The following is a 126,067-nucleotide window of genomic DNA, read 5'->3' as shown; positions in this document are numbered from 1 at the left end:
CAGCAGAGGAATGAGAGTGAGACTAGCCAGGGAAATTTCATCAGGCAGCACCTTTCAACCTGAATTTATATAGTGTTCAAATATTAAATTATTCAAGTATTTCCCCAAAAGGGGTGACAGGGTGACCTAAGCAGTGAACAGCTCCCATTTAACATGGTAGAGCACGTGTCCATTCAGTTGGTTTAGTGTTAGATAATATAACTTCCGTTTTGCATCACTTCCATTTTGCATCAAATGTATCAGACAAGTCATTGTAGTCAAATTAGAAGAGAAATAACTCAGGAGAAGATGAAAGCTCTCATTAAGTTCTTAAATGCTTTCATGGGATGAAATAATGGGAGACCATATCAGACAAGAGAGGAAAAACATTTTTGATCTTTTTGAGACTGATTTTTTTTCTTAATCATGAAGTTGTTGGTTAGTTTCACTATGCATTTGCTTACAGGCTTTTCACAAATCTTGAAGAACTGAACACTTGGCATGTTGAATTTTAATGAAAGAGCCAAACTGCTTTAAACTTACTTGAGAATCTCAAGACAGCCTACAAAATGTTCCTGTTTCTTCTGTGCATTCTCTTAAGTTTGGTATGCAGGGCAGTCCCACTACCTTAAGGTAGAACAGGTACTAATAAGCCCATCCATTCAACACTAACAAAATAGATGGGTATCCTTACATCTCCACCTTTCAATACCCTATGCCAAATCTATGTGTTTCCCCTGGGCAGGAAGACCAAGATTTGTCAATAAAACGCTCCAGTACATCGGTATTCAGCAAGGCACAATATGAAAGAAAGTAAAGATATCAACTAAAGCTTGATTACAATCCCCTGCAATGATCTCAGAAGTGATAGTTCACAGAGAATACTTGTAACTTTAAGCATCGAGGTTTTTAAATGACTGTACTTCTTTGTAGGTACAGCAAAGAGAAGCCAAGTCCTGGACCTGATTTCCATAAAGAAGAATATCTTGACACTCTGTATTAAGCATTACAAAATAATTACTGTGGAATCCCTTGGTCAGCATTTTATCAGCAGTGGAGTCTTGCTGCCGAGAGACTGAAATAGCTGGATATATCCATTTATCAATGATAATGTTTTCCCTTTTTTCCAGCCTGGATTCCATCTTAAGGACATTTGTTTTAATAGTAAAAAGAATATTAGACTCATAAATGTAAATGCTGTGGTGTAATGGGTGACTCTTCAAGATTTATCAAAGCAGAGTAATTAAGATGAACAACAAGACTGAGTTTCTTGGTAATAACTTTTGTCACAGAACGACTGTTTTATGCAACAGTAATCCACCTTGAAGTATAGGCTAGGAACTGCAAGAAGAGGATTCACTTGGCCTCTTGGTCTTTAAGTAACTGTGCTACAGATTTTGTTGAGGCCAGTACCAGTGAAATTGTAGCAGTAGCTGATGATTGTGTTAACACCATCACTTAATTTTAAAAGCAAGCAGTCAAAAAGTGTTGGGGTGTGTGTTGTGAGAAAGAAGTCTGTTTTGCTTTTTAAACAAGCTGTAGCTGCTGAAATATTTGGCTGTTAGACAGTCAAGGAAGGACTTGTAGTGGAAATAGGAAATACCACATTCAGCTTTTGAAAAGCTAATGTCTACTACATTACTATGCAAGACTTGCATTTTCAGAGACTCAGCCAAAATTTTTCAAACTGTGCTGACCACGCTTATGGTTAACACAATTTTACCCGAAACCCAAGAATTATCCTAGAAATTTGCCCTTTATTCTTTTATCTACCTCCAGCGTTTAGATGCCACTCAAATCTGTCACAGATGTTGCCATTTTCTACTGGTCAGTTCCTCTGTACATTATTATCCGTCATTTACTCCACTGCCAGTTTCTGGATAAGCTCTAGGCATTACCTGGTGCACATCATTTTAACATCCTCAGCACCGATGCCTGAACTCGTCCCAGGTTTACAGATACTATGTTGTGCTCAGGATTCTGTGCTGTGTCTGTTACCAATCTCTTTAATTACTTTTTCTGTGCTTTTGATCTGTCTAGATTTCTTTCCTTTTTGATTTTCCTACTGTGAGCAAGAACCTCCTCAGCTGTACTCAGAAATGCTATGCATTTATTTCATCACAGAAATACTATTTATGATTTTTCAAAGATGTCCTGGGAATGATTTTGGTTCTGTAGCAGCTTTGCTGTTTTGGAGAGCCTCAATATGCTTCTTTCTAGAGTATACTTTTCCTGCTAGAACAAGTCCATGTTCTGTTTGACAAAATACAGCCATGTGTTTAAGAGTTATTAAAAGCATTAAAGCATTAACCTCTTGTAACCTCATTTTTCACTTTGTACACATACATAAGTGTTTAATCGAATTGAAGTTAAACACTAAAAAGTTTGAGAGGCCAAATTTATACATTCTCTTCAGTTTATACAGAATTGATGTGATAAGCCAAAGGAATTACAAGATGCCACTACTCAGAAAATGCTCATCCGTTGATTTGTTTAAGCTTTGTTGCTACATACTAGAAGTTTTGGTGACAAGCATTCCTAGCATTTAAACCAAGGAGCTTTGTCCTACTGGGATCCAATCGGTGTCCTGGCGCCACACTAGCTTATTCTACTGTCCTTTGGAAGTTTAACAAATGATTCTGTGTCAAAAGATCTGCTGGAGAGGGGGTGAGCCACATCCTTGAGTGAGAGCACAAGACTAAGCACTGTGTGGTGGTAGTATCGTGGACTCCCATCTTCTTCTCATTCTGCAATTTTATTTCAAGCAGCCAGAATCCCACAGAGGGACTGCACTGATCCTGAAATGAAAGTCTGATACAACAGTGCTGGCCCTTGTCTCCCTTGCTTGTCTCCTCTTGGCATGAAAGGCCAGGATGTTATCTCTGAAGCCAGGGAAAAGTGAGTATTAAATCATAAGTATAAACGCAAGGAATGGAACAGGCCAGAGAGTCAGACGTACAATCCAGGTGCAGCTTCTGCTGAGGTGTAATGGTTCTTCACGCTGCACAAACAGCTTGTTCCTTTAGCTGACTTCCTGGTAGATGCGAATTGGAATTTCCAGTGCTGGATTTCTAAATGGCTCATCGAGTGCCTCACCGCTGTAAAGCTGAATTAAGTGGAACCTTCGAGATGGCATGTTTGATTTCACAGAACTTCATTAAGTTGAATAGGGTGAAAAATGGGAAGATACCGAACTGGTACGCATATTCCATGTAGCTGTATCAGGCCTGCTCCTGTGTGGCAACTCAAAGGCTTTGCAAAAATTGATGTGCTGGCAGAGGCTTTAAAGGGAGCCACGGATTTGGGAGTATAGGCAGAGTGAAGCAACAGTAGGTGCTGAACTGCACAGGTGGGGTCATTTGAGGATATCATAGTGGGGACAGACAGTGGAGCAGGGGAAATAAGCATTGGCCACAACTTACGGATGTCACATCTATCTTAGGATAGGGCAGTCTTTTGCCAACTTGTTCCATAACCAGAATGGTAAACACAGTAATATTTGTCATTTTTCCAAATGTTCATGAATCACCCATTATGAAAAAGGAATTCTGACAACGAGTTGTCTTAACTTTTTAGTATTCTCTAATAAGAAGAAAAATAAGGAAGGACCAGAATGTAAAACATGCTATAAAGCATGGTCTAGACCATTAGTTCCACACAAGTTACTATAAAGCAGCACTGCACTACATTTCCCAAATTTGCAAAATGTATCTCATACTTTACTTAATTAATCTGATTGTGATGACATACTCCAAATGCAGCTGCTTACTCTATTACCTTCTGGACTGCATGAATGTTTTGAAATTGTTGCTTATATAAAATTATCTTATTCAGCACTTCTGCACTAGGCTTGATTATCTCTGGGATCATAAAGAAACTTTTATCTGATAAAGCATCCTAGATTTTTCTTTTCCCAATTAAACTTGAAAGATGACTCAAGTCAAGGGGAGTCCTGTTAAAACATTATCGTTGGAAACATTGTTAATAAAGTTGGTAATACTAAATAAAAAAAGCTTCGTGGCACAAAGTTAAGCAAAGCATCAAGGACATCACAGATCACCGACAGTGGCTCTCGTTAGCAAATAAATATCAAAGCAGCAAGTCAGCATCACAAAGCTTGTTGAGTAGAGGATGTTTACTGTTAAAAGGGACAAACAAGAATATTAGATAAGATGACAGCTCAACAGATCTCAGCCCAGGATTTATCACACACTGTCCAGGGGAGTATTTGAAAAGATAACCAGAGCCCCCCCGGGTCAAGGATATCCGCCCTTCCGCAAACAGACTGCGCCGCGCAGACCAGCACTCATTCGGACCAGAGGCTGCCCCCCGGGCGCGCTCTCCAAGAGCCCTCACGGCGGAGAACAGGGACGGCCGAGAGCCGCGCGCAGGGCTCCCTCCGGACTGCACGCCCAGCGGGAGGCTTCCGCCCCTCAGAGCGGCTGAAGGGGCGAGGAGGTTTGTCTGCTGCCGCTCGCGCTGTACTGCTATTTCCCTGGGCAGCTGGGTGGCCCGTCCCCCCAAAAGCCACCCACAACAGCGAAAAAGCTCAAGGGCTTGAAACCCCGCTGTCCAAACGGCCCGGCTGGCGAAGGCCCTGCCGGCGAAGGCCCTGCCGCACCCGCAGCGGCCCCCGGCCCCGGCCCCGGCGGGCCGCTGTCCCCAGCCCGCCCGCCGGCGCCCCCTGGCGGCGGCGCCCCCCCTGGCAGCCCTTGACCACGGCGCGCCACCTGAGCGGCGCTCGGGCTCCGGCCCGCGCCTGCGCACGTGCGGCGGGAGCGCCGCGGCCGGAAGCGGCGGCGGCGTGCGCGGGCGGCGTTCGCGGCCCGCGGGCTCGTGTCTGTCCGCGCCCGGCGGCGGCGAGGGGCGGGCGTCGCCGGTGCGGAGTTGTGCCGCCGGGCATGGGGCCGCCGCGGAGGTGAGGAGTGCTGCTCGCCTCTGCCCGCCATGACCTGCACCATCGAGAAGATCCTTACGGACGCGAAGACGCTGCTGGAGCGGTTGAAGGAGCACGACACCGCCGCCGAGTCGCTCATCGACCAGTCCGCCGTGCTGCACCAGCGTGTGGCCGCCATGAGGGAGGCAGGCGCGGCCTGGGCCGAGAAGGTGAGGGCGGGCGGCGCGCGGCGGGCGGGCGGGCGGGCGGCGGGGCGGCGGGACCGACAGCCGTGTCTCAGCAGGGCCAGGGCGCCGCGGCGGAGCGGGCCGACGCGACTCGGCTGCGGCCGCACGTGCTCCTGTCCCAGGAGAACACGCAGATCCGAGACCTGCAGCGGGAGAACAGGGGTGAGCCTGCCCGCCGCGGGGGGGGGCGGGCGGGTGGCACCCCGGAGCGCGGCGGGGCCCGGGGGGTGCTGGCGGAGCGTGTTTGGGGACCCCGGGGGCCGCGTTGGGGGGTGCGCCGGGGGGCCGGGGGCGGGCCGGGGCAGTGTGCTGGGGGAGGCTGCGCGGCCCGGGCGGGAGGGGGCTTGGCGAGCGGACCGGGCAGTGCCGCTGTCTGCTCTCTGTCGGCGGAGCTGGATGCCTCGGCGCGGAAGTGGCGGCCGGCGTCAGGCTGGCGCCTTGGCTACCCGGGGGGTCCGGACAGCCCCGGGCCGGGGTGGGGTAGCACGAATCGAACGAGCAGCTGGTGCTGCCTTACCTCGGGGCATCTGCTACCGCTGCTGTGATCAATTGCTTGTAGTGTGTGGCAACGACATACTGTGTTTTGCAGAGCTATGGATCTCCCTGGAGGAGCACCAAGATGCGCTAGAGCTTATCATGAGCAAATACAGAAAGCAGATGTTACAGCTTTTGCAAGGGAGAAAAGGTGAAGATGCAAAGCCAGTCTTGAAAGTTCATCAGGCTAATTCCTTGGTAAGGTGGGATGGGGACAGAGGAGGGCTCAAGACCCCTCTTCTCTGTCTCTTGCTTGCTTTCCTACAACCTTTGTTTCCATTCATGGAACATCTCTGCTCCAGAATATGTTTTCTGAAACTCTTGTTTCTCTTTGCTGGTACTTTATTCCTTTTACAGCACACAGGTTGTAACAGTTATCACAGAGGACACTGAAAAGCGTAACCCTTTCACGGTCCAGGTGAAGGCTTGTTCTTTATGCACTAGGTGGTAAATTCCCTGGGTTAAGCTTAACGCACGTGATTCTCTACAGTAAAATCAAAGACATCAGAGTTGTTATTGTTCCTGTTCAGTAATTGTAACAAAGGCAGAAGAACCTCCTAAATCTCTTGTGAGCTGCAGCATGTTTAATTCTTAAGAAATCATCACTCCCAAATGTTTTTAAATCCAGATACTCTGTGCAACGGCCTAAAAGTGTCCTTTCGTCCATGTTGGGTGCAGTGACTTCAGAACTCTTAAGGTGTGGCTACTGATAACTGCTGCATGTTTTGCATTTGGGTTTCTAGTAACAATATAATAACATCAAATCTCTATTTAAGGCTTATGAATTAAGTTAGGCATTTGTTAAAGTGCATTTTTATGTGGTTAGAGAACAGCAACCTGGTTCAACCTAGTGACATCTCATATCTTGTGGGTTTTTTAATTGAAATTGGAGCCAGCCTAACTCTTTTCACATATATCTTTGCACTGATATGTGGCAACTCATTAGTTCTCTGTTTTGTGTTGCTTAGGTCCTCTGAAGTTAAGTAATGCAGCAATGTCTTGCTTCCAGTGCTTGCTTAGGTGCATGAATTGCTCTGTTTTTCAAGACTTAACATTTGAACAAAACTTTTAACATTATTCTCTGGCATTGCTTCTGCTCCATTTTAATGGCATGGAAATGCAAAGCTGAAGAGACTCTGGAGGAACCTTTGATGGAATGTAGCTAAACTATCTCAATGCCTAGGCAAAATCTTCTGTACCTCAGGTTAAGTCCATGAGTTTTTTTCTACCCACCACGTGGAGAATGGTAACAGCCTTTTAATATCTTTTAAAGAGCTATATTCTTATTATAACCATCTTTCTGTTTAGAAAAGAACATAATCCTTTCTCCCAGATTAAGTTATCTCAGTCTTTCTTGTTCTTCCAGCTCTGTTCTAGATGCTCTAATTTGTTTACATCTTTTCTTAATAATGGAATTCAAAACTGAATTCTCTGCTCTGGTGATACATTTGTCTTCCAGAGGCAGTGGAATAACTACTGAGACTTAGAGAAGAGAAACTCCGCCGTATAACATCATCTGATATTCCCCAAAGTGCTTATATTTTTATGTTATGTTAAAATGCTTCAAAAGCTTCCAAATTCTTGTCTTGCTACTTCTTGCCAATTACTGACATTTTTGTGTTTGCATGTTTGCGTTCCTCCTTAAATAATCTATTTTGAAATGGAATGCTTCAGACAGGAACTGTTGCTACATTACATGTTGGAATTTTTCAGTGTTCATTATATGTGCATTTCTGAGCTTCAACAAAATGCATCTTCCAAAGGATTAGAGCTGTATCTATACAGATTCTGTAAAAACTGTCTCAGGAGGCTCTGGTCTCATTTATTTTAGTTTCCTTGCTTGGCTTCCTTCTGAGATGAGGCTGTTTTCTTCACGCTGTTACTTAGTCTTGAAATCTCGTTTGCTTTTATATTCAGCGTTCTTATAAATTCAGAGTCAGGCTTTTGTAATAAAGCAATATAAAATTTGCTGCATACTAATCATATTCACATGAACCTGAATCTGTTGTCTCAGTCCTTGTCACACTTGACATTATTTCCATCTTAGTAAGTAAGGGTGCCTTATCTTGCTGACTGATGTAATTCTATTCACTGTTCCATTGATGAGTCGTGATAACGGACAATAAGGTACATGTTTTCATCTTTAAATATTATGCAAGATAGAAAGGATTGCAAGTTGCAAGAAAAGGGTTAAAATTCAAAACAGGAAAATAATCCAAAATCAAGAAAATGGAAAAAGTATTTGATTTAGAAGGGATAAATTATTACTGCTGCTTTTGCCTGAACATATTGAATATATTACTTTTATGTCTTTCAGGAAATTGAAAGTCAAATAGACAGAATATGTGAGATGGGAGAGGTGATGAGAAAAGCTATTCAAGTTGATGATGTTCAGTTCTTTAAAGTTCAGGAGAAACTAGCTCAGTTGGAGGTAAGAACAGATACAATTGCTAGGGATAGATCAAGGTTTGGGACTCTAGACATACTCTGGACTTCCTATGTATGTGTGAAGGATTTATAACAATCAAAAATTTGGGGGTGGGGTCAGGAAATGCAGAACATGATCTGTTTATTTTCAAGTTCTTGATGTTTGTATTATATATATGAAGCCAGATGCAAAAGATAAGCTTCAAATGATGCGGTTCCCTTCTTGCTAGCACTGTATTAATGCTTATGTTACAAAATCAGCGCTTTATTTATCTGTGAAGGAGTAGGGCTACTTAAAGATTACTGTCCTTTCATTGTGAATTAGCTCATTTCTATTATAGTCCTTTAAGTGTCAATTAGCTCATCTCTATTTCAGCAAAAATATTGATTTTGCAGCTTGAAAACAAAGAGCTGCGTGAACTATTGTCAATCAGCAAAGAATCTTTTGAGGTGGGGAGAGAAGATCTGCCTGACTGTGAAGCTTAGGTCACAAAATAACCTTATCTCCAAATCTTGACTTCAGAGACTATTATGAAACTACCCTACAAGGATGGGTTTTGATTTGTTCTTCAAGGTGTTTCCTTGTATGTTTGTTTTATCTTTCAAAATGTGTGGGCTGTTTTCTCTGCATTTTTCTGAAATTACATACTCTTGATGGCAAAGGCTTGCATTGCTGCTCCGTGTTAGTAATACAGAAGCTTAACAATGAAGTATTTATGATGTGTACTCCCTTGTGATAGTTTATTTCCTCTCCTGTTTGTTATTTTTATGATCTTTAGTTAATAATTCCAACTGTGCAGATGGCACTTAAATCCACCTTGTCAGTAGCCAGAGAACATAATACAAGTTGTAATTATTTTATTTGATAGAAGGAATAAGAGATTATTCAAAAACTACATTGTAAATGGTAGGTACACATTTTATGCTGCCTGCCCAAAGCAGACACGCAGAGCTTTTGTTTTGCTTTGAAGAGTTAACACTCAGTATTTGGCTGGGTTAACATTGTTACTTGGACAACTGCTTAGAAGCAGATCAAGAGAACAGCAGATAGCCATTAGAGCACTTTAAGTAGTAAGCCATGTAAGGAGCATACTTTACCTTGGTTTAGGGGTGAAAATCAGTGTGGATGACCCTTTCTGACACCTGTGCATTTTTGAAGGACATTTCGTGTCTGACTGATTTATTTTTACGGGTAGACCTGTTCCAGCTTTACCAGTGCTCCAAGGTATGTGGATCCTGGCTAGCTCTGATCTGAAGGTGGTGCACTCAAACCCTGCACAGAACACAGCACTTTCAGATCAAAGCTCTTTGGCCTCCCGCCACTTTGGACTTCAGGAAGAGCGAGCTGAGGTCTGCCTCAAAACTAAACCAAAACCAACCATGTAGATACGTTTTTAGTATTACATCACAGGTAAGTCTAGTGACAGATGTAACATAGTTATTGCAGAATCCTATATTGACCGAAATTAGAGTTGCAGTGTTGGAGGAATTTATCAATATTGTGGTATTTTTAATGACATTTTTATATAAAGATTTTTGTCTTTCTTACCTGTGATCAAAGAGTAATCCTCCAAGAACAGTAAACATCTCCTTTCCAATATTAGTTTAAATTTTTATGCCATTTTTCCCCAAGTGATAATTTTGATAGATGTAGAAGGTGATTTACGTTCCTGTCCTTATTAAGAGACATTTTCTTGCAACCATTTGGAATATCCAGCAAGACTGTTTGGTAGATCTAAGGGATTTCTGTACAGGATTATTCTTGTATACAATCCTTTTCTATTAGAAATTGTTTAAGAGGGAATAAAAAACCCCAATGAGTGGTATTTTCTCGAGTGTATTCTGTTTTGTGAGTCCTGGGGATAATTCAGTCTGTTCTGGATGTACCCAAGCCTTTTGCACATCCTCTTAATTCTTACCTTGCCTGGTTGAAATACTACAATGACCAGAAATGTTGCATTTTATCTCTTTTAAATTAACATAATCTGAAATGCTGGTGATAATGCATTTTTACCTTCATTGTCTTAGTGTAGGTTAACATTCTTCCAATTGGCCAGTTGCTGTGCAGCCTGAAAAAAATGGGAACTAAATAGCAGTTGCTTTGAGTAATGAGTTGACTATTAATTACTAGTGGGCCATAATTAGGAGGGGAAGCTTAAATATGTTCCATTTGCCACTGTCCTATTCTGGATCTGTCAGTACGGAATCGGTGACTGTAAATGTCTGACGGTAAGATTCCTACGGGCCGCCGGGCATTTTCAGCAGCAGTTGCTCAGCTCGTGTTGGAAACGGAACTCGAGCCTCAGGACGGGGACTTCTGCTCTGCCTGTCCTTGGAATCCCGACACAAAGCGTCTCCCTCTGTTGCTTCAACTCGGTGTGACTTAACTGAGAGCAACGCTGCCCTCCCTGCCGACAGGCTCTGCCTTCCCTGCATCGCGGCTGCGGCTCCCGGGAGCACGGGGCCTGCCCGCGCGCCGCCCGGCAGAGCTGCCCTTACCCTGCGCCCTCAGCCGCCCCTGGGGCCGCGCTCAGCGCTCTTGCGGCGCACCCCGCGGGCCGTGCGCGGCCGGGACGGGGGCTGTGCCCACACGGCCACGGTGCGGCCGCGATCCTGCCTCGTCTTCCCACGCCCTCGCGCCTCGCGGGGCAGGGCCCACGCGGCAGCTGCGGCTCCTCAGGCGGGGAGAGGCGCAGCCGCCCGCCCAAGAACCGCCGCGCGCGCCCGCGCCACGGGCCGGTTGCCCGGCGCGCATGCGCATCATGCGGGCACTGGGCTCCTCTCGGCGCAGGCGCGGCTCCACCCCGGCGCTCTCGCGAGAGGCCGGGATTTATTCCTACGTGCTGTGCCGTGCTGCTCATGGCGGCGCTGGAGCGGGGGCGCTGAGCTGTTGGGGTGAGTACGGTTCGCGACAGGCTTTGGCGGCTCCCGTTGCTGCCCAGGCGGCGCCCGGGCAACTGAGGGGATACCGGGGCCCCTGAGAGTAGCCGAGAGAGGTAGAGGGCACCTCTGGAGCCGCCTCCCGTTTATCTCCTGTCGCAGCGGGGTAGCGGTGCCTGGAACCTCCCCTCGGCTGCGCGGAGTGCGGTGGCCGGGGAGGGGAGGGCGGACGCCTGCCTGGTAGGCCGCCGCTCCCGGGGATGGAGTACCGGTGGCCGCGGGTTGCTGGGCCGTGGCGGCGTGCGCACTACGCTTCCCGGCGTCCTGCGGGCAGACGCCCTGCCGCCGGGGCTCCTGGGGGCTGGCGTTCCCCCCGACTGCGTAGGCGGGGCCGCAGCGGTGCTGGAACTCGCTTTCCCGGCGCGCTGCGCGGCCCAGTGGGCTGCGGGGCTTGTTGGGGCCTGCAGGCCGTCAGGCGGCGGGCGGGCCGGGGGCGGTGCCGAGCGGACTACGGGTCCCGGCAGGCCCCGGGCGGGGCCTCGGCGCTGGGACTCCTGGGGACGGGCTGGCGCGGCCGCCGTGGAGGGGCGGCGGCGGACCGCGGCTCCCGGCGTGCTGCGCGCGCAGCCCCACCCGGCGCGGAGAGTAGGCCCCCATCCCTTTGTGTGTGGGGGAGCGGCCGCCATCGCCCCCCTTTGTGTGCGGGGAGGGCGGTGGGGCGGCCACTCCCTCCGCCGTGCCCGCCCTTCCCCTGGGCCGGGAGGCGGCGGCGCCCGGCGCGGCCCCTTTCCGGCCTTTGCGCTGTCATAGCGTAGGCCGCGGTCGGCGTGCTGGCCGCCTCCCGCACGCGGCAGCCCCCGCTCGGCGCGCTGCTGGCTGGGGCTCCTGGCACCGCCCCTCGGCGGGGCCGGCGGCTTCGCTCCGCGGCCACCATCTTGCTGCAGCGCAGCGAACAGGGCCGCCGGCAGCGCCGCGCTGGGCGCTCGAGGCTCGCCGTGCCGCAGGCCCCTCCTGAAGGCCTGCGACGAGTCTCCATCCGTCTGGGTCCAGTTTTCTGTTCTCTGGATTAATAGCAAGCACAGGGCTCTTCCCCAAACTCCAAGCCGTTAAAAGAAAACGGATTTTTGGTTTTATGATTATTTTAAAAAATTGGTTCTATACGTACACATGCCTTTACAGATGTAACTCCCCCCCCCCCCCCCCCCGATGAATTTTTTTTGATGTAAAAGTGACCTCGCTAATCAAGTGAGTGTTAGCTGATCTCATCACTGTCATATATTGGTTGGGGTGCTCAAGAGCTGGTGTTCAGTAGTACTGCTTTCCGACACTCATCTGAAGATACATGGAATAGCTTTGTCTCTAGGTATCATCTAATAGCTGTGTTGTGCATGCATACTGAAAACAGAAAGTTTTATCTCTATTAAACTTGATCTTAGCCGTGGCTGTTTCTAGAAGCGCATGTTCTAATCCAGTGAAATAGGTGTTCTTGCAGTTACCTGTCTGTGAAGAAAATGGTAAACACAACAGTGTTTGTAATCTGGCAGGTTCTGCCGTTGGGCTCTGTAGATGGTTTCTAGCTGTGAACAGCTTTATGTGACTTACTGTCATTTAGCAAAATCTGCACCTGAAAGACTTCAAGACCAGGACTCGTACAGCTCTTCCCTGTCTTTGCATTAATCCTTTCAGCTGTAAATATACAAATGCAGAACCCAGTGTGACTTGGGGGCTGGGCAGCTGCTTAGGGTGTTTACCATTTGGAGGAGTATTTATAGTAGCTGAATTAAAAAGTAAAGAATTTGAGGCACACACACAGTAAGATTTTTTTCTTTTTTACTTGAGTTATTCTTGTTTGACAACCCCATTATTTTTTTTAATAACTTAAGTGTAGTAAATCAGTCTTGTTATCAGATCGAACGGGCTTTTAAAGGAAAAGCTTATGCCTTATACCATAACCTGACAAAATTAGCTTTAGTCATCTTTGGGCAGAAGAGCTGTTTTGATTATTCTATGAAAATGTAATATATTCTATGTCCAGAAAAATTAGAAATGTAATATACAAGTTACAGCTCTACTAGAGCTCTGATAACACTAATCTAATTAGATAAGAGAGAAGTACATGAATAAGAAAACTCTTAAGTGTCTCTGCGCAGTTCTTCTGATACAACGTATGCCTGTTTCATTTCTCCTGCACTTGGTTGGGGGGATGCTCATTTGAGATCTGAAATGCTGTCCAAAAAATAATACTATCCTGAAAGAGATTGTGGTAATGGTTGCCTGAACCTGGTATGGAGGTATGTGAAAAGTCTAGTGATCCTGTTATTTTTGCAATAGCTTTGTGTCTTCTGATTTATATTTTTTCATAATTGAATCTTTCACTGGAGACTTTTCACACCAGGAACTGGTTTGTACTGCCCTGATCTGGTTTCTTATTTAGTCTCATTCATGTATGTGTAATGGTCTGACAAGAAAACTTACTTTAGCCAAAAGTTTTTCAGAGTGGTAACTAAAGGAAGATCCTTCATCTGGAGGAGAGGTCATTGAAATACAGACTTCTGTGAAAACTGGGTGATGAGTTTGCATACAGCCATTGTGTGCTTTTGCGGCTTAGAGTCCTTATTTGTAATTGCTGGCTGCAGTCGGCATTTTCACTGTGATGAGAGTTAAATGTCTTTGCATTGATGTTTCAGTCACTTAAGTTGACTCCTTCCAGTTCACTAAAGGGAATTCAGAGCTCAATGTAAATTGTGAAATTCGCTTTCCCACTACAGTGGAGAAACAGGTTTTGTCCGTATTTTTGCTCATTTGGTGTGGGACTTCTGGAACAACTTGGGAAAGAGTTGTGCTCTGATGCTTCATACCTTTAGATTACTGCATAACATACTAGTTTATCCATAGATTTATAGTTGTGTTGTTTCTTAGCAGCTTCTGTCCACAAAAATCTCCTCCCCTTTTTTTCCCTATATCTACTGAGTAAGCAACAAACGCAAATCAAAACTTGATTATATTTCTTTTCAAAAAAAGCTTCTGTTTCGATAAGGTTTCAGTTTTATGTGGTAGGTGGCAGTTTGTCTAAACCACTTTCTTAGGAAAACACAAAGCGCTACTGGAAAACTTTAGGAGAGAATTCTTACCTAGTTACTGTTGCAGAGAGGCTTTTCTGTTATGTTATCTGCAAATATTATCTATATGTGATCAAGATTTTGCAAACACTGTTTTAAGAAGTCCAGAGAATGGCTCTGCAGTTATTTTACATGCTATGCCAGGGTGCATATGGTCTGTGTAGAACAGGCATTACAGCATCTGTACATGTAATTGAAAATTTTGTTTATTTTTATCCAAAGCTAAAGGTGTTTCAGGTATTGCTAGCCCTTGACTTACCTTTTGGAACAAAAATGATCAGGAAATTCTATTTCCCCACACACATACACCCTATTGCTACTCTGAAGGTCTGTGCAAGCACTTATTATGAGACAGCACCCATATAAAGTTATTGAGAGGAGGACTGAGACTTTCATTAAGCTGCTGCTATTGAAGTTGCTGTTTTAATTGTACAAACTGGGACCTTCCCTGAAATGTCTAACTGCATCTGAAGAGTTTATAATTGGAAATACCATACCACTGGCTTAGAGGTAGAATTTCTTGGAAAACAACACTGAAAATGGGAATGCCAAATATATCTCTAAAGCAGTCTTTCTGAGCATGGATCAAACCTACAATATTAGGTAGAGGAAATGCACCTGTTTGTCGGAACACCTAGGACTGATGTATAATTTCTTTTAAAGTGATACTAAGTGTGTGTCTTTTTCCTTTCTCCAGTATGAAGTGGAACAGAACAGAATTTACCACCTGAAACTGCTGCTTCAAGTTCAGATCAGGAAAAGAATATACCGCATCATAACAACAACTCAAGACCAAAGAAGAGGAAACTTACACTGAAGATACAAGGCTTGATCTGAAACAAGAAGTTTGTGCCTACTCAACAGCTTCAAAAGAGCACGTCCCAACGCTGCTAGTAGTCTTTGTTTTCTCCAGTGCTGTAGTGAAACTGCCCAGGGCAGCAGCACTTGTATTCTCTATTAACTTGATAGATCACGTTCTCTTGATATCTTTTTTCTTTCTCTCTTTCTTTCTCTCTCTCTCTCTCTTTCTTTTTTTTTTTTTAATAATAGCAGTCTTCATCCTTGGAAACTTGTGCTGAAACAGAAGAATCGGCTAATACTACTGAAAGTGCAATATTTGAATATCACTGCGAGGTTGGTGCATGTGTTATATAAAGAGTTACATATCTTTCTAAACTTAATAGGAAACAAGTTGTCAAAAGAAGGGTGTGGGTTATGTTAGGGTTTTTTTAGTAGTTGTTTCTGTTATATTGGTTTAGTAGTAGTATGGCGAATAAATAGTACCTGCAATATGGTTCTATTTAACAATACTTATAACCTTAGAGAGCTGGTTATTAATGTTTCTCTCTTCTAGTAATGGTAGTGTTGTGGTTCCAATCCCTTTTTTTCAAATAACTTCTTTTTAGTTTTCTTTAAATCTTACTGCACAGGTTTTTTTTCCTTCCTCTGAGTACTTCTATTGGTGGGGTTCATAGTTATTATTCTTGTAAACTGACAGGTCAGCTGTGTTAAAAATCAGCTGTTGAGGGTGAACTGTTGGCAGTGGACAGCACAGTCAGGTAGTCATCGTGGTCCTGTATTAACCATTGTATTGTAGTTCCAAGCAAATCTTTTTTGTATGTTAATGGGTTGTAGCCTATTACTGGAAGTTTCTTAAAGTTTTATGACAATACTCCCGGTGATGCATAAAATGGATGTTGTGTTTGATTTTTGTTATGCTCTGTTACAACATTATGTTTGAACAGGTGTAGGAATATGACAAGCATCTGGAAGGACTGCCGATATTGTCATGTATCTTCCTCTCTTCAGCAAATTTTAGTGCCACCCTGAGGAGCGTGTCTTTGAACTTAAGTTATCAGGCTTTAGATGATTGATGATGATTTCTTTGTGCTATACTACTAATATTCCTTTAAACTCAAACTGTTCAAATGGTATCATGCAGTGGTAGTCTTTGAACAAGAGATTACAGTAGCGTGGTTTTCTGATCCTAAGATAGGCTATTCTGAACTTGATTTTTAGGTAGATTTTTGTCATTTTCTGTATCTGATGTACCTTTAGTAGTAGCCTGTTACTTAATGTCTGTGGCAGGGGTGTATGTGTGTTTGAGTACTTACCTTGTATCAGAGATGTGAAGTGGCCATTTTGTAAGTGACTCACAAAAAGCATTTGTCGCATTGATTTGAGCTTTCAGAATGGGTTAATGGTCTTGCCTATTATTCTTCTGGGAAAAGGTATAATAATATATCATTTTTCCCTTCCCCCAGCCACCCTACTTGCAGGACCAATTTATTTTTGAAAAGTATTTCAAACGCTAGGATGGCTTAAAATCAAACACTTCAGCTGTTGCCTTCCCACAAGGGCATCTTCTTGTGTATGTAATGTCCTTGGGGTTGCCTTCCTCAAAAGATGCACGTTCATACATTGGAGTGATGCTCTTTGATCGCTTTGAAACTGATTTCCAAACAGCATAATAAGACATGCTGTGACTGTACCTTTTAATATGTTGAGTAACTCAAGGTCTGTATTAGAGGAAGAAGCATGACCATATTACAAGTTGCTCAGATGTCTTTTATCTCCACTAAACATATTGCTGACTAATTTTGAATCTCATCTGCTTGATGCAATAAGAAAGCAGAGAACAGATACAGTCTCATTCTGTTTCCAAAATAAATACTCTGGAAACTGCAGCAAATAAAACCCTCCAATATTGTATTTTACGATGCGTATTGACTGTTAGGGGAGGGGTTGCCTCAGTAGTCTAGCTTGAATTCAAGTGTTTGGTGAGGTATGATATGTTTCATCTGACTTAATTGCTAACCTGCAAACAGAAATGACTTGCTTTAAAAATGAGACTTGTACATCAAAAAGCCAATGAGTTAGTAAAGGGACTTGTGAATATTTCAAGATTGAGTCTGTGCCCTGAAAAGTCACCTGTCCCCATTGCCCCCCGCCCCCCCCCCCAAAAAAAAAAGCTTTTCATGGATGTAACTTAATTTTAACATTTTTAGTTTAATGCTGTTTTCAAGTTTTCTCAATCTTTCTAGCACTTGAGCTCCTATGCCACAGAAATGTTAGTTTAATTCTGGGTATTCATTCCATAACTGTGCAAAAATGCTTACATACTTAAAACCATTTTTTTAGTATGAAAGACTTAGCAGACATGTGAACCTAATTCTCTTGGTACATAACTGTTGCATTTTCCTAATTACCTGTTTAATTTGGAGGAGCAGATACTTTAGATATTTCCAGGCTCTGATGTGAAATAGTGAATGTGGGAGTACTTTGGGGTATAATACTTAAGAAAGTCAGAAGTTTGTTTTGGTCTAAGCAAGCTTTGTTTCAGTGTTGTATTTCTGGCCTATTTTATAAATATGTTGCCTGTCTAAATTTTAAAGATTATTGTTTTACAAAAGCTTTACTATTTTGATGTTCTTACTCTATTTTAAAAATGGTTAGAATTTGCTTGTTACAATAACTTCCACAAGCTTTTTGTGTTTGTTAATTCTCTTACGTGGGCATGGAGAAAGGAAACTTATTTTAAGTAGAGTGGTTTTTGTGTATTTTTTTCCCCCACGCTTTCTCTTAAACAGATGAGCTTTGATCCAAACCTGCTCCACAACAATGGACACAACGGGTACCCCAATGGTACTTCGGCAGCGCTGCGTGAGACTGGGGTTATAGAAAAACTGCTGACCTCTTATGGATTCATTCAGTGTTCGGAACGGCAAGCTAGATTGTTCTTCCACTGTTCACAGTATAATGGCAACTTACAGGAGCTCAAAGTAGGAGGTAATTGGGCAACTTTCAGAGCTTCTTGACTGAGTGAAGACCAGTCTCTTTCACTTGCCATAGGAAATCCTTTTATCTTGTGGCATGAACAGATGGATGCTGTTGCTTCTGATGGGCTAAAAAGACAATTGAATTAATAATCTACCACTCCGGATGAGAGACCTTTACAGCACTTAAGCTTTTTGCAGCTTGTATTAATACAATTTTGGCCATTCTGGAAAAGGTGTGGTGTTGTGTCAGACTTGTATAACTGAGATGGAAGCAAGTGCTTAGAGTGTGGAAGAACATACCTCACATACTTGGTGTTTCTTTTTTTAAAATTAGTTTGAAGATGGCCGATTGTTTCCCAGGATGGGGAAACTGCTACTTCATGCTACTAATTAGTGTGGCAGTGAAGTTTCTGATCTGTTTAATGGCATATGTTATGTTGTCTGAACTTCAGTGTGAAGCCTGCTGTATAGTGAGTGGGGCAGGGGGAGGGAGTTATTGAGGGGCAAGCCATTACAATAGAATAGTTCATTAGCAACAGGAGTGAATAAGCAGAAAAATCAGATAAATATTTGCAAATAGTGTCCTTCCTTGGTAACAGAAGCACCTGAGTTTTACTTTGTTGTGTTTGGCTACAAGCAGTGAATTATCAAGTGTAACCATTTAGTGATGTGAAAAAACCCAAACAAAATTCTGTGACACCATTATCATGTTTGATTGTCTTGTAGATGATGTTGAGTTTGAAGTGTCTTCTGATCGCCGAACTGGAAAACCCATTGCTATTAAATTGGTGAAGATAAAACCAGAAATATTACCTGAAGAACGAATAAATGGACAAGTTAGTGCCTGTTTTCTATACACATATAATTTCCATCCTTTACTCCAGTACAGAAGACTAGATTCATTTAACGTGCATATTAAGTATGTACAGTGTTCTGTTACACTGAAATTCAGAGGTTCAGTTTGAGCTCTTAGCGCCATAAAGTTCTTAGAATCAACAGGTGTTTTGTAAGATTGAAACTTTGCAACAGGCATTCCCTGTTGAGTTACACTAGAAGTGCATCCCTGAGTGTATAGTAGAGGATACTGAGATTCATTTTGTATTCAACAATGCTGCTCCTGAAATGACTAGCAATGGATTTTTTTTTTTTTTTTTTTTTTTTTTTTTTTACTGGTAGGTTGTGTGTGCTGTTCCTCACAATTTAGAGAGTAAATCTCCAGCTGCCCCGGGTCAGAGTCCCACAGGGAGTGTATGCTACGAACGTAATGGGGTAAAGCTTACGTATTTTGCTTGAACTCTTCACTGATCCATCACTGTGGTCTATGAGCAAAAAAAAAAAGACAATTTAATGTAAACAATTGACACTGCTAAGAACTGTAGTTCTTGGCCAAAAAAAAAAGGCATGCTTTGGTAATTACTACAAAGAGAAATGTTAATTTGACTGCTTGCTTGCTTATATCTATGGAGAACTTTATATAGAGCCAAATAGTTATTGTTCTCTTATAAAACTTAATGAAGCTGGATTATGTAATGTTCATGTATTCTTATCTTGAACTTCTAAAGTTTAGAAATTTACATTTAAAGATGGCCAAGTACAAACCTTTCAACTTAAGTTGTTACAGACTCATCAAAACAGCACGATGGAAAAAAGAATGCTTTTGCATGCCATGTTTGACCATTTTTTATTTTCTCACTAAATTAATTTCTTTAATAGCAGATACTGTTATTAAACAAAACTGTGTTAATACCTATTTGAAACAACTATTCTGCAAATAGACTAATATTAGTCAATGTTAATTTACAGGAAGTATTTTATCTGACTTACACCCCAGAGGATGTTGAAGGAAATGTACAGCTGGAAACAGGAGATAAAATAAACTTTGTAATTGATACAAATAAACAGTAAGTTGGTATTGCTTTTCTGTCTTCATAATTTATTTTAGTAGTCAGGCAGCAATTCATGCCTGTTCCAAAAACTGAAATGACATTATGAAATAAATTTTAATTTTTGCTCCAGTTTTGAGTTGTTTCAGGTTTGCTCTGTTTACTTTTTTCCCCTCTAGTACTGGTGCTGTAAGTGCTCGTAACATTATGCTATTAAAAAAGAAACAAGCCCGCTGTCAAGGAGTAGTCTGTGCCATGAAAGTAAGTGATGATTTAGCTTTAAAGTTTCATGTGGAAATGAAATGCTGTTCTGAAAAGTGGTGTTATAAGTAATATATTTAGGGCATTAAGAGCTATTAACAGTTTGGAGCTGTGGGTGTGAACTGGGTGAAACGGTTTAAACAGCTAATCTTTGATACTAATACTCTTAATGAAGGAAGTCCCATTTATTTCCATTTATGTATTTCTTGCGGTAGTCTGTTAGCTGTGTGCACTCATAAGTCTGCTATACTGGTATGTCATAGTCTTTCATTGTGTTTGATAGAACCTGTAAAATTTTGTCGTGGTATGTTAAAAGAACAGGCAATTTATTAAACACTTTGTTCTGTTCTTAGGAAGCCTTTGGATTTATTGAGAGGGGTGATGTCGTGAAGGAGATATTCTTTCACTATAGTGAATTTAAAGGTGACCTAGAAGCCTTACAGCCTGGTGATGATGTGGAGTTTACAATCAAAGACAGAAACGTAAGACGAAATCCAGTAAAAACTGAAGACAAGATCCTAGGGCATAACTGGACAGCTGTCTGTTTTCTCAAATTCACTTTTAAAAAGAAGGCGGGGGAGGAGGTTAATTGGAAAATGTCTGCTACCTTAGCTATTCTCTATGGGTATTTGACTGATTTTGTGCTTTCAGGGTAAAGAAGTTGCAACAGATGTTAGACTGCTGCCTCAAGGAACTGTCATTTTTGAAGATATCAGCATTGAACATTTTGAAGGAACTGTAACCAAAGTAATTCCAAAAGTACCCAGCAAAAACCAGGTGAATTTCAGTATTTACTTAAGTTTATGTGAAAGGTTGTATTGATTGTATTGAATACCAGTCAAACAGTAAAAATGTTCCCCTTTCCCTGTAACAGTCTGCTGCATAAACATTGCGTCAGAATAAAGGAGTAAGCTTGTACTTAACCTGTAGCAACCATTGATAGCAGTCACAGTATGCAATTTTTCTAAAGGTTATGAAGAGCAAGAAGAATTAGGGTAGTGGTATATTGGGGAGTATGTGTTTTCTTTAATGTTTCAAATACTTCCCATTGAATTTTGTGGGTTTAGAAGGTATCTTTAAGGCAAAAGCATAGGGAAAAAGGGAGAAAATATTTGCTGGAATAACCCTGATCTATGGATTCCTGTGAGCATTAACAGTTAATGAGGTTTTTGACAGAGAGATAACTTGACCTTTAATGTTTGGCTTTGAGGAAAGTGTATATGAGCACTTCCCTTAAGGTTTTAGGTGAGTCTGCATTGTTTTGGGAAGGTTTGGGGTGGTGTTTTTTTTGTGTTTTGAACACTTAATAAGAAAGACACCGCCTTTTAGAAGTGTTCTAAGTATGGTTATAAATTTAATTCTTGAAATAGTCTTAATTTCTTTGCAATACATGATTGGTGCTTAAAAAAAAAAAAAACAAGAAAACCCCAACCAACAACAAAAACTACCTAGCATTTGGCTATGGAGAGTAAATTACAAATTAGGAGTGGTAGAAATGAAGCATAGTGGTCTGACTCCAGCAGGCATTTAGTGTCATCCATACTTCTGTTAGCATTAGTATTTCTGCCAACTATTCTGTCTGCAGTTACACTGAGTCTTGTAGGTGATCTAACTTTCTGTTGGGTTTTCTGTCTGCTAGAGTGATCCATTACCTGGCCGCATCAAAGTTGACTTTGTGATTCCTAAAGAACTTCCATTTGGAGACAAAGATACAAAATCCAAGGTGACCTTGCTGGAAAGTGATCACGTTCGATTCAATATTTCAACAGACAGACGTGACAAACTGGAACGAGCCACCAATATTGAGGTTCTCCCCAATACTTTCCAGTTTACTAATGAAACTAGGGAAATGGCAAGTATCTATTTTAAGTTTCAATTCTTGAGGCAAAATGAAAGTAAAACATGGGGGGGGTTGTCTTAAACAATAACAATATAAAAATCAGTAGTGTCTTCCATTGCCTTTTCTGAAATCCAATCCTCAGATGTACACTTCAAACCAAGTGCTTAAATGTTAGAAAATTCAGAATTAATGCTGTGCATCTTTCCTTTAAAAGAATAAAAACTTAACTACTGAGCAAATGAAATCATACTAGAAAATTGGACCTTAATTGGCCCTCTTGGGTTGGATTGCTAGCTGGTTATAGCAGACAGAGAAGTAATGCAACCTTGAACTATTAGTTTAAAAATTCACATACTTGAGTCTAAATAGGTAACTACTCATATTCTTCAGGAAAACTGGAAGAACCTGGGGCTACTCTGGTTCAGGTAGTGAAAAGTCTTAAGATTCAGAGGAGGTACTGTGTGCAGCTTTTGGATTTCACGTTTTTTGGCCAATCTCTCTATGTCTGAGGGTCCAGCAGAAGGATAGTAAAGAGCTGTGTTCTATCACATCCAAAAAACCTCTTTGTGGATTACAGGGACTAAGATGGATCTGCTAATCAGTATTAAAGAATATCTTTCATTCCTGTAATTTGGAATGTTGGTTCTGTTCCAACTAGACTGTAAGTTTGCCTTCCTTTTCAACTGGAGTCCAGTTATATGCTATCACATTAGTATGCTGTGAATTAGGGACCCTTTGCGTAAAGAAAAACACTGAACTTTGACTTCAGCCTCTCAGTTTTTTGCATTCTATCCTATAGACTTCTTTTATTTCCACTCTGGCTAGATATATTTGCCTGCCTGAATTGAGCTGTCATTGAGGTGACAAGTATTGGCTGTTTCTAGAATGGTTAGCTGATATTCCTGAGCTTGTGAAAGCTATATAAGAGAAGAATGTTTCCTAAAGGTGGAACGTATTTTTGCATTGTCATTCAAATCCTATAAGCCTTCCCTGAGACTTGCTAAAGGCTCTGTAGTAACTGGGTTGAACTGAATATGTTCATGAATTCTGTTGTGCTTAATACGTCTGACATGATCTGGTACTAATTCTTCCTAACTTGAGTAATGAACTCTTTCAGCACCTTTTTTTTTAAAAAAAAAAAGCTCCATAAACAGAGGTCAGGGTGAGAGATGGATTTTTTTTGACAGTTGATGGGGCACAGTATATTCTGTTTATCAGTCAGCATTCCATTTCTAGTGGTTACCAGGAAGGCCAGTGAAATACTATGTAACATGCTTACCATAATATTCACACACAGATATGATAATCTTTAATTCTTTGTAATAAAGCTTTTTAATTTCTTCATTTGTGTCTGGAAATCTGATGGGTTTTCTCTTAAAACCAGTGGTTGGAGGGAAGTTTATTTCGTTTATATAGGTTCTTGTATGTTTTGTGTGTGTTTGTGTATTTATTATATACTTGTATAGATGATGCATGTATTTGTAGTGTTACTGATTGTGTTCTCTGTATAGTAGTAATGTCAGGTTCTTTAACTGTAGTCCTTCTTGTTAACAGCTTAAATTAATCTTTTTCCACTTCATAAGAAATTGAGAAACTAGGTAAGCACGACTTGTTTGCATTTGAGGTTGACTATAGCCATTAGCACTACAGTTTGCAAGGAAGCATACTGCATAAACCAAGAAGTGTTTTCATAGGATTCAGGCCTTGTGTTCAGATTATTACAAAATCCACAGGTAGATGTGGAGTACCTGCAGACAGATGTCACCTAGTAATAGTGAAACTGTAATTGTCCATTTGACTATTCTCAGGGTGTGATTGCAGCAATGAGAGATGGCTTTGGCTTCATTAAATGTGTGGACCGGGATGCTCGCATGTTCTTTCACTTCAGTGAAATTATGGATGGAAATCAACTCCATATTTCTGATGAAGTAGAGTTTACTGTCGTTCCTGTAAGTGAGATTAATACTTTAATGAAATCTTAGTTTTTAAAGAAATTATGTGCAGTTGGTCTAAAACCTGATCGATCTTGTTTTTCAGGATATGTTGTCTGCCCAAAGAAATCATGCTATAAGGATTAAAAAACTTCCAAAGGGCACGGTTTCTTTCCACACCCAATCAGATCACCGTTTTGTGGGCACTATAGACAAAGAAGCCACTCCAGCCAAAGCCACTAGCCCAAATAAAGGCAAAGAAAAGGTAATGCTGCTCTTCTACTTGTGAAGTACCTGCTCTGTGTTCCTGGCTTTGGAGACTGAGGCTGCTTCCTTAAAATCTGTAATTCAACTTTTTGAAGCACTGTTTATCCTGTATAAATGTGAACTACATTGAATGGTGGTAATACTTTCTTTCCTTTAAAAATACTGTCTAATATAATTTAAAGCTTCTTACTCAGAGTTTATTGCTTTGTTGTGTTTTTCACCAGTTACTGAGCAGTTACTGTAAAACCACTGTGGCTCAAATGAGCAGTGCTTGAATTGTATGTAGTAAACTTGTTTGCTTACAAATAAGAGACCTATTGCTGAATTCTGATGTCTTGTTTTTAGGAAGCTGAGGATGGAATAATTGTTTATGATGACTGTGGAGTAAAACTGACCATTCCTTACCAGGCCAAGGATGTGGAAGGATCTGCTAATCCCCAGATAGGAGATAAGGCAATATAACTAAGTATACCATTGGGGAATGTTTTTCTGTGCATTGTGAGATGTGAGCTTCTCTTTGCCGTGTTACTGGATTTGTTCTCCCTCTCAGAACAAATAAAGGACAAGGCATCTGCATAATGTCACGCATTTCTTTTCGTCCTAGGTTTGAGTGGCTTAATCTTCTGTATAACTGGGAAAAATATCGTAAAACCTGGTGATACATGTATGAAAAAAGTGGTTTAGTATGTAAATGATGCTTTTTAAACAATGAATTCTAATCATTAAGACAGTGGAATCCACTTGTGAGTAATCAAGAGGGAATTAGCATAAAGACTTTGAGGTGAATGTTGAAGTGTGAGAACATACCCTTATGAGCAAATTAGCCTGAGAGACAATGCAAAGGGAGAAAGCTTGGAGATCTGGAAGAGCAGCCTAAAAACTGTCTGTTCAGAAGCCATGCTAGGAAGGCACTGATTACTGTTTTTAAAAACCTGAAGCAAGTGAGCGAAGCTAGGTGCATGCTCATTGTGGGCTACTGGTGATAAGTATAGTGAAAGGAGGCGAATCACATGAACGGGAAGATTCTCATATTTAATCGGTAAAAGAAGCTGAGTGCTAGAGGATGCCTTGCCTTGTGGATGTCACTGGTGCGACTGCTACTCTTTGGAATGTTGTAAATGTCAATGACTGACAGATGTTTCTCGGAGAGTAGTGGCTAGAAAATCACTTTCCTGGAGAGCCTAGATATTGGTTAAAGCTACACAGCTTTGAAATGAGTTGTTCAGGTTTTGGGGGTTTTTTGTGGTGGTGGTGGTGGTCGTGGTTTGTTTGGGTTTTTTCTATCTAGTATTGATACGCTCATCTTCAACAGGTTGAGTTCAGTGTTTGTGAAGTGAAGAGAACTGGTCTGCAAACAGCTGTTTCTGTCAGAATGCTAGGACGCAATTACAGCTCTAAGAGGCTTTTGGGATATGTGGCAGCCCTGAAAGATAACTTTGGATTTATTGAAACAGCCAACCATGATAAGGAGATCTTTTTCCACTACAGGTGAATGACAGTTTTATTGTTATTGGGGGGTGGGTGCGGACACAGAGTTTGGTAGGGTTGACTGTTAAACCCATCTGGACTTCACACATACATATATATACACACACACACTTAGGTGTCTCAAGTTCCATTTATTATCTCTGCTGGACTAGTTCAGGCTTTTCTGTTTGTCAGCAATCTTGGTGTTCTATGCCTCTGAATCCCAGGCCAAGAAATACAGTTACATTGTATATTTGAAATGCTTCGCTTTCTCAGGTGAGGATTTCTTGAAAATGTGAGTTGCTGAGCTAGTTAAATGGTTTCTAATCAACTTATGTAAATGTTGGATGAGCATCACTGTTGTCATGTAACTAAAGGAAAATTGTACATAATTCTGTTCCTGTAGTGAATACTGTGGTGATATTGATAGCCTGGAACTTGGAGACACTGTTGAATACAGCTTGTCAAAAGGCAAAGGAAACAAAGTTAGTGCAGAAAAGGTGAACAAAACACATGCAGGTAAGAGTGTACCTGGTATTTTCTGCTTACAAGGCTCTTGGCAGGTGCTAATGGATGAAGTTCGTTAATAACCTATTTATAGTTGGAGCTTAGACCAAAAGAACGATACTTAATGTGATGGTCATTAGTTTCCTGAAAGCTGTTGCCTGTGTTTCCAGAGAACAGACAAGTGCAGACCAACAGTCCTGCAGACAGTAGCAACTCTTTGGACCTTTACTGTACTCTGTCCTCTTCAACTGGAGAGTTATAAGGAGAGATCTAGTTGCAGAACTAGCCAAACTAGTAATTGCACTAGTTGTGCTGTACCTCACAGAAGGAGAATTGCAGGAGGAATGCACATGGGGGTATTAAGGACTTGGGGGCAAATACCGCATACTTACAGATTATGGAATGATTGAAGTGAGCGTGGAATAGGAACGCAGTGGAAAAGAAGTAAAATACTTTGATTTGTTTTTCAAGTTCTATGGCCTCCAGTTTCATGAGAAACTAATATTTTTCTACTTCCATGTTTGAACTGTCAGTGTGGTCTTGATTAGAAAAGCTATTACTACTTATTCCTGTGTTAAAACTGGAACAGCTTTACTGGGTGATAGAGTGCACTGCCTTAGGTGTCTTACAGTGTAAACTATTGGCCTCTGGTCAATCTGAATCACTTATTAATTCTTTTTAAATAAAGTATGACTAGAATATCCTGTTCTTGCACTGTCTGTTTCCTTTCAGTGAATGGTATCACTGAAGAAGCTGACCCAACTGTTTATTCTGGTAAAGTAATTCGTCCTTTAAGGAGTGTAGATCCCACACAAACTGAATACCAGGGCATGATTGAAGTCATGGAGGATGGTAAGATTTGTTGCTTTTAAATTATAAGTATCCCTTTCACAAATGAACAAGAAGCGTAGTAGTTTAATAAACTGTAAATAGAGGTGTCGAGGATTACATTCACACTACAGACTGTATTCATACTACTAAGCTGACAGTAAAAGTATCATTTCTAATATTGGAAATAAATTCTAAATGCCCTCAGGTAGGAAAGGATGCCTCTCAATTCTGTCTTGTACTTTTTCCTCTTCTAGGTGAGATGAAAGGAGAGGTCTATCCGTTTGGAATTGTTGGAATGGCAAACAAAGGTGACTGTCTGCAAAAGGGAGAGACAGTAAAGTTTCAGCTCTGTGTTCTTGGTCAAAATGGGCAGACAATGGCTGTTAACATCACACCATTTCGCAGAGCCACAGTGGAATGTGTGAAAGATCAGGTGAGTGAGCGCTGCTATGAAGACAAGATGCATGTTAATAGGAAATAACTGCTTGACTTAGAATAGAGCAGATGAGAACCGACTTTAGCACTTGAATCCAGGAAGCTTGTTGTGCACAAATGGATTGCTTTGTACTCTGATTCTAGGGAAGTAGGTTTGTGTGTAACCCAAGTACTGGTTTATGCAAGTCTGTGTAATGTGACTTAAGTAGAGGTGAACTCAGTACTTGGCTTGGTGCTGATACATCGGTACTGCTGGGCAGCAGTTCCTGGTGTGGTTGATTCTGAAGACCTGTTTTTGAGATGTCCTAGAAATTGATCTAACTAGTTTCTGCTGAACAGGGCATTAAAAAAAAAGTGTTTAAAAAACGAAACAAAACTGTGCATACTCTGCTTCTAGAAGAAGCTTCTTCACAGCATTAAGCAGTCAATAATTACAGTTCACCTGAAATGCGAAGGCTGATCATTGCCCTAGTTAGTTGCATTTCAGAATGATTAGAAAATTAAGTGCTGTGAATGCTTTCTATTTTTATGGATATTCTGCAGCGCTAAGCTCTAGTCATTTATGGAGATGCTAGATGAGTTTTGCTGGTTTATACATGAGTGGCACAGTAAATGGAAGTAACTAACTTCTTATACCAGTGACAGACCAAAAAATGGAGTGGTTTCTGCTGTGTAACTTTTAAGGTGGAGTCTTAGGCAAGAACATGCAGCAGTGCTCTTCTCAGCTTAATGCAACTGCCAGGACTTTGGCAGTTTTCAGAACCTGTTCTATAGACTTTGGGGTTTAAATGTGACTTTATAAACCCAAGAAGAGTGCCTAGACTTCCAGAAGTAGTGTTTCCAGACAGAATGTTCTGTTCGGTATAGAAATTGCATTTCCACTTCCATTAGGCACTTCAGAGGTTTTTTCCTAAAAGTAGTTAAACTGCAATAACAAGTAAGTCATTGCATCTGTTTGGATCAAGAGGAAAGAAATAACCTTGTGATGTGTTGGTTTTCAGTTTGGTTTCATTAACTATGAAGTGGGTGACAGCAAAAAGCTCTTCTTCCATGTTAAAGAAGTTCAGGATGGTGTGGAGCTACAGGCTGGGGATGAAGTGGAGTTCTCGGTAATCCTGAACCAGCGCACAGGAAAATGCAGTGCCTGTAATGTGTGGCGTGTCTGGTGAGGATTTGGAATTGAAGTGATTTAATCTGGCACGGTCTGCATCACAGCAGTGGAGTGCGTGCTGCTTCTAAACTGGGCTAGCTGTTCCTAGAATGGGAGCTCTGAATTACATCTGGCTTCAGTGAGAGCCTCTCACCTGAGAACTGCCAGCACTTGTAGGGTGTCCAGTACAGTGCAGCAGCAGAACTCTCAGCTTTTCTTAATTACAGATAGCTTGTTCTTTTTCTAAATCTATTCTTAAGACGCTCCCCCCATAGCAGGAACTTGGATACAGCCTTGTAAGTAGAAATTAATGAATTATAAGAAAACTGATGATATTCCTATGTAGTTGCTGACCTCTGGCCAGCGTAGTACATAGTGCTTCCACCCGTTTCCTGAAGAGCAACTTTCATTTTTAAATAGAAAAACAATGTTGTTAGGCACTTGTTTCTTTTTGGCATGTCATTTCTTAAGGGTGATAGGTATTTTTTTACTTTTGAACTACTTACAGATTTTGAAGAAAACTGCACAATTTGGATTTTGCTTAAGCTTGAGATAGCTTCCTGTTGCTGTAGAAGTGATAACATTTAATTTTTTCTCTCAGAATTCTATTCTCGTCATCTTCAGAGATGTTAATGCTATGCCGTTACATACTGGCAACTCATAAGCCTTTTATTCTTCCAGTTAAAGGGAACAGAATCGTAGGAAATACTACTTGTGTGCATGAGAGTAAATGCAACACCTTTACTCACTAAAGAATACCCTATGAGAATACTGTTTTGAGCTACTGCTGTTTGAGTTCTGTGTTTAAAGTAACCGTTTTGAGGCAGACATACATGGTGTCATCCAGAAGGTCCACTTTCACACGAGACAGATTGTGCTAATGGCTTAATGGGGAAAGTGACTATAAATTGGGTAGCTTACACCATCTCTGGGAAGTCATCAGTGCTCTGTATGGTTGACTCTGTTACAGTGAAGGCGCTAAGGCTGTTGCTGCTCCACGTCCTGATAGACTTGTTAATCGTTTAAAGAGCATTAATCTGGATGATGCCAATGCTCCTCGTCTAACAGTTCTTCGTCAGCCTAGGGGACCGGATAACTCAAAGGTACGCCAAGATAAAAGGTTAGATTGCAGAAGAACTGCAGTTCGTGTTTTAACTTAGATAACAGAACACTGCTTCCTCTGTTAGAAGCCTAAACTGTTTGAAACATGGTGTCTGCTTTCATTCCATAGTGAACTAGTTACCTGCCATGTGAGATTATTTTTATGTGAAGTCAGGGGCACTATTCCCTGTGTCAGTAATGTATGCTGTGGTTTCATAAGAGCACACAGTGTAGAAGCAACCAATTGCTTGTTGTGTTCTAGCCCGTAACGGCTATCTTAATTTGTTTTTTCTTTTATAAACCTCCTGCTCCCCTTCTCAGAAAGTGAAATCCCTTTATCTAAACTTGGCTTTCCCATAAGGTTCTGCCACCGCTTGATAAGCAGAAAGAGTAAAGTGCCTGAAATCTGTGAAGTATCTAGGACTATAAAGAGCAACCTCAGAACCTGTTTTGTTACTGTCTTTGTTTCTAAAGACAAATGTGGCTAACTAGAAATGTGCTGATGCTGTACTTGGTTGGAAGAGAACAGGTTTGCTTTAAAGCATGATGCTGGAGCTAAAAGTCTGTTTTGTTTTCCTTGCAGGGATTTGGTGCAGAGAGGAAGATCCGTCAAGCTGGTGTTATAGACTGATCCACAAAACCCATACCCGATGTATGACTGAGTGGTGGGGGCTGGTGAAGGGTACTGAATATCTCCCTATTCATCCCTTCCTCCAAATTCTAAGAAGCTATTACACCAGTTTTAACACCTTCTCATGTTATGTTTAAAATAAATTTATGAAACCATTTTAAAATTATGCACAGTTGCATTCTGGAGAACTTAAGGTGGCGCCTTATAGTATCACATTTTAGAAGCTTGTTTTGAATGGTGCATTTAACGCAACTGGTAACTGCAAATCTACATTGCCTATGTGAGTAAACATTATAGACAGTTCTACTCTGGTAGACCTTATGGAATTCTGCACTACAATTATCTATGCTTTATCTTTGTTATTTTGGCCAAGGTATTACTATGCCTTAGTGCTCAATTGCATTATGTCTTTCCTTCCGACTGGAAGTGGAAGACTCACTTCAGCTCACTCTGCTCAAATTCTGAGGACCATATGAGGGTGGAGTAAGTTCAGCTTTATAGAAAATCTGTATGAACATTCAGATAACTTAAGCTGATGGCCAAATGTTACAATGTTTTCATATTTCATTTAACTTGAGTCCTTTAGCCAGCAAAGTTGTTAGAGCTCAATGAAAGTCTCTTTCTGGGGTAGACTTATTTTTGTAGCGTTCTGAAACACATGCAGTGCAGAATTTCATAAGGCTGAGGTGTGCCATCAGTGTGGTAATTTAAATATATTTAAAACAATGCACAAATCTGCTGCTGCTTAGAACACTGCAGCTTCTAAACCCAGTTTCTTTTTCTGATTTAAATTTAAAAAGAAAGAAGTTGTGCCTGAAGTGAATACTTTTTTTTTTCTTTTTTGCAGCCGGCACCCATTGTACTGTAAAAGAATAAATACTTAGGCTTTCCATAGCTGTATTGAGACTTTCATCAAGGTGAAATAGTTGATGTCTGTGTGCTTCCCCCCCCCCCCCCGCCCCCTCCCTCCATTTCCCCAGTCACACTTTATCAAGCAAGAAAACTGAATGATTGGTCTAAGTATTACTTTAACCAAAAAGATCAGGAGTTACTTTCTTTGAATAGAGGGCAGTACTGTGGTTTTTTTGTTTGGTTTTTTTTTTTTCATGTTACCTCTATTCTCAATTTAGGGTTTTCTTCTCTGGGAGATGCATTATCTTTGTAAAACAAACATTGCTTTCTCCAATTTTTTCTGTTAATGGCAAAGAATGGAAATAGAATAAAGTTTTACTGATTTTGAACAAAGCCTCCCTCCTGGCCCGTGTCTTGCTTATCGCGGGGCGCTGCACTCCGCCGGCGTCACGTGTCCGGAAGCTGCGGACGCGCAACGAGACTCTTCCGGCGACGGGTGATGACGGTGTGCCGGGGCCGGAAGCCGGAAAGCGCTCGGAAGGGTGTTCCGCGTTCGCGGGAGCGGCGGGGAAGGGGCTGGCGGCGGCGGGCTGCGCCGAGCTCCGCCCGAGGCCGCTGGGAGGGCGATGACCGAGTACAAGCTGGTGGTGGTGGGAGCCGGCGGCGTCGGCAAGAGCGCGCTGACCATCCAGCTCATCCAGAACCACTTTGTGGACGAGTACGACCCCACCATTGAGGTGAGCCGGTGGGGCCCGGTGCGGTCACGGCCGAGCCGCCGGCGCGGGGGTGCGGTGCCGCCGGCGGGGGCGATCCGGGACGGGGAGTTTTGCGTGAATCGAGACGGGAGGCTGCTACTGATATTTTTTTTTTTTTTTTTTTTTTTTAAAAAGCCAGATGTGAGGTCAGAGTGCACGGGATTAGAAATTCTGGGAAAACTCTTTCAAAGATTCCTTGCATATTCTATTTACTGCTTTCTAGAGCAGAGCGTAGGCAGCTGACAATGGCAACAAAAAAAGTCACCACCGATCTACCTAGATTGCAGATTCTAGTTGTGATGTTGTAATGATGGTATTTATGGTATTTTTCTTCTGTCTACCAATTAAGGAATTTCTTACAAAGACCAGGGTTTTTCTTTTTTGTAAGAAAGGCTGGAGGGGCTTAGAGTAACATTTTAAATGCTCATAGTTTTAGATGCTGGTATTTTTTCATTGAGAGGGGCTAGAAAAGCTCCTCTGAATAATACTTTTCTTTTTTGTTATTTTTATTTTTTGTTAATAATGTCTGAGGTGGAACAAAGTAGTACAATGTTTTTCTCTAATCTAAAATTGGCTTGTGTATTTCGTAGGATTCATATAGAAAGCAGGTTGTTATTGATGGAGAGACATGCTTGTTAGACATTCTGGACACTGCGGGACAGGAAGAGTACAGTGCCATGCGTGATCAGTACATGAGGACTGGGGAAGGATTCCTCTGTGTTTTTGCCATTAACAACAGTAAATCGTTTGCTGATATTAACCTTTACAGGTACGACCTGCGTCTTTACCACAGGGAGGGAAGACTGGAAAAGGCATCAGCCCCACTTGCTGTTAGACCCAGTGAAGACTAAATAATAGACAAATATTAAATCTCCCACTTCTTTCAGAAAGTTTTTCAAGCTTGTCTGCGTTCTGTGTCTATACGTTATTAGTCAGTTGAGAGCGGGATGGTTATCTGGGTTGTTGTGTTAATTAAATGATATTTAGAGCATACAGAACATAATCTCTAAGAGAATGGGTAAGAAGGCAAACACACATCAGAGGGGAGTTATATATGGACTAGAAGATAGAGTGTATGAAGTTATTAGACATATTGCTGTAGATAGAACCCCTGAGGTCCTGTCCAGCTTTAAGATATTTATTTCTATAGCACAGGTTTGTTAGAATACTGAAGTAAAACAGCTTTTATATTTAGAAAATAGTTCCTAACTTTTTTATTTATCTTTTTAAAGAGAACAGATCAAGAGAGTGAAAGATTCAGATGATGTGCCAATGGTGCTAGTTGGGAATAAGTGTGATTTGCCCACAAGAACAGTAGATACAAAACAGGCTCAAGAATTAGCAAAAAGCTATGGAATCCCCTTCATAGAAACATCTGCTAAAACAAGACAGGTAAGATGCTTCCATTCGTGGTCTGACTTCTTCCTGTATGCTAAATGCAGAATGGTCTAACGTTTTGCCATGTACTTTTTTTCTTATCTACAGGAGTAAGCATTTTTTAATCCATTTGCAATTTTTAGCTTTTGATTTCCCCACTCACTGTTAGCTGGAAAGAGTTCTGTTGTTATCACTGGACTAGGCCGGTACACAAATCACTTCAGACTTGTATTGACTTTCTTTCAAGTGGGTTATGTTCACAAGAAAAAGAGAGCTTCATCTGCTCCCGCTGAAAAGTGGTCAGACCCTGCGGTTAGTCATCCCAGCCTTGTTTGGTTTTCTTGGCTTCTTAATGAAGGCCAATTATAAGATTATATTTGCAGAAAGAATTCCCCAGACTGGACTAATAGGCTTCTTCAGAGTTGCATTGAATATGTGGCTCTGTCCAGTCAGCTTGTGTTCTACCTACATCAGTGTGGAATGAAACAGAGAAGGTGTACTTATTAAGCAGTACCCAGAAAATTCTAAGAATTCTAAAATGGAGGTGATTAGTCAAGAAGTAGCTTGTTTCCTGCATGGGACCTCACTACAGTTAGTTTGCTTTGTTTCTTTTAATGGTGTTACCCTGGATGTTTGCCTCAGAGGAAGAGTTAAGAGTGTAAGTGGAGAGTTTTGGAGATAAGTGCTAGTTTCTTCCTCTTGTGAACTATGGGATAAGTTGGCTACTACTCTTCCTGTAGAAGTATGTCTTTCAAATATGTTAAGGGATCCTGTCATGGAAAGAACAGTGATCTTAAAAGCTTCAGGAAAGAAAATACTTTACCTGGATCATTTGCATTCAGGGTGTGGAAGATGCTTTTTACACACTGGTGAGAGAGATCCGGCAGTACCGGATGAAAAAGCTCAACAGCAATGAAGACGGAAATCAAGGCTGTATGGGATTGTCTTGCATTGTGATGTGATAAGGTGAGCTGTAATTCAAGTTTTTCATTGGCTTCTTGTCTGTATGTCTTTCAGTTGTTGATAAGTGTGGCTTAGAAATACTAGCTGCTATAGGTGGGTTTTTTCCCTATTATACAACCCATTGATACCCAGAGATTTAGGTCCTACAATTAATTACTTCTCCGTTTGTTTTTTTTACCCCTCTAAGTAGATGGCAAAGCTTAAGAAAAATTCTATACACAGCAACCTTTTGGCTGTAGCCTGTGGATTTCCACTGTACTGATAATTGTGTGATTTTCTCTATCATTCTTGTCAGTGTCTCCTTCCTTTGGGAAACCATTTTGACTATTTGGAGAATGTGTAATTTCTATCTTGTACACAAGAAACACCTGAACTAGAAAGAGGAGTGTGCACAATTCTGCAGTCACCATTTGCTGATGATTGATTGACTTCTGCGCAGCTTATCTTGAGCTGTGTTCCTCTGGAATATGCACTGTTTAAAGATTAACCAAATAAAATAATGCGAGTAACGAAATTTATGAGTTCCCCAACTGAGTGAAATTCTTTTCATCAGTTACCTAAAAGATCTCGCTCATCACTGTAAAAACAGGTAGACCAGCTCAGGACTTGTACTACACTGTTGCACTGCACATCCATCACAAAGATGGACAGCAGCTAATTAGAGATGCCTTTCTATTCCAGATGCCAAGAATACGTGGTTCAGATGTAGCTGCTGGACGAGTCTCAATGCTACTGTATTGCGTCTCATGCTGATGCCCTGCAGTATTTTGGTGCCACTGACCAGAATCTTGGTACCAGTTAATTAGCACAAAGTCCTTTTCTGTGCTCCATCTGAAGAGAACATCTATGGCATCTACCTCCTTGCTCAGCTAACGGAGCAGTCGCATCTCTTGATGTACTGGGATTCTTTTCTCACTGTGTTATCTGGGTTTGTTCAAGAAGAAAACCAGTCACAAGAAGAGTGAACTATAGAGACTAAATGCTGTGAAAAAGATGACACTTTACCTCTAGAGTAAAAGCTAGAAGTTATATTTGTCCCCTTTCTATTGAATTCTGATTTGCAGTGCTGTCACAGGAGTGGCACTAATCATTGCTTGTCAGGTAATGTCAGAAATGGTTTTGCCACCATGAATGCTTCTGTCACGTATCAGGTTGGTATCTGCTCTCTGTGTACCCGTACAGCGTATTTGCAACATCTCCTTTGTGCCAGGAGTACCACTTAACTGATCCTTCATTTTCTCTAATAAAAAGGAGATATCTTTCCTAACTTAAGTGCCTGTTTGCTAAGAAGATTTGAAGTTGTCCCCTGTTTTCTTGGGCTGAGGAAAACCCCAAGGACTGGAATTTCTTGGGAGCTCATTGTCTTAAGCAGGCAACTCTTGTGTGGGTGATCTCTTTGCCTGACAGGATACTAAAACAGGAATTTGTAGGCTGGAGGATCCGGCAGGCACTGGTAGGATTCTTGAACTAGGGAGGGGGACATACTGCATCTGATTTTTACTTTCTTTGTAGGAGGAACTGTTTATATTCTATATTGTTTTTCTGCAGCATTCCGATCTCTTCCAAGTTGGACCAAATTAGTCAGCTGTTCATTTTTAACATTAACTGCCAACATTTATGGGCAGCTTCTCAATATGTGATCAGTAACTGGAGGTTAGTTAGTTTGGACAGCTGTTATTCAGCTCTCCTGTAACTTGCAAATTATTTTATTCTGAATTATTTTCTTACCATCAGACTGTAAACATAGTCTCTTCAAAATGTCCCTCTGTAAAATGCAGTTAGAGAGTCTCCTTGTCAGGCAAGGAGTGTGGGTTTTCAGGTTGACTGTGTTTGGTGTAGTGGTTGTCACAGACTTAGTATGTCCAGATGGAGGGGAGAAGGCAACGAGCTATAAATGAAAACTGAGCTAGCTTCTGATTGCAGCATCCTTGCGAAATGAGGAAGGAAGTGAGTTCAGTGATGACTACGCAGAAGGTGTATGGTATGTTATACTGATGGGAATGCTGGGCTTGTTCTGACAGCCTCAAAGTAAGAGAGAATTACTGCATAAGCTGTGTGAGTTCTTCCTAGAACAAAACATTGTCACCTCATATAATTGGGATGTACCAGTGTGGTCGCTGCTGCAAAACCTACCAGTGTTCCTTGGAATACTGTCTCCTTCCCTAGTTCTTGTACTGTTGATACTGGATTCTGTTCTGTGTGGTCAGACAGTGTATCCCACAGCAAAGCTGAATTCCCAGTTACTATCAGATGGAAGAGTAATGAGCCTTCAGCCAACAGAGGGAGCGTTCAGTCAGTCAACTGAACTAGCGCGAGCAGAGAAATTGCAAGAGGCTTAATTTCAGTTTGTTGGTGTGAGATTCATACATCTTAATTTGGAGTTCTCAATTTCAAATGGAATTTAGAAATCAGTAAATACTGAGAGAATAAATTGTTCCTTTTAATACTGCTTCCTTCACTACTTACGTTCTTCTCTTCTTGGAATGAAGAGGATCAATCTGCGTTGTTTTCTTTATCCATGAAAATCCTTATAAGTAGTTTTTGCAATTTATTTTACCCTTCGCTGATGTGACACTGATAAGAATTAAAAATACAGTATTTTTACATAAAACATTATTTCCCAGCAACATACACAATGATGGGCAGCATTATGGATATCATTGGCTGTGACTCGAGTTTGTTTGAAGATGATCCCATGCCTGCAAGCTAAACATGACAGAATTACTATCACTGCAAGCTGTCATGTCTGTAATCAGCAAGCAGTGTTTTTCTTTTATTTGGTGCAAGGAGATAAGTTATTTGTGAAAGCGTTCTTTGAGCACTGTGGCAGGAGATGACTGTCTGTTTCTAAAGAGATGTGTGACACACTGTTGTCCGCTTAATAAAATTACATGTGGAAAATGATAGCTTTTGGGATGCACATCTGGTCACATAGACTCAGCATTTTGGGAAGACAGCAATGTGGAGTTTGCAGTGTGTTTGAATGGTGAGATCTTGTCATCCAGGTCCATGTATGTTTTTTGATTTATTTGGGAAACAGGAGTTTCTTTCCTGGCAAGCAGGATTGCAGAGTTCAGAACATTACTGCCTGCTGCCTGTGGCCATGGGAAACCTTTTGCAGCTGGCATTTGATGTCTGAAGGTTGTGTGGTCAAGTATGGAAAATGATTTCTTTTGGATGGAGGTTCATCATAATAATTCTCTACACTGCACGGCGTGTTCTCGTTGTCATTAAAAATGTACTAGCTGTAACTCCAAAAGTTGTGAATTCTCAGAATTGTATGGGAACTGGCAAATGCATCTACTTTCTCTTCGGTGTTCCCTTTCTCTTGGGCTATATAAAATCTTACAAGGGAAGAAGACCTCATAAGGATAGGTCAGCATGTATTTCACCTTTGGAACCTTAGAGGAGAGGATGCATCAGCTTTTAGGATGCTGCAGAGCTGACCTGCACAAGTGGTACTCCTGTTTGCATTATTTTAGGTTCAAATCTAGCAAGTGATACAAAGTCAGGGTGTTGTACTAGTCATGAGTATGAATTAAATGGTTGTACTGGTTTTCCGGCTATCTATATAACAGAACCCTGATTTTGGTGGCAACTGAGAGAGAACTGTGTAAGGACGAAACCCCAAGAACTTTTGGGAAAATTATTTAGAAGATAAGCACAGAAGTTTTTTGCACAAGACAGGTCCCTGGAAAAGGTGGTTTTGTAGATTTAGTCCAAAAGTTGTTATTTAGAACTAACAGCGCAACACTATGTTAGTGCCAAGCTAACTGTACTATCCTGATTGGCAATAACAAGCATAAACAACTTTGAGGTAAAATATTAAAAAAAGGGTAAAGCTCTTGCTCAAAAATTACAAGTGCCAATAACTGAAAGAAATGTTTCTGTTATTATGGACTGAGAACAGCTGTTTAATGAGATAGTGTAACTCTGTGACTTGTTACTGTTAGTGTCCCCACTCCATGGTCTTGTTCAAACAACAGTGCTCAAATTTTGTTCTTACTGTCATCAGTAGGACTTTGGATATTAACCATGATGCTTAAGCCGTCATAATTTTTAGTACAGTTCAATGACTTAGAACTGGATTTCAAGCAACTTCAGGCCTATGGGGGGAAGGAAAATAGTGGAAATTTTAATTACATTCTGATCCTATATGTGGTCCTACTTTACTCCCCAAGCTTTGAGTGACTGTTTGTGTATAACCTCCAGGATGGTAGGGAACTGCTGGGATCTGGACTTTTTATCCAAGGGCTAATTTGTTGTTACCGTGTATAATTATTTGCTTTCAACAATGCATCTCTTTTCATTTGAATTGAAGTAAATTATTTTGCTTCTTAAATAACTTTTTTAAAGAATAAACTTTGAATTCTTTGGTTGTTTCTTTTGTGGTAGTGATCTGGGCATGGGATACACAACTGGCTTACAGAAAGGTTATAACAACACTATCTGCTTTCTCTATGGGATCTAGATTTACTCAAATTGTCACTTCTGTAGTGTGGCATGAACAGCTGTATCATATATGTTCACTATAGCATGAATAACCATAGGCTTGTTCCAGAGTCCAATTTTAATAACTTTACCAATCTGTGCCGTGCCATGCATCTTGCGTTAGTGTTGAGTCTCTGTATTTGCAGTGGGGTCCCTCATAATATTTTTGCTGACTTTGCCCTTGGAAAGGATGCTTGCTAAGTTAAAAAGAAGGGGAGAGGAAATTTCTTTACTTGGTATTCCAAGAGTGAAATCAGCTATAAAGTTACTGCTGTGTCCAAATCATGCTCTCTGTTAGGCTTTTAAGTTGCTTAATTCAGTCTTCTAAAATACTTCCCTGTTGGCTTTCCTCCTGCAATACGGCAAATTGTGTTGGACCACACAGTAAGTGTGCTTTAAGTGTGTTTCTCCTAAGACATTGTGTCAGGCCTCTGGAACCCAGAGTCCAGTCTGTTTTCTGTGCAAGGAACTTAAGAATAGACTCCTAGTAACAGGGGTATAAAACTTCTTGCACTGTGTAGCTGCAGTAGTTGCTGCTTGTTCCAAAAGGAGAGATGCAGGATATGAGTACAGATGGGTGCTTAAAAGCAAGGGTTTTCTTGGCTTATTAGGAAAGCTTTCCTCCAATGTGATTGTTGTCTGTAACAATCTGTTCCTAGAACTTAATTCACACTTTAAGGACTTACTGACTTTTGTTGCATGCTGGAGCAGAGGCTGATTTAAACAGCCCTAGAGGAATCTGTGTAGGGAATGACTGAGAGCAATGTGGGGAGAGAAGAACTTGCTGAGGCTCTTCTTAATGCAAGGTGCTGTTGGTCAAAGGCACAGCACATCAAGGAGTGCCCTTGTGAGTTTCCACATTACCCCCTCTCTGTTAATACTTTTCTTCTTCAGGAATTGAAACCATTTTCTAGCAAAACGTGCCCCTAGGCTTCTATTTGGACAGCTACCCCTGTGATATGGCTGCTCTGCTAGGCAAACTAGAGGAAGATCCTGCTACATAACCTAAGCTGCCAAGTTTCTGGCATGTTTGGCTGTTTTCCTTTGACTTGACCTAGGTGGAATGAAGGTAGCTCAGAGATAAAAGTGCGGGGTTTTAGAGCCACTCTGAAGCCTCTGGGTGTGAATCACTTTCCAGCTGAAAGAGTGGGAAGATGGCTTCTTTGTATTCGGTACTCTAGTTTAAAGAGGCTGTAGATCTAACTTTAGCACGGCATACCCAAGCTTTACTCATATTTCTACCATGAACCCAACTAAGTTGACCCTGTGATTTAAAAAGCTAGGGGATCAAGAGACCTCCTTAGGAAGATGACCTCTGCACCCTAAAGGTTATTTTTAGTTTCAGATGTGAATCCCAAGATCTTGATATATCCAGAAAGGTTAGGGGCAGATATAGTCCCTGTGGGAGAGCAAACAAGCAGGAGACGGTTTTTATTGACCTTAAATGAAATAGTTAAACAATAATGTGGTGTGGGGACTCACAAACTGGGGAATGAGGAAGAACAAGAATAATTCCAAAACTGAAGACTGCTATCAGCATGAGAGAAGAGACTAGGTATTAGAGATCAAGACTGTAACAGCATCCCAGCTTTGCCCTGTTGGCTGCACATCTGCATGTTGGAGGGGAAATCAGTTTATATTCTTGGGGAATATCTGGAAGTGGGGCTAAAACTCCCTGAATTCTGGAGAATTTCTTAGTTGTAAGCCAGCGTATTTTGAAGTTGTGCACATCAAATAGTCATCTTTCAGAGAGAGTTTCTGGATGCTCTGGAAATTATCTCAGGTGGAGATGCTGTGCCAGGTCTCAGCTCATTTGACTTCACTGACTAGTTGTGTCACAAGCTTCCCGTGCACCTACGGACAAAATCTATGACTTATTATTTCTAGCTCTGTATCTTATGCAAGTAACTCTTTCACTTATTCCAGCCTTCTTCTGGGACAAAGCCTTTTCATAGATGTTCTTACAAAATATAGCACAGGAAGCTCTTACATGCATGTATAATTCCAAACAATGTTGTCTTTTCCAGGGATGTTAGTTTTTCTGTTCCCTTCAATATTATGACCAAAGTCACCTTTTAAATCACCAGCAAGACTGTGCTGACTATAGGCTGAATGCTTTGCTTGACTTTTCCTGATTTCAGTGCAGTTTTTCAGCTCCATCAAGAAGTGAAGTATAAAGAAACAGGAAAAGACTCTCTTTCAAATCAAAACTATTGTACTCTTCTGACCGATTTAGGCTTACTGCTTCCCACTAGGAAGCTGAGTCAGAAGCTCAGAGTTACCCTGGCAACATGCAGGGCACTACCAATTCTGGCCATTTTCTTTAGACAGGAGCTGTTTTCCAACTTCATGTAAGAGATCTGAAGTAGGTTTGAGGAGACCCGAAAGGACTGGGTACAGCCCTCAATGCCTTTATGCTAGAAAGAATCTACTTAAAACAAGCCAAGAGGTACGTCCCAAATTGATACCCTGCTCTGCCAGATCCAAGCCACCGTGTGTAGCTTAAGGGAGGAGTTTCTCGCCACACCTTGGATTGTACTGAGTACTGGTCTCTGTGAGATATGCCTTGGTTATGGCTCATCACATACAGAACTGAGTATCACCACCTATTATGATACAAAGTTTTATAAAGGCAGTTCCTGAAAAGCTCAGGAACAAAATACAGCTCCTTGCACTTTTTGTTCGTTTGTTTGATGCAGGTGGGAAGATGTGAGGACATCTGTGCAACTCCTGTGGCTAAAATCCAGTCTTTCAAGTAGATCCCTCTCTCAGGAAAAATTTTCTCTGAATAGCACACTGGTGAGAGCACATCATTTGTACCTATCCACAGCTCCTGTTCTGATTAAAACGTCAGCGCTGTGCCTTAGGGATTTCCTTTAAACCATAGATTCAGCACAGAAGACATCAGTTTTAGTCTCTCTTAAAAGACTGACTTCCACAGTCCACTTTAGAAAGGTGCAGCTGCCCTGGGAAGTAGCAATCTGGCCAGACAACACGTGAAACTCTACTAAATGTAAAATGAAAGCCTAACTACAAAAAGAAAAAAGAAAAAAAAAAAAAAAAAAGAAAAAAAAACCTGTTAAATTTGAGCCCTGGTTTCACCTGTTTCAGTGCAAGTGCTTGTGGTTGCACTTTAAATAGTGTTATGGTTGACCTCTGTTCTCCTTTTAGAGTGGGAGAGTCTAATTACAGGGAAGGGAAAGTAGTAAAATTAGTGTTAGGCTGTTGTGCAGTCAGTCAGCTACTTGTGCTCTGTTACAGTAGGGTGTTACTTGAGGCTCTGCAAACTTGCTGCAAAGATGTCACGGGTGAGAATTCCAGGTAGGTCTGAAAGCAAGTAGTGAGACAAGGAGCCACAGGGTAAGCTTGTTAGCCTGTAGTCTCTGAGATTTTGATGGTGTGGTATCTTTGCAGTCCAGGGGACCTCGCTGGGGGCTTTGAGCATTTTTCTTCCTGCTTGGAGACATTTTTGGATAGTGCAGCAAAGAAATAGCATTATTGTTTAAATCTTGCCCTGCTCATAATGAAGAAAAATATTGTCCCTCCTGCAGTGTAATGTATCCTGTAATGATACCATTAAATCAATGTGGAAGGGGTTGGAGAGAATTCAGGGCTCTCTGGTCAACCTGGCTAAGCTCAGAAGATGTGGGGTGCTGCAGTCCCGAGGGGATGGAGAACACAAGCTGGGCAGCAGGAGTAGGGCCAGCCAGGCTTTGCAGAACAATACAGAGGGACGTGTGACTGCCATTACAGAGCCCTGAAGAATATCAGTACCAAACAGTTCTGATAAACGCACGTTTAGAATTGCAGTGCTCTGTGGTGCGATAGACACTGTCCTAGTACGTGAAGCTGGTATTAAAGCCTGGCCCTGCAACATCAGTGGGAGTTTGTTGACCTTCATGAGTGTAATTTTCATCCACTAAAGAGATGAAAGGTCAAACTAGGCATTTCTGGGATGCTTAGTTTGCAAATGAATACATGGAGTTCAAATGCCAGGAGAGTATATTCTGCAGGCTGGACTTTGGGAAGTCAGCAGCTGGTGACTTGTGATGCCAGAGTTCCAGTCTGAATTTTTTGGGTCAGATGGAAAGGGCATGAGTTGCACCCCCAAAATGTTGATGCCACACTGTATGACCAGGAGTGAAGGTCTGTGGTACTGCAGTGTCTCAGATCTCTGATCCCGTTAGTGAGTAAGTGGAGATGTGACCATAGGCAGCAGGAGGATGAAACTTAGCATCTTTGAAATGACCATCTATCCTGATCTTCACAAAGTATGGCGAGTCATGGACAAAAAATAGCAAAGCAGCCCCATTGCTCCAAGTCACTAAAATATTTGCTTTCTTTTTCAGGCAGGAGAATGCTGTTCTGCCCTCTTAAGTTGTTCCTATGCTCTTCTGCATCCCTGCGCCTGGGCGCAGGTGTAGGGAGAGACCTTCCAAGACAGCTCAGTCTTGTTAGATGACTAGGTATCTGTTAGTTGCTTGTCATGTTGACTGAGGTGATCTAGGTTGTAGAAAATGCTGTTCCCCTTGGACAGCTGCAGGGAAACCCAGAGACTGCTGTAAGGCAGAAGCTCTGCCAAAGAGCCTCAGGTTGGATGGTATCTGAAATGCAGTTCATTTATGTGCACATCACCGAGGCTGTATGGTGGAAGAGTCAACAGTGAACTTGTACAAAATGACAAGTGCTGTTCTTTCTTTTGTAAGTCGAAGGCTTTGGCTAAACGTGTACTTTACTAATCCCTTTTTAATCACTGATGTGATGATTAGGCAAAAAGGCTTAGATTTCAAAGGGCTGATCACATCTGGTTTTATTTTGTTTCTGTTTTATCTCAAACAGCAGAAGACAAAGGTGAGTATTGCTAGGCTTTTTATATGCTCTGCTGTGCTACTACTGCCTAGACATGATCGTTGGAAACAAACAGCAGTTACATAATCATGGTGATCTTTCAGGACTTTGAGAAAATGCTGTTTCTCAGCAGTGCCAGCTGTGCCCCTCACTGTTTCGTGGAATGGTTTCAGCTTTTTGTTCCTTTGATATATGGAGCTGCTATTTGTTAAATACTGTCCTAGCAGCCCGGAACTCTTGCTTAGGAGATAAACTTTTTTAGTGGAGTTCTTTCCTCTATGGCAGGAAGTGAAACATTTTGCAATTTCCCTTGCACCTAGTCACACCTTTGTTGGTTTTTTGGGTTTGTGGTGTTTTTGAGGGTTTTTTTGTTTTGTTTTGTTTTTTTTTAAAATAGAGATCCAGTCTAAAGTAACTTCTTTTGAATGCATCCTGCTCCTAGTGGATTTGATCCATGAGGGGACAGATGCAATGCTTCATCTCCTTTATTCAGGTTCAAGCCTGCAGTATGGTGCCCCTGCCCTCTTTTTCCTACTTCATGTTTGTTGAGGCCTTATGTGTCAGCAGAAAATATTTCTTGCTGAGACACCTGTCATCACAGAGTCCCTAACGGTGGGCAATAATGGGATAGTGCAAAAAAATGCATTTTGTCTTCCAAGAAGCATGTGGGAGTCCATTGATGATACAGCAGCTTTACAACAGCAAGCAACTTCTGTTACTGAAATCCTGTTTTTGTTACACTGCACTGCTGAGAAATGGGCCTAGTGCCAGAATTTTCCCATGTATTTGTAGCTCAGCACAAGCCCCTTTGCCTTACCATGTAACAGCAGGGAAAGGAAGCCCCTGTGTTATGCCCCTCCACTAATCCCCAGCCTAGGACCTTGGAACTGCAAATTCAGGGCTACAGGGATAAACTGTTTTGATCCCCCCAACATCCTGTGTGGAAAAAAATGGCTAGGTTCATTACTGAAAATCTCTTGTAGGTTTGGCATACTTCTGCCATACATGTCAGTCCTTTCTGCTTTGGTCCTCATCTGCTGACCGTGTCCTGTCTGACATGTCAATGGTGTGGTCCATCCTTCAGCATCGATCCTCACTACATTTCATGCTGAGCTGCCAACTGCTGGCAAAACCTGCTTGATTAGCATCCATATGCTGTTATGCAAATGTGCACTTCCAGGAGTTGTTGCCAGAAGAGCCCTTGGGTTCTTGTTTTATAGTATTTTGTAGGCAGTGGAAGGGCTTTTAACCTTCTTTCTCCTACTTCATAAAACTTGAGCCAACCTTGTGTCAATGGCAACTTTTGTAGAGCCATATTAGCTGGCACCTTTGCAGCATGCTGCACATGATGGGCTGGGAGGGCTCTACTCCACACAATGGTTTGCTAGCTAGGAGCTTGTCAGCTGCACTGTGATGGCAGGAACTAAGTGCTTGAGCTGCCAGCTCTGTCCATCTCCATCTATATCTCTGTCTTCATCTTGACTGGATGCCTTGTGGAGCAAGTGGATCTTGGGCTTCCTAGAGCCTGTAAGGGCTTCCTAGCCAGTACGGGCTCTGCTAGTCTTCCCCTCTTCCCCCCAGTACATGTTCTGATAAGTGCCCTTCCCCAGGAGTTCCTTCTTTCTGGGCCTTTTTGCGCTACTCTTGGACTGCGGGTTGTATTTACCTTTTCTGGTGTGCTGGGGGTGTCTAGGTATGTCTGCAGCCGACTGTGTGCGGCCCAGGCTCTGTAAGCTTGAGGCAAATTTTGGAGGTTGCTCAGAGTCTTCCAGGCAACATGGGGGTGTAGGTGTCATAAGGAAATGACAGCTGAGCATTAAGCTGACTGGAAGGGGCAACGGCCTGTTAGGGTGGCTGGGAACCAGATGCCTGTGTGACCCTGCACTCTGCTCCTTCTTCTTGCAGAGATGGATGAGGCAATGCGCTCCTTTGCAGAGAAGGTCTTTGCCTCTGAGGTGAAAGATGAGGAGATCAGGCAAGAGATCTCTCCTTTTGATGTGGAAGAGATCTGCCCTATCTCACGCCAGGAAATGAGAGCACACATGATGCTTCAGGAGAGCTCTGCCACAGCAGAAAAGCGGTGAGCAACAACCAGGGCAGCTGGGGAAAGGAGAGGAGCATTGTCTGCACGTCCCCAGCCAGAGCTGGAAGAAAGCAGGGGGAGCATAAATCAAGGTCTGTGAAAACAGCTCTCCACACTCAAGGGATAAATCCTTGGTAATCCCAGGGCATCTGTCAGGTACTTCAGGGTTTCCCCTCCAACTGTTCCCACTGTTGGACAGAAAGACACCCTTGGCCTGTTCCCTGGGTGTCATCACAACAATGGCCACAGAGCTGTTGGAGAGGAAGACTTGGAGACCTTTCTCGGGAAAGGTGTGACTTCCAAAGACCGTGCTTGAAAGTCTGCAGCTACTTTGTGTGCTGTGGCCTCTACTCTTGGCAGTGTCTGTTTAAGGTGCTCAGGAAGCACCAGGGAGATGATTTGTGTTGTCCATAGCTGGAACGTGGCTGCGGTAAGCGCCCCTGCACCTGCGTGCGGCCATGGAGTTGGGGCTGTTTGTCTGAGGCTTTCTTCCCTGGCAGGAAGAAGCGCCTGCTCCGCCTGAAGACAATTGCATTGGCAGTCCCTGTGGCTCAGAAGTCTATAACCAGATTGTCCGCTATTGATGAGGTCATCTCTACCTCCCCCCTGTACCAGACTGTGCCTGACTTCCAGCGGGTACAGATCACAGGGGATTATGCCTCTGGGGTAGGTACTTGCATGGCTATACCCTTCCCCATGCTGACTACCACCTTGTCTAGTCCCTGCTGTCCCTCAGTAGTGCCCAGTGTCACAGGAGTCTGTACCAGGTGCAGTGGGCATAGTCTGTCTTCCGGCTCAGTCTGTGTCTCATGAGCATCTGCTGCATCCCTGGAGGATCCGGAGCTGAATTCCTTAGCAGGAGTCTGTGGGGTGCTGCATGCTTCCCATGGGATTCTCTGGACAGGGCAAAGGGGAGGGCATGGCAGGGTAGGCTGTGCTCATTCTGTCACAGTCTGCTCCTGCTTGCACACAGCTATATCTGTCTGAGATGTATGCACGTCACAGAATCCCGGAATGGTTGAGCTTGGCAGGGACCTCTGGAGGTCACCTGGTCCAACCCCCCTGCTCAAGCAGGGTCACCTAGAGCCAGTTGACCACGACTGCTATCACATCCTGTGCTAATTCCTTCTCCTCCTCCTCCACAGCCTCCTGTTACATTTGTGCTCCTTCTGAGATACTGCTGGCAGGTTCCTACCTCCTGGGCTGGAGCAGGTTGCTCAGCTTGGAGTTGCATAGCAGAGGAGCAATTAGGGGAAGCTGGAAGTCCCTCTGTGCACAGGCACATTCCTTCTGCCATGACTGTAGCTAGCTGCAAGTGCTGCATGGTATTCTCACATACTGCTCCAGTCTGACCTCTCTTGACTGCCCAAAACACTTGTCTGTGCAGTAAATCAAAAATTCTTGACACATTGGCTCAGTGTATGTTGTTGGTCCTGCTTCAGTTTCAGCCTGGGTTCCAAAAATAGCTTTTAGTGTTTTGCCCAGGCCTGGCTGCCATTTCAGTGCCAACTACGGTTTGCAGTGAGGAATGTACGAGGAGATGGCAGCTGGAATTCATTGGTTCTGGTGTGAGGGAATTCCCTTTGCCATGTCTAGGACTTTGCCTATCATCCCTTCTTTGCCCTGCTCAGGCAGAGCAGTGGGAGGGAGGGGCTGATAAGGTATGTATCTTGCTATGAACAAAATTGTCCTCTTTACATCTTGGTGCACCAGGATATCTCTCGGGCAGCTAGGTTCCTGTTGTGTGGCTGTGTTCAGCAACAGCCCTCTTGCAGGTGACGGTTGAAGATTTTGAAGTTGTCTGCAAAGGCCTGTACCGTGCTTTGTGCATCCGGGAGAAATACATGCAGCAGTCTCTGCAGAGGTTCCCCAGGACCCCATCTCAGTACCTGCGTGCTATCGAAGGCAAGGTCTGGAGGGCGAGTGACACTGGCCCAGGTACATCCAGGCACTTGGAGGGTTTTCCTCTCTGGCTTCAGCATGGGGTGGGCAGAGGTCAGAAAAGGGTTACAGAAGTGCTCCACAGGGGACTCGCTTGCCCAGGCCTCCTCTTCAGTGTCACAGTGGTGGGGCTGTCCCTGCCTTCTGCCTGGGGTGGAGGAGCATGGCAGGCTTGTGGCGTTTTGGCTGGCAGCCTGTGCGTCATGGTATTCTCCTTTTGGTCCAGTGTTCACCCCGCCAGTGAAGGATGGACAGGATCCCTTTGAAACTGGGAATCTCGCCGAGGACCTGGGATACCATGTCCAGATGACAGATGGGGTAGTTTACATCTATGGAGACGAGGCAGGGGTTGGCAGAAATGAGCCAAAGGACCTGCCCTATCCCAGCCTCGAGCACTTCATTGATGACATGAACTTCCTCTTGGCCCTGATTGCACAGGGGCCCGTGTAAGTGCACAACCCAGCTCCTGTCTCAGCGGGCAGACGGAGGTCAGGGCAGAGCCAGGGTTGCCCCCTCCTCTTCCTGGGAGGAGGGAGGGACCCGCTGATGACATACCTGCAGCCTGCTGGCTACCAGAGCGTGCTTGGTGCTTGCCAGCCGCCTTGATTGGGGTCTTAAGCAAAGTCAGCATTCAGGGATTGGAGACTAGCCTTGCAGGTGTGCTCACACCTGACCAGGCCTTCCTTTGAAGCTCTGTAATAGAGCTGGGAGAAGCACCTCAGGGAAGCAGACCAGGGCAGCATGAGCTCCTCCACCTCAGGTGAAAGCTGCATCCCTGAGTTTGATGGGCCATGCCCCTGTGTTGAGGGGTAAGGAGCCCTATCACTGTTCTGCCCTTTGCTTTCGCTAGTAAGACCTACGCTCATCGGCGTCTGAAGTTCCTCTCATCCAAGTTCCAAGTGCATGAAATGCTAAATGAGATGGAGGAGATGAAAGAGCTGAAGAACAACCCCCACCGGGACTTCTACAACTGCCGGAAGGTAAATGGCAAGGCTTACAGCCCTAGTGACTCTGAAGATGGGCTGTCTTGGTGCCTTCCCTTCCTTGAGAACTGGATATTAGAGTCAAGGTCTGTGGCACCTGCATTGTTCCCGCTAATGGGATGGTGCTGACTGGACTGCGCTTGGCCTAGGCCTATTGTGTTCATCTGCTGGGCTGAGCCATGCTCCCTGCACAACTTGGGCTCACCCAAGGGGTTTGTTAGCCTCCCTGTGATGGTACCTGAGCATCCCAACTTGAAGCTAGATAGCTGTCCCTCCGGTTTCTCAGGTGGACACACACATCCATGCTGCAGCCTGCATGAACCAGAAGCATCTTCTGCGTTTCATCAAGAAATCGTACTATGTGGATGCTGACCGGGTAGTTTATGATGCCAAGGGCAAGCAGCTCACCCTTAAACAGCTTTTCCAGCAGCTCAATCTGCACCCATATGACCTCACAGTGGATTCCCTGGATGTCCATGCTGTAAGTAGTAGGGCATTTACTGTAAGACCACTCTTGGATCACTCTCATCCACCCATGTAGGCATGGCTTTTCCCCTCCCTGTCTACCCATGACATGTTGTGCATGTTAGTGTTTGTGGCAGGAGGTAGCAGCTCCCGTTTCGGTTTGTTTGGATCAGTTGCTGCTCAGCTGGTATGCTTGGACCCAGTGCGTGTGTAGTATTTGCCCCTGATCCTCCCTACTCCAGGGGCGGCAGACATTTCAGCGCTTTGACAAGTTCAATGCCAAGTACAACCCCGTGGGCGCCAGCGAGCTGCGTGACCTCTATCTGAAGACGGAGAATGCTATCAATGGCGAGTACTTTGCTACCATCATCAAGGTGAGAATACAGGGGAGGAGAGAGCTGTTAAGCTGTGGTGCTGCTGTGCCCAGGGGCTGGAGGGTCCTCGTGCAACTGTCTGTTCTGGTTTGCAGGAGGTTGGCTCTGATCTGGAGGATGCCAAGTACCAGCACGCGGAGCCTCGCCTCTCAATCTATGGGCGATCAGCTGAGGAGTGGCCAAAGCTAGCCAACTGGTTCAACAAACATCGGGTCTATTCCCCCAACATGAAGTGGATGATCCAAGTACCCAGGATTTAGTATGTGCTGTGGGTCCGAGAGAGCACTGTGTCTTAGAGTGCACTATACCTCATTTTTTATCCTGAAGGGATTATGGGAACAGTGGGCCATGTTGTTCCTCTGCTAGCAGCTAATCCTTGCCTCTGTCCACAGTGATGTGTTCAGGTCTAAGAATTTCCTCCCACACTTTGGGAAGATGCTGGAAAATATCTTTGTTCCTGTGTTTGAGGCAACTGTCAATCCTCAAGCCCACAAAGAGCTGAGTGTCTTTCTACACCACGTGAGTGTCACCTGATGATGTTGTCAGGGTGTGGCGAGCACTCACATTCATGTTTGTGCACGAGAAATGGGGTATTGGCCCTGGCATGGAAAATGTCATCAGTGGGCTTGGGGCCCTACTGCCACATTCTGGGAAAGGGTGTGTGTGTCCAGAAGTGCTGGGAGGGGTCAGACTCCCTGAGCTGGCTGCTGTGGGGCTGTGAGAAATGCTGTCCACTCACCTGCTGGAGAAGTGGTTTGGTATGAGCTTTATTTCTCGCCCTTGATAGAGCTTGGGGGTTTGTGAGGAGCAAGGTCTGCAACCTTGCCTCTGACTCCGCTCTTGGGGAGAGCAGGGGTACAGGCTACAGCTGGGCTATGGCAAGCTGCAGTGGGGCAGGGTGAGCCAGCCTGCCTGGGCATGATGAGGTGGGGAGCTTTGAGATGCAGCTTTTTTGTTACCTTGCCAAGCAGATCACTGGCTTCGACAGTGTGGATGATGAATCCAAGCATAGTGGACACATGTTCTGCACTAAAAGCCCAAAGCCAGAGCAGTGGACTTCTGAGAAGAACCCATCCTACACCTACTATTTATACTATATGTATGCCAACATCCTGGTGCTTAACAACCTACGCAGGTGAGGCCCAGGATCTGCTAAGGGACCTGCAATGGGCTGGCAGAAGGGGGGCTGCCTCATGAATTGTCTAAGCTCTTTGTTGGTGTGGAAGAAGTAGGGCCCTCCTTGCTCTGCCACCGGTATAGTTTGGAGCTTCATGTCCCAGAGCAATCCAAACACTCCTTGGTAGGAAGTGTGATGGACTGGGGTGAAAACTTTGGGATTGCAGAGATGCATCTATTGGGTGCACAGAAGAGAAGAGAGAACAAGTAATGTGCTCCTAGGTCAAGCTGTATTCTTGGGGACCCACTGGTAGAGGCAGAGCTGGACCTGAAGTCAGGGAATGTTGCATCACATGCCACCTAACCCTGCTGCTTGCCTGCTCTGAGTCCTTCTTCCATGTGCCTAGGCAGCGTGGTATGAACACGTTCCTCTTCCGTCCACACTGTGGGGAAGCCGGGGCCACCACACATCTGCTTGCAGCCTTCATGACAGCAGATAATATCTCCCACGGTCTCAACCTGAAGAAGGTAAGTGGAGTAGTCTGTCACAGAGCAGCCCAGGCACCACAGAGAGGAACATGTTCACAGCTGGCCTCCACTGTAGCTGACAGTTAATTGTGCCTTTGCTTTAGACTGACACAGATAGCCTGGCTTCAGGCAGATGTTACATGATTCTCTGGGCTTCTCCAGACATGTTTGGGGATGTAGCTGAGAAACGTATTCAGATTTTAGGGGTTCAGCCTCACAGACCTCTCAGTGGATACATGTTATCACTGGAGCCAGATGAGTTCTGAAATCAGACAGGTTTGAACTCACCTGGCCTCTCGTGCTCCGTATGGGCCCTGGAGGATTGCTAGCTTGCCTATCTCTTTTCTTGCACACGTGAGCACTGTGTACCAGATTTCCTGGCTGGGGCACGGGGCTGATCTGAGGAGTGACCCCGGAGAGGTGGGGGATGCAGCAACTTTATCACTAACGTGGCAACTCTGATCATCTTTGCAGAGCCCGGTGTTGCAGTATCTGTACTTCCTTGCCCAAATTCCCATTGCTATGTCCCCACTCAGCAACAACAGCCTCTTCCTGGAGTATGCGAAGAATCCATTGCCTGACTTCCACCAGAAGGGCCTTATGGTGTCCCTTTCTACGGATGACCCCATGCAGTTCCATTACACCAAGGTACAGCATGAGCTGATCACGTCCTAGTGCTTGAGCACAGGGGCTGCATGGGCCTCGTTTTTCAGGGAAGCCAGCAGCATTGGCAGAGGGTCCAGCATGCCGGGCCATCTCTGGGACAGCCCTTGCAGCAGCATGGGCTGTGCCGGCAGAAGCTGCTGGCCTCTAATACCGCCTGTGGCTGCAGGAGCCCCTGATGGAGGAGTATGCCATTGCGGCCCAGGTGTTCAAGCTCAGCACCTGTGACATGTGCGAAATTGCCAGAAACAGCGTCCTGCAGTGTGGCCTGTCCCATGAGGTAGGTGCCCTTCTGGGGAGGGCAGGCGTGGCCCTGCCCGCACTGGTCCCTGCCTGCCGGGGAGAGGGGACCAGGAGAGCTGCTCTGCCTGCGTGCTCAGGACAGGGTTTCTCCGCAAAGCCTTGAGGGAGCCTGGCAGCAGCCAGCGCTTCCCGTGGGTGCTGCCGGCAGGAGCCTCTGAGGTCTGCACCGCTGTCCTTGTCCCTGGCAGGAGAAAGCCAAGTTCCTGGGTGAAAACTACCAGGAAGAGGGGCCCCAAGGCAACGATATCCGGAAGACAAACGTGGCTCAGATCCGCATGGCCTACCGCTACGAGACCTGGTGCTACGAGCTCAACCTCATTGCTGAGGGCCTGAAAACTGACTAGAAGCGTGGACGGGCTTCCGGGCCTGCGGCCGCGGCTGGAGGCAGCGCCCGGACCCCGCGGGAGCCGGGCCGGGCCTGCCCAGGGGCGTGCTCGGACCTTGCGGGCCGCGGCGCGTCTCCGGGTCCGCGGCGGCCGCGCAGTAAAACCCGCTTGTGAGCAGCTCCGTGCGCCCTGCGGCAGGGGGGCGGGGCTGCCGCCTGAGTGACGGCCGCGCAAGCGAATGGGCGGTAGCTCGGTGCGCGCCGGGAGCGTCCTGCGACAGCGGGGCCGGGGCCGGGCTGTGGCGCCGGGTGAGCCGGGGCGGGGGCGCGCGTGCCGGGCGCCCGCGGCGGGGGAGTGGGGCCGGGCGCGGGGTGGGGGGGCGGTGGGGAGCGGAGCGGCGCTGCGAGCAGGCGCGGCGGGGCTCCGGGCGGGCGAGCTCGGCCCGGGGGGGGTTAGGGCTTCCCGCGGCGCCGCTGCCGGCCTCGGGGCTGCTGGCGCGAGGCTGCGCCGTCCGACCGCTGCCGGTCCCGGCCCGCTGTGCAGCGCGCTGCCTGCCCGGCCCCGGCGGGAGCCTGGGGGTGCTGGGATCGGGTAAGGAGGCGCTGCGGCGGCGTCTCTCGCCCCTGAGCGGGGAGGCGAGCGGCGCGGCGGCCCGGCTGGCGTACGGCATGCTTGCGGGGTGGCCGGTGCTCGGCGGTCCCCGGCTGGAGCCGCCGCCGGCCGCGGAGCTCTCGAGAGGCTGTGGCAGGGCTGGCAGCCCTCTGTCCCGAGGGGTCCCCATGACCGGCAGCGGGAAGCAGCGACTGGGCCGTTCCCCCGTGGGCGGGGCGGGGAGTGAACGAACGGGAGCTGCACCCACGGAGGAAGTAGGTGCCTGCTCGACCCCGCCGGCTGCCTTGAGCGAGTCGCCAGCCTCGTGTTCTCCCGCAGCCCCTCGGCCCGGAGGAGAGGCGGCGGCGGGCGGCTCTCGCCGATGTATGCAGTGGCGGAGGGAGGGTGCGAGGAGGGCCCAGACAGGCTCCGTCCAGCGGTGCCCGGTGACGGGAGCAGAGGCCACGGGCACAAACTGACACACGGGAGGTTCCCTCTGAACGTCAGGAAACACTTTCTCGCAGCGAGGGCGACCGAGCGCTGGCACAGGTTGCCCAGGGCGGTTGTGGGGTCTCCCTCCTCAGAGGAACCCAGAAGCTGCCCGAGCACGGCCCTGGTCAGACAGCTGGAGGTGGCCCGGCTCGAGCAGGGGGTTGGGCAAGGTGACCTCCGCAGGTCTTCTCCCACCTCGACCACTCTGGTTCTGTGCAGTGTTTCTGTAGGGCAAATTGTTTACTACTAGGCTGTGATGTTTTAGGGTTTTAGGTAGCGCTAGATATTCGTGCTTTGTTCCACCGAGGTGTGCAGGCTGGAGTAGTTGCAGAGGTCCTTTCTGGCAGTGCTGTCCTGGGGTGCAGGGTGTAGGCTGGCATGCTGGACCAGTCTCCCCTTGCCTTTCCCGGTTCACTGTGCAGACCCTTCTGTTCCAGCTACCGTGGTTGAACGCAGCCTATCTGAGAGGGCATCTGGTTACCACGACTCTAATAGAGCCCTAGTAGCGGTGGGAGCTCTTTCTCTTGACAGCTGGGACTTGCATCAGCCCTAATGATGGAAGAAGAGTAGAAGAGGGATTGCAGGAAAAACAGCCCCTAGAAATAGGTATTTGGGCAACGGCGGTTGTGGTTTCTGCTGTCCCTGTCTGTCAGAGTTACAGAAGGGAGGGATGAGGAGTGAGCGGTGACCTTGCTGCATGGGAAGGGAGGGTGGAGCAGAGAAATGAGAAGCTGCTGAACAAGCCCAGGCGCTGCCTCTCCAGGGCTCTTGTCAGCTGGAGGGGAGGTGCAGGAGTTTGGTCCAGCCATCCACTCAGTCGCACACGGGCGGGTGAGGGAAAGGCCCTAAGCAGGGTATTTGCTAGAGTGATGGAAATGTCCTGACCAGGGTCAGGAGCCCGGTGGCTCCCCAGGGGTGTGATACGCCTCTCGATTGCTACTCAGACTGGTCGTCCTTTCAGGGGCTTGCAGGCAGGATTGGGCAAATTGCTTCCTATCTGAGCATTTAGAAGTTAAACTCCTGCAGGGGTAGGATGTGGGGAGTGAAGAAATGGACCCCGAAAGATTCCTGGGCAGCCTGTCCCAAAAAGCATGTCTCTTGGGCTGTGTGTTCCAGTTTGCCTTGAAGGGAAGGCATGTGCAGAGAATGTCTGAGGGTGTTGGGTATGAGGGGAATAAATGGTGGCAGTAGCGGCCTTGTAAAATGTTCCTGCTTGAAACAGCTGGCTGGACGATCTGTCTTGGAGTGCTGAGTCCTAGCACTGTGCTTGGCAAAATTCTCATCTCAGTCTTCCAGTATGGATGTGGCATATTCCCTGTAGCTCTGGGAACATGTTATCTGGATGCATGTTGGAGAGGTTTTCTCTGGATGCATGTTGGAGAGGTTTTCTGGTGCTGCTTTGGTCTGCGCCCTCTGAACCTCTTGGGGCAGCTGCCTCCACACTGCTGAGGCTTTTCCAAAGGAATGAGTGGCCGGTTGTTGTGGCCCCACACAGCCTATCTGCGGTGGCCCTTGAAACATAAAGGTGGTTGTGGCTTTATGGTGATGTCAGCCCTGGGGGAAGCCTGGAATCTCACCTCTGACAGTTGCACCAAGAGACGGCTCCAGGATAACTCATGTTTAACTTTCTCGCTGTCCCCACCTTGGCTCTTAGTTCTTGTGTGAAGCTGCAGCATTCCTGGGGCGTGCAGCCAGCCTGTGGTGTAGCGTGTGAGTCAACTGCTGTTTTCAGTATTGCTAACCTGAGCATTCAGATACTGTGAGTCAGGTTAAAAAACCCACGACTTTAAAAATAGTACACTGTGGGTTCTGTCCATGTGTCCTCTGGTATGAAAGCCTTCAGGGCTTACATGTTTAAAGTGTGTGCGTTTTTTAGCATGGGTAAAAACTTACTTTCAAGAAGTTCAATTTCATCACTTTGGAAAAAGACTGAAAGTTGAAAGATCCAGATATATCTTTCTCGTCAGTACAAAAGTCTTAGGACCCATGGCAGAGGTCAGACTTAACCTCTTTTTGCCATGTAATTAAGATTAGTATCATGTTTACTGTGTCCAGGGGCTGTGCTCTACATGGCCAGGTATCTGATGAGGTGGAACTCCATTCCCCAGCATGATACGCAGAAGCTTCGAATGAGTTAATGACCAGAGTTGCTTTGTATCGAGATGGAAATGACTAAGCCTACCGCATTCCTGAAGTGTTACTTATTTTGATATAAAATCTGCTTGTTTGGTACCGCTCATGTCTTTCAGGCATTAGCATGGCAGAGTTTTGTTCAGAAGAGCTTCAGGCGTGTTCTGGAGCTGAACAGAATGGGAGTAGCTGAGAACTCTGGAAGTCCTTGCTGCTGTGCTGGCTGTCCCCTCATGCCTCCAGGGCTGAGCTGGCAACTTCCCTAGACTTCAGAAGACCAGAAACTGTCTTTTATTTGGCTACCAACACAGGAGGCTTGGTGACAAGGAGGTCTCTTGGGTGGTTTAGAACTGCACGGCTCTCATAAAAGGAGTGAAAGATTGCTTCAGAACTGCATGGGCTTGCCAAGTCAGTGATTTGCGTGTTCTCATGCCTGCTGTGCAGCAGGATAAGGTAAGGAGGTGTGTTAGTGCCTTTGTTTAGCTGATCAGTTGCCAGTGTGAGTGTGGGAAGGGGGATTTGTGGGGTACCAGCAGCACCTGCAGTGGGTGGGCTTGACCTCAGCGTTGAAGAGTATTTTATTCTTGAACAGCACCGGCAGCCTTCTCTCCTTGAGCATGTGGTTTCGGGAAACAGAATAGTCTTGAGACTTTGCATGGAAAGTGCTTAGTGTGCTCTCTGGCTTTCAGAATTGGAAAAAGAGTCAGGGCTACCTATCATGTGGTGTGAATGTGCCTTATTCTTCTGCTTTGCATAAAGATGTGGAAGCTGTCTTCAAACAGCATGGATCTGAGAGGCTATCTTTTGGAAGAAATGTGTTGTACAGGTGCGCTTTGTCTAGAAATGATTTAATTTCTCTGCACCCAAAACTACTCTTTTCAGTGCAATAATTCAGTATTCTTGACTACACCGAGCTGGTCTAAATACTAATGCAGTAGGGATGATAAATTTGGCTTCTGTGGAAATGCTGGAAAGCATACTGGAGCCACTGAAGGAGTTTGGAAGGAGAGGTCAGGAGAGAAGCAGTCATGTTAAGTCTGGTTAGTTTGTGAAAGGAATGGTGTGTGCGGTCCCTGAGATAGGAGTGCTGGCTGCCTGACTCAAGTGGTCTCTACCAGTTCTGTGTTCCTAAGCTGTGTTTTGGCCTATCTCAGACTGTGCCTGAGGATTACTTGGCTTGGATCAGACTACCCCAGGCTGCTCTTTCTTCACCAAAGATCAGTCTCTACCCTTCCCCTGGCTAAAATTAAGAGTTTAGATTAAATGCCTAGTTCTTGATAGCAGCCGCCTGACTTGCAAGCCTGGACAGGTGAAGAGCTGCATTCTTCTTCCCCTTGGATGGTTATTTTGGAAGACAGTTCAGGGCTGTGGCTGGCAGAGCAGCACTGAGCAGGAGAGAACAGCGGGTGCTTTAAGCTTGTGCTCTACCGTCTGTGTTTAATATGAGCCAGGAGCCATGTGTTTCTAGTTGTATCTGGTAGTTCAAAGATCAGTGACATGCCTTGGAAAGACCTTCACCGTTGCACTCAAAACCATACGGCTTCTTAGGTGAGTGAAGCTTATTGCTTCATCTTCTAAGTAATACTACTTGTCTAGCCAGTGCCTGGAGCTTCACTGGCTGGAGAAGTAGTATCACTTGGTAGGTTTATGCTGAAGGTGAGGAAATAAACTCAACATGGATCCTGTTTCTGCATATGGGTCTGTGTAGCTCTGGATGCTAGAGTCAGGTAATAGCTTGAGCACTGGGTGAACTGCTTGAACTCTGGGCATTCATCCGTGAGCAGAAGCAGAGGCAGCACTGCAGACATAGTCTCACCAGTACCTGTATGCTGGCTGGGACTGTGCTTCTCCACTGTGTTTCTCAGTTGTTGATTGTGCCTCATCATGGAAGAACAGATGTGGACAGTAGGAGAGGTCAGGAGCATAAGGCTGACTTGGGCCCTGGCTCTGTATCAGGAAGCAGAAATGTGGCAGGCTGGCTGAGGAAACTACAGCAAATGCACTTTTTGTTGCACCCTTACCAATGTGAGTCATAGGAGGAAGGATATGGGGCAGGGTGGCAGTCAGCAGACTGGACCCACTTGAGCACAGGCAGCCCTGCACACTCTGGCGATGGACCCAACTAGAAAGCTGAGCAGGGCTACTCAGTCTGCTCTGTGCAGTGGTTTGCCCTCACGGATGCAGATGTTTTGCCAGGCTGCTGGTCTGAGCCGAGGGGGAGCTGACAGCTGGTGTATTTGGAGAAGAAAGCTGCCAGTACTATTGGGAAGCAAGGGAGCCTTTGGTGCCATGTGTGGGCTTGCTGTCAGCATGGAGCTGCGTGTACTCCACGAGTGCATGTGCTGGCCTTGAAGTGCTTAGTCCTGTGAATAAGCCCATTGCTCCAAACTGCAGGGTCCTTCGGGAGCCTGTCCCTGTGTGAGTCTGCATCCAGTGGTCCCGTGATGAAGACCTAGCAGGGAGTAAAGGTGCCTGGTCTGAAGCTGTACTGGCTGAGAGGAGGCTGTTTCGCCCCTCTCCTAGCCTGGCTCTCCCCATCAGAGCCTTTGCTTCTCTGCTAGCTTGTGCTTCAGGTCCTCAGGAGCCGCCCTGAACACTGTTGCTGTAGGGTAGTTGCAATGGCATAGGAAAGGGGAAAGTTGCTTTCCTGTCTGCTAATCAGGGCTGTGCAGACAGGGATTGAGGAAGGATGGCTCTGCTCTGGCTCAGGATGTTTTGGAAACAATGCCTATTTATAGAAGAGGGCAGGGGCCCCTTGCTGCCTGGAGCAGCCTGGCTGTGCGGGAAGAGGGTCTCGCAGTGGGGCGCAGTAGCACTACCGTACCCTGGGCAAGGGAGTCGTCGAGAGTGAGATAGGTGTGGTTTGCTGTTTTCTGTGTTCTCTGCCATTCTTGAACTTGTTCTGCTCTCTCCCTGCCCCTCTGTGAGGGGCTCAGCAGCCCTCTTCTGTTTGCTCATCCCCTGCCTGCACTTTGCTACTGGCAGGAGTGGGGAGGGGGTGCTGTGCCGCACTGGAGCCGCAGTGCCATCTGCACAGTAGTAGCTTCACCTCGCTGCTTCAGAGTGGTGTGGCTACGAAAGTGTTGAGGACAGGGTGGAATGCTGATGAGGGACAGAGGGCTGATGATGGAGCAAATATCCCCAGTTCAGTTGCTTGCCCAGATTGTCCAAGTTTAGCCTATTCACTGCTGAGTGGGAGAGTTACCAGCAGGTGTCTGGGACAATGTGATAAGCGATGTCGGACTGCTAGAACCCACGCTGTTCTCTCTGGAGGCAGGCAGCAGGGAGCTTCTTACCACAGCAAGCAATGCTGCTTTGGTAGAAAGTGTGAAAGTGCAGCAGAGAGCTGAGGCTTGATGCCATGTGTGCCCAAGCCATCACTGAATTGCTTGGGAGCCCTGGGCTGTCCCATGTCAATGAGCTTTCTCACTAACTATATCAAGTAGATCTGTCAAGGCCAGTGCTTTTCTTTTAATTGCACCGCAAATGCCTCTGCCAAGCAGATCAACAACACCAGCAATAGAGCCTGTAGCGGTGGAGCCCTGGAATTTGAGGTGCAGTATCAATGGTGGGAAGGATGCAGGCCTCTGCTGCGGTAGGGGCTCTCCACACTCAACCTGGTGCATGGGGCATGAACCCTTGTCAGGCAGGTTTAAGGTCCTCTGCCTTCCAGCTTGGTTTGCTTCCCATTCTTGGTTCCGCAAATTCTTACAGGCTCTGGTGAGTCAATGAAGACTGGGTGTCATAATAGCAGCTTTGGAGGACGCGTACCCAGTTTTCGGCAGTGAGAGCTGGCTGGATCTGTCAGGTGGAGCCGGAGTACAGTTTGACTATGGCCTGTGTTCCCACCTGGAGCAAGTCTGGCTTGCTTTCTGCAGAGGTCCTCTGGTTTTGCTGCTTGTGTGGAATGGGGACTGCTTGCTGCTGCCGTTCTGTCTTTTGCAGGGAGACTTCCTAGTGCCAGGGGAATGTTACTGGAGCCAGCGTGGCCAGGCTTGCTGCATGGCGACCTGGCCTGAGCCCAAGCTTTGCTGAGTGCTTGTCTCCTAATACAAATGGAGAATGTTAAATAGACCTGGAGGGTTGGAACTTCTGAAATGGGGTTACTGCCTGGAGAAAGGGAGGAACAGAGCATATTAGAGCCTGTGGGCTGCTGTCTTCTGTCCAAGATGAGCTTTCAACTGTGCTGGCATATCTGAGAATATTGGGGATGCCTTGAGCGCTACAGGTGGAGCCAAAGGGCTCTGAGTCTGGGGACTCCACATATGAAATGTCCGTACTGAGGCTGTACCGGGCCTGTAGGTGCTGGGTCTGTACAGCCACCCAGGTTCTCCCTGATGGTTTCACCTGCCTTTCTTGCTGCAGGACTGTCTGGAGGACTGTTTGCTGTATCGTCTGGATTATACGCTGGGATACTCTCAAACAGCATAGCTCCTGTTTGCGCAGGCTCTGCTTGAGTAGGAGAAGTCGTAGTCATTCTTTAGCATTCCTTCTCCTCTGCTGATCTAAACACAGAGCTATTTTCCTCTTGAGCATAAGAACTCACCAGTTTCCTCTGCCTTTTGGCCTCTGTTGTATGCCTTTTAAAACTTCCCCTGGCTGCAAGCCACAGACTGGGCACCACTGCCCTCCAGTCTCTCTGATGGCAAATTTAGGTCAGGTGTTAACACGCAGAACATCAGACAGGTTTTTACTTGTGTTGTGCAGCAGGAGAGCATTTCTGGGAGGAGGAATGCAGCTGGACTCTTCTCCAGTCATCAGAACTGTCCTAGTCCTCCTGTGTGAAGCAGCAGCCGTCCTGCTGCTGCTGACTCTCTGGAGGAGTAGATGTGGTTCCCTTTCTATAGAGCTGGCATGGTATCTTGTACCTTGCTGTGTCTCTGCTGTGTTGAGAGCTCTGGTAGAGACATCGTGCTGCAGTGGTTTGGCTATGTGCTGCCCGAGGTGCTCTGAGAAGTACAGAGCATCAGGAGAAACTGAGCGCTCTGCCTGGCCTGCATCAGTACAAGCAAGCAGCAGAGGGGCTGACTGGGAGCTCTACTGCAGACAGGCTGTGCTGCTGTGATCCTGTGCCATTAAACAATTTCCTTGAGTTTGGACCCTTGGTATCCCTGGCTGTGTTTTGTTCCTGTTGTACTGTTTTGTTTGTTTTTAAAGCCAGTAAGACCTCTACTTCCTTTTGTTAGCCCTCCCAGATGTGTGCTACAGAAACAGGCTTTGAGGGGAGCGTGCTCTGGAAACCAGTCTTGAACATAATGATTTGAGGAGGAATGTTCTTCAGCAAATGCCAGAGTGCAGCTGGGAGTTCCCAGTGGTGTGTATGGTTGGAGTGCAGCTGATGGTTCTTTCCTTCTTTCTGTCCGCAGGTCGTGCTAGCAGGCAGTCCTTGCAGACCTGGCACCCAGGGGCTCTTGGACACCACTGGGTGCTTTGGAGTCTCATGCCAGCTTGATGCGTGCAGGACACAGGTGGACCTGGACAAGGCTGGAGATGGGGTATTTATAAGCACATTGGCACTTGCTATGCACCCAACAGGGTCAGTGGACAGTAGCTTCTCCCGCTCTGCTGTGCAGACCCTCTCCCGGAGCCACTGCCGCAACATCAAACAGAAGATCTCCCAATGGGAGGGGAGGACACGAGGGCGCTCCAGCAAGGAGATACAGCAGCTGAGGGACTTTGGAGTAAAGTATGATCCCAGCTGCGGTGTTCTGTCCAAAGTGAAGCCAGAACATACAGAGAAGGGCAGAAGGACTGGGTCCAAAGATCCAAAGAGCCTGGGTTTGGACTTCAGGGAAGATGCACAGAGCTGCTTGCAGACTGATGACTGTGATGACCTCAAGACCTGTGCATGCAGCCTGGCTTCCCAAGCCAAGGAGAAAGGAGAGTGGCAAGCAGGCTTCCCGGACCCAGGGGCGACACTGCCCCCGGGTAACTTCTATACCTCACAAGCACTGTGGAGGAGAGTAGATCCCCTTCTGCCTGGCAAAGCCCCACCACTTCCCGTGGACCTTCAGAGGAAGCGAGGGAACTGTGGCTCCACAGAAGGAGAACTTAAAATCAAAGGAGAGGACTCTCTCTGCAGGGCAGAGAGGAGCTTGAAAAGCATTTACTCTGAGGCTGAGGGGCAAGGGGAGGAGCCAGCTGCTGTCCCACCACCCAAGCCCCGCAGGACTTTCCGCTACCTTGCAGAAAAGGGTGCCAGTAGCTGTAGCGATGCCAGTGCGACCAGGGAAGCTCCCCTGCAAAAGGAGCATGGGGGAGACTTGGTGTCATCCTTCAACAATCCTGAGAAGAGAATAGCCAGCAGGAGGCTCAGAGGGAGAACCCAGAGGTACATCGATTCATCTCACATATCTGAAACATGTTTCCTTAAATCACTTTCTAGATGGGTTTAAACAGCTTGCTTGCCATGATATCCTTGTGGAGGTGCTAGGATTGATGATGCCTCTGTTGATGGGGAGAGGATATTTCTGGATGAAAGTATCCCCTTTCCAGCATTGCGTATGTGCTGCTTTTGCTGCTGATAATCTTGCAAAAAAAGCTGAAAGCTCCAAACAGATGTCAGTCCCACACCTTAAAACAGAGTTGAGTGACAATATGCTGGCCCCAGGGAGAGTGCTGCCTCCTGCTTGCCCTGAGCTTGTCCTCAGCTGCAATTTGCAAATTACGGAATAGTTTTCTCTTGAGGCAGCATGGCTGCTAAATGTTCTGGCTTTGCTGTGAGTGAAAGATTCTCTTGTTGCTTAAAGTGGGAGGCTGTCAGCTGTGGGTACTGCTGTTGCAGTAGGTTTGGCTATTCTGCCCGCTTTCCCTTAGGTCCCTGTTACAAAGCAAAAAACCTCTGAGCTAGCTTGATGCTAGTTCTGTTTACAGATGAGCTGCCTAGGGCAGCTGTGCTGGAGGGGAGTGTGAACGTTATAGGTGGAGATGTGGCTAGGATTCCTGAAACCTTTCACAGTGGCAAAGCATGCAGCAACAAACCAGATTTTATGATGATGGGCTAAATCCCTGCCAGCTCCTTTCTGACCTATGTGCCATAATTTTGAAATGGTGGCCAAGTGTATGAAAATGTAAACTCGCAAATGCGATAACACCCTTAGCATGAGGAGTAGGAGAGGTCTAGTAGAAAGCAGTGCCCTGATTCTGAGTACTGCTGCAAGTGCTTAGTCTGCAAAACATGTTTTGTGTTCTTGCCTCTGTGACAAAATGGGACTTACCATACCTGTTTGGAGTGTGCTTGGCCATGGAGCCTCCAACATCGTTTTTAATTTAAAAATCTCTCAGACTAAGTGAGTAGGACTCGCTCGGTGTACTGGTTTTGTCTGGAATAGAATTAATTTTCTTCATAGTAGCTAGTATGGGGCTATGTTTTGGATTTGTATGAAAATAGTATTGATAACACAGCAACTTCTTAGTTATTGCTGAGCAGTGCTTATACAGCGTCAAGGCCTTTTCTGCCTGTCACACTGCCCCACCAGTTAGTAGGCTGGAGGTGCACAGCTGGGACAGCTGACCCCAACTGACCAGAGGGATATCCCATACCATATGGCATCATGCTCAGCGATAAAAATTGGGGGAAGAAGGAGGAAGGGGGGGATGTTCAGACTTACGGCATTTGTCTTCCCAAGTCACCATTACGTGTGGTGGAACTCTGCTTTCCTGGAGATGGCTGAACACCTGCCTGCCAATGGGAAGTAGTGAATCAATTCCTTGTTTTGCTTTGCTTGCCTGCGCAGCTTTTGCTTTACCTATTAAACTGTCTTTATCTTGACCCACGAGTTTTCTCACTTTTACCCTTCTGATTCTCTCCCCCATCCCACCTGGGAGGAGTGAGCGAGTGGCTGTGTGGGGCTGAGCTGCCGGCTGGGGTTAAACCACAACACTTGGAAATCAGAGTCCAGAGTGGAGCATCCATGTGCTTGATGGCCCCAAGGAGGACCATACTCTGTGTGGACTGGAAACAGCAACTCACTGGTACATGCAGGTGCCTTTAGAAGAAGTTATACTGGTTTTCCTCTAGGAAATCTTTTGAGTTTGAGGACATCCAGGGCTTCCGCAACCAGATGGCAACCACCAACTCCCACAAACTTCGAGAAGAGACAAATGGCACTACAGGATCCAGGCTCCCCTACACACAGTCAGAAGACAACATCTACGAGGACATTATCTGTATGTGCCTGTGCTTCTGGGGGATGTACTCATTTTATTTAAGGGTAGCCAGTTTGCTGGGGAGGGAGGAATGAAGATGAGAATGCACTGAGGCCCTTTCCAGCTCTGTGATTTTTAAGGTCTTCCCCATCTGTGGTTCTTTGTTGATGTTAGTAACTACCTGCCTGTGAACAGTCTGATTTCAGATGTCTTGGAAGGTTGCTAGAATTGGCCTGTGCTAAACTGATTTCTTTATTAGGTCTTCCAATGCTTTGCTCGAGCGCTGCACAGAGATCAGTGTGAACACTGACAAGATTAGCTGCTTTGCAGTAGAGCTATTTTCTCTGCAGTGGTAGAAGTGTTTTGTTTTGCTGAGTCCGTGTACAGTTTGCCAAGTTGATGGTAGTGGGTTAGAAGGATCTTTGTGTGGTGGAAACCTAATCCATCTTAAAACAGGTCTCTCTCAGACCCTGTTAAAGCTTGGCAGACAACTGCACACTCTCCCTGCTTACATCCCTTGCAAGAATGCAGGACTTTATCTCCTTTCATGAGTCCCTGTCCAATGCTTTTTCCAGGTCCTGCAAAAGAGAACCCCTATGAAGATATCAGAGTGCTGCCCTTACCCCTGTGGAAGGTCCCATCTGTCTGGAAGCTGCCACCCCCCCGGAGCGCCAGTAGGGCTCCCAAGGTAGCATGAGGGGATTAAATTGTTACGTGTTTACAGAGTCATCCTCACAAGGGCCCCACATTCCACACTGCTACTTCATTGGTTTTCCTTATTTTTTATTGTTTGTTATTAATGTGAAAGATAATGAACAGCCATGGCGGTGGCAGTTGATTAAGCTGCTAAGGAGCAAAAGAATAGGAACAAGAGAATGTTAATGAGAAGCTTGAGTGTGTGGGGTGGGGGCGGGATGGAGAGCTTGGTAGAGCGGGAGGCTGCAGGGATTTTATCATTTGTAATCCGACTCCTTTGACTCTGAGCTTGGACCAAAGCTTAATCCCATGCTTAACCATCTCTTCTGATTCTGTTTTCTAGCCTCCCCCAAAACCTCCCTTCCTCAGTCACAAGACTCTTGAGCTAAAGCTGTCCCAGACAAGTTGCCAAGGGAAACCGGTGAAGGACACGACCCTGCCTGTCACACTGACTGAGTGGAAACTGTTTCGAGCAGTAGAGGGTGCTACCAGGAGAAAGAACTTGCCCTGGGTGAGATTTAAGCATGAAACGTTACTTCTTGCATGGCATTTCAACCTCTTGCTGCTTTATCTAGCACCTTCTAAGTTCGTTGTAAGTGGTCATGGAGCTGTGTGTCTGGCAGGTGAATGCTGGTTAGCACTGCTGTATGTCAGGACAAGTGATGCTGCTCGAACCATTTGCCCTCCAAGTGGCAGGGCAGGTGTTCAAGGATCAAAGAACAGAGTGCCAGTTCTAGTTATGGCGGGGGTGGTTTTGTTGGCCAAGAATCTGCAAACAGAGTACTTGGTGTTGACCTGGAGATCAGTGCTGTGTGTGAACACTAGCTCTGCTTCGTGCTCTGTCATTTAAACCTTGTTCCCAATGCTTCCATGAAGTGTAATGATGCTGGTTTTGTGCTGAATGCAGTGCAGGAATGCAAGGAGGCTCTCTGTGAGCTGAAGGGCCAGCTCTGTACAATTGTGTGTAGGTGTCCGTTGCTCCTGGTGACTTCTCAGACTGACCCTTACGTTCTCGCTGCAGGCACTGAGTTTTTAGATGGCTGACAGTGTGGGGCTGCTGTGGGGAGCTGGCTGGGCCCTTGGTTACTTGGCATGTTGGCTTGGAGTTCTTGATTTGCCATCAGGAACATACCCTCGCAGCTGTTTCATGGTCTAAAGGTGAAGAGCAGCTTTTAGGGATAAGCACATCTCACCAAGCCTTCATACAGTTCTCCCCTCTGCTGCTTCTGGCCATTCCCTCCTGCCTGTGTGCAAAGGCAGATATACTTCTGAGGCCAGAGGAGTGAGAAAGGCTTTTAATCCGCCTTCATGATAGAGGACTCTGTTGTAATTCTCATTTGATATGGTGGGAATCTTTCTAGATACTGGTATTGGTAACCAGCTCATGTCCCTCAGTGATAAAACACAGCATGTGCTCTAGGACAGCTGCAGCTACCCCTGTAGTGGCACTTTGTGCATAGGACTCAAATTCCAGTTGTGGTAGTGGCAACAACTTACTTTTGCCATGGTAAAATCACTTAACTTTCTCAGGTCTTTATATCTTGTGAAAATTGGGTGTATTTGCTCAAATTACACAAGAGTGGGAGGTTGAGTTGGACAGCTGCAACATACTTTTCAAACGTTAAATACTTTAGAGTAACAAGCAACTTTGGTATGTGTTTTTAACAAACTGTAGGCCTGGAAGATCGGGAAGGAGATGGCAAGATTATGAAAATGCTGTGATGGAGAGTATCTTTCATTTGGAGGGGGGAAATAAAATATTCCCCAAAAGCAAACCTGTTCCAAAAATCTGGTAACAATTTACATGCAGGAAGCACGCTTTACTCTCTTTGCTCACAGGGAATTGAGCCAAGATTGCTTGAGAGGTTGAGAAGGATTGGAGTCTAAAAAGAAAAAAAACTCACTTATTGCTTCAGAAACTCACAGCTGCCTTAAGCACACCCAATATCTTTCACTGGTGACTCAACTGCACAAAAATCAGAACAGAAATTGAAATCCCCTAGGTCAGGCTGGATGGTAGAGGGGAAATAAGGCAGATTTTGCAGGAGAAGCATTGCTTTCTGCTGTGGGCTGTTTTCTTCCTTGCAGCCTCATCGTGCTAGGAGGACTGGCTAATGCAGAAAATGGGGAGAAATACATCTGGAAAGGAGAAGAGCCTAAGCCTAATTTGCTGAGATGGGTATAAAGGCTTGAGCTGAAAACCAGGTTCTCTTGCTGAATGTCTTCCTTTTTATGCAGTATTTGTGGTGACAGATGGCTGGGCCCCACCCTCCTGCATTCAGTGGAAGCATGTAATGAATTCTTGAGACAAGAGAGAACTTGACCTGCTCACTGCATTTAGCTTCAATCCTTCTTCACAGTGAAGTGATAGCTGTCTTTGACATGCAGAATCAAGGAGCCACCTGCATCATTATATACCTGGCAGCTGAGGGTGGGAGTCCAGAGATGCCTGTGACAGGAGTAACAGAAAGCATTAGGACTTTGGTTTTAAGGCCCTTGTGACCAGTGGGAGGGAGGTTAACAGCGTTACCTTGGAGTGTCTAAATGCTGACCCTTCTTTCATGTCTGTAGCTTAGTCTGTGTTGGGCTATATTTTTTTCCCCAAAATTTTTCTTCCAGTGGACCAGGTATGTGGTGTCCCTGCAGCACAGAGCCATTATTCTGTCCCACTGTCTGTCTTCACCTATGTAAACTGAAAGTACATAATCCTTTCCTTTTAGCAAACTACCCTGGGACAAGGACTGTGCTTAGAGCAGCCTTGTTCTGTGCCCGACACGGTGCTTTGGAGAACTTACTCTAGCTGTCTGGCATCCAACTACAGCAGCAAACTTAAACAAGCCAACCAACCAACCAACCAAAAAACAAACGCCAAGCTACATTGAGAGACCTCTGCTTTTTCTGGGCTTGGAAAGAATTGGGATGCTTAAGAGCATGTGGAGTTCGGAGTCCTTTCTGGTGGAGGGTTTATAAGATACTCTTGCAAGTGCCTTTGCAGTTGGCCTTTAACAGAAAATGGAGATCTGATGCCAGACAGTTTGCCGCTTCTGCTATCTGTTTGGTAAGCAAAGTATGATAACTTCCAGAATGCTTGTACAGTTAATTCGGTGTCAGCTTTCAGTTGTGCTAACAGTAATCTCTCATAGCAGAAATTCTGTGCTTATTCATTATCCAGGGAGCTGTGCTAAAAGTACTCTAGCAAGCAGTTTCTGAGTCAGGGTCCCTGGCAGGACTTGGGCAGCCTTTGCCAAGTGTTGTGCTAGATGGTAGCTGTCGGGCTGCAGTCCTGTTGGCACCTCGACCCTTCTCTGGACCCCCACATTAACCTCTGCTTCTGCTTTGGATTTCAGCTGGTACTAAAAATACGGGAGATCTTTGATTCTAAGCGGGGAAAGAAGAGGGTGAAGTTGCTCAGTCCTGCTGGGAGAGAAGCGCCTCCAGTGAAAGGTATGGAGGTCTCCAGCACCATTCTCTTTGCTATAAACCTGTTGAGCAGCACAGCTCCTGTACATCCTGGGGTACTGCTAGCAGGCCAGGCACCAACACCTCCTGCAGCTCATGCTGGGCTGACTCAACAGTGCTAAACCCCATGTCTTGCAGCTGGAATTGTTGAGCTTTCAGCATCGCTAGGATTGGGAACGCTTGCCTAACTCAAGTTTAACACTGTCACAAATGGAAGATTCTGCTATCATCTGAGCCTGAAGAGCTGGGCTACTGGTTAAAAGTGCCTTTTCAAAAAAGCAGAACAAACCCAAAAATTCCCCACAAAACCACATGGCACGAGAACTACCTCTGACTACTCCACTCATTGCTTTTGTGCCTTTAAAGTGATATTCTAGTGTTCTCCTGATTTGTAGCCATGGTATGGTCTTTATTTATAGTATGTTCTGTTCAGCAACTCTGTTAACTTTTATAGCAGCACCAAATAACCACCTGTTTTCTGTTCTTTGCCTGTGTTCAGCTGACGTACAGGTGGCTTACTGGAAACAGTGACTTGATATCAACTTTGCTTTTTGAAATTTACTGTTGTAGCATGTTTGCCAGTACCGGCTGTTCTTTGCTAATGCTTTCAGCAGGATAGGTGGGCAGCCCTGAGTGATGTTGGTCTGATGAGTCTAAAGTTCTCTCTCTTTCCCAACTTTGGGTGTTGCCCATCTTCCTTCTGCATGGCTAATAAGTGAAAACTATGTGTGTTTCAGGTGAAACCAGTGGGAATGAAAGTGATACGGAAAATCAGCCAAAAAGTGAGTGAATCACAGGGGCTGGTCCTGTCCCCATAGCACTACACATTTGGCTAAGGCTCTAATGGGGTAAGCACACTGAGTAGTTGTGGCTTCTGCCGAGGCAGAGAAGGGGAACATCTAAGAAGCAGCATGGCCAAGGCTGGGAGCTGTTGCTGTGACAAATCAACCTCTATTTCTGCCACTTCTCCTGAGGTTTAATGCCGTTAATCTGCCAGTTGCTAGAAGTAAATTCATTTTTGGGTTGGTAGAGTCACACTTAACTAAAATATGTCTTGCAGGAGATCATCCCTGGATCACCTTTGCTGCTAATACTTGAGGTTATTTTCCCCCTGCTTCCTTCCCTTGGTTCTGTTTTATACATATAATGTTGTGAAATACCTTTTCCTCTGGGGAGAAATCACTTGGTTATTTGTCTGGTTCCACAGTCCTGAGTTTGATCGTAGGCCCAAACTACAGACTTGAAATACCTACTTGCTTTTAGCTGGTGTGGGAAGGACCAAAGAGGTCTTAGTTTCTATGCTGGTAAGGTTTGAATGTGAAAGGGTAATGGTTGGCCAGCAGCCCTGATGAAAGACTCTGTCACATCTCTGAGCAAACATCTAGTGAAAAGGACCAAGGGAATTGTTTTAGATGTTTCATTTACTTGGAGGGAAGCATACAGAAGACCTTAACTTGGAGCAAATAGTGAAAAAGTTCCACTTTTTATGTTAAGGAGAGTAATGGAGAGTGAAGAATCCAGGCAGAAATACAGTGATTGAGTCACTGCTTGATTTAAGAGTTGTTTCCAAAGTGTCCAGAATGTGTCGTGGTGCCTGGGCCGCAGAAATTTCTTACATCAGAGTGCTGTGTCTGTGCTTGTGAGTCTGTACTGCCTGTCAGGACATTCTAGCCTGGAGGTTTCTTGGCCAGGAAACTGGCTCTGCCTCTCGAATGCCCATGCTGCTTTACAGAGTAGCTGCCTGAGGCCTGCCAACTACTGAACTGGTAGAGCTGGGCTTCCCTCATTGTTACCACGGCGTGTTGCTCTGAGATGTGTGGAAAGAATGTCAGGACAGCAGGAGAACGCTAGCTATCGATCAAGAAGGATTTGCAGAGCTACTGCAAGGCCAGTGTTCCCCTATCTGGAATAGCTCTGTGCGTGAGGACGCAGGAGTCCAAGACCCGTAGAGCACAGCATTGATGTTAGGCAAATGCACCCATCTCTTTTCCCCCTTCTAAACGTGGTGACAAGTCCTCTTCTGTGACCTGCAGGTGTGTGGCAGTGATAGTCACAGGCTGGTTTTGGATTTGTTCCTTCAGGTCGACACAGGTGCCTGCTGCAGGTGCAGTCAGCCTCCAAGAGGAACCTGCACTACCAGACTTTGGAGAGGGATTTGATAGAGCTCCAGGAGCAGCGGCTGTTTGAGCTGTTTGTGGTGGTGTCGCTGCATAAGAAGGCATCTGACATAACATACACACCACAGATCATACAGCAGTTTCCCAGCAAGGTAGGAGCTGTGTGGAAGCCTGCCCACAAAACACACTCAGCACCTGTTTATTTCCTCTCGCGGTGTGTATCCCTTCGTAAACTCTGTACTAGTAAAGCTGGCCCACTGGTTAGGATACAGGCTTGGAATATGGAGCACCTTGCTGTTACAGACCTAATGTATAGCATTGGGCAGTTGTTGAATATCTTTCTTGATAATGAGTTTACTGTCTTTTGTTGGAACTAGGAAGGCTCCTACTCTAATTCTAAAAGCCATACTGAATTGTGATATGCTGCTGAGGCAGCCTGCAGAAGAGGAAAGGGAGTGCAGTGCTCTGTTCCCAAAGCTGGCATGACCTCGTCCTGATAGTCTGTGATTTATAAACAAGGAGTGAAGCAATTTGACTGATGGTGCACGGGAACTAGAATCCCAGGGCTTTTATGCTTATTTATACTGTTCTATGAAAAAAGAAAAAATTAAAATGGCAAAGCCATGTGTACTAGCCCCCAAAAAGCAGAGAACTGTGCAAGTTAAAGTACTGCAGTTAGAACAACCCATTTGAAATAAGCTTTTTTTCTGTCTGTTCAGCCCACATGGATGACAAGATCAGTGTGTGACTCCAAATTATGACTCAGTGTACAGGGTAGTTACTGTGAAGCTAAGAGGATGGAGCCTTGATGCTTGCTTCTGTGGTTCCAGATTAAAATGAATATTCAGTTGTCACTGTCTAGGCTTGTACCTGCTGCCTTCCACTGAAAAACAGAACAAAACTAGTAATTCTAGCTGTGCTGTCAGGAGTAAGCCAGAAGTTATTAAAGAATTTGCATGTCATCCAAATAGAGGAGATCTCAGATTCATTAAGGGAGGTTATATGGGACTCCAGCAGGACCCATAGTGTCCAGCTGCCTAAGGGATTCGTGTGCAAATAACTCTAGAGTCTTAAATGTGTAAATGTTTTGGATTCACAAAATGAATAAGGGACTACATCCAGAAAGAGTGCACAGTCTTAATTTAGTGGGTAAAACTGAATGTACGTAAATAATGTCTGCTAAAAGTGCAAACATTAGGGTGTTAGGAGGAAGAAAGGGATGTAACCAGATCTAGCTTTTCCCTGGTGCAACCCCCCACTCTGTTCATCGCCTTTGGGAAGGGCAGTGTATTGTTCTTTTCCTGCTGCCCTAGCAGACAATCGGACCTAACTGTACCATGTGGCTGTTTACCGGCTTTTATAAATGCACTAAGAAAACCAAATTATTTTCTCAGTGTTTATTTATCCTCTGCTCAAATTAAAGTGTTTTGGTGAGTGACTTTATACAGGACAGTCTATCAGGTTGGGATTTTGCTGGAAACATTACCCAGTAATTATAGAGGTGTTCTGATTACAGTTTTGTCTCCCTTCTAAAAATAGCCTTGCTTCAGAGTAATCTCCTTGTCACCCTCTTCTTTGGGCTGCATGCCCAAGGACATCAAAGCTTTTGTACAACTGTTACTCTGTGAAAATGCTGTACTGTTTTCCTAACCACTCCTTCATGTTGTCACAGCTTGGGACACTGAAATAATCTAGATGCACTGACTGAGAGTACAGTGTCTAAAATCAGCTTTATGCAATAAACTTTCCTCTTCTCAGGGGCATTTCCTACTTAAATGTGTTCTCTCTTATTTGCCCCTTCTGAGCAGTTTTGAGCATGGGAAGTTGTCCTGTAGTCTTTGAGGGATTTGACTTGAGCCCACACATGGTAACTGCAACACGTGATTCAGATACACTGTTTTTGCAATTGAATTATGAGTGATCTGCATATCACAAGCTGGACGTATTCCTTTTCCTTGTAGTGTCTTCAAATCCCCTAGGAATAGAACCGAGGCAAGCTGACACAACTGTCATTTGGGGGGTCAGTTCTAGCTTCATTCCCCAATAAACTTGGCCGTGCTTGCATATCCTTACTCACTTCTTACCGAGACCAGCTGGGTAATTTTACAAAGGTCCAATCAGCAGGAAAGATGTGAGAGGGAACTGGGAGTCTGTTATAGTCAGAATGTGTTCTTCTATACTCATGCATTAGCTCTTTGATGGTTCAGCATTTGGAAGTGTCAGGAAGATACTGTCTCCCATTGTTTTAAATGCTGCAGCTGTGCATCACACTTCAGTGACTTCAAATGCATGTGTTACCCCTCCAGCCTGAACATCCCTTCAGACAGTCAAAGGATACTGAAGAGAGGCTAAAGGTCATTCCCAAATTCTGCTTTCCAGATCCCAAAGACTGGTTTCCTGCATCAGACCTTAAAAGGTAAAGACTTGGTTTTGAATACTCATGCCTAAAACAGGCAATGCTGAAAGCTTAGGTATGTGCCAGTTTCCTGGACCAGAGGAACTGCAGCCAGAGCAAGGAAAAATGGGAAAGGCTGAATCCTTAACCCCTGTGTTAGGGGAAGATGAGATACGGAGGTGGACTCGGAAGTGCTGCTTCTGCCTGAGTACCATGTTTCCTATAAGAAGGAAGTTTGTAAGGTCTGTTCAAGGCCATCTCCTGGGGCTGGCAGGTGCTTCTGTTGCTCCTTGGCAGAATGGAGAAGCAGCTGGGAAGGAAGAGAGCTGTACTAGCTCAGTGAGAGTCCATGGGCTGCAGGTTTTTACACCAAACAGAGCCCAAAGTAGCTTGCTAACCACAGGAAGGAGTCTTCAGCATGACCAGAAAGAGAATGGCTTGTAGTTTGTGTGCTTTGTTTGTTAGTCTCTTCTCTGAACTGCACGGTGAATTTAACCCTGACTGTTCTTTGGTCCCCCAGTGAAACATTTTCTTTTGTGTTGACGGGTGAGGATGGCGGCCGCTGGTTTGGGTACTGCAAGAAGCTCCTGGTAAGTCTCTGTGTATTGGGTGGATCGTAAGAATGCATCAATAAATGCACAGTCAAGTTCAGGACGTGAATCAGCAGTAATTTCCCTTGTGGATTACATAGTGCCTATGCTGCTGCTGAGATTACCAGCCCTTTGAATGCGTAAGGGAAGGAGCATGATGATGCCCAGCAATACAGTGAAATGGGCTCTGGACATGAAAGACAGCTCCTGGAACTGGTCATTCCTCGAGAATCTTTTAAGTCAGAAGTGTAGAGGGAACTACAGCAGCAGGAATTCTGCGAATCAGCTACAGTGTAGGTGCTAGGTTCTTTATTGCATCCCTGTTCTCAGCATAACTGTTCCTGTTGCCTTTCAGCCAGAAGGGAAAGGAAAGCGCCTTCCTGAGGTATACTGCATCGTCAGCCGCCTGGGCTGCTTCAACCTCTTCTCCAAGGTGAAGTGGGGAGAGCCTGTTACTTCTTATCAGACTTGAGTCTCTGACAACCTGCAGGCTCTGGAAAGTAACTGGATGCTTCTGTCCAGTCTAGAATTACTTAGCAATTGTAACTCATCCCAGGAGAGTGGTGCTTCCTTGCCACCTTTGCTTTGACAGGGCAAATAAAATGATACTAGTGCTGAGACTTGTCAGCTGATACACCGACTTCGGCAAATTATTGTCAGGAAGTGGCTTCTCATACCTGATATTACTGATGGTGCCCCTCCATCCTCTTCTTCCATGACTTGGAAATGGAAAATCAGTTTAAGGGCAGGGGGAAGATCTCAGCTTGTTTCTCCTAGCACCGTGAGGAGAGTAGGTAAGGAGGTAAAGACTGGAGAAAGCTGTTGCAGGTAAAGGGCAGCTGTTGCAGAAGAATACAGGGGCATGCTTATGATGAAAGCAGATTTCTAATCGGTGGAGCACAGAGTTTCTAGAACAGCGTTTCAGAAAGGTTTCTTGGGGAGGAGGATGGGGTGTTGCTCTTCTTACTCCTCTAACTAGTTGTGAGAATTTGTTTACCACATACAAGACATTTCCTTGCAGTAGCAGGAGACTGGGTTTGAGAATGGAGAGTTGTACTCACGGGTATCTGTTCCCATTCGATTGTTCAGACATCTGAGAGGAGCTTTCAGAGGGATCCCAAGCGAGGGGGGAGAGGGCTGTGAACCTGTGTTGGAGCCTTCACACGTAGCTGTGGCACGGGATACTCTAACAGAGGCTCGTATCTCCTCTGGCTCACCAGCAGGCGTTGAACCAATGTCTGATGTATTTTCTTGCAGATTTTAGATGAAGTGGAGAAGAGGCGAGAGATGTCCCCAGCCCTAGTACACCCATTTATGCGTAGTGTAATGGAGGCGCCTTTCCCTGCTCCTGGACGCACGATCGCTGTGAGGAGTTTCCTGCCAGGAGCAGGAAATGAGGTAACGGAAATCAGGACTGGCTTTCCTGTGTCAGTGGAGTCTCCAGGGCATAGCGGCACTTTGCAAACTGCACAGTAGAGTGATGCTGCCTGTAAATAATGAGTCTGAAGATAATGTCCTGAAATCCGAAGGGAGGCTGTCGCAGAAACCGGCTTCCTGTTAAATCATCTACCGTAGAAGTGATTCCCTGCTTTTTAAGGAAGAGCTGCTTGGGAGTCCTCTGCGATGCCCTGCGCCGACTGTCCAGGCTGTGGGCTTCCGCTTGTGAGGAGCCACCAGTTCTGCACTCCAGTCAGGCCGCCTGTTGTCTGGCCTGACTCTGTGCTGTGGCTCTCTCCTCCAGCGCTCTGCATCTCTGCTTGCCTCTCAGGTGATGGAACTCTGTCGTCCATTGGATTCTCGACTCGAACACGTTGACTTCGAATGCCTGTTTAAGTGTCTAAGTGTCTCTCACACGATTCGGGTCTTTGCCTCTCTCCTGCTGGAAAGGAGGGTGATCTTTGTTGCTGACAACTTAAGGTAAAAAATGAGTCTGAGTGACTAGTTCTTTCTGAGAGATACTATTTTTTCTTCTGCGTTTGGACCTGTTTCATGTGCAAGCTTGTTTAACTTTTTGTAAATGGTTACATTTAAAAGCTTTTTGCAGACTTTCCACACAACATGTGCATGCTTAGAATTTGGAGTATGCTATTTACCCAAGAGGAAATATATAAGGGAATGTTCCCTTTACCTCTTTAGTCTGGGTTGATGCGATTCCTAGCTCCCCCTAACTGGCTTTAAAAGTGGATGCATGGGGCTTCTGCTGATGCATAAACAATGTACGTGAATTACATTTTCCTTGAGCAATTCTAACCTGTGTCTGTAGCTGAGTACTGAATGAGACATTGACAGTCCACTCTGTGCTTCTCTTACCTTTCTAGCACTCTGTCTAAATGTGGCCATGCAGCAGTTGCAACGCTTTATCCCTTCACTTGGCAACACACCTACATACCAGTCCTACCAACTTCTATGATTGATATTGCGTGCTCTCCGACCCCATTCTTAATTGGCATTCTCTCGTGCTCGTTACCACAGCTCCAGGACCTGCCCATAGAAGAGGTGAGAATTGGGTGAAGCACAGTGGAGGGACAGTGTCAGTGGTATGAGGCTGACCTCTCTGGAGTAATCTCTGTGGATTCTGTCTTAATATAAACTCTTAAACTTTTCTGAGACAGTTGATGAACTTGCCAGATACATGTCAGGGTATTCCATTGTTACCAAAGATAAATAATAATCACTGTTCTTATAGACAGGCTGCAGTTCTGCAAAACTTGTGTTTTGTGTGTGACATCCCCTGCCACTGGGGACATTTAAAAAAAAAAAAAAAAAAAGTGGTTTTTTCTGTACAGCAACATACCTCGTTATAAGAGTCCGTGTTTTGTACATCTTTCCCCAGGTTCTGATTGTTGATCTTTGTGCTGACAAGTTCTTGCAAGAGGTGAGTGAAATAACAGTACCAGTCACTCATGGTTATATGCCAGGAAGAGGCTTCAATGAAAGAAAATGAAAACAAGAAATTAGCAAAAGCTGGTATTCATACGTCAACTCCAGTGGCTGAAGAAATATCTTGCATTCCTTTTTAATCAATAGAGAAGGAAACAAGCTTACAAATCCTTGTTGCAAGATTGAGGTTGCATGAGGTACAGAGCTCTGCGAAGCCAGAGATTATGCTTATCTGAGCTGAATTTAAAAACAGATACTTAGTTGGTTCATTATGTGAAGTGGACCACTAAGATTCTTTGCTGCTTTCTGGCTGTCTTTCTGCTTACTTGTTCTCTATAGGGCTTTCTCCTCTCTCATGTACCTGGGGTGTGTTTGTTTGTTTTGGGTTTTTTTTTTCCGGGAGTGATAGTCTAGGAGACAAGTTATTACAGTTCACTTGTGGTTCTCTGCTGAACTTTACCTAATGTGCTTCTACATCACCAGACGAGTAGCTATAAACATACTGGACATCCTTTTCCTTGTCTTACTGTTCTGTTTTGCATTGCAGCCTGCAGCTGGAGAAAGGTATTAAAGGATGGGGTGTTTTTAACCACAGTGTTGAGACTTGTAATATTTTCTCAACAGACTTCCGTTGTTCTTGTGTGTTTTATCACTGGTATAATATGCTTGAGTCTGTGTCGTGGATATAGGACACATTGTTCTGTGTTGGCCAGTTGTGTGTGTGACTCTAATAGTATGTAGTTGGAGGATACTGAGCAAACGTTTTTCATTTCCGTGGCTACAAGACAAATGTATTGTCTCCACCAAGATATACCATATCACAGAGTAACTGCCCTCTAACTGTTTTAAGCATGTTACGAGTATCTCTCTTCTGTTCACAATGAGAAGGTTCTGCTGATGATAGATGTAACACAAAAATGCTTTCATGGCCATTTTTCTCTTTAGGTATCAGATGAAGATGAGATCCTGCCTCATAAACTCCAGGCTGCACTTGTACAAGTCTTGGAAGAACGAAGTGAAATCTTGTCACATGAGCAGAGTGTCACACAAGGTACTTGTATGGAAAAGTGTTTTCACATTAGCAAATCTCTACAGCTTCCATGTAGTTGATGTAAAAATGAGCGAATGGAAACAAACATGAGGAAGCAACATTTTAGAAAGCTATTTTCCTGTGATCTTACCGGGAATGTCTGTCTTGTGAACATGTTAGAAAGAAGTTTGGTGTCCTAACAATTGTTCCTCTTTTCACAATCAGTATGTGTAGAGCTCTGGTTTTCCTTGGGTCCAAGTGCATCAGTTCCCATGCTTTGAGTTTTCTTTGATTTTTCTTAGTGGCATAGAGAATGTTTTTCTTAAACAGAGAACATAGCAAGTTTCTGTACTTTAGAGGGTAATCTGACAGATCATTTTCAAAGTTGAACTGCTTTATACATAATCCATCAGATAAATAAGTGTGAGAATTTTAAAAAGCATTGAGTAGCTTGAGAGAACCTCGTCGGCAAATTATGTAATTCTTTGCACATTAGAAGTAACACAGTGAGTTTTCCAGTGGGTTTGTGTTCTGTAATTTGCCTAATTCTTTAAGAGAATGAAAATTAGACTGTTACGAGCTTACAGCTTATTAGACACTAGATGTTTGACAGGGGAAAAGAAATTATGAATGCTTTAACTACTGGAAAAGCTTTAGAATGGAACCTGTCTCAGCTGCAGCAGAAAGTTGACATGGGGGAGAAGTCAATATTTGATCTGTGACTTCTTTGATACCAAACACTCATCTGAAATTTCATCGTCTGAGACAGCCAGCCTAAAAAATAACTGCTGCTCCTCTTTTAGAAGAGGAATGACCAAAGTGATGAACGTAGAGGGAAATTTCTCCTCTGTCCTCTTCACAGGTGACATGCCTCTTAACTCCCTGGTCTCTGAAGCTTTTGTGCAGTTCTTTGTCGAGATCATTGGACACTACTCCCTGCACATGCACGTCACAGAAAAAGGGGAGCGGGTGTTTCAGCGGGAACTGTTCCGTAAATCTCATGTGTCACGCAATGTGCGTCATTTCTTGCACTTTTTCATGGAAACACAGATGTTTGCAGGGTTCATACAGGATCGAGAGCTAAGTAAGAACGTGGTCAAAGGTGAGGTTTGGTCTTACTTTCTTGTTTTACGAACTCACTTTCAAAGTATGGTGTCATGTCACTTTGACTCTTAAGAAGCCTTTTGTCCTGGCAAGTTATCTGATTGGCATTTTGGCGTATGTAATAGCTCCATGCCCTTCTAATTACTCAACAGAATTCATCTTAGGAAGCAAAGAATTTTTGCTTCTCTCTCCTTTCTGGGCTGGATCCTGCAGCTTACACTGCATGCATGATTTCCTTTTTGTAACCTCCTTGTTAATAAAATGCCACACATTAAAAGATGGAATAGCTCGTCTAGGTGAGTTTTTTTTTTTTTTTTTTTTTCTCTTTAGGCCTTTTTGAGGTACGTGCCTTGGAGTTTTTGGAGAGTATTCCAGAGACGGAACCAACTGGAATGAACAAAATCCTTCGCAGTCTTGGTAAAGGGACACCCTTGCTTTTTGTTGATTTTTTTTTTTTTTTAATAAATTTAGCTGTTGAACAAATAATTGCATGCAAAAGAGAGCAAGGCCCATTCTTTGCCTTGTGCACTTGTGTTCCTTTTGTTTACGTTTGCCCCTTCAGGGGACGCCGAACACTTTGTAAGATTTTTCTTTTATGTCTAAGCTTTTGCATCTTTATCTAAAGCTTGTGGAAGTTGCCTAATCCTAGAGCTGCCCAGACTCGTTTCTTAACCGTGGCCTCGGCTGGGAGCGCACCGCGGGCGCAGAAGTCGCGTGTGCCAGCAGAGGTGGCCGGGCGTGAACTTCCACCGCGGGCTGTTCCTCAGCCAGATGGCTCCCGGGGCGTCTTCGGCTCCTGACGTTGTTTTTTCTCCGCAGGAAGTAAAATGAAATTCCTTCAGAAGAGGTGAACGCGTGCTGCTGCAGGCCAGCGAGGCGGCGGCGGCGAGCCGGGGGGGTGCCGCCTGCCCTGCGGCCGGAGTCGGACTCCTCTCTGCTCCAGGAGGGCTGGGGCTGCCCGGCAGCGCGCGGCCGCGCCTGCTGCTGTCGCTAATAACACTCTCCCGGCTCAAACCACTCCCGTCTCCCCGTTCCTCTCTCTGGGCGCGGCGGCAGCCGGGGGCGGGGCGGGGCGGGGCGGGAGGGCGCACGCGGGGTGGGCCGGGCGCGCAGGCGCTGTGCGGCAGCGCCGCTTGCCGGAGGGCGGGGGCTGGCGGAGGCAGAGCGCGCGGCCGGGCGCGCGATGGCGGGCCCGGGGTTGGTGGCCGGCGACGTGGTGGTGGACGCGCTGCCCTACTTCGACCAGGGCTACGAGGCGCCGGGCGTCCGCGAGGCGGTGAGTGCGGGCCGGGGCGACGGGCGCGGGCCGGGGCGGCGGGCGGCGTTCCTGCCTGACGCCCCGCGTGCGCTAGGCCGCGGCGCTGGTGGAGGAGGAGACGCGGCGGTACCGGCCGACGAAGAACTACCTCAGTTACCTGCCGGCCCACGACTACAGCGCCTTCGAGGTGAGGCGGCCTGGACGCCCCCCCCTCCCCCCCTCCCCCCCCCCCCCCCATCCCGGCCGGCCCCCGCCCCTACCCCGGCCGACGGGCCCCCCCGCTGCCTCACCGCCGCTTCCCCGCAGACGGAGATCATGCGGAACGAGTTCGAGCGCCTGGCGGCCCGGCAGCCCCTCGAGCTGCTCAGCATGAAGAGGTGAGCCGAGGCGGCCCGAGCAGCCGCCGGCCGCCGCGCGGCGGGGAGCGCCGGCAGGTGAGCGGTGCCCGCCGCGCCTCCTCCTGAGGTGGGCGGGCGGCGTGTCCTAGGTACGAGCTGCCGGCCCCGTCCTCCGGCCAGAAGAACGATATCACGGCGTGGCAGGAGTGCGTGAACAACTCCATGGCGCAGCTGGAGCACCAGGCGGTGCGCATCGAGAACCTGGAGTTAATGTCGCAGCATGGCTGTAACGCGTGGAAGGTGTACAATGAGTAAGGCCTTCGTCTGCTTTGCTGAACCTAGTTGAAGTTCTGACTTCGGTTTCTGTACGTTTCTCATGTTTTCCCGTGTAAGTGCAGTGGGGATTTTTAGAACATATCCTGGAATAACTGAGCCCCTTTGAGAGAGCGATATCTGGAGGAAAAGGCGGCTGATCTGAAAGAGAAGGAGCCGTCTCTGTGGCCAGGAAATAGCCTGTGATTCGATACATCCCAGTCTTGAATTTTGTGAGTTATTGTTTGGGTAGCTGTGGGTGATAATGGGCTTTAATTGAGGGTAACTAAAGTGACTAATGACAGCCTGTGAAATGATTATTCAGTAGTGGAAATAAAGATGACTTACTGCTGATCATGCTCAGCCTGGAGCCATTATTAATAAAGCTGTTGCAAAAGCCAAAAAAAAGTTGCAGACAGTGTGGCTGCAGGAAGCACCAGGGCTATTTCAAGCAGAGAATGTTAATGTCCACTTTCGAGAAGGGTTAGCTTAGCCTTAGATAAAGGTGTAGACAAAAGGAATGTGAAACTTAGGGTTGTTTAGCTTAGGAGAGGGGAGGCAGGTGGAGGATCTATTAGCTCACACATATGTCAGGAAGCAAAAAGAACTGTTTGTTCTCTGACATTGTTATATGAGGGAAACAATAATAAAAATTGGTTACAGGTAATTTTAGAATTAAATTTACAAGATGGGTGATAAGGTAGGGAGATGTTACAATAGCATTCTGGTCAGAATAGTACAAGCATACAGTAACAAGCTTGAAGATAAAACTTGATTAGTTAATGGATGTGATTTTTATGATACCGTCTGATGGCAGGGGCTGACCATAGTGATTATTGAAGGTTTATGTCTTAAAACTGCACACGTAACAGTTGGGAGTGTTTTGGCATTGTGTCATTCCCTTCAGGAGTGAAGAGCACAGACTGCACTGAGAACAAGTTGTCTGGTGTTTGCGTTGAAGTGACTTGTTGGGTCCTTAACTCTGAAGAGTTAAATTGCAGGTTAAATGGGTCTGATCTAGCAATTGTATGTTTTCCTAATGCTTTGCTTGCATTCTGCTATTAGACATCTGGTTCATATGATAGAACAAGCCCAGAAAGAGCTTCAGAAGTTGAGGTGAGTCATTCTTTTTCATATTTTCGTACTGAAGTTGGAAGGAAAGTGAACCCCTCTCCCGCCCCCAGCTATACAAAGGCTTGTGTATATGCTGCTGCCATGGTCATAGGGAAAAAGACCCAGTAATCACAATAATAAAGAAATCTGACCCTGCCCTCCCCAAGGGGTTACATTCATAATGCCTGTTCCCCTCAAACTCTGTGTTTGTTCTGTTCTGGTTTTATTTTGTTTTGTCTGAACCTCTGCTTTGAACAGATCGGGTTGTGGTGGAATCCTCTCTGAAATGCAGTCATCTTTTCTTTTCACTGCTGATAGACTTTTATTTAGTGTGCAGTTGTGTCAGTGAAGACGTGTTCCCTGATGGTAGGTTTGGCCTATCATTTTAAAGTTGATGCTTTAATGAGTTTACAGAGATGGATTACTCGGGGATGGAGGTTGTAGTATATTGAAATGATGCACCTTCGTAATTCACTCTATTTAGACAGCATGCTATAGATTTGGCAAGTCTGAAGGTGGGACTGTATACTGGGACATGGGTAGAAGACAAGTTGCGTAGTGATTTGTATCTTTTATCAGTACCTGCATGTTTAGGTTAGCTGGAATTACTGTCTTGGACAGAATCAGTGTGGGAAAGGGTAGAAGCAAAACTCAAGTTGGGAAGGCTAAAGGAATGCCACGATGCATGGCAAGGAGGCTAACAGAAGACGAGCGTTAGCAGTGTGAACTAAACTACTTGGAGACCAAAGTATTTTAAGTATTGTGCACTTCTCATGTGCTTCACTGATTTACTGAATTTTGTGAATGATTAGCTGTTCATCTTTACTTTTTTGACTTTTTTCCAGAGAGAACAAAATATTTTCTTTGTTCTGCAATTGTCCAGTAGGCTTAAATGTTTGAAGTTTTCCTTGTAGTAGAGTTTTTTTTGTTGCTGTTTTTGTGTTTGGGTTTTTTTTTTTTTTTTTTTGTAGTGGTGGTGTTTTCATTTATCTCAGGGTTCTTTGTGCAGCTCTGTACTGGGATTTGTCCGTCTATATGTTGTAGTTACGGTCCTGGCTACACAAGTGTTTTCTGGTAGTACTTCTAGGGATTAGGCGTATTTCAAAATTGGCAGCAGATATTACAAATTTTAAAGAAAGGAGACAAAAAAAATACATAGATCTCTTTCTCCCCAGGAAAAACATTCAAGATCTGAACTGGCAACGAAAGAACATGCAGCTCACAGCTGGGGCTAAGCTACGAGAAATGGAATCTACGTGAGTATCTAGAATTTTTCTGTTAAATCTTCCACAAGCAAATCTTTTGCTTGACATTGTTCCATGCAGAGCATTAGTGATCTTTCAGTAATACTGTAGGATGTGACCGCGCGAATGCTGCTATTTTGCACAAAGTGTTTTAAAGGATTTGTAATTCAGGTCTACGTAGTAGTTACTGTGGTTGAGTGAATCAGTGAGCAACAGATAAGAAAAAGAGGGCATGTTAGCTGCTTGAACTCTTCTTTATCTAAGTAATGGAAGTTAGTGGGTTAGAGTCTAGTAAATTAAATTTTGTATCTTAAGGTTTTACAGGGTTAAAAACTACTTTTTATCACTTTGGTTGTTCAGATTACCATTGATATCAACTGAGGTTTATCATGTACTGAGAAAAATACTGCTTTATTCACTGTCTTTGTGCTTTGTTTGGAGCAATAATTGTCTTTGATTTTAAAACAGAGGACTCTTAAAGGCTTTTTTCTTTCTTTTCCTTTCCAGATGGGTCTCGCTTGTCAGTAAAAATTATGAGATTGAACGAACTATTGTGCAGCTAGAAAATGAAATTTCACAAATCAAACAGCAGCATGGGGAAGCAAACAAGGAGAATATCCAGCAAGACTTCCAGTGACTTAATCCTTACTGTCTTACTGCACCATACATTAAAAGAAAAAAACAAACTAAAAAATTTGGGAGATGCTATGTGTTTGTAGACACCTCTAGTTGCAGTTGTGTAAGGTGATAAAAAGGTATTTTTATTTTTTCTTGTTTTAAATTCTAGGACGAGGCAGAGTAGACTCAAAATGTCCTGTTCAAATGTATTAGGGACACAGTTAAATGTGCTGTGAATTGTTTCACTTTTTATATACCTGAAGTAGGAGCTCTTAAAAGAACCTGTTTAATGTTTTAGCATTTTCCTCTATGCTTTTAATAAACGTTGTTTTGCTACTGTGTGGTTTCTGATTCACGTTCAAAAAACAGCCCGAGCGCTGTCAACGAGGTAGGCTTTGCCAAATAAACCCCCTAATAGCACTGTGCTGTTGGTGTGTGTGAACTGGAATTCCGCATGGGAGGCTCTGTCTGGGGAAGAGGCTGCTGCTCGGCGTTTCAGCATTCCAAACTGGCCCTACCAGCCCAAGAGGGAGGAAAGGTGTGGAACTGCAAAGGTAAATACTTGTTCGTGCGCATGAGGCGTCCCAGCTGTGCGTGCACCCAGGCGGATTTTCTTCAGGGGTTTTCTACCCTACGCTGCAAGGGTGCGGTATGAATCACCCAATTACCTTCTAACGTGTATTTCTAATTACCCACCCTAAGTGTGGCACGGCACAGTGACTGTATTTTTGCAGGTCTTGCAGCATCATAATACATCAGCATCCCTGCGGCTTATCTGCTGCTCCGGCTGTTTCCGTCGTCAGCTTCTCTGGTTACCGGGCATCGCACCTCCCTTTCCCCTTGGACGCGGCTCCCTCCGTTAATTCCGTGAGAGCCGGGGCTTCCTCGCCTTAGTCGATCGCGTGTTCTTCAGTAGGGGCAGGTAACGGGCCCTGGCTCTCGCGATAACGCCACAACCACTGGACCGTTCTTGGCTCCTGCCTGCGGCGTCTCCACGATTTACGGCGCGGCGGGCGGGTTCCGAGCGGGCCGGAACGGCCCCAGCGGGACACAGCGCTCACGGTGGCGGTTCCGGGAGGCGCGGTGCGCTCGCAGGCACGGGCGGGGCTTCGCACGGGGGGAAGGGCTGCGGCTCCGGCGGGCGCAGGGCTCTGGCCCGGCTCGGTGCTCCCGGGCGCGGGGCCGGGCCCGCGCTGCTGCCTGAGGGTCGTCGCCGGGACCCGCTCCCTGCCGCACGCTCCGCCCTCAGGCCCGCCGGCCCCCTCTGGCGATTGGTTGGGACGCCGCCGACGCCGACCAATGCAGATTCACCCCGAGGCGCGGTGACAGGCCTGCGCCCCGCCCTGGCCGGAGGTACGTCACGACTTATCTTTCCGGACGCCCCCTTAGCGACGGAGCACGCGCTCCTGCGCATGGCCGCTTGGGCCGCATCGAGTGCGCCTGCGCAAGCCTCGGGCCCGCCTCCCTGCTGGGGCGCGCGCACGGCGCGTGGTGACGCCGTGCGTGCGCGGAGCGGGGAGTTGGGTTCAAAGGAGGAAACATGGCGGAAAACAAAGGAGGTGGCGGCGGCGGGGAGGCGGCTGCCGAGGCCGGTCTGGGCGGCGGCGGCGGCCTGGAGCCCACGGCCGCGTCCCCCTCCGGCGCCGCGCCGCCCGCGCCCGCCGCCGCGCCGCCCGAGGAGCGGGAGAGCCCGGGCGCGGCGGCGGCCGCGGAGCGCGGTCTCGGGGAGGCCGAGGCCGAGGCGGCGGCGGGGCCGAGTGTCGTTCCAGGGCCGGGCCCCAGCCCGGTGCCGCCGCTGACACCGGCGGCGCCGGGGCCCTTCTCGTTGCTGGACACCTGCGCCGTTTGCGCGCAGAGCCTGCAGAGCCGCCGCGAGGCCGAGCCGAAGCTGCTGCCCTGCCTGCACTCCTTCTGCCGGCGCTGCCTGCCCGAGCCCGAGCGGCAGCTCAGCGTGCCCGTGCCCGGCGGCGCCAACGGCGACATCCAGCAAGGTGAGCGCGGGGGGCGGCCGGGGAGGGCTGGCGGCGCCCGCGCACCTGCGGCTTCTCCCCCCGTGGGTCGCTGGGTTCTCGTTTCTGGCGTCGAGCGAGCGCTGGCCTTCGACTTCTCTGGTTTGAACCTCTAGTTTTTCTCGGCCTTGGTTGATGGTGCACCCGGAGAGGTTGCGTACGTGACCGCCGGTGCTTCCGTCGCCTTCATCCTCCGGGGTCTGTCTTGCGACGCCCATCAGCAGGTTGCTCCGTGTTTTCAAGCGACGGCTGAAAAAGGTCTTGGAATTACGGTGTAAATTGCATTGTACGTTTTGTTTTGTTTTGGCTTTCAGGGGTGCTACAGTAGAGGCGTGTCTGTGAGGAGATGTTCAACTGTTCAGTTTTACAGCACTCAAAAAAAACTTGTTTAAGTGAAATCCAATTCACTGTTGTTATAGTATTACATGCTCAAGTGGTAATGGTTTGTGTAGCACATCTGCTTTCAGATACGTGTTTCCTGTGGACTGAGTTAAAACATTGCAGTGCTGTTTGTCACTTGACTCTCTGTGCGTGTCTGCTCTACACATACGTGACTCTTGTGCCATGGAACAAGTGTAGGCTGCTTCGTCCAGGTGTTTTTATTGAAATCACAGCTTGAATTTTTTTTTTTATTTTATATGTTCAGGGATGGAATTGAAAAGCTTCTGGAGCTTTTAATGGAGTGACTCGCATGCTGTGGTCTACAGACCAAACTAGGGCCCTGGTAAGTGGTTTTGCAGGTCTTAACTGGGCCCTATGGTCAGAGAGGCCTTGTTTGATGACATCTTTCTGGTTTTAGTAAGGACTTAAGCCTTTCCTGTGTTGCATAGTGAAGGAATTAACCTGGCTTGGTAGTGGTTCTTTCATCCGAACTGTTCAGAAGTGGTTCATCTAGGATGTGGTATTAGAAAGTCCATCAGTTTTAAAAAGATGATGCATTAGATATAGCTCATAAATGCACTGACTAAAGCACTTAGTTGGTTTTGTGATACTTCTTGTTAAATTCCAGATTCTACATTTTGCATTATATATGCTAGTGAAAGATGGAGAACTTGGAAGGCTAGGTGTATTTTACTAGCAATTAGCAGCATTATCGGAATCCGTCTATATCTGTTAGGATACAAGTGTGGGAACAACACAAAGCATAGCTTCTGAAGTGTACACGAGCTGTAATATCAATTCTTGTTATACACATTTTAAGAATGCTTGATTGTGTGCTTTGGTGAAGTAAAATTAATCTTTGGATTGCTGTGTCAAAAACTTTCAGATGATGTGAGCAAGATGTGCATTTAGGGTCCAAGAGAGTGTGCTGGTAAAGATGTGTATGATCCATCTGTAGTGGTACATAAGTCTGCATGAACAAATGTATTAGCCCAGCAGGTCTCTGACAAACCAGAAGATGCAGTTTTGTGGACAGCTCTCTGTGCACATTGTAAATGGAATCAGTCGAATGGCACATGAAATCCTTACCAATAGATTAGGTACAAAATGGACGTTCTCAACATACAGAAAGTACCACATTGCTTAGTCATGCAAGTTTCTTCCCTGTTGGCATGGGTTTTGATAGTCATGAAGTGTTACTTCCACTTCTGCTGCTTCTCTAGTCTCCTTAACCATAAGCAGGTGTTTTTTCATGAAGGAAGAATTAATGGGAAGTAGTACCTATAGTTATACCTGAAGCAGGTTACACTTAACTGTAGGCTCTCACTGCTGGATTGTGTGCTGTACTATTTTACATGCATTTAAATGTGCCTGCTTTTTTTCAGTGTCTCTACACCTAGATAAGAGAATTACAAGTGCTATGGAAAAGAACTGGATTTTTTTTGTATATTTTCCTGGTTGCTTTCTTAATTAGTTTCAGATTTTGTTCTGTAAGAGTTGTCAGTACTTAAAATAGTAAATATGTGTATTTATTGGGTAATAACTGTGGAAGCTTCTTGCCAGTAGTTGAGTGCGAGGTTGGTATCTACAGAGTGGCTCTCTGAGTGACAGTACCCTTTCCTGATGAAAGCATGCTGCTGCCTTCATAGAGAAAACAGTAAGGGTGCTTGAAGGCAGCAGTGCGTGGTCTATATCAGCATCTCTTCTACCCTGTTGCCACTCCCTTGAGAGACACTGCTAACAAAGACAGAAGAGTGGTGTGAATGCCTAAAAGTTTGAGACACACTGACTGAAGTTTAAAACAATTATCTAAAGTTGTGGTTTGCTGTATTACCAGAATCAACTGATAGGTTCATACCTATTGCACTGGTGAAAGAATTTTTTGCTGTTGTTTACATTTATGTTGGGAAAAAAATAAGAATTTTTTTGTTTTATGTATTTAAAACATATGTATTTTTATGCCTTCTTTTAACATAAAAAGTAGCATCTCATATTCAGTTTAATGACTTAATAGGTCATTGGAATGTGTATTTTATTTGGTGGATAGATGATTTCTTCATGCCTGGTGTTTCAGCTGCCCAGCTGGACTCTTCCTTTCAGATTGAATAGGTTACAAGAAAATGCCTTCTTGTATTTGTATCACAGTATTCTCAGAAATGTTTATTTCTAAGTTAGAGATTTCAGACGGTTACAGATACTGCAAAACAACTTTTTATGCACCCGCTTCTGCTCCTGGGAAGATAGGTTGTTTCCATTTTTCACTGCCTCACTGAGATATTTACAATCTCTCTTAAGGGGATTATCTTAATAGAGAGAATGTGTGGCTCTCTGCTCCTTGTGAATGTCACAATCTTTATTAGGCTGAAAAACTAAAAAAGAGCTGCAAGATGCTTTCAGAGAGCCTAAGGAATACATACGCGATTGGTTAATGTGCATGTATGTATAATTTGAGGAACAATACATTTACTACTGAGTGCTATAATATATAGTATTGTAAATTATTTTGATACATTGAATTCAAATCCCGTACCCAGTATTTGTGTATTTAGAAACCGTGTATTAAGCACACCTTAAATTACGCAGTAACTATTTTTAATTTGCTTTGGAAGGGGAACATAAAAATGGTATGATGTCTATGAGAATATGACATAGCACTTAAATCAACTTTGGTAGTAGTTACTGTATTTTCAGTCTAGAGAGCTGCAAATTTCTGCATCAAATAGACTGCTTAAGCTATGTAAATGCAGGCCATCTTAGTTTCAGTGAACATTAGCACACCATCACCTGAACTCTTTTGATTCTTTACCTTTCTTCTGTGTTGATGAGTGAGGGTCGTGAACACATTCTGGAGCCCAGCAAAGGCTGAGTCCTGAAGAGTGTTCAGTTCATATTCTGTCTCGACTTACTAAAAATCTTGGTCTGAAACTTACATTTCAGTCTAAATTAACAGTGTATTTTTAAAATAGTGTTTTTGTCTGAGAACATTCTAGGCAATTGTTATTTTTGTAAGAATTGATGTCTGATACTGCTATAAATTGGTTTTCGTCATTGATGTGTTGACAGTTCAATGCATGACAGTTGTGATATAAGCAAGGATTGTCCAAAAAGATAAAAATGAGTTGAGTTAGTGGTGGATCTTGAAAGCAGTTCATTTTTTTTAATGTATTTATGTTCTGATATATTTCAGTCTGATTGTGTCACTCGACCTGTGAGGGTTTATTTCAAGGTCTAATCGCTGAAACTAGAACAGGGGTTTTGCTGTATGGCTGTGCAGAAACATATTTGGACCCTTACATTTCTGAGAGAAGGAAAAGTAAAAAAAGTAAATATTATGCACATGTGGTAACTACTATTGGTGTTCTCAACCAATAAATGAAACCTGGCAGAGATTCATTCCTTAGAGGACTGCACACATGCCAAGTTTGAACTTAAAACGGAAGTTTGAGTTGTTGGATTGCATGAATGCTTGCAATATTTCCTGAACTGTGAAGCTTTATTATTATAACAATGTAAACACATGAAAGGACTTTGAATTTTCTTATGTTCACTTAGTACTCTTGTGTTGGGAATCAGCCTGACACATTTCAACCCAAAACAAATGAGTGTGTTTAAAAGCAGATGTCTAAAATGATGCTGTTCACTCAACAGTAATTAGGATTGTAGAAGGTTGAGGACTTGATTGTCAGTGAATGATGTGGTAGAGTTTTAGGCTAGTGCTAATTGATGTCTCCTAAGTATCAACAGAAAATCTAAGCCATTTCTTTAAAATGAATGTTCTTGAAGGAGCACAGCATTGCATAGGTTGGCGGGGACTTGCAGATGTGCCTAGCTTGACCTCTTGCTCAAAGCAGGTCTGGTTAGAGGAGGTTCTCTAGGGCCTTGTCAAGTTGTGTGGTGACTGTCTACTGGGGTGGCAACTTCCTAACTTCTCTGAGCCTCTGCAGTGTTTGACCATCCGCACTGTAAATATGTGAAATATATGTTGTGTTGAAGCAAGTTTTGCATTGCTCCTGCTTGTATGTGTTATACCTGTCCTTTTACTGTGCATCTCTGGGAAGAGCCTGGTTCTGCCCCCAGCCCCGTCAGGTAGGTACAGATAGTGGCGAGGTCCCCCAGGGCAGGCTGAGCGGTCTGAGAGGTTCAGCCTCTCCTCACACGTTGTGTTCCAGCCCTGATCATCTTGGTTGCCACCGCTGGGCTTGCCCCAGTCTGTCCTGTACTGGGGAGTCCCAGACTGGACCCAGTATCCAGGTGTGGTCTCCCAGAGTGCTGAACAGGGGGAAGGATTGCTGCTCTGGACCTGCCGGTTGTACCTGCTAATGCAGCCTTGGATGCATTGGCCTTTTTTGCTGAAGGGCGTGCTGTTGACTCCTGTTCAATTTCTTGTCCATAAGGTACTTAAAACATTGTATTTTAGAGTTTTAAAGTGAGGTCAAAGTTTCTTTTTTATACTTGGGTTTTAGTACTCTTGAATGTCATGAAGTAACTAAAGAGTTGATAAAGATTTTCATATTACAGAGCAGAGCTTATGTTAAAGGAGTTGGATCTTATGAAAATATGAATTTTAGTATGTAAGTAGGGATATTAAGGAATGAAAGTGTTTGGGTTCAATATTTAAATAAACTTTGAGAGATACTTTGAATTTATAACTTTGGAGTACTAGAAAGACTCCTCACCTCACGTTAGCCCAGTGATGGAGGGGATGCAGTGGTGAATGGTGCTACTGAAGTAGAAAGTGCTTTTTGTAGTGTCTTATCCCTTGATCACTGTGGAATTTGGATAATGAGGTGGGGTCCCTGTGCTCAAAGAACGATTAAGACCGACCTTGCTATCTCTTGTGCAACCCAGGGGAGTGGAGACTCGCCTGGCTATCACAGGAGCCAGCTAAGGAGGGGGCCCTGTGGAGGCAGGACAGCCCTGCTTGTGGTCAGCAAGGACAGCAAAATAACAGGAACCTGCACGGTTCTTTGTTTCTTTGAAAGGCTATCATGTCCGATAACTGACTTTTGCCTCATTACCTATGAAATGCATATTAAAACTGACACCCCTGCTTATGCTGATGAAGATTACAGAGATCATGCTAAACATATATGACTATAGCACTCGTCTTTCCACCCAAATCATGCTGCACGTCACATATGGGGGGGGACCTCGTAGTTTTTGGGGATAAAAGATGGAGACAATTATTGTTAAAGTGGGGGAGAACAACCTCGATATCTGACGGAGCAGTTGACAGGCCGCGTTGTCTTCCTCCACCCCAGGCAGGGACGCCTCTCTGGGTAAGCGCTGCACCTCTCACCCTCTGGGTGAAAGTTATCCCCGGGTTGTTGGATTACTATCGAGTTCACTAGCAATATTAACCTTAATTAGTAGCGCTATTGTAGTTAGTGAATTTGTCAATGGCAATCTTGAATCTGTTCTGTCACTCTCAATAAAATAACTAATTTCGATTTTTGTGCATCTGCTCAGTGCAAGTCCTTTTTCTGGGGCTCTGATAAATGAATCACTGAAAGGCCTGGGACTCTGACAAATATCAAAACTACATTCCTTTTAACATGACAGTCACATACATTGTGTGCATGCTATGCCCTCCCCCATTCAAATCTATGATCTCCTCACCCTCAGCAATACGCTTTATTTTGTTACCAAAGGCTGTCTTGAGGTTAGAACTTCAGTGACTTTACTTTCCATTATTGCTTTTTGTTCTCTGTAAGGTTTAAGAAGTATTTGGTTAGGCTGTGACATGTTTATTTTAAGTTGACTGAAGTCAACTTGGACTTGAAGTCAACAAGTGACTGCATGAATCCTTTAGTATGGAAGCTTCTTGTAAAAGTTGACTATTTTGCTTTAGCTAGTGTCATGTTTGTAGTGAGTAGGTAAGTTTCCATGGCTAGTTGTAACTGTGTTCCACTTCCCCTTTCTCTAACCCCAGGACTACAGGGCTGGAGGTTCCCAGCCAGCTTCTCTCTAGCGTTTGTAAACAAAAACTAGAAGACCAGATCGAGAGGATGGTAGTGTGTGGGTTTGGCTAGGAAACAGGTTAATTCTCACTGGTTCAGGAAGCCTTGCTCTTCTATAGATGGTTTCCGAAACATCTAATGAAATTCCAGAAGGGTATTTCTAGAAGTGTGGGTATGGAGCAAAGAATAAGATTCAGAAAATACCAGGTTTTTTTTCTTCTTGTGCAAAAGTAGTAGGTATGAGTTGAACACATACCGTCTTACTGGGCAGGATGTGTCTTGCCTAGCAAAGATGTACTGGGGCAGATCAGTCAATTTCAACTTACCTTAAAAGTGCTGAGAGTCTGGATTCCTTAATATCAAACTGCAGTGAGTATAGTAGCTGAAGACTTGACATAAAGCTTTCTCTGGAGATGATTTCTCTGGTTTGACCCTATGAGACTGGAAGTACAGAGAATCAAGCCTTTCCCCCTCCATCTCTGTAGCTCTCAAGCATTTTTAAAATTTGAAAGAGTATTTTAGTGTTGTCAGGATTAAGATGTCAGACTGGAAGAATGAATTCTAAGCAGGTTTTGAATAAATTTACTGTTGAAACTAGTTCAAGATGAAGGCTTTCTTAGTTATATTAACCTGTTGAAAAAATTGCCTGTTTTGAGATGCATGCAAATAGCTATCAGAGAAATGTTGTTACCCTTGGGAAATTTTAAACATAAATATATACAGGTATTCTCATAGTCCAGAGTTACAATTAAGAAAAATACTTTTGTTGCAGCTTTAGGTGTTAGTTGGCAATGGTAGATTAAAAGCATCTTCTGCTTGAAATCTTAAGTTCTTTGAAATGTTCCATTGTGATTTGCTGCTGGGTTATGTTGCAGATTTTTTAGCAGTCTTTCTGTTTCAATGAAAACAAAATTACTTTTCCTTCTCGATGTACTTTTGTGCTTTCTGACATCTTTTGATGTCTGTGGTCTAGCTTAGTGTGCTTTATCTAAATCATAAGCAGTTAAAAGGATTACATAGATGCTACTCTCATTAGTGTTCTTAATAAAGTCTTTGACAAATAAGAACGTCTAATGTGCAATGTAGGGAAGATGTGGCTTCTAGCAGTTGTATAACTAACAGTTCAACACATGTTGCGTAGTAAAATTTGTGCTACTTGCCTCTCTTTGCTCTGACAAAACTCTTCACCTGGGCTATTCTGTGTTCTGCTTCGGTTAGAAATGTAGGTGATAACCTCAGCAGAAGTTGCCAAGAGAGCTGGAGCCGTACCAAAATGTTCTTCTTGTACTGCTTTTCCTTGGTTTCTCAGTCGTGATCCACAGCCTGATTTGCAGAGACGTGGGCTCCTGTGCAGGGCAGGGACAGCTCTTCCCGGGGCAGTGACCATTCTCGGGATGTGGCCAGTGTTCCTGTTTCCATCCGCTGTGGGCTCTGCCTCGAGTCCCCTCAGCATGCTGGAGAGAGCTGGGGTACAGAGCGGCTCAGGCAGCTCCCCAGGGCTACTTCCTGCTGTAGTTCTTACAGATCCATCCCTGACTACATTCTTGTGGGAATGCACTTCTGTCAGTTCTCCTTTGTGGTTCTCTTCAGCTCAGAGTAGTGTCTCAGGTGAATTGCTCTTTCTGACTGTGTCAGGAGACTCCTTAGGAGCGTGTTGCAAGGAAGCTGGGAGTTTCTTTTCTCCCTCTGTTGCAGGCTGTGGAAACTCTGGTAGGGAGGAATGGCTCATGATGTGAGAAGATGGCAAGTGAAACCTATTTCCCTTTGAGTGGGGTTGACAATGCAAGGCAGGCTTTTCCTACCTGCTGGATTGGTGACTCTCAAACCAAATTTCCAGGTAAGAAATTATTCTTCCTTCTCACTTAAGTCAGCCTTAGGTAGGGTGAAATGAGAGAAACAAAACTCAGTTTAGGCTATGTGTTGTACGTAGCAGCGGATGGGGGACAGTAAACGTGCACGATTGAAAATATTTTTGCTGTTCTGGATAATGTCTGGAGAAGTGCGTGACAAAAAGTAGAATCTGATCTCAACTGCACAATTAATTGGGAATAGGTTGTAATTCATTTCACCACAGTGCTATTGGAAATAGCAGGGAAGGGAAAATTTGGTACATATAGCTGTGTATATAAAGTACTGTGGAAGAGAGGTACTAAGTGTTTAGGTTCATGGTTGTTACAGGTCTTATACACCATTGTGAGGTTTGTGATATCAACAAGTAGAAAAAACGGTGATGTCAGTCCTCTTAAATGCAATATAAGAAGCTTGGAAGTCCACTCCTGTTATCTGCAGCTCTTGTAAAATAGTTCCTCATTTTCCATGGCCTTTTAGGTCCAAAGGCTGATTGTTCTTTGATTTCTTCATGAAAGTAGTGATATTCACAGGAGCATCCGTGGATGGCTTGTGAAGTTTGTGGGGCGCTTTTTTTGCCTTTTTTTTCTGGCACCTGAAGTATAACTGTGATCCTGTAGTTAATGCCGATGACAGTGTTTTGATGATAGTGTACTGTTAAGTCAGAAAGGAAGTGCCGTTCAAAATGTTTTAGACCCTCGGTGCAGTTTCACGTGATGTGGTCAATACTTCCTATTTCTTCTCGTATTTTTGCCAGGGAAGAAGCATGTCTGTTTTATGGTTAAGTGAAACTGAGCTATGTGGGATTTGAAATGTGAAGTCTGAAAGAAACTTCCTGATTCTCAGCTCTTTGCTTTAGTGCTGCTTTTAACCTCTGGAGTATCAATTTATGGCTTCCAAATAATATGAAGCCATCTTTGAGAATGTAGGAAGTCTTTATAGTAATAATTAGGATTGGGGGGAGACCATAAACTAGTCTGACCTTCGTAATCTCTATGAATGTGTTTAATTCTAATTCAACTGTGATTTAGAAAAAAATATTAATCTTTTAATAATATTTTTTTGCTATGTGCTATCTGATACATTCCTTGGAGGTAGTTACATGTCTTTTTTTGAAAGCAGAGTTACAGTGGAAATATGTGTACTAGGGCTAATGCATTTGGTTTTGTTTTTGTTTTTTTAACAGTATTAAGCTTCTAATTTAAATTGATGCAGAAAAACAATGTAATAAGTTCTGCTGGAGTATAACTAAGATGATACTAAGATGATATTTCTACTTAATTTTAATTTTCTTATGTAAGAATTTTTTTGACTGAAACTGTCAGTGAAACCTTGTTTTTCTAGTAGGTTCTATAAACCTTGGAGCCTTAGTTTGTCCTAAAATACATTCTCATTGAATTTTTACCATAAACTTCGTTAGCTTGCAAATTATCTCAAGTTTTGACAGGTAAGGATTTCTTTCTGTTTTTCTTGTATGTAAATGCTATTTCAGTGTGATTTTTAGCCACTTTTTCCTCTCCCCTCACAAAGATACATCTGTATCTTTTCAGTAATGCAGCTTGGTTTCTAGTACAAATGATGCTGCATTAATTTGTTTTATATTAGATTAAAAGACCAGGATGTGAGTGAGTATGAGATGTATAGTGGCTCATATAATATTGGAAAGCTACTGTCAGAAATATGGGCATTGAGATGTGAAAATGAAGTGTAATACGCTGAATGAGAGTTGCAAGGCGTTGTGATCTACTGAGGTATGTGCAGAACACTGGTGGCACCTTGTGTGCAAAGTGTATTTGAATATGGAGGTGCAAAAAGTGGGTGTTTGTTTGTGAGAGCAGTATTTGTGGACTACCTGTTCCCTGTGTCCTCTTGGATGGAAGCAGTGGGCAAGGTGGAATTACCTGTGGTCAGAATCCAGCCCATGGACTGCCGGTTGTATTGCTCTTTTGATACCAAAAGGCTTGATTTTATTCAAGCTTTCAGTGATTTGTTTAGTTTAAAAACAAAACCAAACCTGCCTTACAGGAAGCAGTTTGCATTTTTGGAATTTGACTTTGCATTGTGTAAAGATTATAGATCTTAGGCTTCCTTTTTTTTTTCTGCAATATTTTTTGTCATTAGCTTAAGACAGCACTAAAATTCAGGTTTAGCTGAGGTCTGTTTTAGATGGAATAGTTTTAATGGTAAATGTTTGAAATATTTGTTCTGTAAGTATACACACATCATCTGATAGATGGCTTTCATATAGTATTCCCTAAAGAATCTTGTCTTTCAGTAGTAAAATCTCAAGCTTCTGCATATGGGGGAGGCTTCATTGTGTATATGAAAGCTCTTGTACATGTAGGTACTGAAATACTGGTTATTTTTCACATACTGCTCTTGAAGCATGTTTGGTTTGACAAGACAGGGAATTTTTAGTTGGATTATTGTTGTTGTTCTGCAGTGAATCTTCTGTGTTCTGAAGCCATTGTTAATTTTAGCACTTGAAAAAATTAATGCTAATTTACTACTAATGTAATTAATCTCCCTGAAATAAGTCCTACTATTCCAACTGAATAGCCACAAAGGAGTTGAGCATCATTTAATTACACTTACTCTTCAAAGTTGTTTCAGGTGGATAAAAATACCTAATCGCTTTGAAAGCTTCTCCTTGAAAATGATATTCACAATAAAATTGTATAGGAACTTGATTTAAATCGACTAGATGATGCTTCTGGGAAGAAAGTGTTAACCACTACCTTAGTGGTAGATAAGTTTTCAAACCTTTAATGTAGGTTGTTCATAGAACATCTTTAAATGTCAGTTTGGTTCATGTAGTCACTTCTTTGCAGCTCTGCTGAGGACTTAAAACTCTAATTTAGCAATTACAGAGGATAACAAAGCAGGATACTGGAAAGGAACTAGTCTAATTGATAACCAGTGTTAAAGCGATGTGTGTATACATTTACATGTATGTGTGCAAAGTGGTGTATGTGCTGCAGAAAGGCAGCTGTAGTTGGCATGAGAGGATTTTTTTTTCGCTATGAATTCGTGTTCTTTGGTATTAGCCTTCCCTGCAGAACACTACTTGAAAAAACCCTGAAACCTTCAGATAGTTTGTATTACTGCATCGGCCTCCCTGACCTCATGGAAATAGGTTATGTTAGAAAACATCCTCTGTTGTATCTGGGAGAATGTTGTGACACACTGATGCTTTGACATTTTCATGAACATCACTAAAGTCACACCTGACTATCCAGGCACACATCTCAATGCTTGTCTTGAGACAGACTGGACAATAGATGGTTATAAAAAGTAATTAACAGGTGCCTTGAGTTTAACAAACTAAAATGGGGGGGGGGGCAGTATTTGCTTGGGGTGGGCAAATTACTTGGCTACAAGTATGTATTTTTTTTGAAAGAAATCAGTAGGAAAAACTGAGTATGATGTAGAAATTATCACAACTTCATTCTAGGTGAGGGATCCTTTTCTGAAGAGGTGTGTGTGGTTTGTGGGGTTTTTTGTTTGTGTGTTGTTGTTGGGGTGGTTTTTTTGGGGAAAACTGTTATACATGGGTAGCGGCTGGTTTTTAAGTGTAATGTCAGCTGTGGAATCTGTTCATTTACCCATGTGAAATGAGCAGTCTGAGAATTTTGTGTTCATTCTTGTCTACTTTTGATTCTGGGCATGTTGGTTTTCACGATATTTTTCTTAAAACTGGGAAACTTTTTCTGTTTTGCAGTTGGTGTAATCAGATGTCCGATATGCCGCCAAGAATGCAGACAGATAGATCTGGTGGATAACTACTTTGTAAAAGACACGTCAGAAACACCAAGCAGCTCCGATGAGAAATCAGAACAGGTATTACACTTTCCTGCTTGCTGGAATTCACATGCTGTATTTGTTTCTGTACATGTTAATGCTTTCCGTGAAAATGATGGTAACTGACTGTTTCCCTTTGCAGGTGTGTACAAGCTGTGAAGATAATGCTAGTGCTGTTGGATTTTGTGTAGAGTGTGGGGAATGGTTGTGCAAGACTTGCATAGAAGCTCATCAGCGAGTAAAATTTACTAAAGATCATATGATCAGAAAAAAAGAGGATGTATCTTCAGGTGAGTGTTTGGATATCACTTAGTGCTGCCTGTAGTAAAAAAGTTTTCTCTTTGGCACATGTTAAAACAGAGAGGGAGGATTATTTAGGTAACAACTAGCTGTATGGTTTTCCCCAAAGATTTGGGAAGTTTAGTAAAAAGCTACCAGTGAAAAACTGGTAGCTTTAAAAATAGAGGAAAAACTAAATTTTAAACTAAAATGGGTTATTTGCTAATACTTTTTGCAGTTTGATGTCCAATGTAAAAAATCTTAAGTACAGAAGAAACAGAATGAGACTGCAGTCTTCGGAAAGGATTTAGATCCGTTTTTAATAATCCTTTTATTTAATAAAATAGCTAACCAAATGGAGAGGTTGAAATCTGGAGAGCACTGACATTGGTAATCTTATCCATTGTCCAAGGAAATTAAATTATATATTTTACTGTACTTGGTTATAAGGAGCAATTATAGTTCTCCCAGTAGAGAAGTATATACAGATAAGCTTATGGTCATATTCAGTAATGATGTTACTGTTGTATTGATATTGCTGAGTAAATGTGGAATTTGAATTCATTTTAGGTTTAATATCTTTCAGTTAGCAAAATTTAATGTGCGAAGTGTGCGTACAGTTTATTTAGACATGCAGCTTTATTAGAAGCTACTTCTTAAACTATCGTTTGTAACCTACTGAGGTAATGTGGAAAACATTCTCAAAACAGGTAAAAGGTAACTGGATTTTAGCTTAGAAGATGTTATTTGTAAATGGGATAAAAGTTCTGATTTAAAGACCCATAGGTTCTACACAATCTGGATGTATATGAAGACTGATCATATTGAGGAAGAGAGATCTTGATGCTTTGCTCTCTCTCTCCATTTAAAGTAAATTAAGATCTTCATGATTGTTCTGTTGTGCCGTTTCAAAGGAGTAACACTGGTTTGCTTTCTGCCAACTCTTGTCAAAATCATATTAATATACAGTTTGCTACTGAGCTTAGTTCTTTTGGACAACAATCTTATTTCACTTGCTCTATCAAATAAACTTCATTTTGGAGAGGTTTCTCTGTATGTTTTAATGGGTATTGTTTAATAAGAAATATTACCTATTTAATTTTAAAACTATTAGTCCTAGTAGATGAGAAACCTTAAGGTGAAATCAAATTACAAGACCCTACAAAGAATTACTAACGTTTTTCATTGGGAGTGCTATATTGTGACTGTCAAAGAGATACTATAGCTCTGCTTCCCCTTCAATAATCTGAGTGGGGAGGTGCCAAAAAATGGCTGTTCTAATAAAGTAAATTTTCTATCAGAAATTCAGGTTGGTGTTTATGAAGGTGGAAGCCCACATGTAGTTGGTATGCTAGCATATCGCAAGAATGTAGCCTTCCTTTGACCTGATGTACAGCAGTCCTTAGTAACTCTCTTGATTGTGGGGAATGACTATTCATTATTTTCTCAGAGGAGCTTGTTCCCTTCTTTCTTGTTAGACTCTGAGATATGCCCTGGAGACTTCAGATTTCTATTTCTGAGTGTCAGCTGTAGATCCATGAGCTCTCTTTCTCTACAATAACTTGCATGATATAACAAGCTTCAGAAGTGTTGGAGACCGAGGAAGACGTTCATATTTTAAACCTTACCTGCTATATCTTCCAAAGGCTGCTTTCCTCTGTGCTAAGCTCAAAATATTTTTAGAAGTGGAGCACTTTTTAGTAAACTCGGAACTGGTTTTTGATGTTATCTGTTATTTGCTTAAGTAGAAAAGTTAAGCTGTTTAGCTGGGCTTTAAGTAACTCTTAACATGGGCGATGTTTGCTTTGCATTTACCACTTCAGTTGCATATGACTTAATGAGGTTTATAAAGGTTTTGAGGTGATAGTTTAGAAAACCTATGGGTGTTTGACAGTATAAAAGTTTGCGAGGTTTGGTCCATCCTTCAGTCTGTCAGAGGTGAAATTGCATGCAATTTAGTCTTTAAGCATGTGTACACGATCCTGGTGTTTGTGTACAGTTTTTTGCATTCTTACAGGTGCCAGTATGTTTTGAGTGTTTGTGATAGGAGAGGAATTCCTCCTTCTCTTTGAATACAATAAAGCGGAAACAGCTATAAACCACTGGCACTGTAAATATTTCAATGAGAATGTATTCACGGTAACTTTAGGGTGAGAACAGGTCTGTAGTTGTCTTTGTCTGAATTCTTGGTTGTTACTTAGCTTGGAGGTTAGTCGTTTTGCTCGTCAGACTGTCTAAATTTTATTTTAAAATGCAAAAATGGTTTATTTTTAAAAACAGAGGCCGTGGGAGCATCTGGTCAACGTCCTGTTTTCTGTCCTGTCCACAAACAAGAGCAGTTAAAACTTTTCTGTGAAACATGTGACAGGCTGACATGCAGAGACTGTCAGTTACTGGAACACAAAGAACACAGGTACAAATATTACCATGTCTTAATTCCTGTGATGCACTTTCTCCGAGGATGAAATGGCATTGATTTAAAACAGTTGTGTCATTAAATACTGTTGTATTTACTCCTTGTCAGACTGAAATGATCTCTTGCAAAGGACAACCTGTGTGGAGTGTTGAAAACTTTAAGTGATCAGTTGGCTGAGCTTTGTCAAGTATCTTAAGAGCAGGTTCAAAACAACATGGTCTGAGGCGATTTGGTGTGATTAACGTGCCTGGCATTTACCAGTGCTGTCACTGTGTTCAGGACGTGAATAGAAATTGCTACAGCCCTGAACACCTGGTGCTGTAAAGAAGCAAAAGTGATCTAGTGAGTCATGGATGAAGTAATTTTTTTGAAAGGGCATATTTTATTATGCAACAGTCTTTCAATTTAGGGTAATTTTGTAAAGGAAGGTATAAATTTTGCCTCATGGATTAATATATTTTTCTAGTACAGAGGGAAAAATTGTTTAGTTTTAGTTGGTTGAAAGTTGCCTTATTCCAAGTAAAAAGAAATGATGGGTTTTGTCTCCGGAGTTTGCTTTTCTCTTAGGTGCTAGAAAAAAGTTGGAACCTCTTAAGATACATTAAAACTTCCTGCTCTTTAGCAGCTCTGTCATATACTTGTTTGAACGTTTGAAAAAGTATTTTGCAGTGTTACAACAGAGATTCTGGGCATAAATATGTATTTATCAGCCACTGCAGCACTGCTTTTCCTAGTCAGTCTACAAGTAACACTTCTCTGTAAAGGTGCTTGAATTTAGTGGGGGTTTTTTGCAGAGTAGTGATTACTCTCTGACTGCTACAGCAGCCTAATGGAGAACTTTACTTTTGAAATTAGTACTATTAAAATATTAACAACCTCGAATACTCCTGCTCTGTTCTTTCATAGGCTTGATCATAAATATCCTGAAAGACACACTTGTCCAGAAAGCGTGGTCTCCTAGGATATGTTAACTAACTTTCTCCAGTTGGTTTCTTTGCGCATGATGCTAACTGATTAACAGATGTATCTTGTTCTACTTACCTGTTCTCTTCCAGTAAGGGAAGAGAATACTTTGCTATTAAGATGCTTTGTTGCAGAATATTCTTTAAAAATTTTTCTGTCTGCAGATGTGAATTACAGATGATTAGGGCGACTGCTTCGTCTGCCATGAAGTACAACTGAGATTCTTACAAAGCTCACTAAATCATTGAAGGAAAATCATGCCAAGTGGAAACAAGAATTGATTTTATACTTCTTACCTGAAATTCTAATAGTTTGCACCAAGGGAGGATGAATCACTATTTCAGTAGCAACATGGTCCAGTGTTCAGTTCAGAATTTCAAGTGAAAGAATTGCTGGTGATTCTGTAGAAAGCTGATATTATTTTAGCAGCCTAGTGGTGTGTAATTCCTCTAGTTTAGGTAGTTTTCAGTCCATACACTTTGGAAGCTAGAAGTACAATACAGTATTAAAAAAAAACAAAAGTCTTTTGGCTGTAGCAGGAGCTACAGCAAAATTTTAGCAGTACTAGGTAAGTGTAGATTTTTTTTTTTCCTCCTTAAAGTAGAAATCTGATTTTCAGCCTAATGAAAGTAATTTTAGAAAATCTGCAGATCTCCAAACATTTCAAATTTTGTGGCCTTTGGGCTTTAGTAATGCTACTTTTTGCATTATAATACCTAAAATCTTGTGATGCTGTCTGTCTGCAAGAACTGTAGACTGTTCCTAGAAAAAGCAACATTCTAACATTGAAGTTGAGGAATCTAAACTCTTGTAGTTGAAACTTGTCTATTGCTGGTACAAACTGAATGAACAGGAGCAGAGTCGTTTCTGTTGTGAATAGTGTTCTCTTTGCCTAAGTCTCTGTTATCATAATTGTGAGTAATTTGACTCAAGAAACAGTGTTACTGTAAATTTGATCATATATCCAAACAGTCTTTTCCTGTTAGATTAGATTGTAATATTCTCCTAGATTTTGGCAAAAGACAATGATGCTTTCTTTTCAGCTGTGGTAGGGAGATAGTATGTTACTTCTGATGCAGCTTCTAAGATGCTTCACTTTAATTGTAGGAGTTTTCTGCCAATTTGAATGTTGAGATTTAGTGTAGTGAAGAAGGGAAGGCATTCTGGGAACGTAAGTTTTCCCTGTTAACAAATTATATTTCAGAAGTATGAAGTTTACTTACTGCAAAGACAAGAGGTGGCAAGTGACTGATAGGAATCCTGGGTTTTGGGAGGAATCTTTTAATAGTTGAGCAGTCGATCATAAAAGATGAAAATTCTTGGCGCTACTTAATTCCCCTTGCCATTTTCAACATAGGTGTTTTGCTTCTGTTGCATTGTTAATTCCTCTTGTGATGCATAGTATGTTAGGAAAATGTAACTAGTTTCATTATTTTCCTTCAATGTAGCTACTTGCACTCTTTTCAGATGAAGTAGTGGAAGGTACCTTTGCTACAGTAGCTGTTTGGTTGAAGGACTTGGGGGGATGATATGTTCTTCACTTGGAAGTACTGAAAAAAAAAGAGGTTTTTTTAAATAGGAATATTTTCTTTTGGATTAAACTAATCTGGTCAAATATGAGTAGTATAATCTCAGCTGAAAAACTGTTCTTCTGGGATAGATTTTTTTGTGTGTGTCATTTAATGTGTGTTTAAACTATTAGTGCATTTTCCTCATCTAACGTTAACAAAATGATTTGTCAAACGCTGAATTTTCTGGTTTCTCCTTTAGCTGGTGTTCCATAGCTTGCTATCTTGTGAAATGATGCAGAGCATTGTCTCCCTGTGTAGTTGGAATTAATAAGTGACCCACAGATGTTCAGTCTTCCAGACACTTACAAAGGATTTTATCAGTACTGAAACGTTTTGCACACTGATCGGCATACATATAGTTTGATTTTTCTGTGTGTGTTGTCATATTTTTTTTAAAAAATCCATAGCTTTACATCTAAATTGAGAACCCTTAGTTTCAGCACATTGCTCCTTGGTAACTGATATCTTCTTTTGCATGTTGAAAAGGTATCAGTTTCTGGAAGAAGCTTTTCAGAACCAGAAGGGTGCAATTGAGAACCTCTTGGCCAAACTTCTTGAGAAGAAGAATTATGTAAATTTTGCAGCTACCCAAGTTCAGAATAGGTAAGATTCCTGAAATGATTAACTGTTAATATTACATTGCCTTTTTAATGAATCACAGTAAGGTGAATGGTGTTGGAAGTTGTTACAAGAAACAAATGTTGAAGATGATGTTGTCTATGGCAACTTTGAGTAGAACCAAAGATGTGACACATTTATTACCCTTGGGGGAGGGGGGAGAAGAAAAAAAGAAGAAAAAGGAATACAAAAGGCAAGGCAAGGCAAACCCATAAGATGGGTTCAGCTCTAGGTGGCAGAAGCATTGGCTGTAGAGAGAAACAAATTTTTCTTGAAATATTTTTGTTTCATACGATGCCTCTTTGATAACTGCCTAACAAAAACTTGTTTTGAAATTGAATACGAAATTGTTTGGGAGGGGGTTTTGTTTTGGGTTTGGTTTTTTTTTAATTAGGCAAGTAACTTAGTGTAATTACCTGAAAGGAAGACAAGCTTTTCCTTAGGTAGTTTAACTTAAGAATTCCAGGGTTAGCTTAAATTCATCTTCATATAGAATAGTGAATATAGAGACAGAGCACAATATCGCTTCTGGCTTTTCAGCCACTTGTGGAGATGTGGTGTGCTGGAGGTCATGGAATTCCACTGTGATTCTCAGTGGTTTTGTGAGCCTTCTGCAACTTTTGAGTCACTTGCAAAATGGCAGATCATCTGGAGATGGGAAGTACAAGGGTAGAAGGAAGTGTACCAAAGATACAAGTAGTAGTTCTGGTGCAATTTTTTAACTCCTAGTGGTACCATGTACATTAAAAAAAAAAAAAAAAAAAAAAGTTGTAAGGGAAGGAGAACAGACAACGTGAGAGGCAAATGTGTGAAGGTGGAAGCAATGGAAAAGGAAACTTTTATGTGCTGGTTCGGCATGGAACTCTTTGAAGGGACCCAAAGAGAACACTGTTGTGAAGCAGGAGGACAAGCTGTAGAATTGTTATATGCTTGAAGAGACGGAAACCCAGTTACATGGGAAATAATTAAACTGAAAGCTCAAGAAATGTCACAAAACATTCTCTGATAAGAATCCAAGGCCAATAACGGGTTGTTCATATATGAGTAACACATTGTAATGGGTTTTTGCCTAAGAGTTTCTGGCTTCACTGAAAACTCAGTGAATTTCTGCAGCATGTGATTGGGTTGCGTAAAGATCATGATTATCTGCTGAGCCAAATGGGTAGTGCAAGTGAAACACTAGTTTACTTTGTGCTGTTCATTTACTTTGTGGAAGTGTGGGGCACAAAATCCATTACCATAAAAACTTCAGGGAATGAAAAAAAAGTGTATTACAATAACGTGTTAGCAGATGGTATGAAATTGCCATCGTATGTGATCATGAAGCATAAAACAGTGTTGAAGGAATAGCTGCCTACTGGAATAATTGTTAGGTGCCAAGGATGGGTGCCTACTGACTTCATGAAGGGTTGGTTGAATGTTTTTTGGAGTAGAAGGCCAGGTTGTGCTGTCACAAAAAAGTACATGTGTCCAAGGTGCCTTAAAGGGCGTTTGACACCAACAATGAAGATCATCATCAGACAAATGAGTATTGGTCTCGTGATCATATCAGGATGAATGACACCACAAATTCAGGTGCTTGATTTAGTACCAAAGAAGCCCTTTAAAAAGGGGCAATTTAAGTCTTTACACTCAGACTGGCTCATGGCAAGGTATTGTGCTTTGACTCCTATAAGTGAAGTAAAGAATCCTGCTGCAACGCTATGTTGTCATTAGATTAAGGCAGTGTAGGATCAAATAAATCCAGAATTCGCAATGGAGTTTAAGAAATGCTGTATTTCAAATTCTGTGGACAGAGCTCAACATGATTTGCTTGAGTCTGAAGAAGTTGAGAATAGTGAAGACACCAAAACTGAGAAAGAATGACAACGATGAAGAGGTGTGAGGTGTAAAAAAAACCAAACCAAAAAAAACCCCCCAAAAAAAGCAAAAACCAAAAACCTGAAAGGCAGTAGTAGTAAAGCACAAGAGAATAATGTAGGCTAATGTCAGGCAAATCACTAGTGAAATGTTTGTATCCTTATTGTGTATTGATTACAGGTATGTAATAACCTTTTTGTTACCTTTTTTTGGGAGGTGGAGGGGTCCATCTGAAATTCAGGTTGATATACAATAGCATAAAAGTTTAAGGCATCATATATAAATTCTTCATAGTGAATGAGACATGATATGGAGATAAATATATATGTGTACATACACACATGTGGTCTTGGCTGGGTATGTCCCTGTGTGTGTAAACATATAAATAAAGTGCATAAAATAACATGAAAAAGTCCTTGTGGTTTAAGTAAAACACAAGTTGTTAATTGAGATACGATCTTGATCTCAGACTGTTTAAATTTTTTTCCAAAACTGAAATTTTACATGGCTTCTTTGAAAAAGTTGATTAATGATGATTTCTCTGTTAGAAATCAAACAAGCTGTACATTTTGCACTTACTGGAACTTCTTCAATACAGAAATTGCTCCTTCACTCTTCAAGGGTGGGAGGATGCCTGTGGTGTTTAGTATTTGGCGGCATAGTATAAAGCGACTGCCTGACAATACGTTTCTCTTTTTTTAGGATAAAAGAAGTAAATGAAACTAACAAACGAGTAGAACAGGAAATCAAAGTGGCTATATTCACCCTCATCAATGAAATCAATAAAAAGGGAAAATCTCTCTTACAGCACCTTGAGGTACAGTTAAGAGAAAAAATAAGTGTTGTTCACTGTTTCCAGTCCCCTATTGAGAACGCACATTCCATGTTTGAAAACAGTTTGTTTGGTGTGACTGCAGGTGTTGCAATACTAATATTGCCTATGAATAGTGTGTTGGAGTTAAATCTCTTGTTTGTCCTTTGACTAGCTTGAGCCTATGGCTACTTTAGTTTTATGTCTATGCCTCAGGTTCCTTCAAAATCAGGCTTATCATAAAGGGGTGTCTGAAAATCTCCTTTTGATGTTCTGTTTGCGATATTTCTATATTACAACATAATTCTAAGGTGTGTATAATCTAGTCTTTTCCTCGAACAGCTTTTTAAGGTTCATATAAATGTTAGCACTGTTAACGGTTGAGTTGCTTCTTTCTGTCTTCTCCTGATACCTTGTCTAGAAGTTTTTCTTCAGAGTGTAAACTCGTACACAGACCTGTCTCTACTTTGTCTTGAGCACATAACAAATTGATGCAATGTGTTTGATGCAACTTTACTTCATTCTTTGCGCTGTTGGTTGTGCTAGATCGTCGTTAAAATCAGTTTCCCTCCTTTTGCTTGTATAGGGTGGTGGCAGCAGGGGAAGGGAGCAGGGAAGCAGACAGGCTAGTATTAATTTTCACTCCTAGTGTCATGTTGACGGCTTTACTGCTAAGACAGTGGTGGTCCTAATGGCAGTTGTTAGTATTTGTTTCCTTAGTAATTTTCACAACTGGTGTCAACTTCTAACAAATCCTGACCCTTTAAGTACACCTAAGTTTTCAAAGACATGGTAGTCTTGTGTATTTGTATATGAAGGTGTAATGCCGGTATTTTAAGTTGTATGAATTGGCATTGTAGAGGTGGCAATGACTTTGAACATACTTTCCAGCTAGTGCATTCTGAGTAATTGTATTCTGACTTTTAGTCAAATCTATGAAAATTTAACATATGATTGCTTTTTTTATCTGAAGAGAGGAAATGCATCATAAGAAGTTAGTTCATAGCATATTGCCAGTCTGCTGTGATGTGACTGAAAAATTTAAGATCAAGTTAACTACAATAGATTTCTTCTGGTTAAGGAACAGTTATTTGGCAATGAAATTGAGTATTCCTGGAAGAAAAGAGTATTTGATCAGGAATGAAATAAGTAATTTAAAATTACACGAGTAACTGAATTTTGGCTTTTCTTGTTTACCTAGCATTTGTTACAAGCTAGAAAAATTCCATTGGAAACTGTTTTTGTGAGGTTGTAACAGTTGCCCAATCGTGTATTGTTGAATTTGAATCCTGAAGGTTCAGTACTGCAACCCAGATTTTTAGCACAAGGTTTACAGCTGACAGGTTATCAAAGGCTGAAGACTTCTCCGAGATGGGGCTGCTGAGTTTACCTGCCATACTCAGGAGGTGTTTAGAGGCAGTTGGCATAGGAGCTGGTGTTCACAGTACCTGGGCCACTGCTGTTGCTGTCTCTCTGCAGCTTCTGTGGTGGCAGTTGCAGGAATGCCAGGGCACCACCCAATACGGAGCTGGCCGTTCTGTTGGGCCCCAGTCTGTGTCGCTCCCCCAGTTCTTTGTCATGCTGCTATGCCTCTGGCAACATGAGGAGAACTGGTCTTGGTTTAGTAGTTGATATTTTCCTGGGATAAAGCAGAGGCTCTTTTCTGAGCCTGCTATTTTCCCTGCACTTTGATACCTCTGGGAAGAATGGTAGAGTGTAATAATACAGAATTATTATTTGATGGTTCTGGCCACTCTGAATATGAGCATTAGTATAAGCTGCTTGCTTGTGGCATTTTTCTTTAAGAACTGTGATAGCAGTTTACAATTTTCCTCATAAATCTGAAGCCCCCATTGTAATTAAGTTTTTGTTTCTTTATAGAATGTGACAAAGGAGAGACAGATGAAGTTAATACAACAACAAAATGACATCACTGGTCTTTCGCGACAAGTGAAGCATGTGATGAACTTTACTAATTGGGCTATTGCAAGTGGCAGCAGTACTGCTTTGCTATACAGTAAACGGCTGGTAAGGAAGCATCCTCTAACTTGTCTGTACAGTACAGAGAAGGTTTAGTCAGGGAATTTTCCAAGTACCTTGTAGCTTCACTAGATTATGTCTGAGGAAGAGACAATGAGTTGTTCATGCTTCATTTTAAAAAACAAAACAAAAAACCCTTTCTGTAATAATAGGAAAAATTTCCCAACTTGTACACCACTTTTCATTTGTAAATTAAGGACTTAACAGTATTACAGTAGAAGGAATTGGGGTCAAGCTCTGTAAAGGCACCTCAGTGTTTCACTTGAGTCATTGCAGAAGTAGTATTATTGTGTAACAGTACTTCTCTGTAATCCTCTGAGTTGAGTAAAAAATTAGTTGTATGGTGGATGATTTTCCTGGGTACTTTCCAGGCTGCTAATCAAACTTGCTATTGACAGTCCTTGTTGGTGATCCAGCAGTCTAAACTGGCTGGGCAAATGCACACTTCTTAACATCCTCATTCTTTATTTCGTTGTCATCAACAGTCTTGTTTTTGCTTCCCATTAGATAACATTCCAGTTACGTCATATTTTAAAGGCACGTTGTGATCCTGTCCCAGCTGCCAATGGAGCAATACGCTTCCATTGTGACCCTACATTCTGGGCAAAGAACGTCGTCAATTTAGGTGAGAAAATTGTGTTTGTTTATTCTGTGTTACTTAAAAACTAGATTGAGTTGGGGGTGTTCATTCAACATGAGGGAATCGGAGTGCAATACCTCTCTTAATGCAGAAGACCAAAATTCTCTTGACATAACCCATCCAGTCCTGATTACCCTCCTTATTTGCTCTGTTCTTCCTATTAGCAAAGCTTTCTCCACAGGTTTTGGTTTCCAATGGGAATGGTTCTAGGAATGGCCCTTTTTTCCCCCTCTTAAAGTGGTTCTGATGGTTGGGTCTGTGCTAAATGGGTGCTTCAGTTTCTGCAATAAGCTTTTTTGGGAAGTAAATAGAATCAGTTTTGCCTATCTGAACTTCATATTTAGCTGCGTGTGGAGTAATACTAGATGTCTTAATGTATTGGAAGTTGCATGAACAAACATAATTAGGAGGACTGTTGATATGAGCTAAGTTCGTGGCTAAGTACCAAGCCAGTCCATGTGATTGCTGGGCAGGTAAGTGAATTAAGAAGCAATGTTTAACTAGTTTTGCTGTTACTCTTGGAGATTAGTCAAGGAAAAAACAAGGCTTTCCAGAACAGAGCTTCAAATGTTGTTTGACTAGGAACACGGGGCAGGCAGGGGAAGCTATATAGGAAACAGAACGGAAACTGTCAACCTCAATAAAAAGTGACATGCAGATTCCAATGAGTACATGTTCAAAGTCAAAAATCAACTATTTGCCTTTTTCCATTAAAAATAGGACTGGAGATAGCTAGAGAGGCAGTGTGGTCCATCGCACTGTATCAAGGCAGGACTTGCTTGTAGCAGTGTTTTGTGTCATGCTTGTATAACCTGTTCTTAGTCATTCAGTGATGGGACACTGTCCCCTGTCCCCCAAATAGCTTTTCCTGGGCTTTGCTTCCTTAGGTATAGAAACTTTATGCTCAACATATTTTTTTCCTATTTTACTTCTGATCTTGTCCATTTGTTGTGAACACAGAGAACAGTCATCTGTGTCTGTCTTGTCTTTTAGGCTGTGCAGTTCCAGTTCTTTCACTCTTTCCTCACAGATTATGTTTTCAGTTTTGCAGTTTCTTCTTGTAGTCTGAGTTTTCTTTTTGCTTCTCTCATGTATGGTTATGGAGACTTAAAAAGAAAATCTCAAACTTAAATTGCTTTGTTTCTGTCCCCGAGGAAACTGAATTAGAAACATCAGAGTATTCTGCAATTATCAACCTTTGGATGATGATGATGGAGATTTAACTGTTTACTAGTTCCTTTTTTTTGTTTTGTTTAGGTAACCTTGTCATTGAAAATAAACCAACTCCTAGTTACACTCCTAATGTAGTGGTTGGACAAGCTCCTCCAGGAACAAACCACATCAACAAAGCTCCAGGACAAATCAATCTAGCGCAGCTTCGACTTCAGCATATGCAGCAGCAAGTGTATGCACAAAAACATCAGCAACTGCAGCAGATGAGGATGGGACAGCCAGCTGGGTCAGTTCCGAGGCAGACGAGTCCACAAATCTTACAGCAGCAGGTCAGTATCTTGTATGTTCTTAGTTCGCCTTTTACCATAACACTGAGACTTAAATTTGCCCTGTCAAATATAAACTTACAAAGCAGTTTATAAACGTGAAAATCTTTTGAAATTTGACATACTTTAAATGTGACAGCTATTGGCTTTTCTTGATGTTATGTAACTAGTAAACCTACTACTGTGGAAAGAGATTGGCTTCTTTTTTCCATGTTAAAAGCAAAAATTTTAAAAAACAAAAACCCTTGCAGCCTCCCAGGTTGATCAGCATGCAGACCATGCAGAGGGGTAACATGAACTGTGGGGCTTTCCAAGCACATCAGATGAGAATGGCTCAGAATGCTGCTCGTATACCAGGAATACCACGCCACAATGGACCACAATACTCCATGATGCAACCTCACCTTCAAAGACAAGTATATCCTGTGTACACGCTTCATTTGTGCCATTGTGCCAAACTTTCATTACAATAGATGGTACCTCTGGCTGTAAATGTGTTTATCTGTAATACTTGTAACTCACAGCTACACACATTTATATGCTTTTTCATGTTGCATACTGTACTGTGACCTTTTTGCTGAACATAAAATTCAAACCTTAAGAATGAAAATGAATCCTAATGTTTGTATTGCATTTTAGTTCTGGAAGACAAAACATTTCCTTTTTTGCTTTTCAGTGACATTCAGCTTTTGGGTTTCTTAGAGAATAGTCAGGAATAGTGAAGTTCAAAGTGATGTAGTTGAGGGTTTTTAATGAAACCAAATTCTAAAGTGTTTTTAAATTCAAACCTGAAGCATGATGCAGAGCTCTGTATACCATTAAGAATAAAAATTCTGACAATTAATGTTAATGTGACTGGAAAACTAAAAATTACTTTATAATACTTGAAACAGTTATTCTTTTATTTTTAAAAATAAAGAAGTTTGTAGACAGACTTGGACTCTAAAGTTGTCTTTGGAGGAAGTAATTGCTTTAAGGAAATATTCCAACAAATTATTTTCATATATAGTTATATGTGCTGTATATTTAAATATTTAGCAACATGAAGTGTGTTTTCTTTCCAAGTAAATAAAAATAGCAGTTGCTTTGCATTCAGTGCTATCAGGTTATGTTGATAGAAATGTGAGTTTATATGTCCTTCTTCTCTCCCCCCCCCAGTTTTTTGTTGAGGACTAGCATATAATGCACAAGTTGCAATTTTACATGCAGTGGCTGTCTGATTAGTCTGTAATGCAGTCATGGTCTCTTCTCTTTTCCTACAGCATTCTAACCCTGGGCATGCAGGGCCTTTTCCAGTCGTTTCTGTGCACAACAACACTATTAATCCGACTAGTCCTACTACAGCAACAATGGCGAGTGCAAACCGTGGTCCAACAAGTCCGTCTGTCACAGCAATCGAACTCATTCCTTCTGTAACAAACCCAGAGAATTTACCTTCCCTGCCGGATATCCCACCCATCCAGGTCAGTGGAGGAGATCAGGCACTTATGCTGTGGGTGAAGTAATAATCTGCTTTCCTTTCTCTATCTTTTTTATTTGAATACTGGTACTTGTCTGTGGAATGGTATAGTTGGTTATCATTTAAAGTCAAAGAATTAAAATCCTCAGCCCTTGACTTGAGAATGCAACTATTTTCTCTACACAGGGCTGACCTGCCCAACCTGTGTTAATCTTTAGATTAATCAGTATTTAATGGCTGTCCTATAGTAAAATTGATACTTAGATTAGTTAATCCCAAGTACTCTGTTCACTTCCTTTCTTCCACAAGACTATTATATGGGAAGATATCACTAGAACAGTTAAGTAGTTATGTATGTCGAATGCCCTGAATGGTGATTTATTCAGAGTTAAAGTTGCCTGGCACTTCTCTGTGATGTTCCTAAAAGTAACAATCAAGTGCAGGAAGTACTGAGAAGAGGCGTCCCACTGCCCTACTTTTCTCTCTCCTCACATTTCCTCTGTACCCCAGTAGTGTGGCTGTAATTATTTCCTTGTGTGCAAGAGGCCAGCATTTACATTAGCGTTGGATCCTGGAAGGTGTTGCAGAACACTTAAGCTGGCCTCTGTGATTAATGTTGAGCTGTGGCGGTGTCTGCCTGGAAATTCTTGCTTGCACAGAGTGTGACTGTTGCGGCTTCTGTAGTTGTCACTTCATCTGCATGCTATTGGTACTCATTGGTACTGACTTGGAACTGCAGAGTGTGCCCTGTATTCATTGCCTGGAGAGGCAGTGGATAGTACGGCACACAAGCTGAGGTACATTTTGATGAAGTCAAGCCCATTTGGAGAGGTCAGAAGCATAATTTAATGTACGAGTGGAGGCAAAGAAAGTAAAAGTAATGTTTTCTGCAGGAGTGTTTGAGAGGCCAGGGAGCGGGGGGTGATGGCTTTGTCTTGAGAACAGGATGTTTACATTAAAATGCCCATATAAAGCACGGTAGATTCAGTCACGTACAGGAAACAATCGCCTTAGAAACAAAACTTAAATTTCATCCAAGCAGATGGTCTGCTGTAATACCAATAGCAACTTTTTAACTCTTAATCTATAGAGAGTCATGTTCAAGGGTTGTACATTCAGTTTTCTCATGAGGCTGCAGGTAATTTGCTAATGTAAGAATAGCAGGGGAAAAAATCACATCTCTGAATATGATCAATCTGCAGTGCTGAAGTGTTGTGTAGTCATTAGAACAAAACACAGGTATAACTGGTTATGACTGATTCAGCTGTACATGTCTAAAGTTCATGATACGCCAAGTTAGAAATAATTGCTAGTGGCATAGTCTAAAACATCAATGTGCAACTTCTAGGTGTACTGAAGCAGAATTCTGTTAAGATGCTCTTTTTTTATACCTGTTCATGTAATAGCTGTTAGATTTCATTTGATGAAAGAGGTGGATAGGAGGCTATTAGTCTTTCAAGTTGCTTGCACAGTCATAAAAACCTGCTTTGAATACAATGTGTTTCAAACACGTTATTTGCAATTATGCTGCCTTGCAGTTAATAGCTTTAAGCAGTTAAAGTAATAGGGTACCTGTTTCCTTGTTTTTAATGGATACTAAAATCTGTGTAAAAAGTGAACGGGAGGGAGGGAGTTTTCACATCACACGAAGGAAAAACAAGTTCATGGTTTTCCTTAATTGTGGAATAACCCCTGCAACATTAGTAATCTGATAGTTCGTATGACTACACGCTGAATATCTGGGAACCAAAAAGTTTGGAATGACCTAGAGTAAGTGCAGCCTATGACCATACTGGAAGAACTCAGATATTTAGGAGCTTTTGAAAAACCTTACTTTAAGTTTCTGACTGTGGGTTTCTGTTTTGAAAGACTGATCTTTGTATGAAACTGATAAAAATGTTTGCTGATGTCCTGAATCCTTGAAAGGATAGTGAACAATTCTGGTTAAGATACTGATGGCAGTTTAAAGATGTGGAACTATGAAGAAACTTTAATTAGGCCTCTCTGATTCAGACTTTTGTTTTTGCTTCTTAGCTTGAAGATGCTGGTTCAAGTAATTTAGATAACCTTCTAAGTAGATACATTACAGGCAGCCACCTACCCCCACAACCTACAAGTACCATGAATCCCTCCCCAGGACCTTCAGCTCTATCTCCAGGGTCATCAGGTAAATGTGATGGGCATTTCTAGTGATTCTAGAAAGTGATGGGTGTTTCTGGTATTTAAGTTGAAAAGCATTACCTACCATTTCCTGCCAAAAGGGAAGTGATATTTTGTTAGTTTAAAATGTATTTTGCTCAGAAATAAACTCTTCTGGAAATGTAAATTTTACCCTCCTTCAGAAATACCTTTATAGTAACAAACTTCCAGCGCATGAATGCAGTATCCCAGATACATGTATAGACTATATTTTTGTCCTGTGTTACCACAATCCTTTTTTCTTTTTTTTTTTTGTGCATCAAAGGATGTAGTTCAGTTATTGCCCCCAAATGATGACTGGCTAGACCGTTCTGAGGTTTGGGAAATAAGTTTACAGAATAGCTTAGTCACAGAAATACTTACACCCAACAATCATTTGAGCAAGGTCATTCTAAGTATAGCCAATTGATGGTAGAGCTTTCATTACGCATGTGAACAAATTAAGTCACCAATATCTAATGTTGAGTTATTTAAACATTGAAAATGTCCATTTCTATTAGTAAGGAGCTGATTTCAGTCACTTGATATGTGTTTCTCTTAGTCTTCTCTCTGCAAGATTTTTGTAAGATTCTGTGAATGAGTGGTTGCAGCGGTGGAACTTACTATGTTTCTCAAAACCTGCATGCAAAACATACAGAGTCTGCTTTTCTTGACCTTATTGGTGGATGTCAGTGGATGAAATCTGAGGACTTAATGGCTTGAGGGCTATAGCCCTGTTTGGTTTAGGTGAAGTAATAACTGGTACTCTAACAACAGTGTGTTGTCTGTGGGGGTTTTTCTTATTTAATGTGGTGTGCCGGGCCTTTGTTCCAATCAAACGACTGAGACCGCAGCTGACTTAGGTGAATTATTAAATTAGGATATTCTAGCAGCACTTTTGGCGTTACTCAACACTAGTCTTTTATTTTACTGCAGAATGTAAATTTGTACCGAGTCAACTTCTACACTTCTTCTTTTGCAGGTTTATCTAACTCCCACACTCCTGTGAGACCACCTAGTACCTCCAGCACAGGTAGCAGAGGAAGGTGAGTATGTTATGTTAACACTGCCAGGCTGAAAAATCAGATATAAAGAATTCAAAATATTAGTTGGCAATGGGTCAACAGGGCTTTGATATAACTGTGACCCAGTAATGGAAGAATGTTTACATGAAGTTTTTCAGTGTTTTTTTTCTCTTCACTATGATTCTCTGCTGTCTTGTAAACTTGAGCTATCTTGTAAATGTTCTGACATGCTTTGCCTTTGAAATCGTTCAGGAAACGGTCACTTAAATTTCTTTGCTCTGATGAATTTTCCTCTTATTTATATGCTGGTATCTTTCTAGCTGTGGCTCCTCGGGCAGAACCGCTGAGAAAACTAGCGTTAACTTCAAGTCTGACCAAGTGAAAGTCAAGCAAGAGCCAGGGACGGAGGAAGAGATATGCAGCTTCTCAGGAACAGTAAAACAGGAGAAAACAGAGGATGGCAGAAGGAGTGCTTGCATGGTAAAGTTAGTTTGTACGACAGTATGTTACGATTTTCCTAGCAGCATGTTTAAGAATTTGGAAATAATAAAGCAATTTTACTCTTAAGCCTCAGATTCTGTTAAAAGCCCTGAAGATTGAGAGGTATTTTGCTCCCTGGCAGTACGTTTGAACTTTAAGTGTGGACCAGCTTGAGTGTTGAGCTGTCTGTTTTTGTAGTGCTGCTAAGACTGCTAATTACTGGGGGTTTGTGACATAGGTACCAATAAGCTGGCAACGGGACTTGGACAGTAGCTTGCTGGCTTATGCTGAACAAATAAACATTAAATGATGGCAGACATTTCCCTTCCTGATTTGGACAGGACTTGACCTAGTGATGTGGATGCAAAACACACCCAGTCCTTGTCAGTTTTATGTATTATGATAGGTAGCTGCGTGTTGAAAGTAGTCTGATAGAAAACGGAACTTAATCTCAGTTTAGTCCGTGTTGAGGACTTTATTATATCCTTTAATACTGTGGTCTGCATCCTTTATTGTGGTCTGCCAGACACAGGATAGTCTGTCATGTAAATTTTATCTTTAGCTATTAAAATGAAATACCCCCAGCAGTGTAGTGTGTTTGCTGCTTTTAATCCCTAACTGATAAAAGCTGCAAGTCACCTGATGTTAGTAGTTCTTGAACATTTATACATATGTAATTACATTGAGAAATCTTCCAATCAGTCAAAAGTTCTTATTCCAGATCATAAATAAAATATTTATGCAAGTGAATATTTTTCAGTGTTTCCCAGCTATGCTTGATTTAACAGGATTGTGTACTGGGAGCAGGGTCATGAATTTGAGGATTTTTCCTAATAACAGTGAGGGTATATTTTTAACAATTTGTCAGTATGTTTGGCTTGAAAGTTTGTTTATCATGTTATATATCAGTAGAAATGAGTCTGTTCTTGAAAGGATGGACTCGTGAAAAAGTAGTTTTCAATACTGTGTGCAACTCAGGTCTTCATAATGATTTGCCACGTATTTTGGGAAATGAGTATAGTACCTTTAAATGGTGGATGGCTTTTGACTTGCAACATATGAAGAAAGATGCCCTTATAAAATTGACTCTCTCTGATTTTCATGTGCTACTTTCATTTCAGCTTAGCAGTCCTGAGAGCAGCTTGACACCGCCACTATCCACTAACTTGCATCTGGAAAGTGAATTAGAAGCATTAGGAAGTCTTGAAAATCATGTAAAAACTGAACCAGCAGATTTAAGTGAAAGTTGCAAACAGTCTGGACATAGCCTTGTAAATGGAAAATCCCCAGTGCGGAGTCTAATGCACCGATCAGCTAGAATTGGAGGAGAAGGCAATAACAAAGATGATGATCCAAATGAAGACTGGTGTGCTGTATGCCAGAACGGAGGGGATCTATTATGTTGTGAAAAGTGCCCAAAGGTGTTTCACCTGACTTGTCACGTACCAACACTCCTCAGCTTTCCAAGGTACCAGAAACAGTGTAATGGTTCCTGAGAACAGCTCTGTGGTCTCATTCATATGGTAGATTTCAATACAGTACCAAAACTGGTGTTTCATCCTCAACATCAGCTAGTTCTGGATGATTTCTTGTCAGTAAAAATATCTGACATTTCAAAGGCCTGCCTGAATTGTTTTCTGTGTAACTGGTCAATGTTTCTCTCATAAACATATGGTCTCTCAAAGTGTGATTCTGTTAATGTAAAGTTCATTTTTAAAGTCATGGTGAGAAAGGCGTTGTAAAGTGTTAGAATGTACTTGGGAGAAGAATATGAGGGCAGGAAAAATGGTCTTGACTGGCAGAATTATCTTGAGCATTAAGGGTTATTCCTTATCTTTGGATATCCAAGTCTTTACTACAGTACAATGTGAATCTGTAAGAGCTAACGAAAAAATCTTTGTAGTCATCACTGATGAGACTTTGTCCCTGGATATCTGGAATTATTGTGTTTATTTCTGTTTAGTGGAGAGTGGATATGTACATTCTGTAGAGATCTGAGCAAACCAGAAGTAGAATATGATTGTGACAATTCACAGCACAGCAAGAAAGGGAAAACAGCACAAGGCCTGAGTCCTGTGGACCAAAGGGTATGTATCGAATCTGTTTCCTAGAAAAAAGTGCTTTCTCACATTAACTATCCTCCACTGTTTCTTGAAGATGTTTTTGCTGTGGCTGCAGCAAATTAAATATAATTGTGGCTTTTGCAAAAAACCCTGAAATGAGTAATGAGATTTTTCTTGCTGTGACCACATATCCAGGTGTTAGTGACTGTGTGGGAGTGCTTCATTACATTGGGACTGTAATCATCTAGTAGCTAAAACTTGCATGTAAACACATATTCTGTATTTAAATGCATCCTTTAACATGCATTAATCTCTTCAGTGTTCTTAATTAGAAGTTCTTCGCATTTAACATTGATATAACCTTCGTAAAATAGTTATGTAAGTTTGGTGTGTTAAGTTCATGCTGTGAGAGGTGCTAGAAGTATTTAGGTGCATTCTTGTGGAAGGTGTAATGACCTTGACAGTCAGAATTATTTTTAGATTTATCAATCAGCCTGTGCATGAAGTGTTAGAGTATTATCAAATCAAATTCCTCCAAAGGAATTACAAACAAAGGAAAGAAAAATATTTCAACAGGGAATTCATAGAAACACTCTGGCTTTTGTTTCGAATTGTTTTATTTTGTCTTGTGGGGAAAAGAATAAAAGTCTGCAACTTAGTCCTTTCCTGTTACATGCAGTTATGGTTGGACAAAAGCAGTTGTAGTTTGTCTTTTTTCTTTTTTAATTTGACTGTATATTAGCATGCCTGTTTGTATTTGATGTTAGCCCTAGGCTTTTGTTTAGGAAGAATAAAGCAAAAAGGGAGTATATTTCTGCTATGTGAACAGTAAGGTGGTGTACTTACCCTCTCAACAATGCCCTCCTAAGACCTTTACATTTTATAATTAAGCTTGTGGGGATTTCATTTAAATTTTCTAGTACTAAGCTGCTGAGGTACAAACCTATTTAAAATAGGGAGATATTAACTTCTGGGCTGAGGATAGATTAAGGATATTAATGTGAAGCTGTTTATTTCTTTGTAAGAAATGTGAACGTCTCCTGCTTTACCTGTATTGTCATGAGCTGAGCATTGAGTTTCAAGAGCCAGTCCCAGCCTCGGTGAGTCTCCTGAAAAATAGTTCATGATCTATTTTTGGCATAACATCTCAAAGTCTGTAGAGTTCGGGAAGGAACTGACTGCTTTTACTTGAGGCATGTCCCCCTTGATCAATCTAAAAGTTCTGGTGGTCATCTAGTATTTCATGACTCCGAGAGAGACAGAAGCTGATTCTGTAGCTTCTCTCTGCAGAGGCTCTACTCCCAGTCTCAAACCCAGATATTTAAACGCGCTTTCAATTAGCAGTTGTTGAATTGGAAGAGGGTGTCTCAGGATACCCATGAAATTCAAAATGCTTTAGGAGAGCTTTTTTCTTTTTGGATAATCTTTTAAGTGAAAGGAGAAAAGAAACTGCTTTGACTATTCTGTTTTCAGCTGTAAAAGAAGTAACTATAATGAAAAGCATTGCTGTGCTATGATAGACATGGAAGGTTAGAAAGAACTTAAACAGTTTGAGGAAAGGAAATTGTTCTCACTTGCTGAACATACAAACAGTGCATGACGAGATTAGCTGATTGGTATTTTGTTAAGTGAAGAAATCCAACTGCTTCTGTGAACTACGTAGCCATTGTGATAAATTGCTGTTTGTTTTTTACAGATACCAAACTACTATAAAATTATAAAGAAACCAATGGATTTATCTACGGTGAAAAAGAAACTGCAGAAGAAGCATTCCCAACACTACCAGACTCCTGAGGATTTTGTGGCAGATGTCCGGTTGATCTTCAAGAACTGTGAAAGGTTTAATGAAGTATGTTAACTTCCAATCTGTATACATTTTTTTTAGATTAAGATTTATTTCAACATGGTGTGCAGCTTCTCCAATTTAAGGCTCTGCTTCCAGCCATAACTTCTGCTTATGGAGCAGAGGCTGAATCAGACGCTTAAAAAAGCCCACAAAACAAATGTAATTACAGAACTACCTCTTGTTTTTAGCTAAATGGGGAGATCAGGCTTTAACAGAGGGAGCTTTAAGTGCATTCACTGGTATGGATATATGACTGAGGAGCAGGGTGACCTTGTTACTGTGCATCCAATAGATTGTAGAAGCACTTAAGAAGTGTGGTAATAAAGATGATTAAGCAGTCCTTAAAACTGTCTCAAGCTATACAGATAATTGTTCTTACACTCATGAAACATGGTAGACCTCTGTTGAGGAAACTTCCTCTACTGAGGAAAAGTCCCTTTCTGAAGAATATTCTACTGGTTCTAGTACCTCATGTAGGCTGAATCCAGAAAAGCATTGTGTTTGTCATGGCTAGTATTAAGCTTAGTGCTTTAGGTCATGGGTAGTTGGGCTCTCACAAAAATCAGTTTTCAGCAGATAACTTTTGTATGGAGTCATATTTTTGATGAATGTAGAAAGTTGACTTATTTTGCAGTGAACCCATCTGATAATGAAATATTTGCACCTTACATGTGAATGTGACTTGGGGAGATAAATTACCTAAGTGTTATTACTAGGTGGAGCAATGGAAAAAACATTCTGAATATCAAGAAAAATTGTGGTATTGTGCTGAAACAGCGTAGGAACTGAGATAAGAGCGTATCCTCATTTCTGAGATGCCTTAAAACAAGGATGACAAAAAGCCCTGGGGAGAAGGCATCGCAAGGAATGGCTTTGTTCTGACCTTAGAAATGCATAAAACAGCCAGTATTTTTCGGTAAAATGTAATCTGGGTTTTGCAGTGTTTGGGCTGCATTTCTGGCTCTGAAGAAGTAAATTGAAGGAAGTACAGAAACCTACAATTAAAATCTCAACTGTTTCACAAGTACAGTAGTAAAAATCAAGGTTAATGATGTAATGTTGTAAATGCTCACAAGCATTTGGGACTTTGACACCCCCGACTCCCTTATGTCTCTGTATTAGGTGGAGGTTAATGAGCACTGTGGAAGAAGTTGCAATTATGTGAACTTCTCAATCAAGGGAATTAATGAAGTGTCTACTGTAGAGGAAAACATGCTGCAGCTCTTAGGGACAAGAGTTAAAACAAGGGAGCAAGGACTGGTGGATGTGGTTTTGTTTTGTTTTTTAAAAAAAAAGGTGTTTCAGACTTGTCTCACTGTTTCAAATGCTGGCTCGTGGCAAAAGATGAGTCACCCTGACCTCTCATAATAGCATCATGTCTAGTGCCTGTAAAACGTATGCTTTTAAAAAAATAGAAATCAAAGTGGGGTAAGACCCCCAAGAAAGTAGTCTCATGTAACACTTCTCTCCAAAGTGAGACTTTTCCACAATAATGTCCAGGCAACTAAAATACACAATGAAGAAAGCAGTCAGGAGTAAAAGTGCAGTTTTGAAAAATGACTGGGAGACATTTACTTATACAAACATTGTGTGTTTTGTTGAAGGTTTATTTACTTCATGTCACTCTCCTAAGACTGTTTTAAACCTGCTTCCGCTAAGTTTGGGAATTAAAGAGGTGTAGTCCATAACAAACTGTTTTGTTGTTATGGCTGACTTTAGTCATCCAATCCTGTGCAATCTCATAACTTTAGAAAGGATTATAATTTCATTTTTTTTGACTCTGGTATCCTTTTTAGATGATGAAAGTTGTTCAAGTTTATGCAGAAACACAAGAGATTAATTTGAAGGTAAGCGTTTCAGACCATGCACACTTGGTGAAGGGATGTGCATTTCCAACAGGTGAATATTCCTGTCTTCTTTTGTTTACAGGCTGATTCAGAAGTAGCGCAGGCAGGGAAGGCAGTTGCATTATACTTTGAAGATAAACTTACAGAGATCTACCCAGACAGGACCTTCCAGCCTTTGCCTGAATTTGAGCAGGAGGAGGATGATGGTGAAATAACTGAGGACTCCGATGAAGATTTTATACAACCGCGTAGAAAACGCCTAAAATCAGATGAGAGACCAGTGCATATAAAGTAATCTAATGATATGGACCTAAAATGTATTGTAAAAACTGTTATTTAAGTGTTCCTGGAGTATTATCAAGCCTACAGTGGCCATCTTGAAGAAGCTGATAGCTTTTTAAAGAGTATTAGATTACAAAAAACACTTGTACAGAAAAGCATTCTCATCGAAAGGGGAAAAAACTGTATTGTAAATTTTTGGTGGTTTTTTTCCTTGATTTTTTGCTATATTCTTTCTTTTCCTGATGGAGGTGACACACTCATCCTGGTCTCACAGATAGAGGTGGATGAATGTTGAAGAAAAGCAGATTTGATAAGAGATGTTCCATAAACAGATAAGACTGCTTAGTAAAATGTTCTGCGGGACTGGACCAATACAGTTACTGTATCTTGCATTTATGCTGGACTGCAGTGTAAACTGTAAGCAATGTTCCTGAAATCCCCTCTTTGTGTGAACTTAAGTGCGTGTTTGGTCATTGCTTTTATCATCTCATTTAAGCGGTATTGTGAATAACTGATCTTCTGTGTTGATCCAATTATCTAAATTTGACTTTCTTTACTACGTTTTATGTATAGCAAAAGGAAAAAAAAAATCATTAAACTGTTCTGAATTGGCAAGTGCAGGAGTGTGAGTTCTTGACAAATGAAAGACTAAACTGGTGACAACAATGTCTTTTCAGTAGGAGTAGGTGTATTTATTATGAATCCTGTACACAGAACATTTTAATGGCATTCATGGCAGAAGTCTTAACATTGTGTCATCTGTCCCTGATCCCCCTAATGAGGCAGAATGTTATCTCCAGTATTCATTGTCTAATTTTCTGTACTTAAAATATAGACTGAAGAGGTAATAACTGGTTGGGGTGTTTTTCCAGTCTTCCTAAATATCAGTTTCTAATAGACCACTTGGCAAACAATAACCTATTAACTACCAAATGTGTAAAATTTCCTGTATTCACTTTGTCTTATTTGTAAATAGTGAATTGAGATTTCTTGCAGATCAGCAACATTTGCTGAACTGTTTTTAAGCTAATATGTATTCTTACTAATTGTTCCTATCAAGAAAAGATTTGTAATATATGCTATTTCTAACATTGCATTCATTTTGAGGTTCTGTCTTATTTTTATTAGAGTACTACTCAGAACTTTCTTCAGAAGCAGCTTATGAGCGAAATGTCTAGAAAGATTGGAATAAATCTGTTGAGATTGGGTTACTTGTCCATCCATTGAACAGAGCACTTGCACAGACCAGGATTTAGCTTTGAGTGGTTTCTGGTCAAATATTGAAAACAGAACAATCTTCCTATTTCCCTGTGGCAGGCATCTCTGCAGTGCCTTCCCGTTGCACACTGCCTTCATTCCATCATTTCTGGTTAGAATTGAGGTCATCACAAAATAATTATAGTTTGAACAGTTGTTTCCTTTACTGACAGAAATCAATACTAGAAATAATAAATGCGATTTCTGGCCTTCATATAGATCTTATTAAAGTAAGATGAAGAAATCATGTAGTCAGATGAGGTCAAGTTGACAGACTATGAGTTTGCCGTAAGATTTTGTGTGAATACAGCAATTCTGTGGTAAATCACTGGGGTTTTGGTATACTCAGCATGAGCAATTCCTGTGACATTGTATACACTTTACCATAATGGTAAAGATAAATATTTTAGCACAGTGTATCAAATTGAGATATGCTCTCAGCAATTTTTATGCAAATCACTTAAGATTTAATTTCTTTTTATAAGAACAAAGTATATGTACATTGTGACTATACCTTTCACAGTAAATGAGGGGACTGAAGGTATTTGTTACTTCAAGCTCACTTCTTTAGATTACGCAAATGTTACACTTAAACTGTTTTTTTATTTCTCAGATATTAACATAGTGCCAGTTTAAATTTATTTTTGCCAGTTTGTATGTGAAAAGAAAAGTAATTCTACTTATACTAAATTGACAAATATGAAAAACTTTGCCCGTAGAAAGGATGACGTTTGTGAATAGGACACTAATAGTAACAAGGGATCATTTAATGGCTCTGTGTATTGCCTATTTATGCATTTCTAGTTTCTCAGCTTCATTTTGCAAAGGAGTATTATTAAAATTGTCATGAAAATAAGATTTTGTGAATTCTCTTCAATTGGGGTTACTATTTTTATGGCGCTTAAGCACTCTAAGTTCTGTACCTTCAGGCCTCAACTTTTTAACTGTTCACTTCATAAGGCGCCAGTCATGGATTCAAGTACTGCAGATACCCACTGCCTGAAGGGGAGCATAGGACAAGCATGATGGCACCCTAGACTGGGTGACAGAGCGGGGCGAGGACCACGCTACAAGGCTGCGGTTCAGGGGTAGCGCCTGCTCCCTGGCTGCTGCAAGAACGGTACTGTCTGTTTTCCACCCAGACCCCAGGTACCAGATCCCAGAGCAGATGTCTGAATGTTTTGAGATAGCCTCTCCGATTGCTTCACCCCCTATGACAAGGTAGAAAAATTGTCAAACTTTGTAGGCTTGCAACTTAGCCTGTATTCCACTAGTTCACCTGCAAACCACAAGTGATGCTAAGCTTTGACCTTGTTGAGAGTTCAAGCTCTGCTCTTGCACATAACCCACCGGACTTCTAGAATTGGTCCTTCCATTCAGCTCATCAGTGGTCAGCAGTGTATTATGTGGAATTTTGACTTGTGTGCAAGAAATGTTTACTGTTTCTTTTTTATATAAAAGAAACAAAACAACATTCTCTCCCCCCCTGCCTTTAGTTTGGAACTCCCAATACAACAACTCAATGATTGTTCTGAAATTAGCTAAGTTCTATTCAAAAATATTTTAAAGGATAGATAAGATCTGCTAATACATCTCCTGATCCTATAGCCTGTAAATGTTCATCATAGAACTGGTAAGGGTTTGCTCAGTCAAAACAACTTTTTGGTGCCATGCTGTATGTAACTTGTTCAAGAGCAAATTAATGGGGTTTGTATTAACAGGCCACTGTGTTACTCTGAGCATCTTCTCTATGCCAGATGATGTGTGTGCAATATGTGCAAGGGACTGTGTTTTACCCTGGGAATTAGAGCATAGCTTACATCAGTAAAACTTCTAGCAGATAAAAGATGTGGTGGGTGCACTCTATGTGCCAGCTCCTTTGTCTGCACGATTACAGTGTTCCAACATGATGGCAGGAAGATAGTCTGGCACTTGATGTAACTTTATGCTCTCATTTAAGACACTTGTAAAAAAGACCATTCACATCTCAATTTTTGTTGTAAATGACCCTGAAGTTTAAGTTAATCCAAAGAAGTAAAAGGCAACTTGCTTTTGAAATAAGAGTGAAAAGTGTACAGTATGCTACTTGTGGACTTCTCAATTACCTCAGCAGGTATCCTGCCATGTAAGTACTAGTGATTAGTGATAATTTAACCAGCTAAATAGGTTCAGGTCTTTTATTTAACTGTGCCCTGGAATTAAGTGGCCTATAGCATAATAAGGCAGAGTTACTATCCAAAAAAAGGATGTTCCCCAAACTTTAAAAAATAGAAATGCTCAAAAGTAGGTTGTTTTTTTTGTGTGGAATGTCACCATTGCTATTACTTGTGAGATTTGACTGTGTCGGCACAATTAGCACTGGATCACCGAAATGTTTTATAAACATTTCTGCAAGCCACCGGAACAGAAGTCCTTCAAATTAACCCAAATTTATAATTCTGTTGTATAACCTAGTTTATTGGCTGACCTCTAAAAGTTTAGGTAATGGCAACAGTATTTTAAAGCTATGTGTATGGAGTACTGGAAGTTGGCTTTTTCTTGTTTTTCTTACTCTCCTCCTTGGAAAAAGCAATAAAACTGCTTTGTCTGTTGCCTATTAGCGTGACAGGAATCCTTTCCTTTGGATAGTGATTTTATAGGAAGGTTTGTATGCATATCACCAAGTTTAGCTTTTAAAAAGAAAGTGTGCAGGAGTTATTGACAATATAGTGTGGCATTTTATTTTAAAAATTGGGGAAAGTTACATATTTTTTTAAAAGGTAGGTGTTTGAGTAAATAATGGAGGTACTTTTTTAAAAAAAATTTATATGCCACAGTTTACATAGACATATTTCAGATTGAACATATGCATTATATCTTCAGATACAGTAATTTCTTTTATTTTCTCAAAGTGCGTGTACAGTAACTCTTCCATCTAGTTCCTGTGTTTGCTTGTGGGGATCCTACTTTATATTGCTTTCTAATGTATCTGAATTGAATTAGTTTTCAAAAATTGCAGTTAATTTGGTTATCTTTATTGTAAGTGAACTATTAAATGTATTAAATGCAGTTTTGGCCTTTTCTATTGAGTGATCTTACAGCTCAAGGCTGCTTTCTTTAGAATTTATTGGATTTCTACAAGGAGAGGTACTAAAATATTTTATAAGTTTGACTTGATTCAGCATTCACTCTAGAGTGAGCTACATTTAAAAAAAAAAGTGCGTGTCTGCTAATGGCCTGCAAATGGGGGTATTTCTTAGGTTCAGAACACCATGAAACATGTATATAAGCCTATAAAGATTTGTGCGGTTGAAAGCCTGTTTTACGTGTAAACGTACTCATGGAAGGGTTAAATTCATGGCATTCTTTGATTCTTCAATTATTTCTTGCTTCCAGTAATTGAACTGGTTCTTTTTTGCACATAGTAAACTTTGCTCATCTTTTAATATGATTCTTCAAAAAAGTGCTGTTTCTGTGATATTGTATTATCTGAATAATCATATTTAACTTTTTTTAAACAAGGTTACCGTTTCTAATTGTTCTGTTCCTGTGTTTTTTGCTGGTGTGTAATAAAAAAAAAAAAGTTTTTCTTTACATGGTTATTTAATACGTTAGCTGCCTGTAAATACTCCTTGTTAAGTGCTCTGGAATGTGCTGTAGAAGTTGTATTAGATCAGTTTAAAGCATTGTTTGAAAACCATTTTGTTTTGGATATTTCTATTAAATTAGAAAAATGACTCTTTCAATTTTAGTTTCTTTTTTGCATATCTGCGTTAGGTCATTAGATACTAGTTCATGTCTGGCAAAAGACGTTTCTGATACTTGCAGTGTGGACGTACCTTGATGAAATTGTAACTGCAGCAGTTGAAGTAAGACCACCTGAGGCTGCATCACCTGCAGCGGTAGCTCCAAGACAGAAAATCCTGAAGTCTGAACTCGCATCACAGTTTGGGTTGGAGATGCTGTGGTTTCACCACTCTGCACTTACATTTCCATAAAATGATTTGTCACGTTTATCTACACCTAGAACATGGAATACAGGTGTATTAAGGTTTTCTCTAGCGTTTTTGGTGCTGCCATCATCCTGAAGTTTGGTGAGGCCTTGGAGGGGACAGTTCTGAGGTGTGCAGCGCACGCGTGTACGGTTCCTGGAGCTGGGATGCTTCCCAAAGGCCTGACAGACCTCACAGCTCTCTGTAGGGGGTGGCTCTGAGGTGGTGTTCCCC

General features: G+C 43.2%; 7 protein-coding genes across 12 annotated transcripts; all 7 read left to right on the top strand.

The window, feature by feature from the left end:
• The first annotated feature begins 4,868 nt into the window (after nt 1-4,868).
• SIKE1 (suppressor of IKBKE 1) lies at nt 4,869-9,890 on the top strand. Of its 2 annotated transcripts, none has more exons than XM_059831138.1 (5): nt 4,869-5,085; nt 5,160-5,265; nt 5,693-5,835; nt 7,955-8,068; nt 8,461-9,890. In XM_059831138.1, exons 1-5 carry the CDS (start codon nt 4,927-4,929, stop codon nt 8,548-8,550), a joined length of 612 nt encoding a protein of 203 aa, XP_059687121.1. In that variant the 5' UTR covers nt 4,869-4,926; the 3' UTR covers nt 8,551-9,890. The 2 variants fall into 2 exon arrangements, with proteins under 2 accessions (XP_059687121.1, XP_059687120.1); XM_059831137.1 differs by having other exon boundaries at nt 4,869-5,091; nt 5,157-5,265.
• Nucleotides 9,891-10,912: 1,022 nt separating this feature from the next.
• On the top strand, nt 10,913-31,088 carry CSDE1 (cold shock domain containing E1). 4 transcript variants are annotated; one of them, XM_059831098.1, is made up of 21 exons: nt 10,913-10,959; nt 14,761-14,956; nt 15,114-15,197; nt 17,654-17,852; nt 18,569-18,678; nt 19,019-19,111; nt 19,646-19,743; nt 19,905-19,986; nt 20,340-20,468; nt 20,638-20,763; nt 21,626-21,838; nt 23,635-23,775; nt 23,864-24,022; nt 24,370-24,477; nt 25,337-25,512; nt 25,898-26,010; nt 26,731-26,850; nt 27,084-27,262; nt 28,266-28,429; nt 29,385-29,517; nt 30,099-31,088. In XM_059831098.1, exons 4-21 carry the CDS (start codon nt 17,654-17,656, stop codon nt 30,144-30,146), a joined length of 2,391 nt encoding a protein of 796 aa, XP_059687081.1. In that variant the 5' UTR covers nt 10,913-10,959; nt 14,761-14,956; nt 15,114-15,197; the 3' UTR covers nt 30,147-31,088. The 4 variants fall into 4 exon arrangements, with proteins under 4 accessions (XP_059687081.1, XP_059687080.1, XP_059687082.1 ...); XM_059831097.1 differs by having other exon boundaries at nt 14,761-15,197; XM_059831099.1 differs by lacking the exon at nt 10,913-10,959 and having other exon boundaries at nt 14,858-14,956; nt 15,117-15,197.
• Nucleotides 31,089-31,597: 509 nt separating this feature from the next.
• Nucleotides 31,598-38,380, top strand: NRAS (NRAS proto-oncogene, GTPase). Its single transcript, XM_059831050.1, has 5 exons — nt 31,598-31,735; nt 32,344-32,522; nt 32,986-33,145; nt 33,973-34,096; nt 34,775-38,380. The coding sequence occupies exons 1-4, from the start codon at nt 31,625-31,627 to the stop codon at nt 34,090-34,092; spliced, it is 570 nt and encodes a 189-aa protein (XP_059687033.1). The 5' UTR covers nt 31,598-31,624; the 3' UTR covers nt 34,093-34,096; nt 34,775-38,380.
• Nucleotides 38,381-41,883: 3,503 nt separating this feature from the next.
• Nucleotides 41,884-52,232, top strand: AMPD1 (adenosine monophosphate deaminase 1). The gene is made up of 16 exons (XM_009815818.2): nt 41,884-41,905; nt 43,424-43,435; nt 45,338-45,512; nt 46,016-46,181; nt 47,291-47,453; nt 47,683-47,902; nt 48,307-48,436; nt 48,726-48,920; nt 49,147-49,278; nt 49,374-49,537; nt 49,671-49,797; nt 50,250-50,413; nt 50,802-50,922; nt 51,397-51,570; nt 51,755-51,865; nt 52,077-52,232. The coding sequence occupies exons 1-16, from the start codon at nt 41,884-41,886 to the stop codon at nt 52,230-52,232; spliced, it is 2,232 nt and encodes a 743-aa protein (XP_009814120.1).
• A 3,615-nt stretch (nt 52,233-55,847) lies between these two features.
• DENND2C (DENN domain containing 2C) lies at nt 55,848-78,733 on the top strand. Of its 2 annotated transcripts, none has more exons than XM_059831060.1 (19): nt 55,848-55,880; nt 60,794-61,758; nt 63,448-63,596; nt 64,151-64,263; nt 64,615-64,782; nt 67,619-67,715; nt 68,468-68,512; nt 69,812-69,999; nt 72,154-72,263; nt 72,763-72,832; nt 73,188-73,265; nt 74,090-74,230; nt 74,601-74,749; nt 75,151-75,328; nt 75,666-75,707; nt 76,658-76,763; nt 77,605-77,844; nt 78,177-78,263; nt 78,666-78,733. In XM_059831060.1, the coding sequence occupies exons 1-19, from the start codon at nt 55,857-55,859 to the stop codon at nt 78,695-78,697; spliced, it is 2,982 nt and encodes a 993-aa protein (XP_059687043.1). In that variant the 5' UTR covers nt 55,848-55,856; the 3' UTR covers nt 78,698-78,733. The 2 variants fall into 2 exon arrangements, with proteins under 2 accessions (XP_059687043.1, XP_059687044.1); XM_059831061.1 differs by lacking the exon at nt 78,666-78,733 and adding an exon at nt 76,260-76,276 and having other exon boundaries at nt 78,177-78,213.
• Nucleotides 78,734-79,029: 296 nt separating this feature from the next.
• On the top strand, nt 79,030-83,066 carry BCAS2 (BCAS2 pre-mRNA processing factor). Its single transcript, XM_059831191.1, has 7 exons — nt 79,030-79,122; nt 79,199-79,291; nt 79,411-79,481; nt 79,592-79,753; nt 80,820-80,870; nt 82,043-82,123; nt 82,619-83,066. The coding sequence occupies exons 1-7, from the start codon at nt 79,030-79,032 to the stop codon at nt 82,746-82,748; spliced, it is 681 nt and encodes a 226-aa protein (XP_059687174.1). The 3' UTR covers nt 82,749-83,066.
• Nucleotides 83,067-84,269: 1,203 nt separating this feature from the next.
• Nucleotides 84,270-120,791, top strand: TRIM33 (tripartite motif containing 33). Its single transcript, XM_059831075.1, has 20 exons — nt 84,270-84,720; nt 96,649-96,767; nt 96,871-97,018; nt 99,288-99,420; nt 102,444-102,560; nt 105,138-105,252; nt 107,128-107,274; nt 107,794-107,911; nt 109,184-109,428; nt 109,677-109,841; nt 110,688-110,888; nt 112,919-113,051; nt 114,045-114,108; nt 114,408-114,567; nt 115,689-116,035; nt 116,531-116,654; nt 117,656-117,730; nt 118,327-118,479; nt 120,273-120,323; nt 120,406-120,791. Exons 1-20 carry the CDS (start codon nt 84,270-84,272, stop codon nt 120,616-120,618), a joined length of 3,279 nt encoding a protein of 1,092 aa, XP_059687058.1. The 3' UTR covers nt 120,619-120,791.
• The last annotated feature ends 5,276 nt before the right edge of the window (nt 120,792-126,067 follow it).

This window comes from Gavia stellata, chromosome 30 (assembly GCF_030936135.1).
Source record: "Gavia stellata isolate bGavSte3 chromosome 30, bGavSte3.hap2, whole genome shotgun sequence".
In the NCBI taxonomy this organism is placed as follows: Eukaryota; Metazoa; Chordata; class Aves; order Gaviiformes; family Gaviidae; genus Gavia; species Gavia stellata.
Note: the sequence above shows the minus strand (reverse complement) of the source record. Positions and strands in the feature narration are given on the sequence as shown.

Bases quoted from the DNA above. Each gene is read 5' to 3' on its own strand.
- SIKE1 (XM_059831137.1), top strand. From the start codon at position 4,927: ATGACCTGCACCATCGAGAAGATCCTTACGGACGCGAAGACGCTGCTG. The intron at 5,092-5,156 runs GCGGGCGGCGCG...GCCGTGTCTCAG, and splicing joins CCTGGGCCGAGAAGGTGAGG to CAGGGCCAGGGCGCCGCGGC. The intron at 5,266-5,692 runs GTGAGCCTGCCC...TGTGTTTTGCAG, and splicing joins CCTGCAGCGGGAGAACAGGG to AGCTATGGATCTCCCTGGAG.
- CSDE1 (XM_059831098.1), top strand. From the start codon at position 17,654: ATGAGCTTTGATCCAAACCTGCTCCACAACAATGGACACAACGGGTAC. The intron at 18,679-19,018 runs GTTAGTGCCTGT...TTTTACTGGTAG, and splicing joins AAGAACGAATAAATGGACAA to GTTGTGTGTGCTGTTCCTCA. The intron at 21,839-23,634 runs GCAAGTATCTAT...GACTATTCTCAG, and splicing joins CTAATGAAACTAGGGAAATG to GGTGTGATTGCAGCAATGAG.
- NRAS (XM_059831050.1), top strand. From the start codon at position 31,625: ATGACCGAGTACAAGCTGGTGGTGGTGGGAGCCGGCGGCGTCGGCAAG. The intron at 31,736-32,343 runs GTGAGCCGGTGG...TGTATTTCGTAG, and splicing joins AGTACGACCCCACCATTGAG to GATTCATATAGAAAGCAGGT. The intron at 33,146-33,972 runs GTAAGATGCTTC...ATTTGCATTCAG, and splicing joins CATCTGCTAAAACAAGACAG to GGTGTGGAAGATGCTTTTTA.
- AMPD1 (XM_009815818.2), top strand. From the start codon at position 41,884: ATGTCACGGGTGAGAATTCCAG. The intron at 50,923-51,396 runs GTAAGTGGAGTA...TCATCTTTGCAG, and splicing joins ACGGTCTCAACCTGAAGAAG to AGCCCGGTGTTGCAGTATCT. The intron at 51,866-52,076 runs GTAGGTGCCCTT...TGTCCCTGGCAG, and splicing joins AGTGTGGCCTGTCCCATGAG to GAGAAAGCCAAGTTCCTGGG.
- DENND2C (XM_059831060.1), top strand. From the start codon at position 55,857: ATGCCTGCTGTGCAGCAGGATAAG. The intron at 76,764-77,604 runs GTACTTGTATGG...TCCTCTTCACAG, and splicing joins TGAGCAGAGTGTCACACAAG to GTGACATGCCTCTTAACTCC. The intron at 78,264-78,665 runs GTAAAGGGACAC...TTTTCTCCGCAG, and splicing joins CAAAATCCTTCGCAGTCTTG to GAAGTAAAATGAAATTCCTT.
- BCAS2 (XM_059831191.1), top strand. From the start codon at position 79,030: ATGGCGGGCCCGGGGTTGGTGGCCGGCGACGTGGTGGTGGACGCGCTG. The intron at 79,754-80,819 runs GTAAGGCCTTCG...TTCTGCTATTAG, and splicing joins GCGTGGAAGGTGTACAATGA to ACATCTGGTTCATATGATAG. The intron at 82,124-82,618 runs GTGAGTATCTAG...TTTCCTTTCCAG, and splicing joins CTACGAGAAATGGAATCTAC to ATGGGTCTCGCTTGTCAGTA.
- TRIM33 (XM_059831075.1), top strand. From the start codon at position 84,270: ATGGCGGAAAACAAAGGAGGTGGCGGCGGCGGGGAGGCGGCTGCCGAG. The intron at 84,721-96,648 runs GTGAGCGCGGGG...TCTGTTTTGCAG, and splicing joins CAACGGCGACATCCAGCAAG to TTGGTGTAATCAGATGTCCG. The intron at 107,275-107,793 runs GTAAGGAAGCAT...GCTTCCCATTAG, and splicing joins TGCTATACAGTAAACGGCTG to ATAACATTCCAGTTACGTCA.